Source organism: Scyliorhinus canicula, chromosome 18 (genome assembly GCF_902713615.1).
Source record: "Scyliorhinus canicula chromosome 18, sScyCan1.1, whole genome shotgun sequence".
NCBI classification, from domain to species: domain Eukaryota; kingdom Metazoa; phylum Chordata; class Chondrichthyes; order Carcharhiniformes; family Scyliorhinidae; genus Scyliorhinus; species Scyliorhinus canicula.
The window spans coordinates 109,962,908-110,087,149 of NC_052163.1; the positions used below are offsets into that span (position 1 = coordinate 109,962,908).

The 124,242-nt window shown below is 45.6% G+C and overlaps 2 protein-coding genes across 3 annotated transcripts; one reads left to right on the top strand and one right to left on the bottom strand.

Moving 5' to 3' along the window:
- The first annotated feature begins 13,470 nt into the window (after window positions 1-13,470).
- LOC119953281 (CREB-regulated transcription coactivator 1-like) lies at window positions 13,471-101,370 on the top strand. Of its 2 annotated transcripts, XM_038777372.1 has the most exons (14): window positions 13,471-13,624; window positions 37,796-37,912; window positions 40,174-40,311; window positions 44,318-44,379; window positions 45,129-45,229; window positions 52,255-52,340; window positions 57,448-57,491; window positions 57,658-57,878; window positions 58,405-58,553; window positions 65,666-65,878; window positions 70,221-70,322; window positions 83,838-83,918; window positions 85,421-85,598; window positions 91,914-101,370. In XM_038777372.1, exons 1-14 carry the CDS (start codon window positions 13,499-13,501, stop codon window positions 92,123-92,125), a joined length of 1,830 nt encoding a protein of 609 aa, XP_038633300.1. In that variant the 5' UTR covers window positions 13,471-13,498; the 3' UTR covers window positions 92,126-101,370. The 2 variants fall into 2 exon arrangements, with proteins under 2 accessions (XP_038633300.1, XP_038633301.1); XM_038777373.1 differs by lacking the exon at window positions 70,221-70,322.
- A 4,113-nt stretch (window positions 101,371-105,483) lies between these two features.
- LOC119953360 (cartilage oligomeric matrix protein-like) lies at window positions 105,484-121,684 on the bottom strand. The gene is made up of 6 exons (XM_038777547.1): window positions 121,511-121,684; window positions 118,825-118,873; window positions 117,208-117,404; window positions 114,457-114,629; window positions 113,549-113,688; window positions 105,484-108,876 (listed from the first exon to the last, which is right to left on the bottom strand). Exons 1-6 carry the CDS (start codon window positions 121,679-121,681, stop codon window positions 108,827-108,829), a joined length of 780 nt encoding a protein of 259 aa, XP_038633475.1. The 5' UTR covers window positions 121,682-121,684; the 3' UTR covers window positions 105,484-108,826.
- Between the last annotated feature and the right edge of the window lie 2,558 nt (window positions 121,685-124,242).

The window sequence follows — 124,242 nt, forward strand, 5'->3', positions numbered from 1 at the left end:
TTATTTTATTTTGTTAATAAAAGTTTTTCAATGTGCCGTATGTGTGAAGGTGACAGACAGACTCTTGTTTGTCACTAGGATGACTGATATGAGAAGTGAAGGATTTGGGACGTCTGGTGGCGGCCATGAGCTGAGTGGTCACACGCAAGTTGGCTCCCGTGTGAAAAATGCAAAAACAGCCTTATAACCCCATCAAACGGGCAACAAAATTATCCACAACCCCTCCCCCTCCAGCTGAACCCCAGCAGACCACGTCAAAGAGGAACCCAAAAGAGGAGAATGGGACAGAGTCAGCCACCCATCAAGAAAGCCACCAAGGAAAAGGGGAGGGAAACCTCGGCCTCGGAACTGGCAGCCACATGAGGTGGCCAACGCCACAGAGTTCTCAGCGCAGACCCAGGCGCTGATGGACAAGCTCAAGCTCATGGGCTTCATCACCGCTGAGCTCCAGAGGCACAGAGAGGAGCAGAAAAGAGGCGGCCAGGCAGCCGTTGAGACAGCGGTGGAGACGGCGACGGCCCCCATGAGGGAGGCAATGGCCTAAATGGAGCTGGGGCTGAAGGCCCAGGAATTGAAAACGAGAGACCGGGAGAAAGCCACCACAGACCAAGGGACCGGATCAAAGAATTGGAGACCCAAGTGGCGAGATTGATCAAGACACAGAAGGGCCTAAGGGAGAAAATCACCGATCATCAGAACAGGTCTCGCCGCCAGAACTTGAGAATCGTGGGGCTGGCAGAGAGGATGGAGGGGAGAAACTCCTTAGAGTACGTCTCGGAGATGTTCACAAAACTAGTCGGCAATGAGGGCTTTGCCAAGTTCCTGGAGGTGGACCATGCCCACAGGTCCCTTCGACAGCAGCCCAGAGCCGGGGAACCTTCACGGGCGATGATTGTGAAGTTCCTATTACGGGCCAGGGTTTAGAGAACCCCAAAATGTGTCACGGAGTTCACCTGACCCACAACTTTTAATTGATTTTGGTTATGGGGAGCACAAGGGCCCACTCTACAGGTGTGATGCAACAGAGAGTTAAAGTACTTTTAAAACAAAACAATGTTTATTATATGAATCCAGTTAACATTTTATAAACACACAGTAAACATCTTAGCAACTATCAACTCACATACTTCCCCCAAAGAATACAGTACGCTATAAGTAACCCTTAATCTTTCCTAGCAACATCCATAAGACAAATACTATCTTTAACAAAGACAGCAGGTTTAAATTCTCTACTGAGAGCAGTTACCACTTTTAAATTAGCAAGTGATCTGAAGACATTCTTTTCACACAGAGAGAGATCAAAATTATACCTTGTTTGGCTGGATGTAGCTCCAACTCTGAAAATGAAACTAAACACACACTGTAGCTGCCAGCTCAAAAACAAAATTAAAAGCAGACAGACATCCCCGTTCCACCCACACTCTGACATCACTGCAGCCATTTGATAAACACCCATTTCTTAAAGGTACATCCACTACAGCTATTTGATAAACCCCCATTTCTTAAAATACTCTCACATGACACCTCCCCCAAGAAAAAAAAATAAACCATTAACTTCAAGATGGTTTCATTTTTCACCTTTTCAGTTTCCTTTAAGAAATATTGACAGTGAATATACTTTTTTTAACAAAACAAAGCATGCAAACATTTATAACATAGTTGTGGTGAATGAGATTCACACGGTATTATAAGTTACCAATGTCACTCTGTTCCCATTGTATATATGTACCGATATTGTATGTGCAGTTGCACTACCTGACCACCAGGGGGAGTAGCTCTGGGAGTACTCGAGAGTTTGTACTGGGCTCCCCCTTGGCTCCGCCCAGAACTCCTCCCCCTGGAGCTGCTGTATAAAGATCCGTGCCACAGAGCCAGCCGGCCAGTTCATCGAAAGTTCAACGGCGAACAGGCTGGCTCTGTTGTAAGTATGTTAAAACCGCTATTCTAATCCTACAAGCACGTGTCCGTAGAATTGATGGTTCCATCAATAGTCTATGAGTTCCCGGAGGTGGACCATGCCCACAGGTCCCTTTGACAGCAGGGCAGAGCTGGGGAACCTCCGTGGGTGATGATTGTGAAGTTTCACAAGTACCAAGAGAAGGAGTGGATCCTGAGATAGGCAAAAAGTGGGAAAGGGGGCAAGTGGGAGGGACATCCCATTTGCTTGTACCAGGACATTGGGGCGGACGTGGCCAAGCGACGGACCGACTTTTACAGCGCCAAATCCACCCCCTACAAGAGCAATGTTTGGTTCGGCATGCCTTACCCCGCCAGGTTATGGGTCACATACCAGGCAAAGGAGCATTACGTCGACACCCCTGAGAAGGCCAACAAATCTGTCCAAGACAACAACTTAGGCAAACAATAAGAGCGCACATGGGTGAGAAGGCGGGTCCAAAGGCCAAGGAAAAGAAAGATGGGAAAGAACACGGCAGAGATGCGTGAGGGCGAAGGCAGGGTGGGGTTAACCAGATCGAGAGAGGAGTCGCTCCACTAGCGAGTAAGCTGGTGGGCCGGAGCACTGACAAAGAGGAGGCAACGGCATGCCTCCCGGGAGGGAGGGGCATCTGGCAGGAGGAAGGAGAAAGATGGAAATTCAAAGACAGCAAAGGTAAAAAGAAGGGGGAGTCTGGAGTGCGGAGAAGGGTAGAGCCAATGAGGGGGACTAGAAAGGGGAAACATAAGAGCAGTGGGGAAAAGGGAGCAATGGGGGAGAGAGGGGAGGGGTAGAGCACTGGTTGCAATGGGCTACACGTGGAGACGGTGAAAGGGGAAGCAGTTGGTGGCCATTTTGAATGGCCCACGAGTGAGGGCAGGCCCGATCAGACAGGGCCGGGCCCATGAGGTTAGCCCCCTAAGTAACCCCCCCAATCGCATAGTTACATGGAACGTGAGGGGCCTCAATGGGCCAGTGAAGAGATCCAGAGTCCTTGCTCATCTTAACAGTCTGAGGGTGGATGTAGCCTTCCTGCAGGAAGCACACCTGAGAGTGAGGGACCGACAGTGGGTAAGGAAGGGCTGGGTGGGACAAACGTTTTCCTCGTGTTTTGATACCAGGATGAGGGGGGGTGGCCATATTAGTTAGCAGGACAGTTTCATTTACGGCAACGAGCACAGTGACGGACCCGGGGATGGGGGGGGGGGGGGGGGGGGGGGGGGGGAGTGCGATTCATTATGGCTAGCAGGACCCTGGAAGAGGCCCCTGTAGGTTAGTATACATATACGCCCGAAACTGGGACTGTGCAGAGTTGGTCAAGAAAATGATGGCCGAAATCCCGGATTTGGACACCCACCGACTAATCATGGGGGGGATGACTTTAACTGTGTACAGGACTCGATGTTAGACAGATCCAACCCCTGGACAGGTAATGTGTCAAGCATGGCACGCGAACTGAACACCTTTATGGAGCAGATTGGGGGGGGGGGGGGGTTAGACCTGTGGAGGTTCCACCACCCGAGGGAAAAATAATTTTCCTTCTTCTCCCACATGGATAAGTCTTACTCACAGTTTACTCTTCCTTTGTGGTAGGGAAGATGGTGCTTCCCAACAATACTCCATCGGTGTAATCTCTGAGCATGTGCCTCCTAATATCAATGTGTGCCTGGAGAAGGGACAGGCCCAATGCCCCCCATGGAGGATGGATGTAGCTCTCCTCGTCGATAAGGAATTCAACATTAAAATATCCCAAGCCATCAATGATTATGTATCCTGCAACCCGAATGGGGTGGTCTCACCCTCCACGTTCTGGGAGGCACTGAAGGCGGTGATCGGGGGGGGGGGGGGAAATCATAGCTTATAGGGCCCTTAGGGACAGGAGGGAGAGGGAAACCAAGCAGCGGATGATTGACTCCACACTGGATGTGGATCAATGGTACTCCACAGCCTCAAACGTGGAACTGATGGCGGAAAGTAAAAAGCTTCAGATGGAATTTAACCTACTCTCCACACGGACGACAGTCCACCAGCACCAGCAGGCATGGGAGCCTTTTACGAATATGGAGACAAGGCCAGCCACATGGTGGCGCACCAGCTAAGAAAACCGGCTACCACGCGAGAGATAGCGCAGAACAGCGACAGTAATGGTAGGATGGTAAAGGACCCAAACAAGGTCAATAAGGCCTTTACGAACTTTTACTGAGGGCTATACACCTCCGAGGCCCCGGACAGGCCTCAGGGAAGCAATAGTTTCTCGACAGGCTGGACATACCGGTGGTGAGAGAGGTCAAAAAACAGGTGCTGGGCGAAATCGTGGAGTGCATCAGCTCCATGCAATCAGGGAAAGTGCCAGGACAGGATGGGTTCCCGGCAGACCTTTACAAACAATTCTTATCAGCGCTGGCCCCTCGCACCTGTGGGAGATGTTCAATGACTCACTGTCTAAGGGTGCCCTGCCGCCCACGCTGGCATAGGCCTTGATCTCACTGATCCCCAAGAAAGACAAAGACCCAACAGAGTGTGGATCATCCAGACCCATCTCTCTCCTAAACACTGACTTGAAAATCCTAACGAAAGCCCTGGCGAGGCGACTGGAGAGCTGCCTGCCAGATGTGATCGCGGAAGATCAGACCGGGTTTGTTAAAGGTAGACAACTAACAGCGAACATCAGACTCCTGCTGACCCATTCCGGGGAGAGGACACCAGAGGTGATCATCTCCCTGGACGCTGAGTAAGCCTTCGATTGAGTAGAATGGAGGTACCTCATGGAAGTGCTTGAACGATTTGGGTTTAGAGCTGGGTTCACTACATGGGTGAATCTCCTATAGAGCACTCCAATGGCAAGCATACAGAAGAACGCCACCAGCACCGAATACTTTCGGCTGCACAGGGGAACGAAGCAGGGGTGCCCGCTATCCCACTCCTGTTTGCACTACCAATCAACCGCTGGCTATCGCCCTTAGATCGGCGGATTGATGGACGGGCATCCGAAGAGGGGGCATAGAGTTTGACTCTGAGCAGATAGAACATAGAACAGTACAGCACAGAACAGGCCCTTCGGCCCTCAATGTTGTGCCGAGCAATGATCACCCTACTTAGAACATACTTAAACCCACATAACCCGTATACCCATAACCCAACAATCCCCCCATTAACCTTACACTACGGGCAATTTAGCATGGCCAATCCACCTAACCCGCACATCTTTGGACTGTGGGAGGAAACCGGAGCACCCGGAGGAAACCCACGCACACACAGGGAGGACGTGCAGACTCCACACAGACAGTGACCCAGCCGGGAATCGAACCTGGGACCCTGGAGCTGTGAAGCATTGATGCTAACCACCATGCTACCGTGAGGCCCGTGATGACCAGCTCCTCTGCGTGTCGGACCCCCTCGCCAGCATGGGCAAGATAACCGGACTACTCAGGGTGTTCGGTGCCTTCTCTGGTTACGAACTCAACGTAGGAAAGAGCAAAATTTTCCCGGTAAACCCCTGAGATGGAGGGACTACCTACCGTTTGAAGTAACTCAAATCAAGGTCAGGTACCTGGGGATCCAAATGGCCCACTCCTGGAGGAGGCTCCATGAATGTAACCTCTCCAGATTGGTGGAGGTGAAGAAGGACCTACAAAGATGGGATTCACTCCCTCTTTCGCTAGCCGGAAGGGTACAGATGATCAAAATGAAGGTGCTGCCTAGGTTCCTTTTCGTATTTGGATCGTTCTCAATTTTCATCCCCAATTCCTTCTTCACCAAGTTTGACAAATTAATCATGGTCTTCGTCTGGGGGGAAGAGTGCCAAGAATACGGAAATACATTTTACAACGAGGGCGGCACATAGGGGACCTGGCACTACCAAATCCTCAATTCTACCATGCAGAGTGGGTGAGGGGGTGGCCAAGGGAGCCGGAGACGGATTGGTTCCGAATGGAGGAGGCCTCCTGCACGGGACCACTCTCCGAGCACTGTCCACCGCACCACTCCTGGCACCCTCCCGCGCACAAACTCCAGGAGCCCGACCTTAGCCACCCTAAGGACGTGGAACCAGTTTTGGCGCCATTTTTAATAGAACGAGATGTCCACGGGGGCTTCCATCTCCAATAACCACAAAGTTCACACCAGGGATGGCAGGGATGGACGCTACCTTTGGGATATGGGGGGAGGGGGGTGACAGAGGAACACGGACAGGAGAGGACATTTACCATTTACATAGACGACTGGGGGAATCTCACAGAGATGTTCCAATTCCCGAAAGGGAGCAAGCTCAGATATGTGCAGCTGCATAACTTTCTCCGCGAGGAGTTGAAAGCGTTCCCCCAAAGACCCAGCCACACACACATGGACATGATGGTAGGGTTGGACTGGGTAGGGGACAACAAGTGCGGTGACATATATAGGAGGCTCATAGAAAAGGTCAGGAGTCCACTGAACAAGACCAGACAAAAGTGGGGAGAGGAACTGGAGATAGGGGGAGGACTCTGGATTGAGGCACTGCACTGAGTGAACTCCACCTCCTCCTGCGCCAAGCTAAGCCTGATGCAGCTCAAGGTAGTGCACAGAGCTCACTTCACCAAGACATGCATGAGCGGATTCTTTCCAGAGATGGAGGACAAGTGCAAAAGGTGCCGAGGGGGTGTCCGGCGAACCACACCCACATGTTCTGGTCCTGCCCTAGACAGAGAATTCTGGATGGCCTTCTTCGAGGCTATGGCCAAGGTGATGGGGTCGAGGTGGAGCCTTGCCCATCAGTGGTAGTCTTCGGATGTCCGAGCTCCTGTCAGGAAAAGAGGCAGACGCCCTGGCCTTCGCCTCATTGATCGACAGGCGGAGACTTCTGCTAGGGTGGGAGTGGGCAGCACCGACCCAGGCCTGGGAATGGCTCTCCGATCTGCCTGAATTCCTGAGACTGGAAACAAATCAAATTTGAAATGAGAGGGTCCAAACAGAAATTCCCCACCACAAATTCACAAGCCTGTTCACAGACCTGTTAGCAACCAGCAGCTGGTGAGGGGGCTAGCGAGGGGAGAGGGGTTGGAACAGCAAAGGTGGGGATGAAGATGAGCCGCTCAGAGAGAGAGCTCAAGAGGAACGGGGAAGAAATGGAGAAGAGAGGCACTTACTGGAGGGAGCACAGACCTCCCCTATACAGGGGCGACCTTGAACTGAATCAGGCTGAGCCTAGCACATGTTGCAGTTGAATTTACCCTACTCAGGGCTTCCGCCCATACCCCATCCTCCATCTCCTCACCAAGTTCCTCCTCCCACTTGAGCTTCAGTTCCTCTGTCTGGGACTCTGCCCCTTTCATAAGTTCTCGGTAAAATGAGTCCGGCGGGGGTGACGTGTAACTATAATACAAAGGATGAAATATGTACAAAAGGGTTCAAACAAAGAAAACCAAGAGTTCCGGTTAGCAGGTTACAGCTTGAGCCGAACCGGCGGTCGAACGTTCCGCTGTGAGCGGCATAGCTGTGGTGGCGACGTCGGTGCAGGTGCTGGCGGTGTTGGTGTTGGCTGCTGGTGAGGTGACTCCGAGAGCGAACCAAAATCTTCCATGTCCTCCAGTGTGGGCAGGGAGACGAGGGATGGACCTGGTGGGGACGAGTAGGGGGGCGCCGGGGAAAAGAAGGGTGGCGCGGGGGGGGAAAGCGGCGTGGGCATGGGATCGGCACCTGAGGGAGCCAGGTCCCGGAGTGAGACTGTGTCCTGGCGGCCGTCGGGGAACTCCACGTAGCCATACTGAGGGTTGGCGTGGAGAAGGCGTACTTTGTCCACCAGGGGTTCCGCCTTGTGGTGCCGGACATGCCTACGGAGAAGGACTGGGCCCGGAGTCGTGAGCCACGTCGGGAGCGACACCCCGGATGTGGACTTCCTAGGGAAGGCAAAAACACGTTCATGGGGTGTACTGTTAGTTGCGGTGCACAGTAGTGACCGAATGGAATCGAATGTGTCAGGGAGGACCTGCTGCCAGCGAGCGGCTGGGAGGTTCCTGGACCGTAGGGCCAGCTGGATGGCCCTCCATACCGTCCCATTCTCCCTCTCTACCTGCCCGTTTCCCCGGGGGTTGTAGCTGGTCGTCCTGCTGGAGGCGATACCTCTGCTGAGCAGGAAATGACGCAGCTCATCACTCATGAACGAGGATCCCCTGTCACTGTGGATGTAGTCGGGGAAACCGAACAGGGCGAAAATGGAATCCAGGGCCTTGATGACGGTGGCAGGCGTCATATCCGGGCATGGGATGGCGAAGGGGAACCTAGAAAATTCATCGACCACACTAAGGATGTAGGTGTTGCGGTCGGTGGAGGGGAGGGGCCCTTTGAAGTCCACGCTGTGGCGTTCAAAGGGGCGGGACGCTCTCACCAGGCGCGCGCGATCTGGCCGGTAGAAGTGCGGCTTGCACTCGGCACAGACCTGGCAGTCTCTGGTGACTGTCCGTACTTCCTCGACGGAGCAGGGCAGATTGCGGGCGTTGATTAGATGGTACAAGCGAGTAACCCCCGGATGGCAAAGGCTCTTGTGCAAGGCACGGAGCTGGTTCACTCGTGCGCTGGCACATGAACCTCGGGAGAGGGCGTCTGGGGGCTCGTTGAGCTTGCCGGGGCGATACAAGATCTCGTAGTTAAAGGTGGAGAGCTCGCTTCCTCACAGTCCACGGAGCAGCTCAAGCACTTCACTGTGGAAGATTTGCAGGCATTTCACAGGAGCGTTCCAAGCATACAACGTTTTTCAGGATAGTGTTGCAAAAATTGATGATAAGGTGGAGTGAAAGTCAGTTAAAACCTAAGGTTTCCTGCTGTTTTGTGCGTACTTTTACTTGAGTAGACACAGTGAGGTAATTGAGGAGAAAGATAAGAGGATTCTTGAGTTAGGGCAACAATGAAAAAAATCAAATTGCTGCTGCTCAATCAAAGGTACAATGTGGAAAATGGCTAAATAAAGGTTATTGCTGCAGTGAGCGAGTATAGAAGACAGATTAGGATTCTCGGGCAAGACAGTGATTGATATAAATCCAAGTTACAAAATATGAGAGATGCTTTGAGTTTGAAACGAAGGTCAGCATTCCTAAAAGCAGGCCATTCTCCATGTTGGCATGTGATCATTCAGAGAGAGGATGTGTTACAATTTAAGTCGGTATGCATTTTTGTGGTTTCGCAAAGAGAGCCAACAAACCTAATGCCATGTTTAATTGGGAATGCCCTGAGGACTGGCCAACGCCCCCATCTCTAGATTGGATTGAGGATGATGAGGAAAGTGACCTCGCACCAGAGCCTGACCCTTACTCCAGCATACATACCCATTCCACCAGTGTCTGCATATTCAGCCCATGCAACTGCTCTGGCGATGACCATGGTGCCCCGGCCACACAGCTTACAGGGCTGTTCCTGCGCCAGTCTATACTGGGCCTTTCCTCTTGTGGGCGGGTATAGGACCAGAGAGCACAATCAAAGAGTAAGAGACCAGCCATTTAAGACAGAGGAATTTTCTGTCACAGTCCAAAAATTTACATGTTAGGTGGATTGGCCATGATCAATTTCCCCTTAACAGCCAAAGATGTGCAGGTTAGGTTATGGGGAGAGGGTGGGGGAGTGGGCTGAGGTCGAGTTCTCTTTCGGAGGGTCAGTGCAGACTCGATGGGCCATATCGGCACCACATGGATTCTATGGAAATCTTTTTGGAAAATATTTTTATTGGTATTTCAAGTCACAGTCATAGAATAAATACCCGGAGAGTATCGTACAATGACAAAGGAGAAAACTGTACATGGATCTGAACAGCCAGCCTCGGGCCCTCGTTGTCACCAAAGCCTCGACTTGGGCTCTAACGCTGGATAACATTTACATTCGTACAACAATGTTTGATTTTCAGAGCATTTTGTCGGATTCTGCTGGGGCCCCTGCCACTTGGCAGGAGGGATTGTTTGCCATTTCCCCCTTCTGAGTCCTGTTGTGTTTGGGGTTCACCCCCTCACTCGTCCGTAGTCTTCATTCTGCTGGTGGGTGGGGAGGAGGGGGATGTCCCAGGTCTTTAGGCTTTGGTGATGGTGGCCCGGATGAGTAAATTTTTTGGGGTGGAGGACAAGTGTGCTAGGTGTGCGGGAGGGCTTGCAAACCACGTCCACATGTTCTGGACATGTCCAAATCTTAGGAGATACTGGGAGGGATTTGCGGACGTCATGTCCCAGGTACTGAAAACGAGGGTGGTGATGAGTCCAGTGGTGGCAATATTTAGGGTCTCGGAAGACCCGGGGGTCCAGGAGGAGAGAGAGGCCGATGTCTTGGCCTTTGCTTCCCTGGTAACCCGGCGACGTATACTGCTGGCATGGAGGGACTCAAAGCCCCCGAAGACCGAAGCATGGCTCTCGGACATGTCGAGCTTTTTGGGGCTGGAAAAAATTAAGTTCGCCATGAGAGGATTTGTATTAGGGTTCGCCCAAAGGTGGCAACCATTCATCGACTTCTTCGCCGGGAATTAAACGTCAGCACGGGGGAGAGGGGGGTAGATTATAGTAGAATAGGAGGAATAAATAGGCGGATACTGTTTATGAGAGAGGATTGGTCTTTTGCACTATGCTTCTGTTTTGGGTTGATATTTGCACATTATTGTACACTGTAACTGTTTACAATGCCAATAATACCTCAATAAAATTGTTTATTTGCTACTCCTTGCTACTCCTCTGGAACTTACACCTTCTGCTGACCTGTTACATATTTGTCTTATTACCCACTAACTCATGTACTTTTGGAGATGGCTGGATGAGCCACTCTTCATATACTGGTTCCAGGTCACATGACCTTGGTCTTGAGACCGCAAGGTGTGTCTGTACTGCCACCTGCTGGTTGGAGGTCTCACACCATCCAACAATGATACAGCTCATCGGCACATCACCACAATCGAGAAGAAGCGGAAAACAGTCTCAAGGGCCGACTGGTATTCGTCTCTGACTCCAAAAGAAACTGCACTGATACTTCATTCTGGCGTCTGAGCCCATGGTCTGTTCTATTAGGAGTTAATATTGATAATGTACGTTCCTTTCGCACAGCTGCTGTTAACCCACTTTTAAGTATCAGAGTTAAATTCTTTTTTTTAATATAAATTTAGAGTACCCAATTATTTTTTTTTCCAATTAAGGGGCAATTTAGATTATGTGGCCAATCCACCTAACCTGCACATCTTTGGGTTGTGGGGATGAAACCCACGCAGACACGGGGAGAAGGTGCAAACTCCACACGGACAGTGACCCAGAGCCGGGATCGAACCTGGGACCTCAGCACCGTGAGGTGCTAACCACTGCGCCATGTGCCGCCCTCAGACTTCAATTCTAACAGAGGAATATTAGTAGGAAATACAGAAATAAATATAATCTGACTCTGAGTAACTATTTGATTTAAATTAAAATCCTTCAGGTACAGTGAAATTGAGGCACAATTGTAATATAATCAAAGGTTATCTGCATTTCATAAGCCAGGTTTAGCCAACTGGAGCCTATATGTCTGCTAGAACAGAGAGTCCCACAACCTTCTTTTCAAGTCTAAATGGTTAGAACATTTAACAATCTCAGGGACCCGGACAAAGGTATACACACTCTTTGAAGAGACACTGTGACGGGATGGGAGCAATGTGACATGGAGTCCTCTTGCTTGTGTAATGTTTCCTTGCTGTATCGAACAAACCTCAGTCTGCTTTTTACCACCTGTAAGCAGCAGCAGAGAAAAGGGGCTCTGGCCAGGTTGACTACCTGGCCCCATTTCCACTGTTTCCGCTGGAACTTCTGTATCATCGTCTACAAGGCTGATCCATCAATGTGTGCCTATTGCCTCATGTAAAATCAATTCTACTGGGAGAGTGAATTTTACAGCATTGGTTTCAAACTGCCAACCTCCGTATAGGAGGTTGTTTGCCAAGCATATCATAGAATTTACAGTGCAGAAGGAGGCCATTCGGCCCATCGAGTCTGCACCGGCTCTTGGAAAGAGCACCCTACCCAAGGTCAACAACCCCACCCAACACTAAGGGCAATTTTGGACACTAAGGGCAATTTATCATGGCCAATCCACCTAACCTGCACATCTTTAGACTGTGGGAGGAAACCGGAGCACCCAGAGGAAACCCACACACACACGGGAAGGATGTGCAGACTCCGTACAGACGGTGACCCAAGCCGGAATCAAACCTGGGACCCTGGAGCTGTGAAGCAATTGTGCTATCCACAATACTACCGTGTCTGACCACGCTAAATTGCCCCTTAATTGGGAAAAAGGAATTGGGTACTCTAAATTTATTTAAGAAAAAACACACAAAGGCAAAGTTTAGCATGGCCAATCCATCTAACTGTGGGAGGAAACTGGAGCTCCCCCACGCAGACACGGAGAGAATGTGCAAACTCCATAGAGTCACCCGAGGTCAGAATCGAACCTGGGTCCCTGGTGCTGACATAGCAGTGCTAACCACTGTGCCATATCTGCAGCATTTTGTTTCCTTTAACAGCTTTACTTCCTCATTTCTTTTAGCTCCTTGCATCAAACCTTTGTTAGACCACACAGAATACTGAGTGCTCTGTCCCTGTATTGGGGGTGGGGTCACACTGTCCCAGAGCTGAGAGGACGGGCTCTGTCCCAGTGTTGGGTTGTGGGGGGTTGGAGACACATTGCCCCCAGGGTGGGGAGGACGGGCTCTGTCCCAGTGTTGGGCGGTGGGGGGGGGGGGGGGGGTTGGAGACACATTGCCCCCAGGGTGAGAGGACAGTCTCTGTCTCAGTGTTGGGGGGGGGGTGGGGCTCTGTCCCAGTGTTTGCGGGGGCCACTGCCCCAGGGTGGAGGGGGGAACACTGTCCCAGGGTGGGGGGGGGCAGGCTCTGTCCCAGAGTTGAGGGTGGGGGAGAGACACTGTCCCAGGGTAGGGCGGGGGGGACAGGCTCTGTCCCAGTGTTGGGGGGGGGGGGGGTGAGAGAGACACTGTCCCAGGGTTGGGGAGACAGGCTCTGCCCCAGTGTTGGGGGGGGGGGGGGGGGGTGGAGACACTGTCCCAGTGTTGGGGGGGGGGGGGGGGGAGAGAGACACTGTCCCAGGGTGGGGGGAGGACAGGCTCTGTCCCAGTGTTGGGGGGGAGACACTGTCCCAGGGTGGGGGAGGACAGGCTCTGTCCCAGTGTTGGGGGGGAGACACTGTCCCAGGGTGGGGGAGGACAGGCTCTGTCCCAGTGTTTGGGGGGGGGACAGGCTCTGTCCCTGTGTTGGGGGGGGAGAGAGACACTGTCCCAGGGTGGGGGGGGGGGGGGGTGACAGGCTCTGTCCCAGTGTTGGGGGGGGGGAGACACTGTCCCAGTATTGGGGGGGGGGGGTGGAGACACACTGCTCCCAGGCTGCAGGGGCAGGCTCTGTCCCAGTGTTGGGGGAGGGGACACACTGTCCCAGGGTGGGGGTCAGGCTCTGTTTCAGTGTTGGGGAGGGGCACTGCCCCCAGGGTGGGTGGGGGACCTGTTGCGCGCGCCGACGCAGGGGAAGGCTGCGTGCGTACTAACGCAATGTGCGCGATGACGTAGGGTGAAGGAGGCGCTGCAGGAAAATGGCGGCATCGAACAACCCGCGGAAATTCAGCGAGAAGATCGCGCTCCACACCCAGAAACAGGCGGAGGAGACGGCGGCTTTCGAGGAGGTGATGAAGGACCTGAGCATCACCCGGGCGGCCAGGGTGAGTCAGCGCCTTCCGCCGGGCCTGGGGGCTCCTGTTACCGGGAGCTGGGCTGCAGCTGCCCGCGGCCTAGGCCCAGTGTCCGGGGCCCAGGCTGATGTTCTTGGGGCAGTGATCAAGCCCAGGTCCTGTCCTCCAGATGGTGCTGAGCCGCTGGCGACAATTGCAGCCAAATCTCGGCCCCGGCCCGGGGTCTATTCGGCTGTTGAGGGAATCACAGCCCAAACCCAGAGTTCAGTCAGTCCCTTCACTCCATCTGTGGGAGTTAGGTCCTCAGCTCTGGAATTCCCTCCCTAATCCTCTCCCCCTCCTCAATCCTCTCCCCCGACCTCCTTCAAGACGCTTCTTAAAACCTTTCAGCGAGTTTTTGCTCACCTGTCCCAATATCTCTCTACGTGGCGCGGTGTCAAATTGTGTTTGACAATCGCTCCTGTACAGCACCTTGGGATGTTTTACTACTTTAACGATGCTAGCTGAGTGCAAGTTGTTGTTACAATTTTCTGGGCTGTTTCATTCAGGGCTTAACAAGGGTCTCAGATTCTAATGTACTCGCGCCAACATAAGTGAGTCACTTTGTCCTGATAACTATGCTGCTTCTTAAAATTACATTTTCGAGATTTCATATTCAAAGCTCATTGAACACTTGGGTCACTCAGTAACTGCAATTGATGCATTTGAATTTCTTGGTTTGGTAGTTGTTTTGATTGTGCTGAGTGAAACAGGCTGCTTTATCTCCAGATGGAGGAATATAGTGAGATGTGTAAACAGATTCCCGGATCTCGTCATTGAATGAGTTGGTGGAGTTTGTTGACAGTGAACAAGCTTGTGCTGTTTTCATGCAAACCTGCCACCCAACGAGTTAGCAGATTTTGTTTGTGTCAGGCATTAGTCGGACTTTTGGCTTTGCGTTTTGGAAAATACAACATTTCTCAGTAGAACATTGAATGGCCACTTGGATTTCAGCAGCAAACAAAATTGTATCATCAGGTGATTTTGAGTGCCTCTAGTATGATCACAGGTGCTTAATTTGAACAGTGTTAAAGACAGGCAGCGATGGATGTGGAGAGCGAGATAGACAAGTGTATGTTTGATCTGTTCAATCAAAAGACAAACTGTTTCCGCTTGCAGGTTGGTCAGTTAACAAAGGCGACAGATTTTAAGATAATTGCCCGAGGAACGACAGGAGCAGTAGGAGGCCATTCAGCCTCTTTACTGCTATTCAAGTAGATCATGGCTGATCTGTGTCGTGACATAATTTACTTGCCTTCTTTCTATACTCTGCAAAAATCTGTCAATCTCAGTTTTAACATTTTTACTTGACTCCCAGCTTCAGCAGCTTTTTGGTGGAGGGTGTTGGAGATTCTATGTGAGATAAATGCTTCCTGACATCACCCCTAAATGACCTACGTCTAATTTTAATATTACACTCTTCTGGGCACTGCCCACCAGACAGAATAGGGCTATCAGTTCCTTTAAGCATCATAAGACACTCAATTAGGTCACACATTATTTCTATACTCGTGACAGACGAAGGCCATTCAGCCCCTCAAGCCTCTTTTGTCATTCAGTAAGATAGAATAAAGCAGTGATACAATACAAGAGAAGACCATTTGATCCATGCCTGTGCTGTCTCTTTGGTAGTTATCAAATTGATCCCACTCTCTTGCCACATCATCCTGTAAATATTTGTCTTTTGAGTATTTATCCAATTCCTTTTGAAATTACTATTAAACCTGCTTCCAGCACTCTTGCCAGCAGTAGATTCCAGATCATAATTTTCATTGTAATAAAATAGTTTCCTCAAATTGCCCCGATTCATTTGCCAATCGCATTGAACCTGTGCCCTCTCATTTATTCTTAGCAAAATCCATTGTGATTTTGAACAGCTCTATCAAATCTCCTCTTGTCCAAGAAACATTGTAACCCCACCTTCTCCGATGCCTCTACTTAAGTGCAGTTTCTCATCCCAGGTCCATTCTAGCAAATTTCTTCATCATCCTTCTCAATGCCTTGACATCTTTCCTGAATTGTGGCATCTGTCCAGGATTGAGCTTGGTACTTAAACTGAGGCCTAACTAATGATTTATAAAAAAATTAGGATGATTTCCTTGCTCTTGTACTTTATTCTTCGATCAATAAAGCCACCTCAACTTGTCTCCTGAAACCTCTAAAAGTTTCAATATAAGTCACCCCTTACCCTCCCCAAAGTTGCTGGATTCCCATTAAAATTGCACCGTTTAGTTTAAATAAAACAAAATGGTGGAATTACTGAACAGTCTGGCAGCATCTGTGGGGAAAGAAACAACATTTCAGTGAGTGACATCAGAGCCTGCCGAGTATTTCCAGCATTTGCCTGTATTTTGGTTTTTAACCATTTTTGCCTCTTTATTGTTCCCGTCATTTCTCCAGTCCTCCCAGGGTAGGCAGTGGCGTAGTGGTATTGTCACTGGACTAGTAATCCAGAGACCTGGGGTGATCCTCTGGGGACCCAGATTTGAATTTTATGAAAGTCTGGAATTAAAAGTCTAACGAGGACTGTGAAACTATTGTTGATTGTGGTAAAAACACATCTGGTTCACTAATATCTTTCTGGAAAGGAAATCTGCAGCCCTTACCTGGTCTGGCCAACATGTGACTCCGAACCCACAGCAATGTGGTTGATTCTTAAATGCCCACTGTAATGGCCTAACCCATGAATGAATAATAAAAACAATATTTGCAGTGCAGAAGGAGGTCATTCGGCCCACTGAGTCTGGACTGGCTCTCTGAAAGAGCATTCCACCTAATCCGACTCCTCTCCCTTATCCCTGTAATCTTGCCTAATTATTTCCTTTCATAGAGCAATCCAATTTTCTTTTGAATAAGTCGATTGAATCAAACTCCAACCACCCTCTGGGTGAAAATGTTTTTCCTTACACCACTTCTACCTCTGTTGCCCATTGGTTTGAATTTGTGCCCTCTAGTTTGTACTCAAGTGGGAACAGTTCTCACTAGTTACCAGGTCCATACCCCTCCGGACCTTGAATACCTCTATCAAGTCTCCTCTCAGCCACTTTTTCTCCAAGGAAAACAATCCCAACTTCTCCATTCTATATCCTCATAGACACAGTTCGTTATCCCTGGAATCATTCTTGTGAATCTCCTCTGGACTCTCTCCAATGCCTTCACATCCTTTCTCAAGTATGGCACCCAGAACTGGTTGGGTTCTCCAGTTGAGGCCTAACTAGTGTCTGACACAAGTCCAACATGACCTCCATATTCTTGTACTCAATGCCCTTGTTAATGAAACCTAAGATACCATATGTTTATTAACTGCTGTCTCCACATGCCCTGCTACATTCAATACGCTGAGGTCTCTTTGATCCTGCACCTCATTAAGAATTTCTTCCTTTAGTTTATACTGTATCTCCGTATTCTTCCTGCCAAAATGTGTCACCTCACACTTCTCTGCATTGAATGTCATGTGCCACTTTCACCGACATGTCTAGGTCCTTTTGAAATTCAATACTGGACGGTGCAGTGGTTAGCACTGCGCCTCACAATGTCGAGGACCCTGGTTCGATCCCGGCCCCAGGTCACTGTCCATGTGGAGTTCGTACATTCGCCCCGCGTCTGCGTAGGTCTCACCGCCACGACCCAAAGATATGCAGCGTAGGTGAATTGGCCATGCTAAATTGCCCATTAATTGGGAAATAAATAATTCGGTACTCTAAATTGATTAAAAGCAAGAAATTCAATAGAGTTGACAACGTTTGCAATCTTTGAGTCATCTTCAAATTTTGAACTCATTTCCTGAACACCACTGTCTAGGTCATTAATATAAATCAGGAGGAGCAAGGGTCCCAAACTGACCCATGGGCAATTCCACTGCTACTCCCATTTCCTGTCACTCAGCGAATTTCTTATCCATGTGCCTACTTTCGCCTTTATTTCATGAGCTAGAATTTTGTTCACAAGTGTGCTGTGTGGCATTGTATCAAATGCCTTTTGAAAATCTATATACACCACATAACAGCATTGCCCTTATCAACCTTTTGTATTATCTCCTCAAAAAACTCCCAACAAAATAGTTAAACACCATTTCCCCTTAAGAAACCCATGCTAGATTTCCTTAATGATCCTGCACCTGTCTAGGAAACTATTGATTTTGCCCCGAATTAGAGTTTCCGCAAGTTTTCCTACTACTGAAGGCAAACTGACTGATCCGTGGTTGCCAGCATTATTCTTTAATCCCCTTTTGAGCAAGGGTGTAACATTTGCAATTCTTCTGTCGTCCAGCACCACCACCATGTCTAAGGAAGATCCTCAGTGTCTCTGAAATTTCCACTGTCACATCCCTCAGTATCCTTGGATGCATTTCATTAGGTCGAGGTGCCTTATCAATTTTAAGTAAAGATCACCTTTCTAGCACCTCCTTTTCAAATGTGAATTCCTCGAGTGTGCCAGTGGCCTCCTTTCACCTCTACTTGGGTAGCATCTCTCCCTTTGTGAAGACTGATGCAAAGCATTTTGCTTCTGCCTCCTAATGCAAGTCTCCTTTTTTTAATCCCTAATCATCCTTATTCTTTTACCAGCTTTTTACTATTTATGTGCTTATAGAAGACAAGAACAAAGAAAAGTACAGCATAGGAACAGGCCCTTCGGCCCTCCAAGCCTGTGCCAACAATGCTGCCAGTCTAAACTAAAATCTTCTACACTTCCTGGGTCCGTATCCCTATATTCCCATCCTATTCATGTATTTGTCAAGATGCCCCTTAAATGTCATTATCGTCCCTGCTTCCACCACCTCCTCCGGCAGCAAGTTCCAGGCACCCACTACCCTCTGTGTAAGAAAACTTGCCTCATACATCTCTAAACCTTGCCCCTCGCACCTTAAACCTATGCCCCCTAGTAATTGCCTACCCTGGGAAAAAGCCTCTGACTATCCACTCTGTCTATGCCCCTCATAATTTACGACCTTGGGGTTCCTTGTTATGTTAGTTGCTAGTCTCTTTTCATAGGTTCATAAGATATAGAAGCATAATTAGACCATTTGGCCCATCGAGTCTACTCCACCATTCGATCGTGGCTGATCTCATCCTGGCCTTAACTCCATCGTTCAGCTGTTCTCCATAACCCTTCAACCCATTACCAATTAAAAATTTGCCTAACTCCTCCTCAAATTTACTCACTGTCCCAGCATCCAACGCAATCTGGGGTAGACCGATCTACAACTCTTTGGGAGAAGTAGGGCTGGATTGTCTGATTTTGAGGCTATGTCCGGAGCAAGTATCTAGTTTTACATTGAAAAAGACGGCGGTGACCTGTGGCGGCCGCACCATACAACATGGCGCCGGCCGCGCACGGGCTAGGCCTGCCAGATAGTGCCCCCCTGTAACTCTTCCCCACCCCTGGACCTACCCCCCACAAGCTCCCCCGGCCTGGGGAACCCCCCCCCCCCCCCCCCCCCCCCCGACTGTGGCAGCACTGGACACAGTCCGCAGCCGCCACACGAGGACTCCAGAAACTGCGGACATGCGACAGATGCCGTCGGGAAGTCGTCCCATCGGAGGAGGGCCTCAGGTGACATCCTGAGGCCGTCTCAACAGTGTGTGGCATACTCAGCGACTGCGCCATTTTTGAGGAGGCAGAGCGTCCGAAAAACACCATCGCCCCGATTTTGGCGTAAAAACGGATTCTCCGGCCAATCGGCAAACATAATTTCGGCATCGGCAATCAGGGAACCCAGCCCGTAGTTTCTCCTTAACACCGTTTTAAATTTCTTACCGCCTATCTTAATACCTCTCGTTCTAGAATGCCTCACAAGAGGAAGCCTCCACGGCATGCCTACTTATCCATACTTTTATCATCTTGTATACCACAATTTGATCTCGTTCTCCCTCCTTGCTTTTCTGATTAGTTTTATTCACTTTCCCTCTGGACCTTCTATATTCAACCTGATTCTCCATTGAATTTTCTACCTGTCACATGCGTACTTCTTCCTTTTCATCTTCACCTCCATCTCACTTGTCATCCAGGGCATTCTAGATTTATTTGTCCTACCGTTCCGCTTCAAGGGAATATACCTTGCCATTTCCTGCAATACCATCTCTTTGAAGGTAGCCTGTGTTCAGCCACCGTCTTTTCCTCCAATATTTGATTCCGCTCACCTGACTTAAATGTATTTTCATCTCATCCAAGTTGGCTTTCACCCAGTTAATTATACCTGCTCTGGATTACAACTTCTCCTGTACTATGGCCAACCTAAACCTCCCCCCCCCCCCCCCCCCCCCCCCCCCAACCAAAAATGCGCTTCCACTGTTACTTGATCCACTTTTGCCAACTCATTCCCCAGAACCAGGTCCAGCTGTGCCTGCCCTCTCATTGGATTGGAAAAATACTGTTGCACGAAATGATAATTATAATATCACAAGTAGGCTTACATTGACACTACAGTGTGAAAATCCCTCAGTCGCCACACTACGGTGCCTGTTCAGGTACAATGAGGGAGAATTCAGAATGTCCAATTCACCTAACATGCACATGCAGACTCTGCGCAGACTCTGTACAGACAGTGATCCAGGCTGGGAATTGAACCCAGGTCCTGGCACTGTGAAGTAACAGTGCTAACCACTGTGCTACCGTGCCACCCACTTGAACACTCAAACTCTCGTTGTTCTTGTCCCTTTGCACTATTCCTATCTCAGTCTCAATTTGGATAATTGAAGTCCCCCATTATAGTTACTCAATAACTTTTGCACCTGTCTGAAATTTCTTTGAAAGTTTGTTTCTCTACATCCCTTCCAGTTGTTGCTGATCTATATACTGCACCATTCAATGTTACTGCATCTTTTTCATTCCTCATCTCTAGCCAGAGATAAATGTCTTTGATCCCTCTGGAGCATCCTCTCTCTCTCCAGTATTGCAATACCATCTTTAATCAATATTGCAGTACACTTCCACGTTTCTTCCTTTCCTGTCTCCCCTAAATACCTTGCACCCAGTATGTTTAACACACAGTCCTGTCCTTTTTCGAGCGAGGTGTCTGTTAGAGGAATAATACTACAGTTCCATTTGTCAATCTGTGCCTGTAGGTCACCAATCTTATTAACCATACTCTGTGTGCTCACATCCGTGCACATGAATCCTGATTTAGGCTTTTTACCTCTTTCCCCCTTACTCTGACCCAATCTAATGATTTAGTATTGCCTACTCAAGTTCCTTTTTAAAAAATAAATTTAGACTACCCAATTATTATTTTTCCAATTAACGGGCAATGTAGGCTGGCCAATCCACCCACCCTGCACATCTTTAGGTTGTGGGAGGAAACTGGAGCACCCAGAGGAAACCCACCCAGAGGAAACCCACACGTGAAAACTCCACATAGTCACCCAAGGTCAGAATCGAACCTGGGTCACTGACACTGTGAGGCAGCAGTGCTAGCCACTGTGCCACCGTACCTGCTGCCTCTTCCCTCACGCTGTTTTTTAACCTCCCAAGTGCCTCTCATTCTGTTATCAACCTCCTAGCTGCCTCTTCACTTGCACTGTGTTCAGTCTCCCGACTGCCACTCCTTTCGTTCTGTTACCTACTGCCTCTTCTCTCGCACTGTTTTCAGTCTCCCGACTGCCTTTCCTCTCGTTCTAATCTCTGCATGAAAGTAATCTGCCATGTTTTGCCACATGTTTATCGTCCTGAAGTCTGTTGCTTTTTAAAAAATAAATTTAGAGTACCCAATTATTATTTTTTCCAATTAAGGGACAATTTAGTGTGGCCAATCCACCTAATCTGCACATCTTTGGGTTGTGGGGGTGAAACCCACGCAGACACGGGAATAATGAGCACAGACGGAATGTCACATAGAAGGTGACCCGGGACCAGGATCGAATCGGGTCCTCAGCACCGTAGGCGGCAGTGCTAACCACTGTGCCACCTTGCTGCCTGCGTGTTGCTATTTTTATTATTCATAACATATGAGTTTCATATCATTTCCAGACTTGGAATTGTGTCTTATTTATTCAAGTTCAGGCCATTAATATATACCAAAATGGAGCAGTGATCTCCACATTGACCATGAGGAACACTGTATACTTCACTACAGTCTGGAAGATAACAGTTCTTTTCTGTCCCTCGAGTAATATTGGAAGTCCAAACTACAACAATGTCACCCTAATGTTGTTGAGCAAACAAAGTGCATCTCTATTTTTATTTTATTCAATATTGTTCCTACATTGGCAGCATCCTTTTCTCTAATGAAAACAGATGCAAAGTACTCAGCATTTCAGCCGTGCTCTGTCTCTACAGGATGCCCTTTTTGATCTCTAATCAACTCCACCCCTTTACTATTAATGTGTTAATAAAAGACTTTTCAGTTTGTTTTTTTGTTAGCCACTTTTTAGGTCTCCTCTCTACTTTTCTGTATTCAACTTGATTCTGCACTCTCTGTATTCAACTTGATCTTGTACTGTATTATGAACCTTACATTTGTCATAAACCTTTTTGCTTTTCACTTCAACCCCTGTATCTTTAGTAATCCAGGGAGCTGTAGCTTTCAGTGCCCTTCCTTTTCCCTTCAGTGGAATGTATCTACTTTGTACCCTATTCATCTCCTCATTAATAGCCAATTACTATTTGGTTTATCTATTCTTGATTCCACTGGGGCAAGATCCGTTTTCAACTCACTGAAGTTTTAAAAAAATTTTAGATAACCCAATTATGTTTTCCAATTAAGGGGCAATTTAGCGTGGCCAATTCACCTACTCTGCACATTTTTGGGTTGTGGGGGCGAAACCCACGCAGACACGGGGAGAATGTGCAAACTCCACACGGACAGTGACCCAGAGCCGGGATCGAACCTGGGACCTCAGCGCCGTGAGGCAGCTGTGCTAACCACTAGGCCACCGTGGTGCCCTAACTCACTGAGGTTAACCACCCTTCAGCTAAGTATTTTTGCACTTGACTGTATCATGCATTAACTAATATAAAAGTGATGTCTTGTCCATGTTTTCAAATCCCTCCATGCCCTCACTCTCCTTATCTTAAATCTTGCCTGCCCACAATCCTCCAAGATATCTGTGCTCATCTAATTTTGGTCCAGATTTTAATCACAGCACCATTGGTGGTGGCACATTTCACCTCAGAAGGACTGGGACCAATATCCTTGCAGGGGCATTCACTTGTACTCTAGGGGAGGGGATGGGAACCTGAGCAGGGAGGCATGAGAGGGAAACAAAGATAGAAATTCAAGCTAGAAAAGCAAAAGTGGAAGGCAGAGGAAATGAGGGTTAGCAATAAATAGGGCTATAGTACAAAAGAAGAGGTGTAAACATGTTACAAAGACCAGTCTAAAGGCACTGTATCTGAATGGATGGAACATTTGCAATAAAGTTGATGAATTAACAGCGCAGGGCAACACGGTGGCGCAGTGGTTAGCACTGCTGACTCACAGCACCCAGGACCTGGGTTCGATCCCGGCCCTGTGTCACTGTCCCTGTGGAGTTTTCACATTCTCCCCATGTCTGCGTGGGTCTCACCCACACAACCATAGATGTATAGGGTAGGTGGTTTGGCCATGCTACACTGTCCCTTAATTGGGAAAAAAAGAATCGGGCACTTTAAAGTTATAAGAAAAAATGAGTTAACAGTGCAAATATGTGGAATGGGCACAATATGATTGCAATTATGGAAATGTGGCTGCAGAGTGACCAATGCTGGGAGTTGAATATCAAAGGATATTTATTATTTAGGAAGCACAGGCAAAAATAAAAAGGTGGTGGGGTAACATTGTTAGTAAATGACAAAATCAGTGCAATAGTGAGAAAGGATATTGGCTTGGAAAATCAAGATGTATAATCAATATGAATGGAGCTAAGAAGCAATAAGGGTGGAAAACATTAGTTGGAGTTGTCCATAGGCTTCCAAACAGTAGTGGTAATGTAGGGGATGGCATTAAACAGGAAATTTAGAGATACTTGAAACAAGGGTGCTACAGTAATCATGGGTGAATTTAATTTGCATATAGACTGGGCAAACCAAATTAGCAATAATGCTTGGCAAATGAATTCCTGGAGTGTGTTTGAGATGTATTTTTAGACCAGTACATCAAGGAACCGACTAAGGGAACTGGTGGTCCTAGATTTGGTATTGTGCAATGAGATGGGGTTATTGTGCAGGGCCTAATCTTGTGCAGGGCCCTTTAGGGAACAGTGACCATAACATGATAGAATTCTTCATCTAGTTGAAAAGTGAAGAGTCCAATCTGAAACTAGGTTCTAAATGTAAACAAAGGAAACTGAAGATATGAGGGAAGATTTGTCTGCAACAGATTATGGAACTTCATTAAAAGGCATGATGACGGATAGATAATGGCTGAAATTTAAGGAACAAATGCATACATTGCAAAATTTCGTTCAAAAATGCAACAAGAAAAGCGACCCACCATGGCTAACAAAATAAATTATAATATTAGCTGCAAGACAAAATCATATAAATTTGCTAGAAAAAGTAACAAGTCCTAGGAATGGGAGCAGTTTAGAATTCAGCAAAGGAGGGCAAAGATCAACAGGGGGAAAATAGAGTATGGGAGTAAACTTGCAAGTGAGATCAAAGTGGACATTAAGAGCTTCTGTAAGTATGTACAAAGAATGTAGGTGCCTTATAGTCTGTAACGGGAGAATTTATAATGGCGAACAAGGAAATGGCAGAGCAATCTAAACAGCTATATTAGTTCTGTCTTTATGAAGGAAGACACAGATAACTTCCCAGATGTACTAGGATATTAAAGGAGGTGGCCGTGGAAATAGTGGCATGGTCATCTTCTAAAAGTCTAAAGATTCTGGAACAGTCCCAGCAGATTGGTGTGTTGCAAATGTAATTCGTTATTTCAAAAAAGGAGGGAGAGAAAACAGGCAATTTCAGACTGGTTAGTACAACATCAGTAGGGAAAATGCTAGAGTATTATAAAGGATGTAATATCAACGGGATTAGACAAAGTCAACATGAATTTATGAAAGAGAAATTGTTTGACAAATTTACTGGAGCTTTTTGAGGACGTAACTAGTTAAATAAATAACCAGTGATATGATATATTTGGATTTTCAAAAAGCTTTTGATAACCTCCCATCATAAATTAGTATGCAAAATTAAAGCATGTGGGATTGGGGGTAATATATTGACATGGATTGAGAATTGGTTAGCAGTGGGAAACAGAGTAGGAATAAATGAGCCTTTTCGGAGTGGTTGGCAGTGACTAGTGGGGTACCGCAGGGATCAGTGCTTGGGGCCCCAGCTACTCTCAAAAATATATAAATGTGATTTTGATGAGGGAACCAAATATAATATCTCCAAGCTGGCTAACGATTAGATTTCGATTTATTGTCACGTGTACCGAGGTCCAGGCAGGTCATTCCATACATGAAAAACGAGGGACATACGAGAAGTACACAATGTAAATGCATAGACATTGGGTGAAGCATATGCTGTGCAGTGCTACACAGTAGAGAAGATGCGTGGAGAGATCGGTTCAGTCCACAAGAGGGTCGTTCAGGAGTCTGATAACACCGGGGAAGAAGCTGTTTTTGAATCTGTTAGTGTGTATTCTCAGACTTTTTATATCCTAAGCCTGATGGAAGAGGTTGGAAGAGAGAATAACCCGGGTGGGAGGTGCCTTTCAATATGCTGACACAGTAATTAACACTGCTGTCTCACAGCTTCCTTCTTGAACCGCTGCAGTCCATGTGGTGTAGGTACATTACTGTGCTATTAGCCAGAAACCCAGGTTGAGTTTGCACATTCTCCCCCTGTCTGCATGGGTTTCCTTCGGGTGCTCTGGTTTCCTCCCACGATCCAAGATATGCAGGTTAGGTGGTTTGGTCCAGTTAAATTACCCCTTAGTGTCCAAATGTTTATTTGGGGTTATGGGGATAGTGAGGGAGTGTGGGCCTATGTTGGGTGCCCTTTTGGAGGGTTGGTGCAAACTCAATCTGCTGAATGGGATTCTATGATGAAAAACTAGGTGGGAATGTGAGTGATGAGGCGGATGTAAAGAGGTTTCAAGATGATTAGTGGTTGAATGAGTGGGCACATAAATGGCAGATGCATTATAATGTGGATAAATGTGAAATTAGTCACTTTGATAAATGGTGATAGATTGGGAAATGTTGATGTACAAAGAGACCTTTGTACACCAGTCATCAAAAGCAAGCATGCAGGTACAACAAGAACCTGGGAAGGCAAATAATATGTTGGCTTTAATTGCAAGAGGACTTGTGTACAGGTTCAAGGATGTCCTACTACTGCTGTACAGGGCCTTAATAATAATAATAATAATAATAATCATTATTAGTGTTATCAGTAGGCTTACATTACTGCAATGAAATTACTGTGAAAATCCTGTAGTCGCCACATTATAGCGCCTGAGGGAGAAGTGAGAATGTTCAATTCACCTAATAAGCACGTATTTTGGGACTTTGTGGGAGGAAACTAGAGCACCCGGAGGAAACCCACGCAGACATGGGAAGAAGGTGCACACTCCGCACCGACAGTGACCCAAGCCAGGAATCGAACCTGGGTCCCTGGCACTGTGAAGCAACAATGCTAACCACTGTGCTACCATGCCACCTGTGAGATCTGTAGTAGCTTTGGCCTCCTAACCTTAGGAAGGACTAGACTGATCCCTGGGGTGGCAGAATTTACATATGATGAGAGATTGAGTTGAGTGCACCATATACACTGGAATTTAGATAAATGAGAGGGGATGTCATTGAAACAAAAATTCTGACAGGGCTGGACAGACTGGATGCAGGGATGTTGTTTCCTCCGGCTGGGGAGTCTAGAACAAGGGGTCACAAACTCAGGATAAGGGGTAGGTCATTTCGGAGTGAGATGAGAAATTCCTTCACTTAGAATGGTGAACCTGTGGAATTCTCTACCACAGAAGTCTGGAGGTCAAGTCACTGAATATATCTAAGGAGGAAATATGTTTCTAGACACTAAAGGAATCAAGGGCATTGGGGAGAGAACGGTACTGTGGTGATGAGTTAGAGAGTCAGCCATGATCAAACTGAATAGTGGAGCAGGCTTGAGTGGCCAAGTGGCTTACTCCTATTTTTTATGTTCTATGAATCATGTCCGGGTCTTACTGTTTGTGGCCAAGGACTGCTTCAATATCTAACAAGTAGCAAATAGTTCCGCACACTACAGTTATTGATACCTGTCCCCATTTGTGACGTTATATGGGAAGGAAGGTCATTGAAGCAGCTGGACGTGGTTGGACATGGGACACTACCCCTGAGAAACTCGGGCAGTGATATCCTGGTGCTCAGATGATTGGTCTCCAACACTCTTCCGTTGAATTAGTTACGACTCCCAAACTGGGAGGGTTTCCTGCCTGATAACCACCAACTTTGCTTAGGCTCCTTGATGCCACACACCATCAGATGCTGCCTTGATGCCAAGGGTATTCCCACTCCGCTCACCTCCAGTATTCAGCTCCCATGTCCATGGACATTTTGGTCCAAAGATATAATGAAGTCAGAAGCTGAGTGACCTTTGTGGAGCCCGAACTGAGCATTGGTAAGCAAGTCGGGTAGGTGCAATTGTTGTAGCTTTACTGAAACAGCTAGGATAAGAGTAGGACAAATACTGGACGACAGGCCCTCAGTATAATAACTGAATTGTTGTTAGGGCCCATAGCCTTTGCTCTACCTACAGTCATTGCTTGATATTACATAGAATCAAACTGCCTGAAGACACCTCTTATGGTGAGGAGGCCAAGATGGATCATCCATTTGACACTTTAAGCTGATGGTGGTGTTAATGCTTCAGCTATGTCTTTTGTACTGATGTGCTGTGCTCTGCCCATCATTGATAATGTTTTTTGAACATAATCCTCCAGTTATTGGTTTAATTATCCACTAGCATTTGAAGACTAGATATGGCAGAATTTCAGAACTTGATTTCACCATTGGTGTGGGACCACTTTGCTCTGTCTATGACATGCTACAGCCACTATTTTAACATGCATGCAGTCCTGTGATGTAGCCTAAGTTGCTGCTTCTGGTATGCTCTCTTACACTTCTCATTGAACCAGGGTTTGTCTCCTGTGTTGAAGGTACTGGTAGAGTGAGGGATACGCCAGGTCATGAGTTACAGATTGACTACAATTATGTTGCTGATGGTGACCTTATGGATGACCGGTTTTGAGCTGCTAGATCTGCTCTGAGCCTATCCCATTTGGCAAGCTATGATTCAATGATTATGGTAGTGCCCTGCAATATGATGGACAATGCCCTCAACATGCAGACCAGACTTTGTCCCCACAAGCACTGTGTGGTGCTCACTCATACAAACACTGTCATGGACAGATGCATCTGCAACAGGTAAATTGGTGAAGAGAAGGTCAAGTAGGTTTTCTTCCTCTTGTTGACTCTGCTACCACCTACTGTAGGCCCAGTCTGGCAACAGTGTCCTTCAGAATTCATTTGGTGATTTACTGCAGGTTGTGAACTTTGAAGCGTGTTCTCTCCTCTCCTTCCCCATTCCATCACACACACACATTCTCTCTCTTCTCCTCCTCCTTTCTCTCCCCCCCCCCCCAATGTTCTTGCTGACCTCAGTGCTTTGCGCAAGTGGTGTTCAACATAAGAGCTAGGAGCAGGAGTAGGCCATCTGGCCCCTCGAGTCTGCTCCGTCATTCAATGAGATCATAGCTGATCTTTTGTGGACTCAGCTCCACTTTCCGGCCCGAACACCATAACCCTTAATCCCTTTATTCTTCAAAAAACTATCTATCTTTACCTTAAAAACATGTAATGAAGGAGCCTCAACTGCTTCACTGGGCAAGGAATTCCATAGATTCACAACCCTTTGGGTGAAGAAGTTCCTCCTAAACTCAGTCCTAAATCTACTTCCCCTTATTTTGGGGCTATGTCCCCTAGTTCTGCTTTCACCCACCAGTGGAAACAACCTGCCCGCATCTATCCTATCTATTCCCTTCATGATTTTAAATGTTTCTATAAGATCCTCCCTCATCCTTCTAAATTCCAACGAGTACAGTCCCAGTCTACTCAACCTCTCCTCATAATCCAACCCCTTCAGCTCTGGGATTAACCTAGTGAATCTCCTCTGCACACCCTCCAGTGCCAGTACGTCCTTTCTCAATTAAGGAGACCAAAACTGAACACAATACTCCAGGTGTGGCCTCACTAACACCTTATACAATTGCAACATAACCTCCCTAGTCTTAAACTCCATCCCTCCAGCAACGAAGGACAAAATTCCATTTGCCTTCTTAATCACCTGTTGCACCTGTAAACCAACTTTCTGTGACTCATGCACTAGCACACCCAGGTCTCTCTGCACAGCGGCATGCTTTAATATTTTATCGTTTAAATAATAATCCCGTTTGCTGTTATTCCTACCAAAATGGATAACCTCACATTTGTCAACATTGTATTCCATCTGCCAAACCCTAGCCCATTCACTTAACCTATCCAAATTCCTCTGCAGGCTTCCAGTATCCTCTGCACTTTTCGCTTTACCACTAATTTTAGTGTCATCTGCAAACCTGGACACATTGCCCTTGGTCCCCAACTCCAAATCATCTATGTAAATTGTGAACAATTGTGGGCCCAATACGGATCCCTGAGGGACACCACTAGCTACTGATTGCCAACCAGAGAAACACCCATTAATCCCCACTCTTTGCTTTCTATTAATTAACCAATCCTCTATCCATGCTACTACTTTACCCTTAATGCCATGAATCTTTATCTTATGCAGCAACCTTTTGTGTGGCACCTTATCAAAGGCTTTCTGGAAATCCAGATATACCACATCCATTGGCTCCCCGTTATCTACTGCACTGGTAATGTCCTCAAAAAATTCCACTAAATTAGTTAGGCACGACCTGCCCTTTATGAACCCATGCTGCGTCTGCCCAATGGGACAATTTCTATCCAGATGCCTCGCGATTTCTTCCTTGATGTTAGACTTCAACAGCTTCCCTACTACCAAAGTTAAGCTCACTGGCCTATAATTCCCTGCTCTCTGCCTACCTCCTTTTTTAAACAGTGGTGTCACGTTTGCTAATTTCCAATCCACCAGGACCACCCCAGAGTCTAGTGAATTTTGGTAAATCATCATTAGTGCATCTGCAATTTCCCTAGCCATTTCTTTTAGCACTCCAGGATGCATTCCATCAGGGCCAGGAGACTTGTCTATCTTTAGCCCCATTAGCTTGCCCATCACTACCTCCTTAGTGATAACAATCCTCTCAAGGTCCTCACCTGCCATAGCCTCATTTCTATCAGTCGCTGGCATTTTATTTGTGTCTTCCACTGTGAAGACCGACCCAAAAAACCTGTTCAGTTCCTCAGCCATTTCCTCATCTCCCATTATTAAAACTCCCTTCTCATCCTCTAAAGGACCAATATTTACCTTAGCCACTCTTTTTTGTTTTATATATTTGTAAAAACTTTTGCTGTCTGTTTTTATATTCTGAGCAAGTTTACTCTCATACTCTATCTTACTCTTCTTTATAGCTTTTTTAGTAGCTTTCTGTTGCCCCCTAAAGATTTCCCAGTCCTCTAGTCTCCCACCAATCTTTGCTACTTTATATGCTTTTTCCTTCAATTTGATACACTCCCTTATTTCCTTAGATATCCACGGTCGATTTTCCCTCTTTCTACCATCCTACCTTTTTGTTGGTATAAACCTTTGCTGAGCACTGTGAAACATCGCTTGGAAGGTTCTCCACTGTTCCTCAACTGTTCCACCATAAAGTCTTTGCTCCCAGTCTACCTTAGCTAGTTCTTCTCTCATCCCATTGTAATCTCCTTTGTTTAAACACAAAACACTAGTATTTGATTTTACTTTCTCACCATCCATCTGTATTTTAAATTCCACCATATTGTGATCGCTCCTTCCGAGAGGATCCCTAACTATGAGATCATGAATCAATCCTGTCTCATTACACAGGACACGATCTAGGACCGCTTGTTCCCTCGTAGGTTCCATTACATACTGTTCTAGGAAACTATCGTGGATACATTCTATAAACTCCTCCTCAAGGTTGCCTTGACCGACCTGGTTAAACCAATCGACATGTAGATTAAAATCCCCCATGATAACTGCTGTACCATTTCTACATGCATCAGTTATTTCTTTGTTTATTGCCTGCCCCACCATAACGTTACTATTTGGTGGCCGATAGACTACTCCTATCAGTGACTTTTTCGCCTTACTATTCCTGATTTCCACCCAAATGGATTCAACCTTATCCTCCATAGCACCAATGTCATCCCTTACTATTGCCCGGATGTCATCCTTAAATAACAGAGCAACACCACCTCCCTTACCATCCACTCTGTCCTTCCAAATAGTTTGATACCCTCGGATATTTAACTCCCAGTCGTGACCATCCTTTAACCATGTTTCAGTAATGGCCACTAAATCATAGTCATTCACGATGATTTGTGCCATCAACTCATTTACTTTATTCTGAATAATACGAGCATTCAGGTAAAGTACACTTATGTTGGTTTTTTTACCTCTGTTTTGAATCTTAACATCTCCAGTTTTAGTCCTTTTAGTATTACTGGGCCTATTCACTGAGCTCCCCTCAGTCACTGTACCTTGTACTGTCGCCCTTTTTGATTTTTGACTATGTCTTCTCTGCCTTGCACTTTTTCCCTTACTTCCTTTTGCTTCTGTCCCTGTTTTACTACCTTCCAACTTCCTGCAACGGTTCCCATCCCCCTGCCACATTAGTTTAAACCCTCCCCAACAGCTCTAGCAAACACCTCCCCCTAGGACATCGGTTCCAGTCCTGCCCAGGTGCAGACCGTCCGGTTTGTACTGGTCCCACCTCCCCCAGAACCGGTCCCAATGCCCCAGGAATTTGAATCCCTCCCTCTTGCACCATCTCTCGAGCAACGTATTCATCCTATCTATCCTGACATTCCTACTCTGACTAGCTCGTGGCACTGGTAGCAATCCTGAGAGTACTACCTTTGAGGTCCTACTTTTTAGTTTATCTCCTAACTCCCTGAATTCCGCTTGTAGGACCTCATCCCGTTTTTTACCTATATCGTTGGTGCCTATGTGCACCACGACAGCTGGCTGTTTACCCCCCCCCCCCCCCCCCCCCCCCCCCCCCCCCCCCCCGAATGTCCTGCAGCCGCTCTGAGACATCCTTGACCCTTGCGCCAGGGAGGCAACATACCATCCTGGAGTCTCGATTGCGTCCACAGAACCGCCTGTCTATTCCCCTTACGATCGAGTCCCCTATCACTATAGCCCTGCAATTTTTCTTCCTGCCCTGCTGTGCAGCAGAGCCAGCCATGGTGCCATGAATCTTGCTGCTGTTGCCTTCCCCTGATGAGCCATCTCCCTCAACAGTATCCAAAGCGGTATATCTGTTTTGCAGGGAGATGACCGCAGGGGACACCTGCACTGCCTTCCTACTCTTGCTCTGTCTTTTGGTCACCCATTTTCTATCTCCCTCAGTAAGCATCACCTGCGATGTGACCAACTCGTTAAACGTGCTATCCATGACCTCCTCAGCATCGCGGATGCTCCAAAGTGAGTCCATCCGCAGCTCCAGAGCCGTCAAGCGGTCTAACAGGAGCTGCAACTGAACACACTTCTTGCACGTGAAAGAGCCAGGGACAGTGGACGTGTCCCTGAGCTCCCACATCGCACACGAGGAGCATGACACGGGTCTGGGATCTCCTGCCATGTCTTAAACCTTAGGTAAACTTAAACAACTACAATTTCAAAGTAAAAATAAATAAATTAGACAATGAAAAGAAAAAGAGAAACTACTTACCAGTCACTTACGAGGGTTAAAAAGCACCTCTGAAAAAGCACCTTCTCTCACTCTGCACCGAATTACCTCACTGTACCAAATTACCACGGTCCAACTTCCTACTCTGGATTTACCTCACTCCGGATGTGTCTCCTTGAAAAGCGCATGGGGGATCTCTGATTCATGGAGGTGGTAAGCAGCAGAAGCTTGCCTTACCCATGTTTGACCAGATGGCATGAGATTTCATGTGGTCCAGAATCAATGTTGAGGACTCCCAGGGCCAGTTGCTCCCATGTATGAGCCACTATCTCTGGTAGGTCTGTCCTCAACATACCTAGGGATACCTAGGACATACCTAGGGATGCTGATGGGGGAATTTGGGACATTGGCTGTAAGCTATGATTCAGTGATTATGACTACATCAATTGCTGCTTGACTAGTCTGAGGGACAGCTCTTCCAATTTTGGCTCAAATATTAGTGAGTAGGGCTTTTCATACGAGTATGCAGATTAGGAGCAGGAGCAGTCCACTCGGCCCCTCGAGCTTGTTCTATCATTCAGTAAGATGGCTGATCTAATTGTAACCTCAACTTCATATTCCCATCTGCCCCAGATAACCTTTCATCCCTTGTTTATCAAGAGTCTAACTACCTCCACCTTAAAAATAGTCAAGATCGCTGTTTTAACCACATTTTGAGGAAGAGAATTCCAAAGCCTCATCGTCAGTTTGAAATAGTGACCCAGAATTCTAGATTATCCCACAAGAGGAAACATCCTTTCCACATCCACCCTGTAAAGTCCCCTCCATATCTTATATGCTTACAGAGTCAACTCTGCAACAATATAACAAGGAATGCCTTTTTTTCCAGTTCCCAGGTCGATGCCTTATGGTGCACCTACTTTTATTATGATTTGACTTTTCTGTAGCAGTTTGGTGCAACTTGAAAATATATCACCATTCCTTCACTGTTGCTGGGTCAAAATCCTGGAACTCCCTCCCTATTAGCACAGTAATGTACCTACACCACATGGACTGCAGCGGTTCAAGAAGAAAGCTCACCACCACCTTCTCTGGGGCAATTAAGGATGGGCAACAAATGCTGGTCTTTATTCAAGATTTAATTAATTAATTTAGTTTAAATTCATCCTGCTGCTGTGGTGGGACTTGAACTTGTGTCTGGAACATTAGTGTGGGCCTGTGGATCATTAGTTCAAAAGCATTAGCACATACTGTTCCTTGCTCAGTTCTTAGAACATAGAACATACAGTGCAGAAGGAGGCCATTCGGCCTATCGAGTCTGCACCGACCCATTTTAAGCCCTCACTTCCACCCTATCCCTGTAACTCAATAACCCCTCTTAACCTTTTTTGGTCACTAAGGGCAATTTATCATGGCCAATCCATCTAACCTGCACGTCTTTGGACTGTGGGAGGAAACCAGAGCACCCGGAGGAAACCCACGCAGACACGGGGCGAACGTGCAGACTCCACACAGTGACCCAAGCCGGGAATCGAACCTAGGACCCTGGCGCTGTGAAGCCACAGTGCTAATCACTTGTGCTACTGTGCTGCCCATTTAATCTGCCTCTCTGTAATCTTATGCCCTCCTCTCCACTTTTACTATCCTGCCAGTACTCCAAGGAATACAAACTTAGGCACTGCAACAGCAAAAGGGGGAAAAAAGGAGGAAATAACAATAGTAAAGATCCCTAGTATTGCGAAAGCCGGAAGGGAATGACAAAAATTATGATGGTGCGAGGCAAAGGGAGATGGTAATGGGTCAAGTAAAGAATAAGCAGCCTACAGACTAGAGGAGGTGTAAAAGGGAAAACTAGAACATCACCAACAATTGCTATCCAGAGGAAAGGGGGCAAATCTTATAATCTGAGATTGTTGAACTGAGTGTTGAGTTAGGAAGGCTGAAAAGTGCCTCATTGGGAGATATCTAACATTGTGCCACACAAGTACCAGCAAAGACCATCTCCAGCAAGAGGGAATCTAACCATTGCCCCTTTACATTCAGTGGCATTGCCATCACTGAATGCCCTATTTTAATTATGATCCCAGCTGATGTTACGACTTGGCAGTCGGGTCCCAGAACGGAGGCCCGAATCAATAGATTCTAACTTTTATTTTTTGAGACACGTGGATGAAGAGAGTCACAGGACTGCAGGTTAACTTTAAACAGAAGGATAAAATATTTAATAAATCAGAAAAGATTAACTATAATGCACTGCTCCTTCACTCCCACTACACCTTCGCTGATACACACAGATATATAAGGATTACATAAGTTGCAAAACATATCAGCTACTCTAATGGTCTCAGTAAGTACACAGTCCATGTAAACCAAAGGCAAAATGTGGTCAGACACACCACACTTTTAAACTAAGTGACACATGCCACCAAAACAACTAATGTGGATTTCACTTCAAACCCTCGCCCCCAGATGCTTGTCACACTGTGAGCCAACTGGTCTCACTGGAAATCTGACTTCCATGTGAGGGTTTTCAAACTCCACTGCCTAAGAACACAGTTTGGAATCTTCTCCCACACACTGTTTTATCTTAAATGCCTTCGCCAAGGATCCATATCCAGCAGTTCACTCTCTCCTTTCAGTGTTCCTCTGCCCTGGATTACTACATGCATTCACGCTACCGCACAATCTCTCAGGAACCCAGCTGTGTCAACAGAACACTACTGCTTCACAGGCTGTGTTAAGGTGTCACCAACCTTCTGATTCCATCAGATATCTGGCTTCTCGCTAACCGATTTCATCAGGTCTGCACCTTTCCGCTCTGTTTGTAACTGGGAGCCTCCATGCCCCTTTCTTTAACTTCAATGAAAAGTATTGTGTTCCTTGCCCCACTTTCTTCAGTCTTCCTGGAACTCCTCTTTTCATTCCTGGATTCTGGCTGTCCTTTAGCTTGTGGGACTGTTTCCTTCATCCTGTATTGTCCTGCCTGTATAGGCAGTGTCTGAGAGTTGCTTTCTTCTCAGATTCAGCTGAGCCCAAATGCTTTTACACCCCAGTGTGGGCCTCTGGTTGCTAAGCAACAGTTTAGTTTATTTACCCATGTAATTGCTTTCACAAAATATAACCTCAATTACAATCCAGGAAAGTTTAAAATAAAACTAAACCGTAGACTAAGAGGCATCTTTGTTTAACGTGAAACTAACTGAAGTTTTAACCCTTTCTTTGCCATACAAGCACAGAAACACAAATTAAGCTTAAATATAATACCCACAAATACAACTATCAATTATTTAAACCATCTCTATTTCCTAACACTATCGACATCCTCAGGATTAACATTGACCAGAAACTCAACTCGCCATATAAAAACCGTGGCTACAAAGAGCAGGTCAGAGACTAGGAGTCCTGTGGCAAGTAACTCATTCCATGAGCCTCCAAAACCTGTACAGAATCTACAACAAATGAAATGAAATGAAAATCGTTTATTGTCACAAGTCGGCTTCAAATGAAGTTACTGTGAAAGGCCCCTAATCGCCACATTCCGGCGCCTGTTCGGGGAGGCTGGTACGGGAATTGAACCGCCCTGCTGGCCTGCCTTGGTCTGCTTTCAAAGCCTGTGATTTAGCCCTGTGCCAAGTCAGTACAGTAGTGTGATAGAGTTCTCTCGCCGTGCCTGGATGAGTGGAGCTCCAATACCACTCAAGAAGCTTGACACCATCCAGGACGAAGCAGTCCTATTGATTGGCACCCCATCCACAAATATTCACTCCTTCACCACCAATGCACAGTAGGAGCAGTGAGTCCCATCTACAAGATGCACTGCAGGAATCCACCAAGGCTCCATAGATAGCACCTTTTAAACTCTCAACCATTACTGAAGGACAAGAGCTGCAGAACCCCTTAATCCCCTTAAGCCACTCACCGTCCTGACTTGGAAATATATCGCCTTTTCTTCACTGTCGCTGGGTCAAAATCCTGCAATTCCTTCCCTACTAACATTGTGAGTGTACCCACACCACATGGATTACAGTGGCTCAAGAGATAGCTCACCACCACCTTCTCCAGGGCAATTGGGAAGGGGCAATAAATGCAGATCTAGCCAGCGAAGCCCACGTCCCTTACACAAAACAAAACAAAAACAATCCGTGAGCTTGCGTTGAGTTTCATTGGTGCAACGTAGGGGAAGGTTGGAAAGGAGGAGAGACTGAGTGCTGATTGCATATCTGCTTTGCGGGAGAACTATGTTCAGTCCACAGTGTGAACCCACGTTTCCACCCGCTTGTCAGTTTAATTCTCCACCTCACTCCCAATCTGTCTACGACCTTCTAATCTGTTTCACTGAAACTCGATGTAGACTGAAGAACCTTTTAATTAGTCTCTTTTCAGCTTCTGAATTCAACACTGAGTTCATCAGTTAAAGATTTAGCCTCTGCCCTTTTTTTTAGACAGCAGCGCTTGATGATTCTGCTATTCCCATTCACACCTCTGGACCCATCATTTGTTTCTATTCTTGTCTCATTTCCATCTCCTTTTTCCTTGCACTAGCATCCCTTCTGTCATTTAATCACTTGTTTCTATCTCGTGCTTTTTAAAAATAAATTTACAGTACCCAATTATTTTTTTCCCAATCAAAGAGCAATTTAGCTTAGCCAATCCACCTACACTGCACATCTTTTTTGGGGTTGTGTAGGTGGGACCCACACAGACACAGGGAGGATGTGCAAACTCCACACTGACAGTGACCCGGGGCCGGAATCGAACCCGGGTCCTCAGCGCCATGAGACAGCAGTGCTAGACCTTCTCTTAAAAGTTGTCACATCTCTAACTGCTCCACCCCCCAGTTGTGCTGAAAGGCCATTGCCCTGGAACGTTAACTCTGCTTCTTTCTCCACAGATGCTGCTTGGCTGGCTGAGCATTTCCAGCATTTTCTGTTTTGATTGTATTCTATGTAACTTGCCCTCAGAATTTAATCTTTTAGTCCAGTTATCTTTCCAGGTACCTGTTTGAATGCTGTTCACGATGATATAAGTTTTGTGAAAGCAAAGTACTGTAGATGCTGGAAATCTGAAATAAAAACAGAAAATGCTGGAAAGAGTTGGCAGGTCTGGCAGCATCTGTGGAGAGAGAAACAGAGTTAACGTTTTGAATCTGTTTGACCTCCAAAGAGTCATATGGACTCGAAACGTTAATTCTGTTTCTCTCTCCACAGATGCTGCCAGACCTGCTGAGTCTTTCCGATATGAGTTTTTATTTAATTTATGTGAGCAGTAGCTGCCTGGAGACCAGCCCATGGAGCCGTTGGTATGTGATGATGATTGTTGTCAGAGAAAGGTTCCCGAAGGTTCTATGGCCGGTGTCTCGACTCTTGTTGGCTTGTTTCTAACTGTTCTGTTTCTTTTGTTCTCAGTTACAGTTGCAAAAATCTCAGTATTTACAGTTGGGACAGGGTCGGGGTCAGTACTATGGAGGCTCCCTTCCCAACGTGAACCAGATTGGGAGCACCACTCTGGACCTCCCTTTTCAGGTGAGTGCATTTTTAGGTTTGAAAAGAAAAGCAATAAAAACTGGAGATAAAACAGAAGATTTATAATAAATGTATCCCTCCCTTCACATTGCAAAGGCGAAAGAACTAAGAAAGGAGCTAATGCTTCACAGAAGCTGTTGTCCTCAATCTTCACTCTGAGCTTACACTTGGATTTAAGTTCATAGAATGCACTATGGAGTAAATTATGAGGCAGGGACGAAATGGGGATTGTCAAAAAAATTCTGCTCAACAGATAGGCAAATTTTAATAAAGAGCCCCATCCAAAGACCTCTCTTTGTGTTTCACTCAGTGCTAACACAAGAGGAGCTGAAGCTCACTGTTTGTCTGTTGATGTTCTGTACAGATAGTGGTAGCTACAATGTACTTGAGAAAGATGAAAGTTGGGATTATGGTTCAGATGCCAGTATCCTGGACCCCCACCCCACCCAGTAGATCATGAATATCTGCAGGTAAAGCATGTGTGGCTGTTGCAATGGGCTACCCAATGTGAATCTCAGTTCACTTGTCAGGTACTGTCTGGAGATTGGACCTTCTAGGTCTGTGATCTACTTCTGGGATGAGGGAAGGGAATTTATTTAGAATTTATAAAACCATTCGCAGTGAGTGATTAATGGATAAAAGAGAACTGAGGAACTGGCTAATTCTGCGGTTGTCACAAGCTCTTGTGTATGAACAGCATAAGAAGAATGGAGAGACCGCTTCAGAAAAAGAAAAGCTCACTAATTTCATGTGTTGTGTCCCCACCCAACATACTGTCAAAGCCCTTTGCCACCCTATTGGGTAAACCAGGTATGTTTGCGTGCTGCTGTTGATCAAATTGAGTGTCTCAAGGATTTTCAGGCACTAATGACATTGCCCCTACTCACAGGCCTGAATCTGGTTTCTGCTCAGTGCCTGTCCTGGGGTTGTGTTGTGGTGTAGCACAGCTGGATGACTGATCGCCAAAATTTAGTGCTGCTCAGTATTGAGCTGATTATTGCTGTTAGATTCTGGACCCTGGTCACTAATTAGCCAAACTGGTGACTGTTAAAATCACCTGACTCCAAACTTCAGCTCTCAAATCGAATTTGAACTCCCACTGAGCATCGCACAAACCGGAGAACATGGAATGGAGGTTGTGTTGTGAGGGAGTGAGTGAATTTACCTGTGTATAGATGTTGTTTGTAAGCATCTTTTATACAAGTGAATGCCTATGCCTGTGTTTCATGACCTGTTTCCTGGGTTACTCAACAGTCAGTGCAGGAGGTCACCATTACCCTCCCGACATGAGAATATTATGAGTGAGAAAGGGGCCACTATTTGTAGATTTAATTGGATTTCATCGGTCAAACTATGGGGAATACAGCAGACTTGTCTCTTTGGGTGAATGACTGCAGTGTAACAGTGAACTCACGCTATAGAGATATAATGTGACAGACCAGCAACAAAATTAAATGGTCACTCCTGTTGAATTCCTATTTGACAGTCAATTTGTAAATAAGTTAGATTGATTACAGTGAAAGGAAAACACTGTGGATGCTGGAAATCTGAAACCCACACAATGCTCAACACTCAGCAATGGTCAAGTAGCATTTTTGGAGAGAGAAACAGAGTTAATGTTTCAAATCAGTGAGCTTGACTGTAGCTGAGTTCATTTTGTAGATCCTGCAATCATCCTCAAAAGTTATTGTCCATCCCCTCTTCAGTACCCTTCTATGCCAGGCATCAGTGGAGCAGACAGGAGACCTCAAACCAGTTCCATTCCATGTCTGAACTCTGCAATCTTCTCATTTTGTTTGCAGAAACTGCCACAAATGCAAAGGTTCCTTTTCATCTGCCATTAGCATTTTGGTGACACTGTTTCAGTCGATTCCAGTGTCCCCAGGTTAAGAAGTGCAGATATTGTCAATGTTCCTGTTACTGATAACAATGCATCGCTTGATCCGTGTGTTAACCTCGCCTGATGGACTTAACGTGCATCATACAGGACCCAACACTGATTGAATGTGTGCTGCAGCAATCTTCCTAGTTTAAAACTTCTGACTAATGCAGGTAGGGCTCATGGTGAAACCTAAAACCAGCTGCTACCGCACAAATTCTGGGCTCGCTTTGTGATCTATAAAAGGCTAAATCTGGCACCATTGGTTCTTCTAATAAGGTGGAAAATACAAGACAATTCTGATTTAGTCCTGGCCATGCAGAATTCTGCATGTCTGTACCAGGTGTTGCAATACTAAAGGACTCCCATATTTGAATTGCAGACTCCGTTCCAGTCGTCTGCCTTGGACACCAGTAGATCTACCCGGCATCATGGCTTGGTTGACCGGGTCTACAGGGAGAGAAACCGACTAGGATCACCACACCGCCGTGCCATTCCTATTGACAAACACGGGCGCCAGATATCCTTCCTGTGTCAGTGTGGTGTGGATACTGAAATGTGATCCAGAGCATGAAGCCTAGAGGAAAAAGACTTGTGGTGAGGCTCTCTCACCAAAACTGCCAGGTAAAGCCTCACAAGCAGGGTAAGAAAAGTCACGTTGCTTCGACATGTTGAGGTCTACTCATGAAGGCCCCTTTGACAGATGGTGTCCTGCCTCTGGACCTGGTCTGAAAATATCAGTCTTGCAGCAGGGAGTGTTTTCAAGGGAAGTACTTGAGCCATTTCTGGGCCAACATTCTGCTCCCAAAAATGATTATCATGTTCAGTATTAGCACAGACTCACATTTAAGAGTATTTTGCTGTAGCTAATGCGCTTGTAATTCTAAAGGATTATTAGTGATGTCTTTTATTATATATGTACGGTTTTTGCCACACATATGAATTGGGCATAATTATGTTTATGTCCAATGATTGATTTGACAATAGGGATTTGACTGTGTGTGTTATATTGCATGTACCTACATCAGATGAACAGCTGAGGTTCAAGAAGGCAGGTCACCATTATCTTCTCAAGGGCAGTTAGGGATGGACAACTTGCCACCAATGCCCATATCCTATGAACAAATAATCATAAAGTAAGATTATTGACTTGACAGTATCAACAATTTGCATTTAAATAGTGTGTTTGGGGTAGTATCCGAAGTTGAATGGGAGCTTTGCAAACAAAATTTAATATGAAACCAAAAAATGATATGTTAGGACGGTTGGTAAAAAGCTTGGTCAACTAAGTGGGTTTTAAGGAAAATCTTAAAAGTGGGAGGGAGAGGTGGAACAGAAATAGGCAATTCAGCCCTTTGAGCCTGCTCCGCCATTCAATCAGATCATGGCTAAACTCTTCCTGGTCTTAACACCACCTCCCTTCCTGTTAGCCATATCCCGTTAACTCATATTTTAAGATCAGAAATATATCTATCTCCCTCTTGAAAGCATTTAATGATTCGGACTTCACCGCACTATGGGGCAGCGAGTTCCACAAATTCACTACGCTATACGAGAGGTAGTACCTCCTCATCTGAGTTTTAAATCTACCGCCTCTCAATCTATATCTGTGACCTCTTGTCCTAGATTGCCCACAAGGGGGAACATTTGGTCTACATTTTCTTTATCAATCCTTTTTAGTATTTTATATACCTCGATTAGATCCCCTCATCCTCCTAAACTCCAGGGAGTATAAGCCCAAACTGTTTAATCTCTCCTCGTACTTCATCCCCGAAATCAATCTGGGAAACCTCATCTGAACTGCTTCCAATACCACCACATCCTTCCTCAAATAAGGAGACCAAAACTGGACACAGAAGTCCAGATGTGGTCTCATGAACACCCTATACAATTGCAACAATACTTCTCTACTTTTATACTCTAGTCCTTTGCAATAAATACTGACATTCCATTTGCCTTTCTTATTACATCTTGTACCTGCATACAGACTGTCTGCGATTCATGAACAAAGACACTGTTCGTGTGGAGTTTACGCATTCTTTCCGTGTTTGTGTGGGCTTCGCCCTCACATCCTAAAGATGTGTGCAGGGTAGGTGGATTGGCCATGCTAAATTGCCCTTTAATTAGAAAAAATGAATTGGGTACTCTGAATTTATTTTTTAAAAACTAAAGCTTACAGAGAGAATGCCATTTTAGAGGTCAGCCAGGAGAACATTTGGAAGAGTCAAGTCTAGATTTGAGATTTGAACCTTTTTTTTGTTATTTGATCATAGGATGAGGGCGTTGCTGGCTAGGCCAGCATTTATTGCCATATCTAATTGCCCTCGAGAGGGTGGTGGTGAACTGCCTTGAACCGCTGCAGTCCATGTAGGTACACTCACTGGCTGTTCGGACAGTTACAGGATTTTGACCCAGCAACAGTGAAGGAACAGTAATATAGTTCCAAGTCAGGATGTGTGGCCTGGAAGGTAACTTGTCGGTGGTTGTTTTGCATGCATCTGCTGCCCTTGTCCATTTAGGTATTAAAGATCACACATTTGGAAGGTACTGTCGAAGGACCTATGGAATAAAAGGGGCAGTGGTGGCATGAGAAAATTGACTAGGGGGTAGAAAACATTTGTGAATTAATTTTTCAGACTAGAGGTTAATGAAGCATATGAGATCATGGCTTACTAAATAAACATGAAATGCAAAAGTCAGGAAGTTAACACCATACCTTCATAAAACGCTAGTTTGGCTCCCAATTCTGGGCACCATCCATAAATAATGATATGAGGTTACTGATTAGAGTTTCGACAATAGTTTCAGGGTTGAGGGATGACAGTATAGTGGATAGACTGGAGAAGATGGGGTTGATCGCTTTAGGGCTAATGGCTAAGATGAGATTTGTTAGACATGTTTCAGATCATGAATAGATTAGATGAAGTAAATGAGGCCAGAACTATTGTTTTGGCTGTTTTAAAACTGTTTTAAAATTAGAGGCTGCCCTTTTAGGACAGACATGCAGAATTATGGGATTCCTACGGTGGAAAAGGAGGCCATTCGGCCCATCGAGTCTACACCAACCCTCTAAAAGACCTCTCCACTTAGAGCCACCACCTGCCCTATCCCCTAACCCCACATATTGATAATGGCCAATCCATCTAACCTGCATATTTTGAATTGAATTGAATTTGATTTATTTTCACGTGTACCGAGGTAGTGAAAAACATCATTCTGCGTACAGTCTAGACAGATGGTTCCATACATGAAAAAGCATAGACATACATAAATACACAGGCACATAGACTGTGGGAGGAAACCGGAGTACCCAGAGGTAACCCATGCAGTCACTGGGAGAATGTGAAAACTCTACACCGACTGTAAACTAAAGCCGGAATTGGACTCTGGTCCCTGGCACTATGAGGCAGCGGTGCTAACCAATGTGCCACCGTGTCGCCAAATAAATATTTTCTCTGTAGGCTGTGTGACTTTCGAATTCTCTGCCTCAGACAGCGAGAGAGGTGGGGGTCATTGATATTTTTAAGGAGGACATATTCTTGTTAGGCAAGCGAATCAAAGGTTATGGGGGTAGATGGGAATATGGCATTTCAAACCAAAACAGATCAGCCGTAATCTTATTGAATGGTGGAGCAGGCGCCAAGGACCAAATGGCCACTTTCTGCCCCTATTTCGTATGTTCGTATGAAGAGAAACTGTTTCTAATGACTGAAGGGTTAATCATGAAAATGCTCAGGATTAAGGTGATTGGTAAAAGAATGAAAGTGACATGAGGAGGTGTCCAAATTGGTTAGGATTTGGAATGTACGCTGTATAAAGTAGTGGATAAGATTCAATAGCAGACCTCAAAAAGCAATTAGATAAATACTTAAAAGAGGGAAAACAAAATCGATGGATACGAGGAAAGAAGTGGGTCCAACTTGATTGCTCTTTGAAAACGTTGGTGCAATTTTGATGGGCCAAAAGGCCACTCTCTTTCTGTGCTGTTCTCTGATTTTGGAGGTAACAAAGGCATGGATTTTTTTTTGTTTTTTTTTTTTTAAATTTAGATTAGCCAATTATTTTTTCCAATTAAGGGGCAATTTTAGTGTGGCCAATCCACCTACTCTGCACATTTTTGGGTTGTGGGGGCGAAACCCACGCAGACACGGGGAGAATGTGTAAACTCCACACGGACAGTGACCCAGAGCCGGGATCGAACCTGGGACCTCAGCGCCGTGAGGCGGTTGCGCTAACCACTAGGCCACCGTGCTGCCCACAAAGGCATGGATGAGGATTTGAGGAGCTGAGGCAGTGACAGGCTTGGGTGATGTTAAGGAGGTGGAAGTAGGGGTTCTTGGTGAAGGAGAGGATATGGGGCTGGGAGCTCAGCTCCATTAGGCTGTAATGATTTTACTGGGATATTACTGCAGCAGGTATTGCTCCACAGAAGAAGAGCTCTGTGTAAAATATTTAATTTTCTGCACAGTGAACAGTTTGTTACAGAATCCGTTCTGTTCTCTGAAGTTTCCTTGACTCCACAGCACGCAGACAGCTGTCCATATGGTTCGGTCTATCTATCGCCCCCAGCTGACACCAGCTGGAGAAGGTAAGTGACATTTTTCCTCAATTAAACTTCCAATCTCAGATTATCTGTTGAAATCCACTCATTATAATAGGGAAAGGTTCTAAGGATCAGAGTTAAGAATTTACAAGATCAGTATCTTGGGGAATGGGAGAATAAGGCTACTTCCAGAGGGGGTGAACGAGAATGGCCATCATCCCAGGGGAACAAAGGCAGGTGGATTAGTAAGCATGTGGAGGATGGGAAGGAAGAAAGAAGTGAGGTGTGGTCTAGTGGAAGGGAGGGTGGTAGGAGGGGCCAGTTGGGCAGGCCTGGGCCAAGGGTAGCGGGGAGGGGAAGGTGGATAAGGATGTAAGAGGAGGAGGTAGTTGGTGGAGGACAGATGGGGACTGTGCAAAAGGAACAGTTTGTCAGATGTTTGTAAGTAATTATTAATGTTACAAGCACGTAAATAATATAGAAGGTGTAATAATTTATACTCTTTCACACCACCTATATTTATAATAAAGAGTAAGCATTGGACAAATTGGTCTTCCTCCAGAAAAAGTACCTGCATGACATTGGGGGTCTGAAAAGAATTGATAGATGATGAAATGGTAGCAAGTCTGTCCTTGTCCTGTGATATGTGCACTGCACAGATGTTTCTCAGTTTAAGGATGAAGCACGTTTATCCTTTTTTCACTGATCTGTTTTATATTCCATCCGACTTGTTGTGAGTCAGTCACACCTGTGCCTGATGCTTATCACAAATGTTGCATACATTTTTATTTCAGGACCAATTCAGACTCTGCTCTGCACCAGAGTACGATGAATCCCACCGCACAGGATCCGTTTAATGGGGGTTCCCAAGAAACACAAGAGCAGCACAAGCGAGGTGAGGACAGTGTTCAATCAGAGGGTGCTGACCCTCCAATCATGAGCTGTCACTCAGGCTTCCTTCACAGGCATTTTATACAGAATGTTCATGCTGATCATTCAAAGCTGCAGCTCTAAGGAAGGTGGGATGGGTGTGTTTGATTTTTATTTATTCATTTACGGGAGATGTGAATTAAAAATACTACTGCTATGTTCTTTGTGTATTCTTTCAAAAGCATTAGCCGGGTGGCACGTGACGTAGTGGTTAGCACTGGGACTACGACGCTGAGGACCCCGGTTCGAATCCCGGCCCTTGATCACGCCGTGTGGAGTTTGCACATTCTCTGCATGTCTACGTGGGGTTCACCCCCACAACTCAAAGATGTGCAGGTTAGGTGGATTGGCCACACTAAATTGCCCCTTAATTGGAAAAAAAATTAATTGGGTACTCTAAATTGAAAAAATAAAGCACTAGCAATGGTGCCAGTGTTTGTATCATTAGCATTTTGTACTCTAGGAAGGTGCAGCAGCAAATTGACTCCATTAAGAAAGAGTATAGGAGTTTGGATTGATGTGGAGAAAGCCCTTATAAAGCAGGCTCATCAGGTCCTGACAGAAGCCAAGCATGAGTGAGCACGTTATTGATGAGTAAATGCTGCTTGATAGCATTGTCAGCAACACCGTCTATCATTTCCTGATGATAGAGTAGATTGAATACACGGAATTTACAGTGCAGAAGGAGGCCATTCGGCCCATCGAGTATGCACCGGCTCTTGGAAAGAGCATCCTACCCAAGGTCAACACCTCCACCCTCTCCCCATAACCCAGTAACCCCACCCAACACTAAGGGCAATTTTGGACACTATGGGCAATTTATCATGGCCAATCCACCTAACCTGCACATCTTTGGACTGTGGGAGGAAACCGGAGTACCCGGAGGAAACCCACACACACACTGGGAGGATGTGCAGACTCCGCACAGACAGTGACCCAAGCCGGAATCGAACCTGGGACCCTGGAGCTGTGAAGCGATTGTGCTATCCACAATGCTACCGTGGAGTAGTAATTGGCTGGCTTCAATTTGTCCTGCTTTCTGGGATCATGCACATTTTCATGTAGATGCCAATGTTGTAGCTGTGCTGGAACAGCTTGCATAGGGGAATGGCTAGTTCTGTGTCACAAGTCTTCAGTACAACAGCCAGATGGTTGTCAAGGCCCAATAGTCTTTGCCGTCTCCAGTGTGCTTAACCATTGTCAATACCATGTGGGGTGGATTGATTTGGCTGAAGACTAGCATTTGTGATGGTGGGGAGAAGGCTGAGATGGGTCAAGCACCTCGCACACCAGCTGAAGATGCTTCAGTCTTGTCTTTTGCTCTGATGTGTTGGGCTCCCCCATCATTCAGGATGGGGTATTTTTTGAGCAACTTCATCCATTGTCCACCACCATTCACAACTGGATATGGTAGAACTGATCAATTAATGTGAGATTGTTTAACTCTGCCTCTAACATGATGCTTCTGCTATTTAGCATGCATGTAGTCCTGTTTTGTAGCTTCACCTGGTTGGCATCTCTATGTTAGGTGTGTTTGGTATTGCTCCTGGCTTGCCCTCCTACATAGGGCATACAAAATAGGAGCAGGAGTAGACCATATGCCCACTTGACCATGCTCGGCCATTCAGATTGATCATGGCTGACCTTCTGCTTCAATACTTGTGTGTCCGCTCCCCATAACCCTTGAGTGATCAAAAATGTGCCTTATCTCAGCCTTAACTATACTCAAGGGTAGAGAATTCCAGGAATTTAAGACCCTTTCAGTTAAGAAATGTATCTTTGTTTCAGTCCTTTTTTTTTTTTAAATTTAGAGTACCCAATTAATTTTTTCCAATTAAGGGGCAATTTAGCGTGTTCAATCCACCTACCTTGCACATCTTTGGGTTGTGGGGGCGAAACCCACGCAAACACGGGGAGAATGTGCAAACTCCACACGGACAGTGACCCAGAGCCGGGATCGAACCTGGGACCTCAGCGCCGTGAGACTGCAGTGCTAACCCACTGAGCCACCGTGCTGCCCCTTTGTTTCAGTCCTAAGTGAATGATCCCTTGTTCTGAAACTGTGCCACCGTGTTCTATATTCTCCAGTCAGGGGAAACAACCTCTGTGTTAATTCAAGCCCCTTCAGAATCTTACGAACATACAAAATAGGAGCATAAGTAGGCCATTCGACCCCTCGAGCCTGCTCCGGCATTCATTAAGATCATGGACAATTTGTTTGAGCTTCACATTCCCATCTACCCCCAATAACCTTCGATTCCCTTGCCTAATCAGGATCTATCTACCTCCACCGTAAAAATATCTGAGGCAGAGTTCGAAAGGCACGCAAACCACTTGAGGGAGTCGCGCAACTCTGAGAGAAAGAAATTCTCAGTCACCACTGAAAGGCCGACCCCTAATTTTAAAACTGCTCCTTAGTTCTAGACTCACCCACAAGAGGAAATATCCTTTCCACTTCCGCCTTGTCAATAGCATTCAGGAGCTTATATACTACAATCAAATTACCCGCTCACTCTTCTTTAAAAATATTTTTCCAATTAAGAAGCAATTTAGCGTGGCCAATCCACCTACCCTGCACATCTTTGGGTTGTAGGGGTGAGACCCACGCATACACGGGCCAATATTCCCTTTGCCTTTCTGATTGCTGACCTGCATGCTTAACTTCGTGTTCCTTATTTGCATACACTCAAGTCTGTCTGAACATCAACACTTAAAAGGTTCACGTCTTTCAAAAAAAATTCAGATTTTCTATTCTTGTGTCCAATACCTTCACACTTCCACCCTATGTCCCATCTGCCACCTTGTTGCCCACTCACTTAACCTGTCCATATCTCTTTGCAGCCTCTTTGTGTCCTCCTTATAATGTACATTTCTACCTTGTTTATATGGTCAGCAAACTTAAATACATTACTGGTAGTCTTTTTATCTAAATCCTTAATATAGATACGGGGAGACGGAATTGTCGCTGCGGCAGATGGTGAAATTTGAATTCAATAAAAATCTGGAATTCAAAGTCTAATGAATCAATTGTGGTTAAAACCTATCTGCTTCAGTAAAGTCCTTTCACCTGCAGACCAACATCAATGTGGTTGACTCTTAAATGCCACTTAGTTCAAGGGCAATTAGAGATGGGCAATAAATGCTGGCCCAGCCAGGGAGGAATTTTTTTTAAAGTTTGTAAATAGCTGAAGCCCCAGCACTGATCCTTGCTACAGTCCACTAGTCACTGTCTGTCAATTTGAAAATGACCCATATATCCCTACTCTGCTTCCTGTCGTTAACAAATTCTCCAACTATGCTAATATATTAGCCCCAACTCTCTGAACCTTAATAATAATAATAATAATAATAATAATAATAATAATAAATAATTAATAATCGCTTATTGTCACGAGTAGGCTTCAATGAAGTTACTGTGAAAAGCCCCTAGTCGCCGCATTCCGGCGCCTGTTCGGGGAGGCTGGTGCGGGAATTGAACGGTGCTGCTGGCATTGTTTTGCAATACAAGCCAGCGATTTAGCCCACTGTGCTAAACCACATTTATCTTGTATGTACATGTGGCTTTTGAAAATCCAAGAATACCGATTCTGCTGGTTGCCCGTTTCTAGTTGATCCTCAAAAAAACTTCATAAATTTATCAAACAGGATTTTCCTCTTGTAAAATCTTGTTAACTTTGTTCAATCATACCATTGTTTTTCTAATTGCATTGCAAAGACCTCCGTAGCAATAGATTCCAGTGCTTTTGATAACTTCTAATTAATCTGTAGTTCCCTGCTTTCTTTCCCTCCTTTCTCAAAAAGTGCAAATACATTTGCTTCCAGTCTGCTGGTACTAGGGAATTTTGATAAATCATACCAGAGCATCCACTATCTCTGCAGCTACCTCTTTTAGAACTCTTGGAGGTAGGCCATCAGGTCTTGGAAATTTGTCGACCTTTAGCCCCTTAAGTTTCTTCACTACTTTGCTCTGCTGATATTAATTACATTAAGTTCCTCATTTTTATAAGCCTCTGGTTACCCTTTATTTCTGGTATATAATTTGTTCAACGTCCGATCCCTCTGATTATATCTCCTACCTCTGCTTCTTTGGACCAACATTTGTCTTAGAAACTCTTCCTTTTTATATATTTATGAGAATTTCTTCTATCAGTTTTAATATTTATTACTAGTTAACTCTCATGTTCTGTTATTTTTCCTTTTTATCAGTTGTTTTTTTTGTTGCTATTTTCTACTCTCCCAGACCTTAGGCTCGTATTATTCTTTGCAACATTTTAAGCCTCTTCTTTTGATCTAATATCACCTTTAACTTCCGTAATGAGCCAGAGATGAATCTTTCTCACTCAGTGTTTATTTTAATGGAATAAATTTTAGTTTGAATATTTTGAACTGTTTCCTAAGTGGTTTCCATTGTTTATTTACTGCCATTCCTTTTACTCTATTTACCCAATCAACCGTGGTTGAATTTTCCTTCATACCTATGTGATTAACTTTGTTTAATAACAAAGTTCTTGTTTTGGACTGGAGAATGTCTCTCACAACTTGATAGGGAATTCAGTTGTATTATGATCACATTTCCCATGAACTAGAGTTGGCCCCTGACTTGATGATGTAGACATGAGGGATATGCCAGGCCATTACGTTACGTGGCGGAATACAATTCTGCTGCTGATTGTTCACACCACCACATCGATGCCCACCTCTAAATTGTTGGATGCATTCTGAATTTATCCCATTTAGAACAGTGGTACTGCGACACATGATGAGGGTTGTCCACAGTGTGAAGATAGGTCTTCATCACCACAAGGACCGTGTGGTTGTCTCTCCTATCAATACCGCCATGAATAAATGCAGGGTATATATACATGGTGTGGATATTGATCAGTTTAGTGGGGTTATACATAGTGAACATTGAGTAGTTTAACGGGATTTACACATGGAGTGGATACTGATCAATTTAGCAGGGTTTATACCTGGTGTGGATATTGATCAGTTTAGTGGGATTGATAAATGGAGTGGATATTGATCAGTTTTGTGGGATTGATAAATGGAGTGGATATTGATCAGTTTAGTGGGATTGATAAATGGAGTGGATATTGATCAGTTTAGTGGGATTGATAAATGGAGTGGATATTGATCAGTTTAGTGGGATTGATAAATGGAGTGGATATTGATCAGTTTAGTGGGATTGATAAATGGAGTGGATATTGATCAGTTTTGTGGGATTGATAAATGGAGTGGATATTGATCAGTTTAGTGGGATTGATAAATGGAGTGGATATTGATCAGTTTAGTGGGATTGATAAATGGAGTGGATATTGATCAGTTTAGTGGGATTGATAAATGGAGTGGATATTGATCAGTTTAGTGGGATTGATAAATGGAGTGGATATTGATCAGTTTAGTGGGATTGATACATGGAATGAATATTGATCAGTTTTGCAAGGCTTATACGTAGTGGGGTTTACACATGGAGTGAATATTGATCGGTTTAGCAGGGTTTATACATGGAGTGAATATTGATCGGTTTAGTGGGGTTTACATGTGGAGCGAATATTGATCTGTTTAGTGGGGTTTACTTGTGGAGTGAATATTGATCGGTTTAACAGGGTTTACATGTAGAGTGAATATTGATCGGTTTAGTGAGGTTTACATGTGGAGCAAATATTGATCTGTTTAATGGGGTTTATACATGGAGTGAATATTGATCGGTTTAGTGGAGTGTACATGTGGAGCGAATATTGATCTGTTTAATGGGGTTTATACATGGAGTGAATATTGATCGGTTTAGTGGGGTTTACATGTGGAGCAAATATTTATCTGTTTAATGGAGTTTACACATGGAGTGAATATTGATCGGTTTAGCGGGGTTTATACATGGAGTGAATATTGATCATTTTCACAGGGTTTATAAGCAGTGGGGATATTGATCTGTTTCGTGGGGTTTACACATGGAATGAATATTAATCGATTTAGCGGGGTTTACATATGGAGTGAATATTGATCGGTTTAGCGGGGTTTACATATGGAGTGAATATTGATCGGTTTAGCGGGGTTTACATATGGAGTGAATATTGATCGGTTTAGCAGGGTTTATACGTGGTGTGGATATTGATCAGTTTAGCAGAGTTATGAATGGAGTGGTAATTGATCAGTTTAGCAGGGTTAAATCATGGAAATTGCAAGCTTGGCTCTCTCAGCCTCTGTCCCCTGTGAAAGAGTCTGATATTAAAGTTGTTGTGAAGACGAAGAGCAGTCAGAGATGCTTGAGATGAATGTGCTGCTAACCAAGGAGGGTCCCGGGTTTCTGTTTCGCCTGTGCAACCAGGGCAGCCTTTAGGTTCCTACAGTTGATCTCCACACCCCAGCACTAAGAGGAGGTGGGGTGGGGGGGGGGGGGGGGGGGGCTTCAATCTTTATCCCTGTCCTGTCATCCTTGCTGGAACGTGCACAGAAGAACTGCATTAGGTTTGGCTACGATGCGCCCTCACTACCTAGACTGAAGAAATTATTAGACCAGAGACTGGGGGAGGAAGAGTTGTCAGAGGCCAGGTGCAGGATGTAGAAGGAACACAAGGCTAAATAAAGAACTAAAGTGGATAATCCAATATATATCCAACAAAAGGTTCCCAGTTTGTGGCTGAACAACATGTGTCCTATCTGACCAGTTTGTTTTCCGGATAAAATCCATTCCTGCTTCACCGCGTTTGGCTATTCCTAACAACATTTTGATTTGAAACAAAAGACCCCAGTCTTTTCTGCCTGTGCTGGCTCCTTGTGTTTGATTCATCAGGCACCGATGGTTTTCCGGCCGACAATCCGGCCAGAAAACATCTGGCAATGTTGAGCAGTCCTAAGTTGGTTCGAAACGCAAGGTGGTCATGGGATCAATATATCTTTTCCTGATTTTTTTTTGTCTTGTCTAGTTCTTGAATCATTTATTGTCTGCGTATCTCTCTTTCTCTCTCTCTCTCTCTTTTACACACCTCTCAGTGTTACTATTAACGGTTCCTGGGATGGAGGAGAATACGTCTGAGACTGATAAATCTCTATCCAAATCGCTGTGGGACAACAAAAAGGTACTGTAGGATATTTAATGTTTCATTTGTCTGAGGTGGGTTTGGAATTTGTGAAAGTGGCTGTGGTAACCCATCTCGCGTCATTCGTAGATCTGCTTCCTTTGGGATGCTTTGTGTAGCTTCTTCACCTTTATTACAGTCTGTGTCGCAACTCCTTCCCCTTTTAAGCCCCTTCTTGTTTCTTTTTTTCTTATTATTTTTAGCACGCATAATCTTTGTCGTATATTTATTATTTGTAATTTTCTCCGGCTTCACTGAAATGCTGCCTGCTGTACTGGAATGTGCTTCAGAAAGGAAGAAAACATTTATATTTTTAAAGTGCATTTCACAACTTCAGGATATCACAAAACACTTCCCAACTATAATTTTAAAATTAAAATTATAGCTAATGTTGTGATGTAGGGAAATGCGGCTGCCAATTTGCTCACAGCAAGAGTCCTCAAACAGTAATGAGATAAATAATTAAACAGTTTTAGTGCTGTTGGCTCAAACTTCAGATAGATCACCTGAGCTGCTCTGATTCTTGTTGGAAGGGAGCATGTAGACATGAGGATAGGGTGGTCTGTGCTGTGCTGCCTCCGTTATTGAACAGCCTGCTTCCAACAACTCTTATACGCAGAAAGGTCACTCGGGTGACTGGCTCAGTGGTCTCACTCTGCCCTCGGTCTAAAGATCATGTTTTCAACCTTGTGAGCTCAAATCCAGGCTGGCAGGCTGAGGTGTGCTGCACTGCTATCCTTCAGATCCAAAGGCACTATTTGAAGATCAGTGTAGTTCTCCTAGTGTTCTGACCAAAGTTTCAACCAACAATATTAAAACATGTCGGCGTTTGTTATAAACGAGTGTCCACCCACGTCTTCATGTAACCCCATTAGCGTAGTCTTTATTCATTTCCCCCTTGAGATACCTATCCAGGTTTCCCTTAAATGTATCTGTGCTCATTTCTTCAGCACGCTTTGTGGTTGGGAGTTACACATTTTTACCACTCTGAAGAAATTTCTCCTGAATTCCCTGTTCGGTTTATTAGTGGCTACCTTAGTTCTGGCTGCGAGTTCTGATCTCACCTGCAAGTGGAAGCATCTCTTTGTCCATCCTATCAATTCCTTTCTTAATCTTTCGTCTCACAGAATTGTTACGGCGCAGAAGGAGCCCATTTGGCTAATTGTGTCTGCACTGACTCTCCAAACGAGCATTATGACTTAGTGCCATTCCCCATACCCCTACACATTATCTGCCAAAGAAGAACAAGGGCAACAGATGCATGGAAATACCATCACTTATAAATTCCCCTCCAAGTCACACACTATCCTGACTTGGATAAATATAACTTCCTTTCATCATCCCTCCCTGACAGTAGTGGATGTATTTACATCTCAGAGATTGGAGCAGTTCAGGAAGGCAGCTCAGCATCACCTCAAAGGAAAGCATGGTTCGGCAATAAATGCTGGCCTTCAAAAACAATTACCTCTATTAGGTTATCCCCTCGGTCTTCGCTTATCTACAGAAGCCTATTTAATCTTTCCTGGTAACTATATCCTCTCAGTTTGGTCTTATTTTAGTAAATGTTTTTTGCACCTTCTTTCATGCCTCTATAGTAACAATACTACGGAAATGATAACAGCTCAGTGTTATAATTAGAGTCCAGCCAAGGGCGGCACGGGGGCGCAGTGGTTAGCACTGCTGCCTCACAGCCCCAAGGACCCGGGTTCAATCCTGGCCCCGGGTCACCGTCCGTGTGGAGTTTGCACATTCTCCCCGTGTCTGCGTGGGTCTCACCTCTACAATCCAAAGATGTGCAGGGTAGGTGGATTGGCCACGCTAAATTCCCTTTAATTGGAAAGAAAATGAATTTGGTACTCTAAATTTATAAAAAGAGTCCAGCCAAGTTTTAATGCAAGTTTAGCATAAGTTCCTGCTTTTCAAATCTGTTCTAGAAATAAATGCCAGTGCTTGGGTGCTTTTTTAATGGTGGTCTTACCTGCGTCATTACTTTGTGATTTGTGTATATGTACCCCTCCAGGTTCCTTTGTTCCTCTACCACATTTATTCTGATTTTCTGAGTAATATGTGGCCTCCTTATTCTTCCCACCAAAGTGTAATACCTATATTGAAATTAGCTTGCCAATTACAAGCTCATTCGGCAAGTTTACGAATGCTTTACTGCATTTGTTAGCAGCCCTCTTCTATATTAACTAAACCAATCCTTCTTTTCTGACAACTCCCCCACGCAGATTTTGTATTGTATCTTCAATTCCCAAATCCAAATAATTTCCATTGATGATAAATGTCAGTGATCCTTGAGGAACACCACATTCCACAGCCTTTGTCAGTATGAGTAGCTACTCTTAACCCGTATACTCTGTTTTGCTTTGTAGTCTGTAGTTTTCTGTCCATTCAGTTATTTGTTCCCTGATTCCACATGTTCTGACTTTAATTATAAGTCATGAGTTATTATTTTTTGTAAATCCAAATATATTATGTACACTCTATTATCCATATCTGCCCTTCATGCTACTTGATATTGGTGATCTGCTCCTTTGCAAAGTTCAAACTTTAGCAACTTTGACTTTCTCCTACCCTTTTGCTTCCTGATTTTCTACTATTCTTAGGATGCTTTATGTCTTCTGCTGTGAAGTTGGAGACAGAATATTTGTTGAAAGCCTCTGCGTATTCCTCATTTTGGTTTATTAGTGGCTACCTTAGTTCTGGCTGCGAGTTCTGGTCTCACCTGCAAGTGGAAACATCTCTTTGTCCATCCTATCAATTTCTTTCTTAATCTTTCGTCTCACAGAATTGTTACGGTGCAGAAGGAGCCCATTTGGCTAATTGTGTCTGCACTGACTCTCCAAACGAGCATTATGACTTAGTGCCATTCCCCATACCCCTACACATTATCTGCCAAAGAAGAACAAGGGCAACAGATGCATGGAAATACCATCACTTATAAATTCCCCTCCAAGTCACACACTATCCTGACTTGGATAAATATAACCTCCTTTCATCATCCCTCCCTGACAGTAGTGGATGTATTTACATCTCAGAGATTGGAGCAGTTCAGGAAGGCAGCTCAGCATCACCTCAAAGGAAAGCATGGTTCGGCAATAAATGCTGGCCTTCAAAAACAATTACCTCTATTAGGTTACCCCCTCGGTCTTCGCTTATCTACAGAAGCCTATTTAATCTTTCCTGGTAACTATATCCTCTCAGTTTGGTCTTATTTTAGTAAATGTATTTTGCACCTTCTCTCATGCCTCTATAATAACAATACTACGGAAATGATAACAGCTCAGTGTTATAATTAGTGTCCAGCCAAGGGCGGCACGGGGGCGCAGTGGTTAGCACTGCTGCCTCACAGCCCCAAGGACCCGGGTTCAATCCTGGCCCCGGGTCACCGTCCGTGTGGAGTTTGCACATTCTCCCCGTGTTGCGTGGGTCTACCCCTACAATCCAAAGATGTGCAGGGTAGGTGGATTGGCCACGCTAAATTGGAATGAAAATGAATTTGGTACTCTAAATTTATAAAAAGAGTCCAGCCAAGTTTTAATGCAAGTTTAGCATAAGTTCCTGCTTTTCAAATCTGTTCTAGAAATAAACGCCAGTGCCTGGGTGCTTTTTTAATGGTCTTCTAACCTGCGTCATTACTTTGTGATTTGTCTATGTGTACCCCTCCAGGTTCCTTTGTTCCTCTACCACATTTATTCTGATTTTCTGAGTAATATGTGGCCTCCTTATTCTTCCCACCAAAATGTAATACCTATATTGAAATTAGCTTGCCAATTACAAGCTCATTCGGCAAGTTTACGAATGCTTTACTGCATTTGTTAGCAGCCCTCTTCTATATTAACTAAACCAATCCTTCTCTTCTGACAACTCCCTCATGCAGATTTTGTATTGTATCTTCAATTCCCAAATCCAAATAATTTCCGTTGATGATAAATGACAGTGATCCTTGAGGAACACCACATTCTGCAGCCTTTGTCAGTCTGAGTAGCTACTCTTAACACATATACTCTGTTTTGCTTTGTAGTCTGTAGTTTTCTGTCCATTCAGCTATTTGTTCCCTGGTTCCACGTGTTCTGACTTTAATTATAAGGCATGAGTTATAGTTCTGAGGTGTGGTACCTCATCAATTATTTTTTGTAAATCCAAATATATTATGTACACTCTATTACCCATTTCTGCCCTTCATGCTACTTGATATTAGTGATCTGCTCCTTTGCAAAGTTCAAACTTTAGCAACTTTGACTTTCTCCTACCCTTTTGCTTCCTGATTTTCTACTATTCTTAGGATGCTTTATGTCTTCTGCTGTGATGTTGGAGACAGAATATTTGTTGAAAGCCTCTGCGTATTCCTCATTTCCCATTATTAATCCCCCAGTTTCACCCTCATTAGTCTTCGCTAATCTTTTCCTTTTTATCTACTTGTGGAAGCTTTTACTGTCTTTTATGTTTCTTGCTAGTTGTCTCTCCTACTCAAGTCAATTGAAGCCTCGCAATTGCTGCTCCTTCCCCAGGTCAGCGGATTAGCACAGGGACAAGTTCTATTGTGGTTTAATCATCTCTGTGGTTCTAATTCTGGACACTGCCTGTTGCCATTGAGACAATAAGGGCCATAGAGTTTAATTGCAGTTCAAAGATTTAAAGGATGTATTTGTTCAGGCAATGTGGCAGTAGAGTCTGGATGTACCCCAGAAAGAATAAAACAGCTGATTCACCATTAAAGTTTCATTACACCAGATCTGTTAGCTCACCCAGATAGAAATAGTCACCAGATAGAACAAAAGAAATTGGTTGAAATACTAAAATATATTTTAAGACCTCTTTGTTAAAGAGGGGCACTATTTCCCTGCCCATTCTCTACACTAAGAATAATCCATGGATTGGACTGAATTTACTAACTTTTTTTTCCATTCAGAGGCTGATTAATGTTAGGATAATCTTTGCAAGATCTTGGAGGACAAAACATTACAGACAGTCCGAATACAGGGAGTTTAAATATTGGAGAAATAAGGGTTGATGGGTTCAGTGTGGCTTTGCTCATTTTGGATTTCTCCATATGAATACACGTTTTAATATGCTTCTCATTTTCAACTCTTTCTCTTCATAGTCTGCACCATCACGGCCTAAATCATGCGAAGTCCCGGGAATCAAGTGAGTAGATTTTCTGGAGTTTGTTGATCATGTGTGTGTGCATGCGAGCGTAATCCTTATTTCAAATCTGGTGATCGCCTGGTCTCAACCAGATACTTGTGTAGAAGAGCTGTAAAGTTGTCAGCTGGTTGCAAGTAAAAACTTTAAATTTTCTTTTTCTTAACAGTATTTTCCCATCTACAGACCAGGAAAGTACCACATCACTGATGCCTGTTGCTCATAACACTGGAGGATCCCTGCCAGATCTTACAAACATCCACTTCCCACCGCCCCTCCCCACCCCACTAGATCCAGAGGAGACAACATTCCCGACCCTGAGCAGCGCAAACAGCACTGGAAACCTGGCAGCAAATATGAACCATCTGGGCCTCAATACCAACAGCCAGGGTATGCGATGGGGCATGAGCACCAAAGGTCAGGGTGTATGAGGGGGCAATGGTGCCAGCAGCCAGGGTGCGTGAAGGGCGATTTGCACCAATAAGCAGCACACGTGAGGAGGCGTTAGGACACAGAGCCTGGGTGTGTTAGAGGGCTTTAGCACATAAAGCTAGGGAACTTGGGATGGGTTTGGTACAACCAGAATATATGCAGAGTCCTGTCTCAGGAAAATAATTTGTGTGTCTGATATTCTAGCAGAGCAACCAAAGAAGGCTTTGGAGGGATACGAGTGTATGCAAGATAGATTCCTGTTTTGAGGTGGAACCCTTGTATTTTTAGGCAGTAATTATTTGGAAATGCAAGACTTCTGGTACTTGATTGACCCCATCACTGAGGAACTGCTGAGATACAGTCAGTGATTGGGCAGCTTGCTTCTATCTGAGCAGTGGGTGGGATCATAAAACAGATTTCCCACAAAACAATATTGATCACTCCCTCAATTTTCCATCTCAACGACATCTTGCATTGTTTGCAGGCCTGACATCATCACAGGGGTCACTGACAGGGACTCTGCAAAGCCGACAACCAACGGTGACACCCCTCACCATACCAATCAACACGGACTCGCGGAGACAACAACTTCAACTATCACCAGCTCTCTCCCCTCTCTCTCCAATCACACAGGTATGGTCTGCAAGGAATAAGATACTACAACTGAAATGGAACATGCTTTTACAGTGTAATACATGAACAGGACAGTTGGATTAAACTCATCAGAAACTTAATTGATTTAATCTCATGAGGTCAATCATTATAGGGTCAATGTCTGTTCACACAGATGCTTCCAGTGCTGCTCATGTGCTATCTCGTAGCTAAGTTGCATTTTACTTCAGTCAAACATTGGACAGGCATCCGTATCTCTGACACTTCATCACTAACACTGTTCTTGCCCTGACCACTGTCTCTGTTTGGACCAGACATTTGAAACTTGATGTCGTATTTGACCGGAGTAGAGTTTCCAACTCCGTAAGTACTCCATTGCAAAGGCCATCTAACGCCTCTGTACCTGGGCTCTGCCCACCTGCTGCTGAAACCTTCATCTATGCTTGTCACCTCCAGACTCCTTTATTACAGTGCTCTTTGGGCCCATCTCCCATCTTGCACACATTTGGTTTCAGCAAAGAAAACTGCTGTCTATATCTTAACTTGCACCAAGCCTTATTCACTCATGTGCTTGCTGACTTCCATTGGTTTCTGATCCAACAACACCTTTAAATTAAAAATTCTGATCCTTAAGTTTAAGTCCCTCCATGACAATGCCCCTTCCTATCTATAGCCTCTTCTCAACCCTGAACCCCATCCATCCCTTGAGTATGGCGAAATAGTTTTAATAAGGTATTTTAGCTTTGATATAGATTAGGTTAGACAGACATTCTCAAGTCATCCAGGTGTTGAATTTCATGAATGAGTCGGGGCTATCTTTTCTGTAATAATATGTCCTAGAGGTAATAAGGAAGCTTGTCATATTAATTTGATAATAAACTAGATTTAATTAACAGCCCAACTTTTATCTGTTAGCAATTATAATGCGATTACGTTCAATATAGTGTTTGAAAGGGAAAAATATGAAACAGTTATTAAGATTTTAATTTAGGCAAGACTGATTTTGCTGTAATGAGACAAAGACGTTCACTGTCGATCAGGTAAGTTTATTAATGGGCAAGATACCAAAATCAGTGGGAGTGTTTAAAAATCAGTTTAGTACAAAACTAGTTTATACCCCAAGGTGCAAGAATTCTATTTTTTTTTAAAGTAGCTATGGATGACTTGAATGTGAAACTAAAAGAAAACGCATACTAGAATGTAAAAGACAGCACGCATCCTGGCAACTGGGAAAGGGACGAGGAACAACAAAGAGTGAGAAAATAACTAGCAAGTGTGAAAGGAAACTTGCAGGACATATCAAAATCAACGCAATTTTTTTTTAAATTAGGAAAGAAGTGATTGAGAGCAATGTGGGCTACTTGAAAACAATTAACTCTACCATTTCCTTGTTTTCATTGACAAAATTTGGAATAAATACTTTGCAGTTGAGGAAGATGCCAGACATCCCAAAGAAGCCAATATTTAATAGGGACAGGGAGCCACCAAAATTCATGTAGCAAAGCAACAGTAATGAAGAAAATAATGACTAACAGTGACAGAACCAGATCATTTCATCCCAGTATTTTAAAAGTAAGTGCCATAAATTTTCTTCTGCTTCTATATAACTATGGTTCTCTTGATTTGGGATCCATTCTTTTAGGTTGGAAAATTGCACAAGTCAGGGCGCTTTTTAAGAAAGATGAAAGAGGAACACCAACACCTGGGAATTATTGACCATTTGGGTGGTCTCACATCTGTTGTCAGGAGATTACAAGAGTCTATAATTAAGGATCATAACCTTGAAAATTGCCAGTGGATCAGAGAGTCGAAGTTGATTTGTAAATGTGGGTCATGACTGATGTACCTGCTGTTTTTTGAGAAGCTGACTACAGGACAGTTTTTAAATAGGGAAAGAGTAACAAAAGCTAGAGGGAGGATAATGGAAAACAAGGAAATGACAGAGGTATTAAACAGGTGTTTTGTTCTGTCTTCACTGTGGAGGACTTAGAAGTCCTCTCCAAGATATTTGAAAATCAAGAGGTGAACAACAGGGAGAACCATCACTACAGAAAAGGTGCTGGGAAACTCGGATCTAAAAGCTGGCAAGTCCCTGGGACCAGAAGAGTTGGCGTCAGATAGTAGATGCCTTGGTTATTATGTTCCAAAATTCAATAGAGAATAGGAAGGGCCTCAGCCGATTGGAAAGTAGATCATTTAACACCTTTATTCAAGAAAGGAGGGAGGCGGAAAGCAGGAAATTATAGGCCAGTTAACCTAACATCTTTCATAGGAAAAGTGCTAGAACCCATTATTCAGGAAGCTAAAGCAGGATACTTAGAACATCATAATGTGGTCAGGCAGCGTCAGCATGGATTTGTGAAAGAAAAATTCATTTGCGTTTTTCTGAAGTGACAAGCAAGGAGTTTGACATAAAGCTAAACTAAAGTTTCAAACCATTGTTTGAACCACATGCAGAAGCACAAATTAACCTTAAATTTATACCATATTTCTAAGCAGGCATTGCACAGACCTGATGGACCAAATTACCTCCTATCAGGCTGTTATTATTCTATGATTCTATGAAACGAGACTGTTAGCTAAAGTTGAAGCTTGTGGAATTGAAAGAAAATTATTGGTGAAGGAGATTGACAGTGCTGTACGAGACAGAGTAGGGATATTAGGGTTAATAGAAAGTTTATGGCTACCTCCCTTAAAACACTTGAGATAGAAACAAAGACTTGGATGCCTGGGTTCATCGATCATTAAAATGTCATGAACAGCTGCAAGAAATAATCATAAAGACTATTGAAATGCTGGCTTTTATATCGAGAGAGCAAGAATGAAAGGGGAAGAAGTCAGGCTTCAATGCCCTGGTTACACCACAACTAGAGTATATATTTGATAAGGTTTCCCATTGTAGGCTTATGCAGAAAGTAAGAAGGCATGGGTTAGTGGGAAATTTGGCCAGTTGGATAATGAACTGGCTAACCGATAGAAGTCAGAGAGTGGTGGTGGATGGCAAATATTCAGCTGGAGCCCAGTTACCAGTGGGGTACCGCAGGGATCAGTTCTGGGTCCTCTGCTGTTTGTGATTTTCATCAATGACTTGGATGAGGGAGTTGAAGGGTGGGTCAGTAAATTTGCAGACAGCAGTGGGCAGCAGGGTAGCATGGTGGTTAGCATAAATGCTTCACAGCTCCAGGGTCCCAGGTTCGATTCCCGGCTGGGTCACTGTCTGTGTGGAGTCTGCACGTCCTCCCCCTGTGTGCGTGGGTTTCCTCCGGGTGCTCCGGTTTCCTCCCACAGTCCAAAGATGTGCGGGTTAGGTGGATTGGCCATGCTAAATTGCCCGTAGTGTCCTAATAAAAGTAAGGTTAAGGGTTGTTGGGTTACGGGTATAGGGTAGATACATGGGTTTGAGTAGGGTGATCATGGCTCGGCACAACATTGAGGGCCGAAGGGCCTGTTCTGTGCTGTACTGTTCTATGTTCTATGTTCTAATACGAAGATTGGTGGAGTTGTGGATAGTGAGGAGGACTGTTGTCGGCTGCAAAGAGACATAGATAGGATGCAGAGCTGGGCAGAGAACTGGCAGATGGAGTTTAACCCTGAAAAGTGTGAGGTTGTCCATTTTGGAAGGACAAATATTAATGCGGAATACAGGGTTAACGGTAGGGTTCTTGGCAATGTGGAGGAGCAGAGAGATCTTGGGGTCTATGTTCATAGATCTTTGAAAGTTGCCACTCAAGTGGATAGAGCTGTGAAGAAGGCCTATGGTGTGCTAGCGTTCATTAGCAGAGGGATTGAATTTAAGAGCCATGAGGTGATGATGCAGCTCTACAAAACCTTGGTAAGGCCATATCTGGAGTACTGTGTGCAGTTCTGCTCGCCTCATTTTAGGAAGGATGCGGAAGCTTTGGAAAAGGTGCAAAGGAAATTTACCAGGATGCTGCCTGGAAAGGAGAGTAGGTCTTACGAGGAAAGGTTGAGGGTGCTAGGCCTTTTCTCATTAGAACGGAAAAGGAAGATGTAGGGGGATGTCAGAGGTAGGTTCTTTACCCAGAGAGTAGTGGGGGCATGGAATGCACTGCCTGTGGAAGTAGTTGAGTCGGAAACATTAGGGACCTTCAAGCGGCTATAGGATAGGTACATGGATTACGGTAGAATGATGGGGTGTAGATTAATTTGTTCTTAATCTAGGACAAAAGTTCAGCACAACATCGTGGGCCAAAGGGCCTGTTCAGTGCTGTATTTTTCTATGTTCTATAACGCAGACCTGGGCTCCAAATCTTAGGAAGACTATACTGGCATTGGAGCAGCATAGATTTACCAGATTGAAGTCCATGATCTTCTGGAATGGTGGAGCAGGCTCGAGTGGCCTACTCCTGCTCCTAATTCTTATGTACGTATGGGTTAAATTATGATTGAGTACGTAAACTAGAGGTTGTATTTCCTGGAATGTGGAAGGTTAAACGGTGACTTAAAAATTTCAAGAAAAAGAAGAGCTGGAGCAGGAACCTGCTTCTGGTGGTCAGAGTCCCAGACTAGGAGTCATAATCTAAAAATTAAAGCCAGACCTTTCTGGACTGAAATTAGGAAACATGTCTGCACACTGGGCACTTTAGTGATGTAAATATGACACCCTGTTCCACAAAAGATCAATTCGTTTTAAATCTGAGATTGCTAGATTTTTGTTGTAGAATCCCAACAGTGCAGAAGGAGGTCTCGTAAGATAACCCGCCCATTTAACCTGGTAAATCTATGGTTAGGGTATATTAAGGACTGTAAAAATATTCACCAAGTGCTACTTAACAAGACCTCCGTTATTCTTTCTGAAGAAAAGGAAAGAAGCACCTCCTTCCTGTCCGCTTCACCAAACTCCCTCAGTCACCAAACCCCAATTTAAGCATCAGTTAAGGCTGCCTGTTTTTATACTCTGAATCTAGCCTCTGAAACCCTGGGCGCAATTCTCCGACCCCCACGCCGGGTGGGAGAATCACGGGAGTGCTCGGCGATTCCTGCCACGCCGCCCTGGCACCCGCACGCGATTCTCCGACCCCCACCCCTCAAAACGGCGTGCCTCGTTTCACGACAGGCCGCTCGGAGAATTGCCGCTTGCCGTTTGTAGCAGGCGAGGGGTGATTCTCCGGCTCGGATGGGCCGAGCGGCCCGCCCAATCCGCCGGGTTCATGGTCGCTGCCGGCACGAACAGCGTGCGAACGCTGCGTGTGCGGCCTGTGGGGGGGGGGAGGGAGGATCGAGCACCAGGGGGGCGCTCAGTAGGGGTCTGGCCCACGATCGGTGCCCACCGATTGGCGGACCGGCGTCTCTAAAGGACGCACTCTTTTCCTCTGCCGCCCCGCAAGATCAATCCTCCATTTCTTGCGGGACGCCCGCGGGGAGGACGGCATCCCCGCATGCGCGGGTTGGCGCCAGTTAACCTGCGCATGCGCGGGTCACATCATTTACGCGCGCCAGTCGCATAATTTATGCGCCGCCGCTTTCATGCGGCACCAAGGCCCGGTGCGCGTAATGGACGCGCCGCCGCTCCTAGCCCCCTGGGGGTGGGAGAATAGAGGGCGAGGAGCGGCCTCCGACGCCGGAGTGAAACACTCCGGTTTTCACTCCGGCGTTGGCACTTAGTCTCCTGATGGGAGAATTTCGCCCCCTGTTTAAGCCAGTTATCTAATTAACTAGTTGCAGCTGCAAGCAGAGCAGAGTATAAACTCTGTTTTAAAGCTGGGCTAAAACTCACCATCTTCCAACCTAAGCAGCAACTTCGAGCTATTTGTTAAATTAAAGAAAGACTAAACTTTAGATATGATGTAGAGATTCCGGCGTTGGACTGGGGTGAGCACAGTAAGAAGTCTTACAACACCAGGTTGAAGTCCAACAGGTTTGTTTCAAACACAAGCTTTCGAAGCACTGCTCCTTCCTCAGGTGAATGAAGAGGTATGAAACAAACCTGTTGGACTTTAACCTGGTGTTGTAAAACATTAGATAGAAATTAACCCTTAATTTAATCCTTGAATTCACTCGGGCACCAAACTCCAATTTAAACACTCCACTGCAGCTCATATCAGCGCCGGAATCCGGTGCCATAGCGTTCTATGCAAGTTGTCCTACCACATCCAAAAGATTAAACCCATCATATTTACTGCCGTGTTATATCACTAGTAATGGGGCAAACTAAGATTACAGCCTTTATAAAATGAAACTATATAGGATTGGGAATCATCGCATCTTATTGGGCACCCACTCGTTCAAAGCTAAATGACTTTTGACCAAGTATTTCAGTTTTCTTTGAAATCTATCACTGAATCTACATCCACCCCTTTTCAGGCAGCACATTCCAGATCATAACATCTCGCAGCATAAAAATAATTATCCTTATTCACTCCTGTGTTTCTTTTGATACTTACCTGGTTACTCATCTGTTTCCTGAACCCTTCTGCCACTTGAAATCACTTTTTTAAATTTTAAGTAGCCAATTAATTTTTTTTCCAATTAATGGGCAATTTAGCCAATCCACCCACCCTGCACATCTTTGAGTTGTGGGGTGAGACTCGTGCAGGCACGAGGAGAATGTGCAAACTCCACATGGACAGTGACCCGGGGCCGGGATCGAACCCAGGTGCTCAACGCCTTGAAGAAATAATTTATTTTCTCTCAAGTCTCTCCTTCACCTTCTCTAAGAAAAACCAGCCCAGTTTATCCAGCCTTTTCGAGTAACTAGAATCGGTTATCTATGGTACCACTCTAATAAATCTCATCTGCACCTTCTCCAAAGCCTTGACATTCTTCTTAAAGCCCAGAACTGAATGTAGTATTTCAGCTCATTTAACATTTACACATGCACCTCGAAGCAGCTTTCTATTGATTACATCTTGGGGGCAGAAATCCTGTCTGGTTTTCTTTGTGTAACCACAGGCCCAAAAGGCAGCCAACTTCCCAGTCCCACCATATTGAGATCAACTAACTCAGCATAAACCAGGAATGGAACTTGTAAACTTTCTGATGTATGACTCAAACCTGTACCAGCCACCCCATTCACCGTTTGCACTACACTATAAAAGCATGTGTTTTATTGTTTGTAGTGTGGCAGACTGTGTAAAGTGTAGCTGTTTAATGGGGTGTGATATTTATTGTAGGCTGTTGCTATGGACGCGTTGGCATTGGAGCAGCATCTTCCTGCATATTCATTTTTCACGCAGCAGACAACGCAGCCACAGTCCCAGAGTTCGAGCAACCTGGCTCAGGGCTCACAGTCACAGCAAAGCAGTGGCCAGCAACAGGCAGCCACAATGCCACAATCCCCTCCAATGAACCAAACACAGGCACCCATAGGAATGGATATGAGCACGGTAAGTGGACAAAATATATGGCAGAGTTGATAGAATTATTATTTCAAAACCCTTGACCAACGTTCTTATATTGCTATAGAAGCGCTTCAACAAAAATAGATGTAAAAAGTTCAGTCAATAGATGCATTTGATTTTTCATACGTTTTACAGGTCATTGGATATCTCATGAACTGAATAAAACCCATAGTCCTGCTTCATCTCAGCTGGAGTAATTCACTGGCACAGTGAGTCCTGTGTCTCACCGCAGAGGCATCACTCCAGGATTTCATAGGGCAGGTGTGAGAGTAAATGAATGTTCTGTAGTTTGGGTGATCAGGCAGTATATTCATGTAAAGGCTATCCCTCTGGAGGTGCATGGAGCCATATAGAGTCTATGAGCTGCATTCCATTTTGGGAGTGCCTTTCAAGTCCTCTGAGCTACTTGGCTCACACTTCGTGGGCCTGGAGTGCAAGAGGAAGCCTCATTAAGGCTGTCACCACAGAAAGTAAGTTCTGCTCCAGGTCATATTATAAAGTTTTCTCCCTGTGGCTCTCTGCATGTGGGCAGTTTGAGACTAATGCATGCAGTTCTAGTCTCTCAATTTTGGAGAATTAATTTTGCTGGGATTCTCCATTGTGTGTAACAGTTTGGTGTGCCTGTACTGATTTCCTTTTGATCTATAACATAATTTGTGAGGCTTAATGGTAAGCATGCCTCATTACTGCTTCAATCAGCTACTTGCTGGCTAACTGAGGCAACTGCAGAAAGAAAACAAGAACATTTTCATTTTCTCAGATTATTAACATTACAAGCTTTTATTTTCCTACTATTAAAAAAACACCTGTGAGTTGTATATGACGGAAATTCTCTCCTTTTTGAGCTTTTAGTTTGACAATATTTTTGGTTAATTTTTCATGGGACATGGGCATTGCTGGCTATAAACCAGCAATTATTACCCATCCCTAATTTCCCTTGAGAGGGCGACAGTGAGACACTACCGCCTTGAACCACTACAACTCATGTGGCATAGGCACACCTATGGTGCTGTTAGGGAAACAGATCCTGGATTTTGACCCAGCAACAGTGGAGAAACAGTGATTATTGTTCCAAATAAGAGTGGTGAATGGCTTGGCGGGTAACTGGCAGGTGGTGTTCCCATGTATCTTCTGCCCTTTTCCTAAATAGAAAAGTTCATGGGTTTTGAAGGTGTTGTTGAAGGAGCCATCTACAGTGCATCTTGTAGATGGTGCACACTGCTGCCATTGTGTGTTGGTGGTGGAGGGAGTGCATGTTCAAAGGTGGTGAATGGGGTATCAATCAAACAAGCTGCTTTGTCCTAGCTGGCGCGGGCTTGTTGAGTGAGGTTGGAGCCGCAGCATTCATCAAGCAAATGGTGAGTGTCATTGAGTCCTCCTTTGGCCCATCGTGTCTGCAACGGCCATCAAGCACCTATCTATTCTGATCCCACTTTCCAACACTTGGTCCATAGCCTTGTATGCTATGGTGCTTCAAGTGCTCATCTAAATGCTTCCTAAATGTTGTGAGTGTTCCCATCTCTACCATCCTTTCAGGCAGAGATTTTCAGAAAAATTCCTCAAATCTCCTTTTTAACTCTCCTGCCCCTCATCTTGAATCTATGCCCACTGGTTATTGACCCCTCTATTAAGGGGAAATATTTCTTCCTATCTACCCAATCTATGTCCCTCATAGTTTTGTACATCTCAATCAGTCCCCCATCAGCCTTCTCTGCTCTAAGGAAACCAACTCTAGACTAACCGACCTCCCTCAATTGCTGAAGCGCTCCAGCCCAGGCAACAACCTGGTGAATCTCCTCGGCACCCTCTCTAGTGCAGTCATATCCTTCCTATCGTGTGGCAGCCAGAACTGCACACAGTACTCTAGTTGTGACCTAACGAGCGTTTTATACAGCTCCATAATAATCTCTGGATAAAAGCAAATTACCCCGAATGCTGGAATCTGAAACCAAAGAGAGAATGCTGGAAAGTCTCAGCAGGTCTGGCAGCATCTGCAGGGAGAGAAAAGAGCTGATGTTTCGAGTCCAGATGACCCTTTGTCAAAGCTATAATACAGAGAATGTGGGAAATATTTATACTGTGGAGTGAGAATGAAAGATGAGTGAGTCATTCGGATTTTTTTTCACATCAAGAGCACTGTATAAATGCAAGTTGATTCAAGTGGCACTGTTGCCACTGGAGCAAATATTGTCAAGAGATTTTGAAATTATGCAGGGTTCTGATTATCTTTTCCTAATCACTCTACTTCTGGTTGGGAAGTGATCAATGATGGTTCATTAATTTATCATGGAAGGCCGAGCAAAAGCATGATAAATATGGAGTTAATGGCTTCCTTCTGTGCTGTAAACTTTTGCAGTGCTGTGGCTCTGTATATTTCTCTCCCCCTTCTAATCCGGCTCTCCATCTCAGTGTCTGTTCTTCCCCTTTTCTTACCTTCCCCCTCACCCACACTCTCATTCTTTGTCTCTGTCCTCTTTCCTCCTTAGTGTATGCTGTAGCAATCAAATATTTTGCTTCCTTATAAATTTCTTGTTTAGAAATTACAGATGATGTAGAATTGATAAAATGTAGTTACTGCCATACTGTAAATCAGCTGGTGGTGGCACTGGAGGAGCAGTCACCTATTGGGAACTTTGTGTTTTGTATTTTGTGAAATACAATTCCCGTTCTCTCTCGCTCTTTCTCTCTCACTCCTCTTTCTCTGCCCCCCCTCCCCCCGAGTGTTTGTCCCTTTGCTAGGTATTGAGCTTTAAAACATTTCTGGCTGTGCAGGTGGTTTAGTTAGAGAGTAACTTAAACTGCTGATAATACCGTAAATAGGGTAGTGATGCCGTTCCAGGAACCTGTGTGATGGATGTCTATTGTCATAACTACTGTGCCCATCAGGCACTGCACTTCATTGATACTGTGAGGGTTCCTGAATTCTGAACAGAGTTCTCATGTCTGACTCACCCTTGGCAAGTTTGTTTATAAAATCTTCATTTATTTACATTCTGTCATGAGATGTCGGTGTTGCCAGCAAGACCAGCATTTATTCTCCATCCCTAATTGCCTTTGAGAGGGTGGAGTTAACCTTTTTGAACCACGACAGTCCATTTGCTTCATGTAAAGAGAACAATAACAGGTCTTGGATTGAAACAAAGGCCTTCAAAAGAGCTGCAGTATTCCGGTCTGGGGTTCTTGCATTACAGGTTGGCACACTGTGAAAACTTAACTGGTTCTTCACAGAGAGAGTATTAAACCTCCCACTTGTATAGCTTCCTTCAGTACCTCAGGATGTTTGAAAGCACTTTAACCAGTTAAATAAAGATTTGCATTTATATAGTGCTTTTAACAACCATTGGATGTCTCAAAGCTCCTTGCAGCCAATGGAGTGCTTCTGAAGTGTAGTAATGTCAAATATGCGGCAGCCAGTTTGTGCAAAGCAAGAGTCCACAAACAATAATCCAGTAAATAACTAGATAATTGCTTTACTGATGTTGCTTGAAGAATAAATTTGGTTCAGGACAGGCCTCTGCTCTTCTTGCCCTGAGAATGTGATAGAAAGAAGAGAGAAAGCAGGAACCCCAGGGAGAGAGAATGTGAGCTGAAAGAAACCCAGCCGGGGAAAATGGAAATAAACTCGGGTGAGCATCAGGTGGGGGCAGTTTGCAAACTTGGAAGTGAGGTGATTGGAGAAAATAGGGAAAAGGGGAGTTGAAACAAGGGATAAGTAAGCAGAAGAAGCAACTGTGAGCGATTGAAAGGAAGATGATAGGAGAGAATGAGGAAGAGGCAGTGGGGAGAGAGGAAGCGAGGAAACATGGAGCACGTAAGAGTAGTAAGCAGGGAGGCGTGAAGAATGATTAAGCAGTGAGGGAGAATGAGCAAGAGAGATTAAGTGAATGGAGGAGGCAGCAAGTGCAGAACAAGGCTGTGATGGGGTGGGAAGAAAATTGGAGGGAGCACATCGGTGGGAGAGAAAGCCAACAGGAGTACAGCAAAGTGGGAGCATGTCCGGGTAGTGAGTGGGGGAGAGAGGATGTGGGTGCAAACAAACCAGGAGAGAGAAAACACCAGTTTGTTCTACAATTCACCTATTATCTCATTCGGCCACTTGGAATGCAATCTCTGTAACACCTTAACATAAAAAGGACTTGGAATCCCAAGTATCTCTTACTTCAGATTGAATTTGGCATTGGTTTCAGATAGCCATGAACTGATTTGCGTGGAAACAAGGGATTGGAATAGTTACACCGGCATTATTACCTGCATCCACTCAGAACTTCCAAAGATACTATACTCTGCCTATCTCAGCAGCCGTTCTTAACTCTGTGTTGTTCTGTAGGCTTCCCTCCAGCAGTACCGCAATAATGCTGGATCTCCAGCCAACCAGTCTCCCACCTCCCCTGGCTCCAATCAAGGCTTCTCTCCCGGCAGCTCCCCTCAAGTAAGGGAATCTTTGCTTCCGTGCTTGGCTTGATGTTGTGACTAATTCATGGTTTGCAATGAGGTTATCCCATTCTTGCCATGTCACAATTTGCTTTGTCACCTTCCATCACCATGCTTAGCTGTTTAACCAAGAACTGTTTCTGAGCCTTTTTAATGTTTCCATTTCCACTTGTGTTGGTGTGTGTATGACTGTGTGACTGCACATGTCTGCGTAGTTCTGTGTGTGCGTGCATGTCGCTATGCATGGATCTGTGTGAAATTTGATCATTCTGTACTTAATTGATTGCTGGCTATATGGATATATGAAAACAAATTCCAATTTCTTTATATTAAGATACTGACAGGGCAGCACGGTGGCGCAATGATTAGCACTGCTGTCTCACGGCACCGAGGTCCCAGGTTCGATCCCGGCTCTGGGTCACTATTCGTGTGGAGTTTGCACATTCTCCCCGTGTTTGCGTGGGTTTCACTCCCACAACCCAAAGATGTGCAGGCTAGGTGGATTGGACACGCTAAATTGCCCCTTAATTGGAAAAAATGAATTGGGCACTTGAAATTGATATATTTTTTTAAATATTGATTAAGCAGAATTAGGAGCCTGGATTTTATTGCAAGGTTATCTGTTCCACTTCTGAAAGAAGGATATGTGCAGAAGCACCTCCTGCAGGAGAGAGTGTGAAAACTTGAGTGATCAGGAGTTGAGAAGCAAGGGAGGACATGAATGATCATGCTACTTGGGAACATTCTCTAGACCTCCAAGTAAAGATAGATGTGCAAATCTGTAGAGAAATCAGAGATTTGCAAGGAACATAGAATGGTGACATTGGGATAATATTCGGGTAAAGGAAAAGGAGAAGAGGAATTTCTGAAATGAATGTCTTCAGGAGAATTTCCTTGAACGTTATGCGTTTGATTCTCCCAAAAGGGATCAAAGTCCCCTGTCAAGCCCCACGTTTCCTAGTGCTCGCAGTGCCGAGAAATATTCAACGTGACTCGCATTGAAAAAGGGTCCTGAACGGGGAACGCACAGCCTAGGCCACACATATCACCGTTTTCTACATACTGGGCAGCCCCTGAACAAGCGCGCGCACGCAGAAAATGGCACCATGGCAGTGCCAACCTGGCTTGGATGAAAAATTATCTTAAGAACAGAATCATGCAAATTGTTATTTTACCATTCTGGAGGATGATAGACAATGGTGTTTCCCATGGTTCAATGCTCAAACGAAGAGCAGTATTGGTTGGGAAGTTTGTTAGTTAGGGAAACAGGCAGGTGTTTCTGTGGCCGTAGATGTGACTCCAGGATGGTATGTTGCCTCTCTGGTGCTAGGATCAAGGGTGATGAGCCAGAGGTTGTGGTCCATGTTGGTACTAATCATAGGTAGGAAAGGGGATGAGGTCCTGAAAGCAAGACTTTAGGGAGCTAGGAAAGAGATTGAAAAACAGGATCTCTAAAGCAGTAATCTCAGGATTCCTCCCTGCTCCAAGTGCAACTGTGGTGGGGTTCTATATAGACCCACAAACTGGTAATGGCATTCAACAGAAAATTAGAGACCCCTGCAAAAAGGAACATCTGTAATTATTGGTGACTTTAATCTGCATATAGATTGGGCAAATCAAATTAGTTACAATACCGTAGAGAAGGAATTCCTGGAGTGTATACAGGATAGTTTTCTGGATCAGTACGTTGAGGAACCAAATAGAGAACAGGCCATCCTAGACTGGGTATTGTGATTTGAGAAAGGAATCATTGGCAATCTAGTTGTGCGAGACCCTTGGGTTGAGTGACCATAATATGATAGAATTTTTAATCAAGATGGAGAATGACGTAGTTGATTTTGAGACCTGGGTCCTGAATCTAAACAAAGGAAACTAGGATGATGTGAGGCACAAGTTGGCTATGACGAATTGGGAAATGTTACTTAAAGAGATGATGGTGGATAGGCAATGGCAAACATCCAAAGAGTGCATGGTGAACTGCAACAAAAAGTAAAATGGGTAAGGAAGAAGCATACAAACTGGCAAAGAAAAACAACAGACCTGAGGATTGGAAGCAGTTTTGAATTCAGCAAAGGGAGACCAAGGGGTTGACTAAGAAGGGGAAAATAAAGTATGAGAATAAGCTTGCAGGAAACATAAAAATTGACTAAAAAGTGCCATGGGTATTTGAAGAGAAAAAAATTGGTGAAGACAAATGTAGGTCCCTGACAGTCAGAACCAGGAGAATTTGTAACAAAAAAATGGCTGACCAACTAAATACATACTTTGGTTCTGTCTTCACAGAGGAGGACACAAATAAGATACCAGAAATGTTAGGGAACAAAGGGTTTAGTGAGAGGGAGGAACTGAAGGAGAGCAGTATTAGTAGAGAAATGGCATTGCGGAAATTAATGGGATTGAAGGCTGATCAATCCCCAGGGCCTGATAATCTACATCACACAAGACCTAAGGAAGTGACCCTAGAAACGTTGGTCGTGGGGAAAATTCTAGAATCTTATAGTCAAGGATGTAATAGTAGAACATTTGGACAACGGTGGCAGGATCGGACAGAGTAAGCATGGATTTGTGAAAGGGAAAATCATGCTTGACAAATCTACTGGAGTTCTTCAAGAATGTAACTAGTAGAGTTAATGAAGGAGGCCAGTGGATATGGTTCATTTGGACTTTCAGAAGACTTTCGACAAAGTCCCACTTAAGAGATTAGTGCATAGAACTAAAGCGTATGGGATTAGGGGTAGTGTATTGAGATGGACAGGAAACAAAGAGTAAGAACGCATGGGTAGTTTCCAAATGGCAGGCAGTGGATAGTGCTGTACCACAGGGATGGTGTGCTCGCGTTCATTAGCAGAGGGATTGAATTTTAAGAGCCGTGAGGTGATGATGCAGCTGTACAAAACCTTGGTAAGGCCACATTTGGAGTACTGTGTGCAGTTCTGGTCGCCTAATTTTAGGAAGGATGTGGAAGCTTTGGAAAAGGTGCAAAGGAGATTTACCAGGATGCTGCCTGGAATGGAGAGTAGGTCTTACGAGGAAAGGTTGAGGGTGCTAGGCCTTTTCTCATTAGAACAGAGAAGGATGAGGGCGACTTGATAGAGGTTTATAAGATGATCAGGAGAATAGATAGAATAGACAGTCAGAGACTTTTTCCCCGGGTGGAACAAACCGTTACAAGGGGACATAAATTTAAGGTGAATGGTGGAAGATATAGGGGGGATGTCAGAGGTAGGTTCTTTACCCAGAGAGTAGTGGGGGCATGGAATGCACTGCCTGTGGAAGTAGTTGAGTCGGAAACATTAGGGACCTTCAAGCTGCTATTGGATAGGTACATGGATTACGGTAGAAAGATGGGGTGTAGATTAATTTGTTCTTAATCTAGGACAAAAGTTCAGCACAACATCGTGGGCCGAAGGGCCTGTTCAGTGCTGTATTTTTCTATGTTTTATGCTGAGACCCCAGCAATTCACAATATATATATATTAAAGATTTAGATGTGGGAACAAAGCGTAATATCTCCAAATTTGTGATGGCACAAAGTTGGATGGGAGTGTGAGCTGTGAAGAGTGATTGCGACAAGTTGAGTGATTGGGTAAATGAATGGCAGATGCAGTATAATCTGAATAAATGTGAGGTTATCCACTTTGGGAGCAAAAACGGGAAGGCAGATTATTACCTGAATGGCCATAAATTAGGAGGCAGCATGGTGGCACAGAGGTTAGCCCTGTTGACTCAGCACCAGGGACCTGGGTTCAATTCCAGCCTTGTGTGACTGTGTGATGTTTGCACATTCTCCCCATATCTGCGTGGGTTTCCTCCAAGTGCTCCGGTTTCCTCCCAGGTTAAGTGGGGTTATGGGGTTACAATGATACGGTGGGAGAGTGGGCATAGGTAGGATGCTCTTTCAGAGGGTCGGTGCAAACTCATTGGGCTGGATGGCCTCCTGCACTGTAGGAATTCTAGCTCCTACTTTCTATGAAACAGGAGAGTTGAGTGATTAAACACGTGCCTGGAAAGTTGGTCGAGCAGGGAGGACGGCAGATTTGAGGTATTGGGACCGGTACTGGGGAAGGTGGTACCGGTACAAACCGGACGGTCTACACCTGAAAGGACCGGGATGAATAGCCTCGCAGGCAGATTTGCCAGTGTTGTTGGGGAGTTTTAAATTAGATTGGCAGAGGATGGTAACCTGAGGGCAGATTCAGAGCAGGGAACAGGAGATAGAGAGTTAGTGAGTGACTGAAAGACAGAAGCAGCACTGATTAAGAAGTGTATAACACAGTAATTTGGCAGTGTTAAAAAGTATATATGTAAATACAAGGAGCATAGTAAATAAAGCAGATGGGCTGAGGGAACAGATAGATACATGGCAGCAACATCACTCTAATGATAATTTGGCTTAAGGAGGAACAAAAATGGCAGCTCAACATCCCTGGGTATGGAGTTTTTAGGCAGGATGGGGGGAGAAATAAAAAAAAAGGTGAGGCTGTAGCATTATTGGGTAATCAATTTACAGTTGTGAGGAGGGATGATATACTAAATGAAGCATCAAATGAGGTCATATAGGTTGAGCTCAGAAATAAAAAAGGGGCCGGTACACTGTGAGGATTGCACTGTAGACCCCCAAATCATGGAAGGGAGCTAGAAGAGCAAATATGTAGACAGAGTTCTGAGTGCAAATGCAATAAGGCAATAATCGTTGGGGACTTCAACTACCCCAATATCAATTGGGATTCAAACAGTGTGAAGGACACATTCTGGAACTGCATTCAAGCGAATAACGAGAGGCAGTGCAATTCTAGATTTATAGTTCAGAAATAAAAAAGAACTACAAAGGAACTTTGACCTGCTCTCCACCAGGAAAGCAGTGCACTAACTCCGCCAGGCGCGCGGGACCGTGTACGAACACGGAGACAAAGCCAGCCGCCTGTTGGCACACCAGCTGAGAAAGCAGGCAGCCACCAGAGAAATTGGGCAAATCAGGGGTACCAGAGGCATGTTGGAAACAGAACCAGAGAGGATTAACAAAACCTTCAAGGCCTTCTACCAAGAGCTGTACACCTCAGAGCCCCCAACGGGGAAGGCTGGGATGAACCGGTTCCTTGATGGACTGGTCATACCAGTCGTGGGAGAGGGAAGGAAACGGGACCTGGAAGCACCACTAGCACTGGGAGAGATCATGGAGAGCATTAGCTCCATGCAGACGGGGAAGGCGCCGGGACCGGACGGATTCCCGGCGGACTTCTACAAAAAATTTGCGACAGCGCTGGCCCCGCACCTGCGGGAGATGTTCACAGACTCGCTAGCTAGGGGCACACTGCCACCCACGTTAGCACAGGCCTCAATCTCGCTGATACCTAAGAAAGACAAAGACCCAACGGAATGTGGGTCATACAGACCCATATCTCTGCTGAACGCAGACGCCAATATACTGGCCAAAATCCTAGCCAAAAGGCTAGAAGACTGTGTACCTGAGGTGGTCACAGAGGACCAGACGGGCTTCGTCAAAGGTAGACAGCTCACCTCGAACATCAGGCGCCTGCTGAACGTGATAATGACCCCCTCCGGGGAGAGAACACAAGAGGTGATCGTCTCCCTGGACGTAGAAAAGGCCTTTGACAGAGTCGAATGGAAATACCTCATAGAGGTACTTGAGCGGTTCGGGCTTGGAACAGGGTTCACCGCTTGGGTAAAACTCCTATACAACGCCCCCATGGCGAGTGTACGGACCAACAATACCAACTCCCAATACTTCCAGCTGCACAGGGGCACCAGACAAGGATGCCCACTGTCCCCACTGCTGTTCGCACTAGCAATCAAACCGCTAGCAATTGCGCTCAGGGCAGCAAAAAATTGGAGGGGGATCCGAAGGGGAGGCAGAGAGCACAGAGTCTCACTCTATGCAGACGATCTGCTCCTCTACATCTCGGACCCACAAAGCAGCATGGACGGAATCATCGCGCTCCTGAAAGAGTTTGGAGCCTTCTCGGGCTACAAACTCAACATGAGCAAAAGCGAGATCTTCCCAGTACACCAGCAAGGGGGGGGGGGGGGCAGCACTAAAGGGGCTGCCGTTCAAACAAGCCCGACGTAAATTCCGCTACCTGGGGATCCAAATAGCCCATGACTGGAAAGGGATCCACAAATGGAACCTCACCAGCCTGGCGGAGGAAGTAAAAAAGGACCTGCAAAGATGGAACACGCTCCCACTCTCCCTCGCAGGAAGAGTCCAGACGATCAAAATGAACGTATTGCCCAGGTTCCTCTTCCTGTTTAGATCCATTCCGATCTACATCCCCAAGGCCTCCTTCATAGCGCTGGACAAACTTATCATGGCGTTCGTATGGGGGGGGTAAAAATGCTAGGATCCCAAAGAAGGTCCTACAGAAAACAAAATCCGGGGGGGGGGCTAGCCCTCCCGAATCTACAATTCTACCACTGGGCGGCAACAGCCGAGCGAGTAAGGGGATGGATCCAGGAGCCAGAAGCCGAGTGGGTGCGTGCGGAGGAGGCCTCCTGCATGGGGACCTCCCTCCGGGCCCTCGCCACGGTAGCACTCCCATCCCCACCCAAAAAACACTCCAGCAGCCCAGTGGTGACAGCCACCCTCCAATCCTGGAACCAACTGCGGCAGCAATTTGGCCTGAACAAAATGTCGGACAAGGCTCCCATCTGCAACAACCATAGGTTCAAACCAGCACTGACTGACGCCACCTTCAAAAGGTGGAGACAGGACGGGGGGACACTGACAGTCAGAGACCTATACACGGACGACAGGGTCGCAACACTGGACGAACTGACAGAGAAATTTCAGCTAGCTGGGGGGAACGAGCTACGGTACCTGCAGCTCAAAAACTTCCTACGAAAGGAGACAAGGACGTACCCACAACCGCCACGACAGACACTACTGGAAGACCTACTGGACGCAAGTATCCCAGAGAAAGGGAACTGTAGTGACATGTATGGCCGACTGGTAGATAGGGACGACACCGTACTGGACGCAACAAGAAGGAAATGGGAGGACGACCTGGGGATGGAGATAGGGTGGGGACTCTGGAGCGAAGCACTGCATAGGGTCAACTCCACCTCCACGTGCGCAAGGCTCAGCCTGACGCAACTAAAAGTGGTACATAGAACCCACTTAACGAGAAACCATATGAGTAGGTTCTTCCCGGAGGTGGAGGACAGATGTGAGCGGTGCCAAAGAGGCCCGGCCAACCACGCCCACATGTTCTGGTCTTGCCCCAGACTTGTGGAGTACTGGACAGCCTTCTTCGAGGCTATGTCCAAAGTGGTGGGGGTGAGGGTGGAGCCATGCCCGATAGTGGCGGTCTTCGGGGTTTCAGACCAGCCAGATCTATTCCTGGGGAGGAGGGCTCTTGCCTTTGCCTCCCTGATCGCCCGCCGTAGAATCCTGTTTGGCTGGCGGTCAACAGCACCGCCCAGTGCTGCAGACTGGCTGTCCGACCTCTCGGATTCTCTCCAAATGGAGAAAATCAAATTCGCCATCCGAGGGTCGGACCACGGCTTCCACAGAACGTGGGAGCCATTCATGCAATTGTTCCGGGACTTGTTTGTGGCCAACGTACAAGAGGAAGAATAGTCGGGGGAAGGTAGCCGGCGGGGAGGGGGGGGGCTACGGGCTCGTTACGGGGGTTTGATGGCTAGCTAAGGCCCAAAACCAAACTAAATAAATGCCAATAAACATGTTGGGGAATGTAAAATATGTATGCTGGCAAAGAGGGGGAGGCCACAGTTATTACTACGAAGATGCTCACCTGTAAATATATATGTTAATTTTTGCGTGTTTTTTTTTCTCTCTCTCTAACAATTTGTAATTTGTTCAATATAAAACATGAAAACTGAATTTTAAAAAAACATTTATATAGTTCAGAAATAAAGCTGGGCAAGTGGATGAAATAGCAATGGGAGATCATTTTGGAAATAGTGACCAGTATACAGTTAGATTTAGCATTGTTATGGAAAAAGACAAAGATAGAACAGGAGTAAAGGTTCTAAATTGGGGGAAGGCAAATTTTACAAAAAAAACTGGGATAGGCTGGCAGGAGTAGAATGAATACAACTATTAGAAGGAAAATCTTTGGGAGCAATTGAAAGGTGAAATTCTATGGGCACAGTGTAGACATCCCCACAAAGAAAAAGAGTGTTACTGCCAAATCTAGAACCCTCTGATCATCCAGAAGCATACAGGCCAAGGTAAAGCAGAAAAAGAAAATTTCTTGACAGTCAGAAAAGACTTAATACTGTGGAAAGCCTGGAGGAGTATAGAAAGTGCAGGGGTGAAGTAAAAATGGAATTAAGAAATCAGAGAGGAAACAAAAAAATATTGCAGGAAAAATCAAAAAGTCCTATGATGTTTTACCAATACATTAAGAGCATGGTAGCACAGTGGTTAGCACTGTTGCTTCACAGCACCAGGGACCCAGGTTCGTTTCCCGGCTTGGGTCACTCTCTATGTGGAGTCTGCACGTTCTCTTCGTGTCTGCGTGGGTTTCCTCCCACGAGTCCCGAAAGATGTGCTTGTTAGGTGAATTGGACATTTTTTTTTAACAAAGGTTTGTCTTGAGGGATGACTTTCAATAGATTGCAGCGAGATAGTTGCTCTGCTACGTACTAAACCCTGAGCCAGAATCACGTTGTCTACGAATATTTTAGCACCAGGTTCCCCATGAACATTGTGAGCGTTTATAGAGAGAGGCGGCGCCCATCCGGCCGCGCTCCAGTCCAATATCAGGTGGCACTCCTCACCGACCGGAGTCGGCTATCCCAGGCCAACATGTGATCCACGGCACTAGGGTATCGTTACTTTTAGGCGGGATTCTGACTGAGAGGCGTTCAGTCATAATCCCACAGATGGTAGCTTCGCACCATTGGCTCCTCAGCCAAGCACATACACCAGATGTCTGAACCTGCGGTTCCTCTCGTACTGAGCAGGATTACTATTGCAACAACATTTTGTAATCATCAGTAGGGTAAAACTAACCTGTCTCACGACGGTCTAATCCCAGCTCACGTTGAATTGGACATTCTTAATTGTCCCTCTGTGTACTCGAAAAGGCGCTGGTGTGTGGCGAATCGGGGATTTTCACAGTAGCTTCCTTGCAGTGTTAATGTAAGCCTACTTGTGACAATAATAAAGATTATTATTATTAAGGCCATGTACAGCAGTAGTAGGACATCCTTGAGAGGGTTTGAGGAATTGAGAGAACTTGAAGTGCATGTTGAAGGTGGCAGGACAGGTGAACAAGGTGGTCAAGAAAGCGTGTGGAATGCTTTCCTTCATTGGGCAAGGTGTTGAATACAAAAGCAGGGATACACAATGGATTTGTATAAAACGCTGGTTAGGCCATAGCTGGAGCTTTGTGCACAGCTCATCACATTACAGAAAGGACATAAATGCTCTGGAGAGAGTGCAGAGGAGAGTTACATGAATGTTGCCACTGTTTGGAAATTGTAGCTATGAGGAGAGATTCGATGGGCTCCGGTTGCTTTTCATAGAACAGACGAGACTGAGGGGTGACCTAATTGAGGTATACAAAATTATGAGTGGGTCTAGAAAGGGTAGGTAGAAAAGATTTGTTTCCCCCAGCTGAGGGGCAAATTACCAGGGGGCATAGATTTAAGGTGATTGGGAGAAGTGCGAGGTGATAACATTTTGAAGACGGCATAAGGAGAGATAATATAAACCTAATGACACAGTTCTAAAGTGTGTGCAGGGACCCGGGCATTCATGTACTTATCTTGAGGTGAAAGGACATGGCGAGAGAGTAATTAGCAATGCATGTGGGATCTTGAGCTTCATCGATAGAAGAATTGGGTATAAAATCAGGGAAGTTATATTGCACCTTTAAAAAGCTTTGGTTAGGCCACAACTAGAGTATTGACAGATCTTCCAATTAAATATTAATTTGATGTCAATTATCCAATAGAAATCACTGATATTTAAAGGTGGCACTATTGGTTAGTGGAGATTTGTGTGTGAAGTTGGATCAAAGAAATAAAGGTATTTTGTGAAGAAGCAGAACTCTCGTTTCCTTTACTCTATAGCAAACCAGAAGTTTGAACAGGATACAGCATTTAAAAAAAAATCTCTCCCATTAATTGATTGTGCAAGGGCTAGGAGACGCATCAAGGCTTAAATCTCTGCGCAGCACGGTGGCGCAGTGGGTTAGCACTGCAGCCTCACGGCGCCGAGGTCCCAGGTTCAATCCCGGCTCTGGGTCACTGTCCGTGTGGAGTTTGCACATTCTCCCTGTGTTTGCATGGGTTTCGCCCCCACAACCCAAAGATGTGCAGGTTAGGTGGATTGGCCACGCTAAATTGCCCCTTAATTGGGAAAAAAATTGAATTGGGTACACTAAATTTATTTTAAAAATGAAAAAGAAAGATTTAAATCCCATTTAAGATATACTGAATGGCCCCTGAATGAAGACAATACCAATGAGGTTCCACTTATAGTTTTTCCTTTAATATTAATCAGACGTGCAAATAATACTTCAAATTATAAGGTAGATTTCACTTGAAAATAGTTGATACGACATAGATAAACAACCACAAACATTCGTATCATTCCCCACACAATTGTGATACTACATAGTTCCACAATAAACAGCTCTTTATGGTGAGTCCAGAATGCTGACCAGTGAGAGCTTTCACCTTTGAGTTTCATGGATACAATTTATGACCAGCAAGGCACATTTCTATGAACTCACTCTCCTTTTGGTCATGACAGTTCTGGTGGTGTAGCTTTCCATAGTTCCTTTTCAACCAACCAACCAATAGCATTCCGGTTCATGACTTGACCGCTTCAGGAAATAACCCAGCGCTTTGGTGTCTGAGGTATTCACATAGGTTTTAGACCTTTTTACCCAGCTCACACAATATTTCCAAGAGCTCATGTTGTCCTTTCTGTCAAACAGAAAAACTGAACTCTTTCTGAGAGTGATTTGCTTCTTCTCTCAATAATTCAATGTTTCCTCTTTCTGTCCCTGACTGCTTTCTCTTTATGCCTGCATCTGTATGCTGATCACAGTCACCTCCAGCTGTTCTGCTTGTAGCTCACCTTTTGTGGCTAAAGCTTTCCTTTGTGTCCGTCAGCCATTCGGTCAAAGTCCTTTTCAAACATTTATAAAAACAATTGCAGATTCCACAGACCTTTTAAAGAATGACAGATTTCCCTTACTATACTGCTTTGGGTCAAAGGTCGTCACTATACTGAGAAAGTAATTATCTGTATGAGAGTCCTCGTGAGGGTGCAGAGCAGATTTCCCAGAATAGTTCCGGCGATGATGGATTTTAACTACAAGGTTAGATTGGAGAGGATGGGGTTTTCTATTTGGAGCACAGGAGATTGAGGGGAGATTTGCTTGAGGTGCATAAGATAAATGACAGGTCTAAATAAGGTGAACGAAGAAAAGCTATACCTGTTAGCTAATGGTACAAGGACCAGGGGGCACAGATTCAAGATTTTAGACAAGCGATGAAGGGCGGGATGTGAGGAAGAACTTTTTTATGTGGTGAATGGTAATGATGTAGAATTCACTGCTACAGGGATGGTGGCAGTGGAGACGATGAGTTGCTTGAAATTGGAAGTTGAGGGAAATAAACTCGAAACACTATAGGCATAAACTGTGAAATCCTACTTCCCGGATTACTCTACTGAGAGCCGACAAGAGATTTGATTGTCCGAATGGCCTCCCAAGCCATTCTGACTCTGAAGCATACAGCAAGCATTCTCTGCAAAGCGAGAGAGCTAGAATGAGCAAGGAGATTGGCTGAGGAGAGTGTAACTGCAAATACCTTCTTTTGATGAATGTGAGTGGGGACGGTGAGAACCTTTGTCTGGCTACTGTTAGAACCCACCAGTACACCATGGAGCAGGATCGCACCTGTTCTTGCAACCAGTAAAAGTCTCAATGAGGATCTACGCCAAGTGCGAATAATATTGAGGATCAGTATCTGGTCAAATAATAATAAGGAATAATATTGACAGTCGTTCTTTGCACGAAGAGTCTTGTATTGTTGATTTTACTATGAAATAGGATTTCGCCCTAGAAGATAGAAACCTTGGAAGTCGAGGGTTTACTTCACAATGTGCTGAGTGAGGTTGAGCTAACACTTACTTGCATTCCATGGGACATACCTTAGACGGAGGGGAGTCAGCAGGAGGGCCCTGGACAGAGTGGGGAGTCAGCAGGGAGGCCCAGGGCAGAGAGGGGAGTCGGCAGGGGGGTCCCTGGGCGGGGAGGGGGAGGGGCCACAGGCAGAGAGAGGAGTCGGCAGAGGGGGCCCCGGGCAGAGAGGTGAGTCGGCAGGGGGGCCCTGAGAAGAGAGGGGAGTCATGAGGAGGGGCCCGGGCAGAGGTGAGTTGGCAGGGAGGCCCCGGGTAGAGGGGGGATCAGCAGCAGGGGCCCCGGGATGGGAGTTTGGGGGGGGGGGGGGGGGGGGGGGGGGGGGGGGGGGGGGGGGGGGGGGGGGGGGCAAAGAGGGGAGCTAGGAGGCAATAATGCTGGAGCTGAATCCAGTGTTTGCTGTTGCTGAATCAGTCTAGTTAGGCCTGTGCATGTTGGAGGTGCAATCCGTGTTGTTACGCTGGCCCTCCTGGAACTAATGGATGACACATTTTCTTTGCAAATTCTTTTTTGAAATTCGATCTTAACCTGACAAAGCATTTCTCAAGCTGAACTAGCAAGTTTGCAGAGCTGCAGTAGGTTTGCCATAATGGTGATGCGCCATGGTTACAGCTTAGTAGCAGCTTCTGATTGATGCTGCATCATAGCAACACATGGAAGTTGCAACATGGAAAAAGGACTCTTGGCCCATCAAACCATGTTGGTAATTTCCTCTCTTTTTTTCATCACATTTACCCTCTTCTTCCCATTCAGAATTAGTGGAAGATGTAATGTCCAGGGAGGAGCAGTTCCATGGACTGTCCACTACAGAGTGGAGAAGATGTTTCCACAAGTAGGAAAAACTAGAAGCAGAGGGTACAACCTCAAACTGAAGGTACAATCCTTTAAAACAGAGATGAGGAGGAATTTCTTCAGCCAGAGGGTGGTGAATCTGTGGAACTCTTTGCCGTAGAAGGCTGTGGAGGCCAAATTGCTGTGTGTCTTTAAGGCAGAGATAGATAGGTTCTTGATTAATAAGGGGATCAGGGATTATGGGGCGAAGTCAGGAGAATGGGGATGAGAAAAATATCAGCCATGATTGAATGGCGGAGCAGACTCGATGGGCTGAGTGGCCTAATTCTGCTCCTATGTCTTATGATAAGACCAGACGCTGGGTGCAGGCAAAATAAGCTTGACCTGAGAGACACAGAGCACTTGGTGTCTCATTTTCAGTATAGTTTTTACCGAGCGATTACATTATAGACTATAACTGAATGAAGCAATCTCAGAAAAGTGTGTGCGTGTACTGTGTGCTTGTGTGTGTCACAGGACGATTAGTACACACTAAATATCTCATTTGTGAGCAATAAACTCTCCTCTTCCCATAGACATCCATACTTGGCAGTGTTTTTGGAGATTATTACGATCAGCAGCTGACAAACAGACAGGCCAACTCCCTGTCTCACCAGGTAAGGACCCAGGCCATTTCCCTTTTGCAATGGTTGGGAAGGCTAAGCAACTTGTAAAAATTGAAAAGTTTTTAAAATTGGCTCAATGTTTGTAACTTCAGTTTAGTTATTAGTGAGTTCACTAACAAGATGCTGCCGTCAGTCCAAAAGGTCTTTGCCTGCCACACAATTGAGTAACATTGTATACCATTTTCAGTGCGAGTGCAATGTCAGGTACATAGGCTGCGCATCCAAATGATTCGTTGATTGAATGAAAGATGTTCCTTTGGCTATTCATAGTACACATAGTACAGTACTCAAAGAACCAGCCAGTACTTGAAAAACCCTAAACTTCTACGGTTAGATACGGTACTGTGATTGGTCAGTATTTGCTGAACCATGGGCGGGATTCTCCCCTAACTGGCGGGGCGGGCTGTACCGGTGCCGAGGAGTGGCGGAATCCTCCGCACCTTCAGGGGCTAGGCTGGCGCCGTGCCAGCCGGCGCCGAAGGGCCTCCGCCAGCCTGCGCGGGAGCACCAGCATGCACTGGCGTCATCCCAGCGCATACGCAAGGGGGTTCTTCTCCGCGCCGGCCATGGCGGACTGTTACAGCAGCCAGCGCGGAAAAGTGCCACCATGGCCCCCCCTCGGGCCCGATCCCACCGCGCCCCTCCGAGGACTCCACTGGCTGCCCGTAGAGCCAGATCCCGCCGGTACGGACCTGGTTTGATTTACGCCGGTGGAACCGGCCATCGGGGGGTGGGGAATCGCTGGGGGGGGGGGGGGGGGGGGGGCGCTGCCAACAACCCCCGACCGGCGCAACACGATTTACGCCCCCGCCGAAAAACCGCCGCTGGAGCAGCCGGCGGCGGGGCAGGATTCACACCGCCTCCTGGTGATTCTCCGGTCCGGCGGTGGGTCGGAGAATCCCGCCCCATATCTTTTTATTAAAACAGTAAAAAATATATACACGGCCAAACGGTATAAACACTAATTTGTGTTGGGGAAACCGAGTGCTCTCCCCTCCTAAGTGTGCTAATAGCTACACTAACAACCAATTTAAGGTGGAGACTGAAAATGTAGGAAATCCTCTGCAGTGCGTCTTGTCTGGCAGCTACTGTGGAGAAAGAAACAGTTAACATTTCAAGTCCAATTTGACTCTTCTTTGGAAGATGCTGCCGAACCTTCCAAGGTTTTCCAGCATTTTCTGTTTTTATTTGAGATTTCTGGCATCCACCATATTTTGCTTTAATATTTGTCACCAATTGAAGATTGTAACGTGGCTGATTTACACTTGTTGGAAGTGACATATATTCACACACAGCCTAAGAGCAGCCCACCACTGGTTTGCGTCTAGGAGCCGCCGCTGTGATGGCGACCCCCCCCCCCCCCCCCCCCCCCCCCCCCCCCCCCCAACCACTCAAAGATAAGAGTCCAGTGGCTTCACCTCCCAGCATTTAGGTCTAGAGCCCAGGAGAATGGATCCAGGACACAATTCTAATAATTATGTTCTTTATTTTAGCTTGAACAGTTTAATATGATTGAGAGCCCGAACAGCACCAACAGCCTGTACAACCAAATCTCAACCCTGAACTACTCGCAGGCAGCAATGATGGGGCTGACAGGGAGCCACGGGAGCCTACAGGACTCACAGCTCAGTTACAGTAATCACGGAAATATTCCTAACATCATTCTGACTGGTGAGTACCTCACAACATCATTGTAGCAAACCATACATCACCATGTAACAAGTTGGAGCATAAGTCACAGCAACAACTTACTAATACAACACAGGCAAACGGGTAGAAATGAACTTCTGTGCCTGTATTCATCTGGGGGCCAGAGGCCATGGTCCACATTGGTACCCATGACTTAGGGAAGGGGATGAGGTCCTGAAAGCAGACATTAGGGAGCTAAGAAGGAGATTGAAAAACAGAACCTCGAAAGCAGTAATCTCTGGATTACTCCCAGTCCCATGTGCAAGCGAAAATAAAAACAGGAGAATAGAGCGATTGAACATGTGGCTGAAAGCCAGTGTAGGAGGGAGGGCAGCAGATTTCTGAGTCATTGGGACTGGTTGTGGGGAAGGTGGAACCTGTACAAGCCAGACAGTCTACACCTGAACAGGACTAGGATGAATATCCTTGCAGGGGGATTTGCTAGTGCTGTTGAGAGGTTTTTAAACTAGATTGGCAGGAGATGGGAAGCTGAGGGCAAATTCAGAGCAGGGAACGGAGATGGAGAGTTAGTGACTTACTCTGAAAGACAAGCAGCACAGGTTAAAAAGTGTACAACCCAGAAATTTGGCATTGTTAAAAGGTATATATGTAAATGCGAGGAACATAGTAAATAAAACCAAAGGGCTGAACGCACGGATAGACACATGGCAGCATGGTATCATCGTTATAATTAAAGAAAATGATACGGGTGCAGCATTATTGGTTAAATAATCAATTACAGCTGCGAGCATGAATGCTATACTTAATGAAACGTCAAATGAGGAAAAAACAAATTTTATAAAGCTGAGATGTGAGCTAGCAAGAGTCAACTGGATACAGCTGTGAAAAGGAAAACTGCCAAATCAATGGGAGGCATTCAAGGGTGAAATTCTACAGGCACAGTACATGTCGCACAAACAAAAAGGGTGGTGCTGCCAAATCTCGAGCCCCCTGGTTATCCAGACACATACGAGCCAAGATAAAGCAGAAAAAGAAAGGTTATGACAGTCATTCAATTTTTTTTAAATTTTTTTTATAAATTTAGAGTACCCAATTATTTTTTCCAATTAAGGGGCAATTTAGTGTGGCCAATCCACCTAACCTGCACATCTTTGGGTTGTGGGGGCGAAACCCACGCAGACACGGGGAGAATGTGCAAACTCTCACAGACAGTGACCCAGGGCCTGGATTCGAACCCGAGATGACAGTCATTCAAGACTTGATACTGTAGAAAGTCTGGAGGTGTATAAAAAGTACAGGGGTGAAGTAAAAATGGAAATTGGGAAAGCAGAGAGGATACGAAAAAATATTCCAGGTAAAATCATTGAAAAGCCTAAGATTTTGTACATAAACATTAAGAGCAAGAGAATAACTAAAGAAAAGGTAGGGCTTATCGGAGATGTACATGGTAACTTGGGTTGATTCAGAAGATGTGAGCAAGGTTCTCAATGAGTACTTTGTCGCTGTCCTCACCAAGAAGAGGGATGATGCAGACATCCTTATCAAAGAAGAGGCGTGAAATATTAACTACAATAAGCATAGTGAGAGAGCAATTACTGGGGAGGGACTCGCATCCTTGAAGGTGGATAAATCACCAGGGGCAGAAGGCTTGTATGCCAGACTGTTGAATGAAGTCAGGTGGGAAACAATGAATGCTCTGAGGATCATTTTCCAATCTTCATTCAATACAGGCGAGCTCCCAGAGGATTGGAGGGCTGTGACTAATACCATTATTTAAAAAGGATGTAAGAGATAGGCCAGAAACTATAGGCCAGTCAGTCTGACTTCAGTGGTGGGCAAATTAATGGAAACCATTCCGAGAGACAGGATAAACTGTCACTTAGAAAGGCACGGATTGATCAGGTAAATCGGCATGGTTTTGTGAGGGGAATATCGTGTCTTTCTAATTTAATAGAATTTCTTGAGGAAGTAACAAGGAGGATTGATGAGGAGAGTGCAGTGGATATTGTCTGAATGGATTTCAGTAAGGCATTTGAGAAGGTCCCACGTGGCAGACTGGTCAGAAAAGTGACATTTCATGGCATACAGGGGAAAATGGCTGTTTGGATCCAAAATTCACACGGTGATGATCGATAAAGGTTTTTGCAAATGGAAACCAGTGGTGTTTTGCAGGGCTTAGTGTTGGGCCCATTGCTGTTGTACATGTTAATGACTTAGATTTAAATGTGGGATGCATGGTAGGGAAATTTGCAGGTGATAGAAAAGTTGGCCGTGTAGTTGATCGTGAAGGTGATAGCTGTCGACTCCAGAATGATATCAATGGTTTGGTTGAATGGGTAGAGAATCAGCAAATGGAATTCAATCTGTGTGAGGTAATGCATTTGGAAAGGGAAAACAAACAAACATAGCTCAATAAACAGGAGGTTATTGAAGAAGTGAGCGACCTTGGAGTGCATGCCCAAGGGTCCTTGAAGTGGCAAGACAGGTGAACAAGGTGGTCATGAAAGCATACAGAAAGCACGGTGGCCTAGTGGTTAGCACAACTGCGTCACGGCGCTGAGGTCCCAGGTTCGATCCCGGCTCTGGGTCACTGTCCGTGTGGAGTTTGCACATTCTCCCCGTGTCTGTGTGGGTTTTGCCCCCACAACCCAAAAATGTGCAGAGTAGGTGGATTGGCCACGCTAAATTGCCCCTTAATTGGAAAAAATAATTGGGTAATCTAAATGTATTTATTTATTTATTTTTAAATTTAAAAAATGAAAGCATACAGAATGCATTTGTTTATTGGGCGAGGTATCGAATACAAAAGCAGAGATGTGATGCTGAATAAAATGCTGGTTAGACCACAGCTAGTATTTTGTGTACAGTTCTGTTCACCGCATAACTAGAAGGACATAATTTCTCTGGAGCGAGGCAGAGGAGATTTCCAAGAATGTTGCCAGGGCTTGGAAATTGCAGCTATGAGGAGTGTTTGGATAGGCTAGGGTTGTTTTCCTTAGAACAGAGGGGTGATGCAGTTGAGGTCAAAATTATGAGGGGCATAGACAGGTGAAACTTGTTTTCCCTAGCTGAGGGGTCAATTACCGGGTTTTTTTGGGGGGGGGGGGGGGGGGGGGGGGGGGTAGGCCTAAGTTGGTGGTTGAGGCTGAAAGACTCAGCTTGTTTAAATGATACCTAGATCTGCATCTGAAGTGCTGTAACCTGCAAGGCTGCGGACCAGGTGCTGCAAAGTTAGAATTAAAATTAGCAGCTAGTTTCTTTGTTCTCTTTTTTTGACCGATGCAGACATGATGGGCTGAATGGCCTCTTTCTGTACCATAACTCTTCTATGGTTCTATTGTTACATGATTCGATGACCTGCTGATCCGGTACAGAGCATAACTGGTGTGGGAAATGGAATATCACAGTGAAGCGGCCTGGACAATTTGGAGTTGGGGCACTCTAGTGGGGCAGTGTAGAGGCAGAGCATTCACAGGAACACACAGAAGGGCATGAATGGCAGTTCAACATTTTTGGATACAGGATTTTCAGATGAGACAGAGAGGAGGATAAAAAGGGAGGGATGATGACATTCACAAAACAAAGTTGTGAAGAGGGATGATCTAGGAGAAGGATCATCAAGGGAGGCCAAAACAGAAAATGCTGGAAATACTGAGCATGTCTGGCAGCCCCTGTGGAGAGAGGAACCAAGTTAACTTTCTAGTTCAATGACCTTGATTAGAACTGGAAATAGTTTGAGAGGTCACAGGTTTTAAGCAAGTACAGAGGCAAAAAGGGAAGTGGCAGAGAACACTATGAAAGGTCTGTGATAGATTAGAAGTCAGGGGTGATTAAGTGACAAGGAATGATGGTGCAAGGCAAAATACCGTGGTAGGTCAAATGTAAAAAAGCAAAAGATGTCTGAAGGAGTTGTAAATTGGAAAAGCAGAATCATAGCGAACAGAGACCTAAAACAAAAAAACATAAGACGACATTGAGATCATCATCTGAAACTGTTGAGCTCCAGGTTGAGTCCAGAAGGTTAAGTTCCCTGTCGAAAGATGAAGAGTTCCTCGAGCTTATGTTGAGCTTCATTGGAATACTGCAGAAGGCTGAGGTCAGGGTGATTCAATGATTAATGGTATATAAGTATTATCATAGAATCCTTACAGTGCAGAACGAGGCCATTCAGGCCGTAGAGTCTGCACTGACCCTCTGACATTACAGAACGAACAGACGGGCTCTCGGAAATATGATAGCCTAGCTATTACTGAGACGTGGCTTAAAGAAGGGCGGTATGGCAGTTCATCTGATCACAGGGTTTTCATTGGAATAGCGGGAGACCTGAAATAAAAGGAGCAGAGGTTCATAACATTGGTTAAAGAAACAGTCGCAGGTTGTAACGAGGGATGATATACCAGAACGATCGTCCGTGAGCCCATATAGGCTGAACAGAGGTTGAAGAAAGGAGCAATCAGAGTCCTGGGAGTTTACTATAGAGCCCAAACAGGCTTGAAGAACAAATGAGGGCAAATTACTGAAAAGTGCAGAAACAGAGCATGAATTGAGTTCATTCAATGTTGCTGGGTCACAATTTTGGAACTCTCTCCCTAAAAGCAATGTGGGTATATCTACACCTATCCTGCCAAGTCTGAAGATTTTGTATGTTTGAATCAGGTCACTTCTCCAGAGAATAATTACCAAGTCTATTTAATCTTTCCTCACTCCATCCTGGGAATTAGTTTTGTGAACCTTTGTTGCACTCCTTCTTTGGCAAGTATACCTTTCTTCGGGTAAGGCGACCAAAATAATACCCCAGATGCTTCCTCGCCAAAGATCTCCATAATTGCAGTGAGACATCTTCACTCTTGTACTCAAATCCTCTTGTAATGAAGGCCAACATTCCATTTGCCTTTTTTAAATTTAGAGTACCCAATTCATTTTTTCCATAAAGGGGCAATTTAGCCAATTGACCTAACCTGCACATCTTTGGGTTGTGGGGCAAAACCCAAGAAAACACGAAGAGAATGTGCAAACTCCACACGGACAGTGACCCAGAGCCAGGATCGAACCTGGGACCTTGGCGCCATGAGGCTGCAGTGCTAACCACAATGCCACCGTGCTGCCCTCCATTTGCCTTCTTAGATTGTTGCCATCTTATTAGTTTTCAGTGGCTCATGAACAAGGACACCCAAGTCCCTTTGAAGTTCACGATTTAATAATAATCTTTATTGTCACATGTAGGCTTACATTTACACTGCAATTAAGTTACTGTGAAAATCCCCCTAGTCGCCACATTCCGGCGCCTGTTTGGGTACACGGAGGGAGAATTCAGAATGTCCAAATTACCTAATAGCGCATCTTTCGGGACTTGTGGAAGGAAACCAGAGCACCCGGAGGAAACCCACAAAAACAGAGGGAGAATGTGCAGACTCCGCATAGACTGTGACCCAAGCCGGGAATCGAACCCTGGCGCTGTGAAGCAACAATGCTAACCACTGTACCACCGTGCCGTCCACTTCACTTGAGCGCATATAAAGAGACAAATTGAAACCATGATGTGAGAATTTGGATGTGTATGAGGGTGCTAGGCCTTTTCTCATTAGAACGGAGAAGGATGAGGGGCGACTTGATAGAGGTTTATAAGATGATCAGGAGAATAGATACAGTAGACAGTCAGAGACTTTTTCCCTGGGTGGAACAAACCATTACAAGGGGACATAAATTTAAGGTGAATGGTGGAAGATATAGAGGGGGGATGTCAGAGGTAGGTTCTTTACCCAGAGAGTAGTGGGGGCATGGAATGCACTGCCTGTGGAAGTAGTTGAGTCGGAAACATTAGGGACCTTCAAGCGGCTATTGGATAGGTACGTGGATTACGGTAGTATGATTGGGTGTAGATTAATTTGTTCTTAATCTAGGACAAAAGTTCGGCACAACATCTTGGGCCGAAGGGCCTGTCCTGTCCTGTATTTTTCTATGTTCTATGATTGTAACATTTCACCCAATTAAAATGTAAGACTGAATAAAGATTGGCTTCAGTATCATCCTTCACCAATTGGTTTTCCAGAAGTATAACAGTCACCACCATCTTCTCAAGAGCAATTAAAGATGGGCTATAAATGCGAACCTTGTCAGTGTCCACATCCCATGAATTAACAGCTATGGACTTAGTACAGTCCTTAAACCCAGGGTTAAAATTCAAAGCAGGAATCATTCACTTGAGAAATTTAAACAGGTTTGAAAAATAAAGCTGGTTGAATGATGGCCGGATTTGGGATTGAAGTGTTAGATAATTTATGTACAGCTGCTGTGTGTTTTGCTAACCTGGCATATCTTTCTGTTTTATCCACACAGTGACGGGAGAGTCTCCTCCGAGCCTGTCAAAGGAGCTGACCAATTCACTCGCGGGTGTTGCCGATGTGACCTTTGACACCGACTCCCAATTTCCTCTTGATGAACTGAAAATTGACCCCTTAACACTGGATGGGCTGCACATGTTGAATGATCCGGATATGGTGCTGACAGACCCTGCTACAGAGGATACTTTCCGCATGGATCGTCTGTAGGAAGGGACACTCAGACCTAAGACAAATTGGGGAAGCAGGCCAAAAACCCGCCAGGAAGCGGAAAATGAGTGACCGAGTGCAATTGATGGAATGATGTTAACGTGAGAGCGTAACGTGCAATGAATTCCGCTTCTTGTTCCGAGCTTGCAACTCTGCGATCCTGAATGAACCAAGTATAGCGCTTTCAGCTATGTGGCGCAGTCCTCCATTGCAGCGTTTCATTGACTCCATCACATCTCCCAGGCCACTTGTTTTATTTTCCGTTCTCCTATTCATATTGTCCTCGTGATTAAGGTGGGCTGTCAGTGCATCGTTATCACTGGCAGGTTTACGAGTCATTTGGAATCTACCTGTGCGGTAACAACTGACAGTAACACCCGGCAGCTCCGGGCCAACAGTACGGTGACATTATCATTTAGCCTGAAGTCACCGGTCCAACACTCTTCAGTGCGCTGTTGCCATTGTATTTTCTGTGTTGCTCGATTCTTATTTATATTTTTATATTTGTCTGTGATTTCTTTCTCCTGCCCCATTACCTTTCACTTTGCTTGTGTTCAGCAAAAGCCACTGCCTTGTTGTATGTTGCTGAGAAAGTGAACAAGAGATTGATCTGACACAAGAGCTAAGTGCATGGACAGAAATTGTATGACAGCCAATATTTAACAGGGGCGACTTCTTGCTCCTGTCTGTGTCCCTTTCATTTACTTTTTTTCCAGCAGCTTTTTAAAAAAGAATCTTGACAATGTGTGTTGGTCGAAGATTAGTGTTTGCTGCCAGCTGCCTCTGTGAGAAACCGATTGTTCTCACCCTCCCTCTGCCCAGCTGTACCAATTCTCATGCCGTCCCTGCAGTCATGTCTAACTTCAGGTGGCTCTCTAATCACCCTCCCAACAGACACACACCCTTCTCTCTGGTGCTTGTGAAGTATGTGTGCCGTAAGCGTGGCAGTCAATCATTCTTAGCCCCCACAGCCAGTCGTTGCTGTGACCAGCAATGCTCGCAACATTTCGCAGCTTGTCACTGGCCATTGAAATAAGATAGAAGGCAGAGATAATCATTTGGTGTTCCTTAGGAAAGAAAAGCTCACTGCCGGCTGCTGGAGGGATGTTCGATAATGGTGCTGCCCGCATCGTTTAGAACCTTTGCTGCAGTTTTCAGTCCTGTGTGTGGACAGGGAGGGCTGTTACTAACACTACACACTGTGGGACCTGCTCCCAATGCATCCACTACAAGTTAGAGCCCTTTCTGTCAAATGTTACCTGCATGTGTGAATCATTTTTCACAACAGAATCACAAATATTAGTTCAAGACGCTAATCCTGCAATGTGCCACCTTTGGCATATCTGATTTTTGTTAATGCCTCTTGGAGAGAACACTAAATTGCCACTATCTCCTACCACTAAAATACAAACTTTACATATAAAGTCCTGAGAATGTTTTGCCTGCAGTTGCTGGGCAGTTTAATGCTGCAAACAGGTTTCTGTCAGTACTAGACAATTGTACAAGGCAAGGAACACCACATTAGCATGCAGGTACAGCAAGCAATTAGGAAGGTAAATAGCATGTTGGCCTTTATTGTAGCAAGATTGGAGTACAAGGACAAAGATGGTTTGTCACAGTTGTATAGGGCTTTAGTGAGACCACATCTGGAGTGCTATGCACAGTTTTGGTCTCCATATGTAAGAAAGGATGTACTTACATTGAAAGCAGTACAGCACAGTTTACTAGATTGGTCGGTGGGATGAGAGGGTTGTACCATGATGTGAGGCTGAGTAAATTGGGTCTATATCCTCTAGATTAGGAGAATGAGAATTGATCTAGATGAAGCATACAAGATTCTTAATTGGTTTGACAGGGTAGATACTGAGAGGTTGTTTCCCCTGTTCGAGGAGCCTTAAACACAAGGGTACAGTCTCAGGATAATAAGGCCGATCATTTAGGACTGAGATGAGAAGAAATTTTTTTCACTCAAATGATTGAGTGTTTTTGGAATTTTCTACTCCAGAGGGTTGTGGATGCTCCATCGCTAAGTATTTACAAGGGGGCCGGTTTAACTGAGTGGGCTAGTCAGCTGGTTTGTGATGCAGAACAAGGCCAACAGTGCAAGTTGAATTGCCTTACTGGTAGGTTATTCATGAAGGTCCACCTTCTCAACCTTGCCCCTCACCTGAGGTGTGGTGACCCTCAGGTGAAACCACCTCCAGTCAGCTCTCCATCCTCAAAGGGGAAAGCAGTTTATGGTCATCTGGGACTATGGAAACTTGACCTTACCTTTATATACAAGGCTGAGATGGGCATATTTTTAATCTTGGGAAATCAAGGGCTGTCGGGAGCGGGTAAGAAAGTGTAGTTGATGCAGAAGATCAGCCATGATGTTGAATAACAGAGCAGACTCGTCAGGTCAAATGGTCGTCTACTGCTAGGGCAGCATGGTGTTTCAGTGGGTTAGCACTGCGGCCTCACGGCGCCGAGGTCCCAGGTTCGATCCCGGCTCTGGGTCACTATCTGTGTGGAGTTTACACGTTCTCCCCATGTTTGCGTGGGTTTCGCCCCCACAACCCAAAAGAAAATGTGCAAGTTAGGTAGATTGGCCACGCTAAATTGCCCCTTAATTGGAAAAAATGGTTGTCTACTGTTCCTTATTATATACCCTTCCTCTGCCGCAGCCCTGATGAAGCAAGTGCACACGCATCACATGCCCTCTAACACACTGCGTTAATCCTCCATCACGCACTCTAACACATGTTAATCATTCATCATGCTCTAACATGCGTTCATCTTCTGCCTCACATGTCTCACACCATTCTGGCTACATCACTCTTGAATACATAGTCACTTAAACGTTAAGACATTTTTTTCAACAGGTTTCATTTTGTACATCTTCCCCCGGATCTGTTTTGGGGTCTTAACTTTGCACCATATTTATGAATAAGCTATTTGATGGGATAGAGAGTTTGATGCGATGGTAAAGAGCTTAAATAGTAGCAGAAACTGGCAACGGGACATTGTGAAAGTGAGTGGGAAAAACTGTAACAAGTGAAATTCTTTGTGGGAAAGTGAGATAATCCGCTTTGAACCTGATAGACCAATGTATTTTGTAAATGGTGAGAAGTTAAGAACTGTGGAAAAGCAGAAAGCTTTAGAGGTTCACTAAAAGTTAGTGAACAGGTACAGAAAGCAACAATAAAGGCAAATGGAGTGTTATCATCCCTCAAGGGGCCTGGATTATAGAGGTTGGAAATTGTGTTACAATTGTAGAGAGCAATGGTGAGACTCCACACACAGTAAGCTACGTTCAGTCTGGGCACTGCACTTCGCAGAAGATGGCCTTAAAGGATGTGATGTGTAATTCACTAGAATAATACTGGAGCTCAATGGGTTGAATTATGAAGACAGGTTACACAAAGCTGGTTTGCATTCCTATGAATTTAGTAGATTGAGGTCTGATCTGATTGAAATCTTTTTAAAAATTAAGGCGTTGATGGGTGGTAAGAGAAACTGTTTCCTCTGGTGGGTAGGTGGGGGGCATCCAAATCAAAGGGGCGGAACCTCCAAATTGGAGCCAGGTCATTCAGGAGTGATATCAGAAAGCACTTCTTCACACACTGGGCAGTAGAAATCTGGAACTCTGCCCGAAAAAAAGACTGAGGGTCAATTGCAACTTATCAAGATTGAGATCAATAGTTTTTTTGGAGGTCAGATTATCAAGGAATCTGGAGAGAATAAATAGCTGAGATTCATATCAGCCATGATCTAATTTTAAAAAATTTATTCTGGGAATGTGAACAGCAGAACAGGCTTGAGGGGCTGAATGGCTTCCTCTGTCCCTGTCTTAGCAACAAGGCAGGTTTTTTGAAGTTTCGATCACTGTCTGGATCAGTGTATGATGAATACTCTGGTCAGAACCACACCCTGAGTGCCAGGGTCCAATGACCTTTTGTGGAAATTGCACAGAAACCTTGGGGTGTTGAATATTCCTACACTGGTACAATCTGGAGAAACAAATACTGTGTCCAACAGTCAGGGTAGTCTCCCCCTATCAGTATCCAAGCCTCTACTGGCACTGCCCATACAATACTCCAGCAATAGGAGATGCAGCACGTGCTGCTGTGTGTCTGCACACCACCCAGAGTTGGAGCTATGCTCGGGTGTCTGAGTGAAGTCTGTAGATCACAGCCATTGTTACTTGGAATTGTAATGTACAGAATGTTTTTAATTTGTTCGGTTCTTGATATTTGGCTCATTTGATATCAGTCAAGTGTTAGTTCACTGCCAATTTCTTTTATGTCAATTCCCTGATCCATTCCCCCATAGAAAAAGCAGATTGAGAGCATGTTACAGCTCAGCTGCCAATTCTGAACCCAGTGTTTGAAGCTCTGTTATGATGTGATGTGATATGATCTGACCAGGATTACCCAGAATCTCAGTGCTGTTTGCTGCAGATCTCAAGAGCCTTCTGTTGCTTGATCAGGACATTGCTGTACCTCACACTGTGCTGCAGTGCAGTAGTGTTGCAAAGTGCAGTGCCTGATGCTGTGCTGCATTACAGCAGTGTTGCAATGTGCTGTACATAATGCTGTGCTCTGTTACAGCAGTATTGCAGTGTGCTGCATTACAATACTGTTGCAATGTACTGTACCTCACACTGCTGCATTACATCAGTGTTGCAATGTGCTGTGCATGATGGTGTGCTCCATTACAGCAGTGTTGTAATGCACTGTGTCTGACACTGCTGCATGACAGCAGTGATGCAGTGTGATGTGCATGATGGTGTGCTCCATTACAGCAGTGTTGTAATGCACTGTGTCTGACACTGCTGCATGACAGCAGTGATGCAGTGTGATGTGCATGATGGTGTGCTCCATTACAGCAGTGTTGTAATGCACTGTGTCTGACACTGCTGCATGACAGCAGTGATGCAGTGTGATGTGCCTGACACTGCTACATTACATCAGTGTTGCAATGTGCTGTGCATGATGGTGTGCTCCATTACAGCAGTGTTGTAATGCACTGTGCCTGACACTGCTGCATGACAGCAGTGATGCAGTGTGATGTGACGGACACTGTGCTGCTTTACAGCAGTGATGCAGTGTGATGTGCCTGACACTGCTGCATTACAGCAGTGATGCAGTGTGCTGCATTACAGTAGTGTTGCATTATGCTGTACCTCTCACTGTGCTGCATTAAGCAGTGTTGCAATGTGTTGTGCCTGGCACTGATTACAGCAGTGTGCTGTGCCTGACACACTGCTGCATTACAGCAGTGATGCAGTGTGCTGCATTACAATAGTGTTGCAATATGCTGTACCTCACACTGGGCTGCATTAAGCAGTGTTGCAATGTGTTGTGCATGACACTTTGATTACTGCAGTGTGCTGTGCCTGGCACTGATTACAGCAGTGATGCAGTGTGCTGCATTACAGTAGTGTTGCAATATGCTGTACCTCACACTGTGCTGCATTAAGCAGTGTTGCAATGTGTTGTGCCTGGCACTGTGATTACAGCAGTGTTGCAGTGTGCTGTGCCTGACACTGCTGCATTACAGCAGTGTTGAACATGATGGGTCTCACGTGCTGTAACACGTGTTCCAATAGTCGATGTATCTCGTTTGCTGCATTACAGTAGTCTTGCACTCTTTCCATTTTAACATTGTTCCTGCATGTTGGAGAGAAATGACAAGCGTTCCACATCACCTCTTTGTTACACAAAGAAAAGATATTAAATGATTTCCAGTTTGTGCTGGGGAAAATCCAAATGTCTGTGTTATATGGGGCCAGTTTCTGGACATAAATCAGTTTTTAGTTTAAAATAAAATCAGGTGGTCAATATTGAATTATAATTAAGCATAATATTCTGAAACATCAGTTCAAACAGAGTTTAGAATTTGAAATGGTTTATTGCAAACCACTTAATGTTCCCACTTGATGCAATAAACAGGAAATTAGGTATGTACGGCATGGGTTGGCAAAAGATAGGCATGGGTTAGATTAAATAATATGCAGACAAAAGTGAAATTTAAATGTGTTTCACACCACTTCTAACATGAAAAATAACTGTTTTACTTGGTGTATATTTCTCATGATGAACTCAACTGAATGATTTCCCACTGGAATTGCCTCATTAGAAGGAGTTTGAATCCATTCTAAGCATGTGTGAGGATAAGGTTGCTCCCTGGTTTTGTAGATGAGATGATAGCTAGTACAGGCTAATGGAACATACTAGACATTGGTGCATACCCCTGTGAGAGAGCTGTATTCACTCATACTCATGCGGGGCATTAATATACATTCAGTATATATTTGGATGCCTGTTGTCTGTTTAGGATTTGTGTGAGGGTTAATCCAGAGCCATTACTATTAAGGTTCCTTCATGTTTTTGTGGGAGCAATGCAGGTTTGTATTGATTGCTGTTGCTGCCGTGGCCAGTTTAGCTGTTTTCTGCCTCCCTGCATCCAGTTGTCCCAAAGTTGAACAGGCTGGAAAGAGCAATTCAGCACATTCTACTTGCAGTATTGCTGAGTTCCAGAGGTTGTCCTCCGAGTGCTGATGGTATTGATGCTGCATACGATGAATCGTAACACCATAAGACATGAGAGCAAAATTAGGCCATTCAGTCCATTGAGCCTGCACCGCCATTCAATCATGGCTGATATGTTTCTCATCCCCATTCTTCTGCATTCTCATAACCCCATAATCCCCTTGTTAATCAAGAACCAAACTATCTTTGTCTTAAAGACACTCAGTGACTTGGACTTGAATGTTGTCGGCTAACAGAATGTTGCTCATGTTGAGGGGTTAGTTTTGTCTCCACACCCCTTTCTCTTGCCTGGAGTCAGGGGTGTGGAGAATCTGAGGGGGATCTCAGAGAGCTGTAGGCCTTCTTCAGAGTGAATGCAAAAATAAACCCCACACATATAAAATCAGAACTCATGGGAATTGTTAGCCACGAGTGAGAGTGGGTTAATGTCTGACATACAAACCACTCAGGCTGTGAGACTTCAGGGAGAATGTGAGACCCCATGTAACTATAAATTGTGTATCATTCAAAATGACGTTGCTGTGTAAATGCGGTCTTCAGAGGTAGTTTTATCTTTAGTGAGTGATTTAGGGGCTGGTTTAGCACACTGGGCCTCCCCGATCAGGCGCCAGAATGTGGCGACGAGTGGCTTTTCACAGTAACTTCATTGAAGCCTACTCGTAACAATAAGCAATTTTCATTTCATTCATTTCATTTCAGTGAGATGAAATCTGATGTTGGCGGAGGAGGAGCTGGGATTGTGACGTGGAGGTGTTGGAGAGATCCAGTTCCTGTACTCTTAAGGAAGGGGTGAATTGTAATCAGCAAAGGGTTAAACCTGAAGCTATAATCAGGAGGTAAGGGGTTAAATCACACGGCAATATTGGGAGCTATGTGTATAATCAAGAAGAATATTTTACTTGAGGACTTAACGACCATGCACAAAATTGATGTTACACCTGGTTGTTAACACAGAAATTATGTATAAAGACATAGGTTTAAGGTTTGGGGCAAGAGATTCAAGGAGGGGCGGGGGGGATGTGAGGATTTTTTTTAATGCAATGAATGGTAACAACCTGGAGCTCACTGTCTCAAGGTGGGGAAACAGACAATCAATGATTTCAAATGGATATTGGGCACTTGATAGAAATTAAGGACTATGCCACTAATAACATGACTCCAAATATAAGCATTAAAAAGACAAGTCGGATTGAGAGTGCTGGCACTATTTTGACCAAATAAATTGTTAGAAAGTGAAGAAGTAAAGAACTTTCATGATCTTAGGATGTTCCAAAATACTTTACAATCAGTGGTTCCTTTTAAATTACCATCACTGAATCGGCACTGGGGAGCGAGATGGATCGCAGGACACCCTCTATCGCAATGTCCTTAAATACTGCAGCGATGCCCAAGGGAGAAATAAACCTGGCAAAGAGAGATCAGTTGGCATAACATCAGTGATAGGGAATCAGACAACAACCTGAGGCATAATTAATTGGCATTTGTAAAGATCTGGGCTGATAACTGAAACCCAGCACAAATTTGGCAAAGGAAAATCACGTTTGACTAAGTTGAGGGTAATACAGTTGATGTGCAAACGGACTTTCAAAAGATGTTTGACAAAGTTCCGAATTAGACTTGTTTGCAAAATTAAAGTCCATGGGATTGAAGGGATAGTGGCAGCATGGATGCAAAACGTGTTCAGGCACAAAGCAGAAAGTAGTGGTGAGCAGCCGTTTTTCCACTGGTGTACGGTGCGGTCCTCCAGATCTCTGATATATATTAGAGACTTACTCTTGGGTATACTGGGAACCATTTCAAAGTTTGCAGACGACCTGAAATTCAGAAATCTTGTAAACAAGAGGAGGGTAATAGTGGATGTACAGAGGACACAGACTGACTGGTGAATTGAGCTTGTGGCCGACTAAATTCAACACAAAGTTTGTAGATTCTCTTGGAGGGATGAATATGGGGAGACAATATAAACAAAAGGTCTGAGGTGTAAGTATACAAATCTTTGAAGGTGGCAGGACAAGTTGAGATAGCTGTTGTAAAACAAAAGCATATTGAGGTCCTTGTCTTCATCATATACATAGAGTGCAAAAGCAAGGAAGTCATCCTAAAACTTTATAAAATACTGGTTAGACCCCAACTGGAGTATTGTGTTCAACTTTGGGCACCACACTTTCAGAAGGATACCAAATCCTTGGAGAAGGAGTGCAGGGGATTTACTGGAATCATCAGGAATAAGAGACTTCAGATAATTTGGAGAACCTGGAGTTCTCTTTAGAGTGGAGTAGGTGAAAGAGAAAGAGGTGTTCAATATTTAGAATGTTTTTTTAAAAATAAATTTAGAGTACCCAATTCATTTTTTCCAATTTAAGGGACAATTTAGCGTGGCCAATCCACCTACCCTGCACATCTTTGGGTTATGGGGGCGAAACCCACGCAGACGGGGAGAATGTGCAAATGCCACACTGACAGTGACCCAGGGCTGGGATTGAACTCGGGTCCTCAGCGCCGTGAGGCAGCAGTGCTAACCCACTGCACCACCGTGCCGCCCATATAATCACGGATGTCAAACGTGAAAATCGTGTTTGACCAACTTTGTTGAATTTTTTAAGGAGGGAACAGTGTTGACTCTGATAAAGCAGTAAATGTAATTTATCTGTATTTTCAAAAAGTCTTTTATAAGGTTCCCTACAGTAGAGTAATGTGCAAATTCAGAGAATGAAGTGACAGAATGGATTTCTAACTGGTTTCAATACAGAAAGCAGAGAGTGGGAGTAAAGGGTTCTTATTCAGAATGACAGACGGTGGGAAATGATGTTCCACAAGGATCAGTGCTGGGATCACTGCTGTTCACAGTTTGCATTAAAGATTTGGATTTTAGAATCAAAATATTTGAGGATGTATTGAAGGGCAAGTCAATACTGAGGAGGACTGTAACACATAGTGGTAACCAATAGAGGTCTTATACAGCAATAATGTTTCCAGTTTTGGGAAAGAGCATAATTCGTAACCATCAGAATAGGGTAAGTCACCCAGAAATCCAATCAGGAATTCAGAAGAAACGTCTTTATCCAAAGAGTGGTGAGAATGTGGAACTCACCATCACAGGGAGCAGTTAAAACAAGTATAGATACATTTCAGGGTAAACTTGACAAGCACGTGATGGAGATGGGAATAGAGGGTTAGGTTGATAGATTTAGATGAGGAAAGAATGGAGGTGACTCAAGTGGAGCATAAACATCACCATGGACTGGTTGGCCTGTTTCTGTGCTTTATATCCTGTGTAATTGGGGGATGGACAATAAACGATGGTCTGTCAGAGGTGCTCACATACTAGAAACGTTTTTTAGAGGTTTTGAACCAGAGGATAAGGATTGAAGGAAATTGACCAAAAAATATAATTTTATGCAGTGAGTTCAGAAGAGAATTGGTTGGGCAGCACGGCGGCCTCACGGCGCCGAGGTCCCAGGTTCGATCCCAGTTCTGGGTCACTGTCTGTGGGGCGTTTGCACATTCTCCCCGTGTTTGTGCGGGTTTCGCCCCCACAACCCAAAAAAGATGTGCAGGATAGGTGAATTGGAAACCCTAAATTGCCCTTAATTGGGAAAAAATGAATTGGAGATTCTAAATTTATATATAAAAAAAAAGAAGAGTTTTGGGGTTGCCAAAGAACTGGCACAGCTACAATGGGACAAATGGCCTCCTGCGCTGTATCATTGTATCAAACATCGGCTGCTCGTTACAGAATTAGCAGACTGCTTTCTCATGTGGTCCTTGTAATAGTTGTAACTCTCTCTGCCCCACCCAATTAATTGCAGAACCTGTCGTAGCAGAGACAGATTGAAGGCCCTCTCCAACCCAGTTATAGCGTGCTGAACAACGCTGCCTCCCTGCGACTGTAATCCTCACATTCACGGGGTAGTTGGGCATCAGCTGTACTTGTAACACCTGCAAGGGCTTGTGGCCGTGACTTGGAGGCCATCCTGAAAATTCTAGGTCACCAGTTAAAACAATGCTGTGTGATATAGTCGAACTGCAAGCTATCAGCACACAAAATGCTGATAACCCCACTCTTCAAAACCACACACAACCCTGGAATTGAAAGATTAGTCTACCCTGTTAACTTCTGTGTATGCAGTACCAGGAATGATGCTGTGCTGCGTAAATGACACTGCACTGCCGGGCTGGTTCTTTGCAGAGTGTTGCCCCTGGCAGTGCACCACTACAAGAGCCAACATGGTACGTTTCATACAACACAGAGCAGAGCCAGGTGTGCCTTTAACCTGAATGTTGTGGATTATACCAGGGTATCCTGTTACAGATATAGTGGGTGTGTGATTAATGTTTCACCCTGTGGTATTTTTGTATTTGTTTTCTCTTAGTTCATTCCAGACCTGATGTGTAATGCTGATTCCATTCGTACAGTTTAAATCTATCATTGGGGTTCTTTGATCAGCAATGGAGTGATCTAAATTCAGGAGCCTGGATCAACAAATGATTGTTGCAAACTGTTAGCAGTCCACGGTCACGGTGGAATTCTGCCCCTAAAATACAAAATGAGATTGCATCTGTTTGGGGAGAATTGGAAACGGTTCTTGTACTGTTGCCTCTGAACTGTTTACTGGGAGTATTTTAAAAACTGTTCAGGGGTTCACAACAACAAAAATCAAGGTGCAGCAGCGAGTAGAATGTTGAAGGTCATCCAGTGTTCATTGTTAATCCAAATTTACTTTAGATTTTAGATCATGAGGGAATTTACAGTTAGCGTAGAATTAATTGCAGAATTTAAAGTTTTCTCCTCATCATCATTTGTACCAAACTTGTCACTAGAACTTGTGATCTTTGTGAAAGGGTATTTATGAAAAGGACCAGAAACAGTACAAATCTCACACAGATGCTCAGGTAATTAAAAAAAATGGCTCATTAACGTACAGTCTCCTCCCCTTAATTATAGTTATATTCATCATCATTTGGAAACATCTGTGCTTTCAGGATTTAGTGAAGTCACTTTTATCCTAAGAGATCTCAAGGTAAGAGTCTTCATAATAAATGCTAATTGAGCGGCACCTTATAATCACATCGTATTGAGAAAATACTCCAATGTGGGAGGGACTTGCTTGACTTGGAGCTAACCTGAGATTTCTTAGCCTTTCCATCCCGTTCCAGCATAACAGATATATGCACCAGACTCTGAACAGTTCACTCACTCCCACCATATGGGCTCAGAAACATAATTAGCAGCAAAACCTTTCTTTTCATAGAGATGCAGCAAAGCAGCTTCCCCCGGATTGTCATTTTAATCCGATTCCGTCCGCAAACTTGTCAACATTTATTTATTTTTCTGATGTCTTGTTTTTATAACTAAACTTGGAAATTTTGAAGTGGATTTCAGGTATAATGCAAACCATAACTTGTACTGACAGACTGTCAAAAGATCTTCATTTTAAACTGTAAATGTTTTTTAAAGTTTATGTTTGTGTGAGGCTTCTGTCTTTGTAAATGAAATGTAATTAAAGTTCAACGGTTTTCTGCTCGCAGTCCTTCGCACCGTAATATCTTCTCACTTACCTTCTTCCCTGGAAACCGATTCTCTCCTCACTTTACAGCCACAGGGATGGCCCAGAAGCAGCAGATTTTCAGAACATGAAAGGTCACAGAAAGTTTGCAAAACTTGGTGCAGTGTAGAAGGAGCTTCAGTCTATTTAACCCTGTGATCACAGAATCCCTACAGTATGGGAGGAGGCCACTCAGCCCAACGGTACTGCACCAACCCTCTGAAAGTGCACTCCACCCAAGCCCACTTCCCCGCCCTATCCCAGGAACCCCTTAACGTAACCTACGCATCCCTGAACACTGAGGAGCAATTTAGCATGACCAAGCCACCTAACCTGCACATATTTGGATTGTGGGCGTGGGGCAGGGGGTAGGTTGGAAACCGGAGCACCCTACCTAGGAAACCAACGCAGACAAGGGGAGAAAGTCCACACACTCACCTGAGGTCAATCAAACCTGGGTCCCTGGTGCTGTGAGGCAGCAGTGCTAACCACTGTGCCGCAAGGCTGTACCTGTCCTGGGAGTGTTGGATGGGGTCGCAAGCTCCCCCTCATCTTAGACTTTCCCCCACTCTGACACCCTGGTGTTGTCCACCTCTGCGCTTGCTCTACTTATCTCCATATTGGGACTTGTTTCTTCTGCTCAAAGACACTACAAAATCATTTGCAGAGTCTCAACTGCACTCGTCGTTGGGGTGTCAGAATTGCCCCAACTTTGGTCACCACTGCCTTACCTGAGCGTGGGGCGAGGCAAACTGGTTTATTACAGTGTATGTGGGGCTGGGTGGGGAAGGATTTCACCAAAGTTTCCATCACAGGAATATAGAGAGCTTGGCTGAAACCCCAGTCGCCAGTACGTATTTTCATAGAATCCCTACAGTGCAGAAGGAGACCATTCGGCCCATCTACACTGACCCTAGGTTACGTCCCCCGCCCTGTCCCTGTAACTCCATAATCCCACCTAACCTTTGGACACTTAACAGGCAATTTAACATTGCTAATCCACCTAACCTGCCCATTTTGGAGGAAACTGGAGCACCCGGAGGAAACCCACACAGACACGGGGAGAGCGTGCAAACTTCACAGCCAGCCGCCCAAGGTTGGAATTGAAATCGGATCCCCAGCGCTGAGGCAGCAGTGCTAACCACTGTGCCGCGCTTCCACCATCAATTAGTGCCTTATGAATTAATCCATTTTATTTGAAAGCTGCATTGTGTGTAGCAGATTCTGTAGTGAAATTGCAGCCACTGAGACAAAACTTATTTTGTGCCATTTGAAATCTTCAGTAGAAAATTAGAAGTTTATTTGACTCATCTCACATTAAAATCAATATTGTGAAGAATAGAGAACCTTGGTTTGACGTTGCTAAAGATCAGTAATGCAGGATGGAAATGCAAACATCAATAATATCCGGTGTTTCCTGGACAAGGTCTGTGAGCTGGAGCAGTCCAAATGAAATAATTGACTTGAATACATAAAATAACATTTTGACAAAATATTTGATGTGGATCGATAATATACAAACTGTAATAACGATATATTGGATATTGCTGTACTGCTTTATTGCTGTTATGTTTTTGTTGGTGTTGGGAGACGTTAACTTTCAAATGGGGTCACATTGGAAAATAGATCGTGAAGAAATCCATCTGGTTTATATCTTGCAATGAAATGCAAGATGTTTGTACATTATTCTTGGTGTAGAGGAACTCTTACTCTGTATCTAGCCATATGCTGTGTCTGTCCTGGAAGTGTTTGACGGGGACAGTGTAGAGGGAGCTTTACTCTGTATCCAGACCTGTGCTGTACTTGTCGTGGGAGTGTTTGATGGGGACAATGTAGATGGAACTATCTAACCCTGTGCTGTACCTGTCCTGGACAAGTTGTTGGTGTGGATAGTTTAGAGGGAGCTTTACTTTGTTTCTAATATATGAACCTGCCCAGGTAGTGTTTGTGTGTGTTTGTGTGTTAATTGGAGTGATGGAGTACACATCTTTGATCATCTTATCTGATGCCTTTGGATGAAACATGCACTTGAAAGGCCCTTGTCAGTGGTGTTGAAGATCAGGTGACAATATTGGAAAGAATAGGAAGCTTCTCTCAAATAACACCACCAAATGTAAATGAACTGGATGTTGCTAACTGCTGGTTAGCTGCCAGGTCTGACTACATAGTAACAGTCACTGTATTTCAGAGTAACAAATGGAGTGTGACACTAAGATGTTTAAATTGTGAAAAGATGCTGTTTACATGAAATGAAAAACGCCTATTGTCACAAGTAGGCTTCAAATGAAGTTACTGTGAAAAGTCCCTAGTCGCCACATTCCGGCACCTGTACATTGGTCTAGAATCGTGCATTGCAGGGGTTCTTTTAGCCCATCTTAAAAAGAAACAATCTTTGCTCACTTTTGGGAGTAGTTCTATGGTTTTGTTCTTACTCAAGCAGGAAAGGTTTCATTCGTAAAATCTTAGTAGTGAATAAAAATGCGTGATAATATGGGTTATATTTGGGTCACCTCTGATTTAGTTAAATTCCATGCCAGTAAAGTCCATATAAATATGGAAGTCCATGTAAATATAATCAAGACTATTTTGAAGAGCTGAATTGGTTAAAAGCTGTCAGTCCTCTTGTTCATTGTATTGTCCTTGTCCACATATCCTGTCCATCACTAACTGTCAATAGTTTCTTCCCAGTGTTGTGGAAGTTTAGAATCTGGGCTCAGGATTTGTTAGATGGTCAACAGATATTGGAAAGTCACAAACCAGGCTCCTGAAGTGCTGCCCTGAGGTGACATTTTGATTGGATGTGGCAACGTCAGGAGCAAAAGAACAAACCATGACTGGGTGGGGGAGCAAAACACTAACCTTCAAACAAAAAGGTCCTAACTGTTTATCTTTTGAATATTAACAGAATAAGGTGAGAGATTGGCAACTGGGGGAGGGGGTCTGGTAAGTGGGTCCTGTGTATCTCCCACCAATGCTTTGATGTGGCTGTGGAAATTACCGACTTCACTGATTCCCATTGCCAAGGACTTGCACCAAATCCTCCCCGAATCTTACAAAGGGAGGCAGGATTGGCAGCTGGGATTTGGTCAAATCGGACAAGTGAATAACTGTGAAGGACTCGGCGATATTTCATCGAGGTATCACACTAAAGGAAAAATGCAAAGGCCTCAAAACGTACAGCAGAGTTTTATTGGCTTGTAGCAGGGAAGACAGACTTTAGTTGCGAAAATAGTGAGGCACAGTCGGACTATTCTTGAAATGGAGATGGTTAAGCGGCAATCTAAGCGATATAGAGAGGAACGGTTAAGAGATGATCTAACCGAAAGAGGAAAGGTTAAGATGTGATCTAAGAGATAGAGTAAAAGTTAAGAGGCCATCTAACAGATTTGCAAAGCGACCAGAGGTTTTGATGTATGCATCCTGTAAGATAATCATTTGATAAGATACTAAAATAAAGAGGCAATGTTCTTTTAATTAGAATCCGTATTGCAGTAAAATGTAAATGTTGCCACAGTCCCAGAGGATCGTAGGCTGCATTTCTCTTTGAGGGCTGACAGGTGTAGATTTAACCTGAGCGTCACCACACAGGCAAAGTTGAGACAGTGGGGTCTCTATGTATACCTCAGCCGGTATGGGGATTGAACCCGCGCTGTTGCCGTTGCTCCACGTCACAAACCAGCCAACTGAGATTAAATTACACCCATGTTGCAATGGCTTTTATGTCATTGAACTTGCACTATTTAATCAGTTGTCTTTGGGTGTGAAATGGTATGTAGTGTTAATTAATCCTGTTCATTAAAAAATATAGTGAATCAATGCTACTTATGCCAATCAAAAAATCTTCTGCCATTAGGAAGTGAGATGCAGTTCACTTACTCCATGGGGACAAGACGTTTTGACAGAGAAATACTATTCCCTCTGTTGAGTGGGTCGATAAGCAGAGAAATAATTGGGAAAACAAAAATCTAGAGGGACAATTCAATGAAATATTCTCCAAGCTGTTGGGATCTGGAAAGAGCAAGTCTTCAGCAAAAATAAAGCCCTCTACCCGAATAGATGATAGAAGCTATTTGGATAAGTAATTTTCAAAGGGAGCTGAACAAATACTTAAGCATGAGGAATTTTAAAGTTGTGGACAAAAAGCAGGGGTGTAGGATGAAACACAATGGCAGTAAGAGCCAACACATGACCGATCGAATACTGTATTATGTTACGATTCTACCTTGCTCATTGAGCTCCAACACTGACAAAAAGCAATCTCAACTTCACCATGTCTTGCTCCTCCTTTGCATCAACATGTGCAAATCATTCAATCAGACTGTGCTGTTGTAACATTGACCAAACTTGGATCTTTGGTTGGGAAATGGACAAATTACGAGGCACAATAGTAAAGTCCAGCAACCAGTCAATTGATTGATTGTGAGTGACAAGGATTTGATTGCATGATCAATCAGATGTTCTGTCCCACGATCTAGGGAAGATCCAAATGTTTGAATCATTGGTTTCACTGACGCTGTGGGGAAGATTCCAGAAATGTTGATTGGAAGCTTGATGAGAGGTTGTCACTTGCCAGGGTTTAGCAGTACCAGAGGCTTTTGTTGGTTCAGGAGGTCAGGCCTTCAAAACTGATACTGAAGTTGTGTTGGGTGGAAATCATCTGGAATCGTGTCTGAGGAAGACAAAAGCAGAATAATTAAAGGAGGCAAAGAGTGATGCAGAGGGGAAACAGAAGGTATATGGAGTTGCAGGGGAGAAATATTTAACGCCCTATAGTTTTAATTACTCGTTTGCCGAGAGTGACTGAATCATCACTGGGCATTATGGCAGAGAGCAGTCACTTGAGCAAATTGGAAGTGTACAAAAAACAATTATCCCAGGTTTGACAAAAGGGTCTTCCAGATGCAAAACATTAACAGCTTTGGCAAAGAGTCTCCAGACTCGAAACGTTAGCTCCCTTCCCGCTCCACAGATGCATGAGGACAGTCCATCTAGTGGGTGGGCCTGAAGCTGTAGCAGCACAGACTGTGGCCCTTTAGTGTCTGTCAAATGGCATCCCCAGTGTGAGAAATGGAGATATATCAGATTTATAATGTGGACAGCGGTCTTTTGCGTCCTCCTATACCCACTAGGTTGTCCGAGAACAACCGATGGAACATAGGAACAAGAATCCATCAGAACTGTTTTGCCAATCAATTAGATCTTGGATGAGCCACATTTTAACTCCATGTACCATGGCTCCTATCCCTCTGCAAGCTTTTGTATGCTCACAATTTGCTCTGCTGTAAAGCTCTGTATCGTCAACAGATTTGGCTACAATGCAGACATCCCATCACCTAAGTCATTAAAATAGATTGTAATTAGTTGCAGTTCCAGCATTGATCCCAGTGGCAGTCCACTAGTTACACTTTGCCAGCCTGAAAACGATCCATTTATCCCAACTCTCTATTTGCTGATAGTCAATCCTCTATCCTTGCAAATATATCACCTCAAACACCATGAGCTCTTACTTTGTGCAGTAACCTTTTAGGTGGTGTCACAGGAGTGTCCCTTTAAGGACTGTTTTTGTCTTGTCACATGGCTTCAGTGATATCATTGTGCGGGTGGAGCTGGGCTATGGCTCTGGGAGTTGGTTTTACTTTCGCTTTGAGTTTGAACTGGTTTTGTTCTGCTATTCTTTCTTTTCCCCTTCTTTTTTTCTCTGATCTGTATTTCCCTTTCTCTTTCCTTTTGTTCTGCTAGAGCTATTCTTTCTTTTTCCCTTTCTTTGTCAAGAAGAGAGAAAAACTTAAAAATACGTTTCCTACGGCGCTGAGGACCTGGGTTCGAATCCCGGCTCTGGGTCACTGTCCGTGTGGAGTTTGCACATTCTCCCCGTGTCTGCGTGGGTTTCACCCCCACAACCCAAAGATGTGCAGGATAGGTAGATTGGCCACGCTAAATTGCCCCTTAATTGGAAAAAATAATTGGGTACGCCTTTAAAAAAAAAAATTAAAAAAATTTTTTTTTAAAAAAAAACGTTTCCCTCCCCTATTGTCTTGTTTAAACTCTTTTTAAAAATGATGGGCATTATGGCTGGACTGATGTAATGGCCACCATTGACTGCAAGATTGTAGTTCTCAAAGGTTCTGAGCAGTTTAAAAATGGACAAAGGCTAACTCATCAAACACGTGGAACGTGAACACACTTTGCATTGTGTAAACATTCCAGCCAAACCAACACAAACAACTATTAGACGAGACGTCTGTACCAACCAGCTCGGGGCAGGGGCAGATCTATTTGTGCCTCCTCATCTCCACCATTGTGTAAATGGTTCCTCAGTTACCTGCTCAAAACACAATGGGTTTTAATAAAGAGGCTGAACAACACAGCGTTGGCTGAACGGCTCAACTCCAAACCACCCTGTCACATGACTTAGACTTTGAATTACTTTAATTATACAACTCTCCTCTAGTGAAATTATGCCAACACTGTTGATTTTTTTTTCTAAGTAGCTTGCAATTTTTAACTTCTTTTCCTTCCTTTCTCTGCCTTTCCTACTGTGCAAGCTCGCGAGTGTGTGAATGTGCGTCACGATCCATCCCTCGAATGTGAATGTGTTCATAAATCCTAGTTTTGTTCCACCTTAAAGAATTTGCTGTGAGATTGTTAACTCTGGACCTCATAAACCAGGGTTTGGGAAACACACTATTGCCCACTTCAACAAGGGTAAGGATACTAAGGGAAATAAATTGAGTTAGAAATTAAACTAACAGTCACAGGCAAAAGAGGGACAGCAGTAATAATAATTCAATTCACCTCACCCACGTGTCCGTAATACAAGTATCTGCCTTTTCTTTATCCCCATTACTAATTCCCCAGTCTCATCCTTTGCTGGTGCTGGTTTCTAAACCTTCCCCAACGTGTTGGCCGATCACCAATCCTCACAGCATTTTTTCATAAATTTAGAATACCCAATTCATTTTTTCCAATTAAGGGGCAATTTAGCGTGGCCAATCCACCTACTCTGCACATCTTTGGGTTGTGGGGGCGAAACCCACGCAGACACGGGGAGAATGTGAAAACTCCACACGGACCGTGACCCAGAGCCGGGATCGAATCTGGGACCTCGTCGCCATGAGGCAGCAGTGCTAACCATTGTGCCACCGTGCTGCCCTCCTTCCTCCGTTTATATTGCAGTTCTCTTAAAACAAAGATCAATGGGTGACGGCGGGCGGGAGGCGGCCGCGCAACGGAGTGATCCCGATCGGGAACGGCATTTTCGGGGCTTTAAGTCCGGTCCCAGGGTCCACGGAGGCGTCAAAGGCAGGGAGAAGGCACGGAGGAGGCACAGCAGAAGAAGATGTCCAGGATCAGCAAGAAAACGGCCGGTAAAAGAACAGCTGAGGGCCCCTTGGGGAGTGGAGAGGCCACCAGGGAAAAAGGAGGCTGGAGCACCAGGGGAGGCCACGTTGCCTACGGCTGAAGAAATAACTAAGGTAATGGCTGCAGAATTCGAAAGGCAGTTTACAAAACACCTGGAGGCGATGAGGAAGGAGATGAGGGAGGTTTTGAGTGTGCTGGTGGAGGAGGCGATTTCCCCGGTGATGATGGCGGTGGCGAGTGCAATGGCGGAGTGTGCAGGCGCAAGGGGAGGCGCTGAAGGAAGTGGAGGAGACATTATTGCAGCACGGTGATCAATGTGCCTCGATGGGGAAGGAGATGCGGAAGGTGATGGAGGTGAACAAGGATCTGTGAGGAAAATTGGAAGATCTGGAAAACAGGTCCAGGCGACAGAATTTGAGGATTGTTGGGGCTGCCCGAAGGAGTTGAAGGGCCAAGGCCGACGGAGTATATTGCCGCTATGCTGGCGAAACTATTGGGGCAGGGGGAGGATCCCTTCCGATATGAACTGGATCGGGCTCATCGGTCGGGGAGGCCTGTACCAAAGGCGGGTGAGACACCAAGAGTAGTGACTTTGTGCTTCCATAGGTACTGTGTGAAAGAGAAGGTCCTGTGCTGGGCCAAGCAGAAGCGGGTGGTGCAGTGGGCTGGAGTTGGTATACGTGTATATCAGGACTTTACAGTGGAGCTGGCTAGGAGGCGGGCTGCTTTCAACCGGGTGAAGAGGGCACTGTACACTAGCAAGGTGCAGTGCGGCATTGTATATCCAGCGAAGCTGAGGGTGACTTACAAGCTCAGGACTTTTATTTTGGAACGGCGGAAGCAGCGGAGGAGTTTGCGAGGCAGAAGGACTGTGGCAGAATTGAGAAATGGCCATGTGCCGATATAACCTCAGGACTGTATTTTCTTCTTTTTTGTCTCTTTTTTTGTTTCACAGCGTCCGGGTGTATGGGCTAAAGGAGCTAATGGTGTATATATTTGGACAAGGGAAGCGATGGGATTTGCACTCGAAGCGAGGGCTCTTTGGGGTGTAGGTGGATATGCGGGGTGTGCATGCTGAAAGGGGATTTCTAGGCTTTCCTTGGGCCAGGCAAGAGGGAAGGGGACCCGAGTGGGGGCCTCCGCCGGCCAGTGAATGGGAGGTGGGGGGAGGGGCTGCTGCCATTGGTGCCTGGCAGAACTGGGTCCGAGTGGTCTAGCCGGGGTGGAAAGTTTGGGGGAAGGAGTTTTACAAGAGGGGGGGGGGGGGGGGTTTACAACTCTTGGGTATCACATACAACCTCTTTCGGAGGTTGGACGGCGTTGAGTGTGGGGTGGGGGGGGAGTAGATTCTAGGGTGACCGGGGGGGGGGGGGGGGGGGGGGGGGGGAGTGGGTTCTAGGGTGACCAGGGCGGCGCTGGGGGGGGGGGGGGGGGGGGGGGAGATTGGACTCTAGGGTGACCATGGGTGGTCCCGGACTCCTTTCTTTTTTCTCCTTTGTTTTTTTGTTTCCACCGTGGGAGGGTTTGTTTTATTGGATGCAGATATTGACAGGTGGGCCGCTGTTTGGGATGGTGGGAGGATGGGGTCGTTGTTATTGTTAAGGGGATTGACTTTGTATTTGTTACTGTTTGGGGGGGGGGGGGGAATTTTGGAGGAAAATGTGAAAATGGAGAATAAAAACTTTTTAAAAAACAACAAAGATCAATATCCAGTTTACCTTTTAAATTATTTTTGCACCTGAGTACTAGCTTATAATGATTTGTACACACGGACCCCTAAATATCTCTACTCCTCCTGTACTTCTTCATTATAACTCCTAGTGAATGTCCCAAAGACCCCATGTCAGGTTGAAGTAATAATTCAGTGTCCCCCATACATCCCTTATTCACTGCCCTGACCCTCCCCATCCCCTCATTCCTCCTTTGATGCCCCACACTCTCCCCTCTTCGCCTCATTCGATGCCCCACACCCCTCTCACCATTGCAGCGGTAGCGCAGATTTGCCCAGATGATATTTTCCTGTGAGAAGCAGAACACTCCGAGTCTCCCTCCACGCATCGTGGTGTCAATGATTGTTCCTGAATCCGCAACGACCTCTGTTCTTTCATACAGGCGCACTCTGCAAGAAGGAAACAGAGGCTCAGTGGGGTGAGGGAGATGGGGTGGGGAATGGAGAAAGGTTCGGAGGGGGTTGGGGAATGATTCCAGAGATGAAGCAACTGATGCACAAAGGCACCACCCATGTTCTGCAGACATCCAACCTGTGGCATCAGGTCCCTTTAAAGGGCGATTGGCCAATAGGGTCACATGACCTAGAAATGCCAGTCAGGAGGATAGGGTAGGGGGTGGGGTTCACCCTAGCAAGCTTGTGATTTTTGCCTCAGGTCGATTTCGGATGCTGACTGGCAGCCAAGAAGCTCCAACACTCTGTAAGATACTATGTTGTAAATAAACATTAATTGTTTCATACCGAACCGGTGAGCTAAAGTTATTACACGACTTACTGAAAATGATGGACATCTAATGGTACAACCCAAGCCTTGTTCCCAGCTAGGGCTCACTGAATGGTAATGTTTTCCCCAATATCTGGTTTGTGATGAAGTGAGTGGCTGTATTAGAGGAGATGATGAGGAAATGGGGTCGGACTGTGACCTACTCATCACACCACACCGTAACCCCCCCTCGCCCTCCTGCCCCACCCCGGGCCTGTGACTCTACATCCTGGATCAATGTTCCTCACCCATGGAACTGTGACACTGTTCTCCACCCGCTCCCCCCCCCCCCCCACTCTCCCCTTCATGGCCCCCACCTTTGGGCTTTGACCCCTTACACCTCCCCCGCCTCCCCTCCAGTCCTTGGTGTATCTGACGCTGGGGTTGTAACCCACCTGATGTACCCGACCTGGGGACGATGTTGCAGGAACCAGCGATATGACGTCTTGTCTTTCCACCCCACATTCCTGGGATCTTTCCACAGGAGTTTGACCTGATTGCTGGTGTCTCCTGTGTGCCAGAGGGCATTTCGCAGGTGTTCCCCTGGGCCCGTCTGAGATTTCACTGCCTATTTGTGGAAAATTGAGACATTCTATCAGTACAAAGATACCTTAGTTTACAGTGGATATTCTCACACATCCTTTACCTCCATTACAAGCTGAAAGGCTGGACAACAATGAAAGTCTTCTCTACATGAAGACAGTGATGGAGTGAAATACATGCCACTATATGTTGTGTTTGGGAGATCAGTATCAATTCAAAGATCAGCAGATCAAAGCTTATGTCACCCTTAGAAAGACTAAATTAAAAGGAGCTCTGATGTCTGTACCTTTTCTAGATTTAATGAAATAGATCCTCTTCATGTATTGCTGTTTACACCAGTGTTCTCTAACTATAACCGGTTAATCATCCGTTAACGAGTAACTTCTTTCTACTCCCTGATGAGAAACTTTACCCAGTGCATCCCTAACAAGCCTGTTCACCTCGCATGACTTCCTGATTGTCACTCAGGTAGGATTGTATTCGCTAGAGTTCAGAAGAATGAGGGGGATAAACAAAGAACAAAAGTACAGCACAGCAACAGGCCCTTCGGCCCTCCAAGTACAGCACAGGAACAGGCCCTTCGTCCCTCCAAGCCCGTGCCAACCATGCTGCCAGTCTAACCTAAAACCTTCTACACTTCCGTGGTCCGTATCACTCCATTCCCTTCCTATTCATGTATTTGTCAAGACGCCCCTTGAACGTCACTATCGTACCTACTTCCACCACCTTCTCCGGCAGCGAGTTGCAGGCACCCACTACCCTCTGTGTTTAAAAAAAACTTCTCTTGTACATCTCCTCTAAACTTTGCCTCTCACACCTTAAACCCATGCCCCCTAGTAATTGACTTTTCACCCTGGGTAAAAGCCTCTGACTATCCACTCTGTCTATGCCCCTCATAATTTTGTATACCTCTATCAGGTTGTCCCTCAACCTCCGTCCTTCCAGTGAGAACAAACCAAGTTTATCCGATTTCCGACCTCTCCTCATAGCTAATGCCCTCTATGCCGGGCAACATCCTGGTAAATCTCTTCTGTACCCTCTCAAAAAACCTTCACATCCTTCTGGTAGTGTGGCGACCAGAATTGAACACTGTGTTCCAAATGTGGCCAAATGTTTTTTTTTCTCATAGAAACTTATAAAATTCTAACCAGACTAGATAGGGTAGATGCAGGAAGGATGTTCCTGATGGTGGGGGAACCATGGGTCACAGTCTGAGGATACGGAGTAACCCATTTAGGACAGAGATGAGGAGAAATTTCCTCACCCAGAGAGTGGTGAGTCTGGAATTCGTTACCACAGGAAGTAGTTCAGGCCAAAACATTGCATGTTTTCAAGAAGCAATTAGATATAGAACTTAGGGTGAAGGAAATCAAAGGATATGGGAGGAAGGGGGGATCAGGATATTAAGTTGGATATTAAGTCAGCCATGATCATAATGAATGGCGGAGCAGGCTGGAAGGGCTGAATGGCCTCCTCCTGCTACTATTTTCTATGTTTCTATTTTTCTTTTTTTTTCCATAAGTTCAAAGTAGCCAATTTTTTTTCCCATTAAGGGGCAATTTAGCGTGGCCAATCCACCTAACCTGTACATCTTTTGGGTTGTGGGGGTGAAACCCACACAAACACGGGGAGGAATGTGCAAACTCCACACGGACAGTGACCCGGGATCGAACCTGGGTCGTCAGCGCCGCGAGGCAGCAGTGCTAACCACTGCGCCACCGTGCCGCCTCATGTTTCTATCTGATGAATGGTACACCTGCCATATTGATTAATCTCTTCTCCTGGACAGGTAGTGAGATGGTGTTGGCACGGCCACAGATCCGATCGAGCTCTAATCAATACAGAATGACTATTAATGTAAGGGATGTATCTATTTGAAAGTTTATATTCCACCCGGTGCACACAGACACCTAGCAGTCTCACACTGTGCTTCGAAAAATCGTACAATTCAAGAGGACGAGGCCATTTGGCCCATTGCAGTACTGCTGGTTCTTTGAAAATGTTATCCAGTCAGTCCCACTTCCTCTGCTATTCCCCAATAAGTTTCACCTCTCACATTACACTGAAGAATGCAAATGGGGATGACGAGCAGGTATATAAATCGACAAAGATAGAAATATGCAATAGCACGGCGGCACGGTGGTGCAGTGGTTAGCACTGCGCTGAGGACCCGGGTTTGATCCTGGCTCTGGGTCACTGTCTGTGTGGAGTTTGCACATTCTCCCCAAAGACTCTACGTGGGTCTTGCCCCCACAACCCAAAGATGTGCAGGTAGGTCATTTGGCCATGCAATGCAGTGGACACAAAGTGTGTCAACAAACACACAGATTTATTTCGACGAGACCAGAATACGAAAGCAAAGAGGTGAAGATCTGGAGCTGGCAAATCAGATTGGAGAAGGTGACATGGAAAGAGGAACGGACGATGAGGAGTTGCAAACACGGATGGGCAGCGGAGATATAAAGGGAGGAGGGTGTGACGCAGGGTGCGAGATGGGGCGTTGCGGTTCTATGGGTGTAGACCAAGCTCTTGTCCTGAGGTCCGGGCCAAGGGGACATCCCATCAATGATGATGCAGATTGCAGATCCGGAGAAGTCGCTCACCTTGAGCTGGATTCCGGGGTCAGCCACAGCTCGGAAAGGATTGGCCTGCCAATACGTTTGTTCTGTCTGTTTCCACATCACCACATAGAAGCTGGAACTGTCCTGATAGCCGAAGATAAACCCAGCATAGTCATCATCCGTTATTGTGTTAACGTGAAACGTTCCTTCAAAATCCACACCATTAAAGGCTGTGTAACCTGAGGAGAAAGAACAAGTCCCTCAGATTAAAGCTTCAACAAGATGGAGGCCACAGCTTTTCATTCTCAGACACTGAGAGTTCAGGAAGGGGGGAGGTCGAAAAGGGTTTGGGAAAAAAGTGCACCCTGCATTATCTCTGATTCTGAGCAGCACGGATGTTGGGACATGATGTGGAAGAGGAGCCACTTCCATGCAAGAGGCCATCACACCAAAGAGCCAAGAAATCCTGGCAGAATAACCTTCCTCGCTCAGAATGCGGTTAGATACAGAGTAAAGCTTCCTCTACACTGTCCCCATCAAACACTCCCAGGACAGGTACAGCACGGGGTTAGATACAGAGTAAAGCTCCCTCTACACTGTCCCCATCAAACACTCCCAGGACAGGTACAGCACGGGGTTAGATACAGAGTAAAGCTTCCTCTACACTGTCCCCTTCAAACACTCCCAGGACAGGTACAGCACGGGGTTAGATACAGAGTAAAGCTCACGCTACACTGTCCCCATCAAACACTCCCAGGACAGGTACAGCACGGGGTTAGATACAGAGTAAAGCTCCCTCTACACTGTCCCCATCAAACACTCCCAGGGCAGGTACAGCACGGGGTTAGATACAGAGTAAAGCTCCCTCCACACTGTCCCCTTCAAACACTCTCAGGGCAGGTACAACACGGGGTTAGAGACAGAGTAAAGCTCCCTCTTCACTGTCCCCATCAAACACTCCCAGGACAGCTGCAGCACGGGGTTAGATACAGAGTAAAGCTTCCTCTACACTGTTCCCATTAAACACTCCCAGGACAGGTACAGCACGGGGTTATATACAGAGTAAAGCTCCCTCTATATTGTCCCCATCAAATACTCCCAGGGCAGGTACAGCACGGGGTTAGATACAGAGTAAAGCTCCCTCTACACTGTCCCCATCAAACACTCCCAGGACAGCTACAGCACGGGGTTAGATACAGGGTAAAGCTCCCTCTACACTGTCCCCATTAAACACTCCCAGGTCAGGTACAGCATGGGATTAGACACAAAGTAAAGCTCCGTCTACACTATCCCCATCAAATACTCACTGGATAGAACAAAGAATAAAGAAAAGTACAGCACAGGAACAGGCCCTTCGGCCCTCCAAGCCTGCCCTGACCATGCTGCCCTGTCTAAACTAAAATCTTCTACACTTCTGGGGTCCGTATTCCTCCATTCCCATCCTATTCATGTATTTGTCAAGGTGCCCCTTAAACGTCACTATCATCCCTGCTTCCACCACCTCCTCCGGCAGTGAGTTCCAGGCACCCACTACAGGTACAGCACGGGGTTAGACACAGAGTAAAGTTCCCTCTGCACTCCCAGGACAGTGAAATATCGATTCCAGGTTTGAGCTATTTCTCCATCAGTTAAAAATATAAAAAGGTAGGCGAATCTTACCAACAGCGAGACCTGGATCACTGTTCATTGTCTGGACAATCTCCATTCCCTGCAATTATCACAAACCATGAGTAATGGTTACAACTCTTAGACACATCTTTAAAATAAACCACAAACTGTTGAACATTAAAGTTGCTACATGGCTGGAACACTGCTGTTACAGTCACATCTGCACTGAAATGGCAGTGTTGCCTTGAAAGAGACATGCAAAGCTTGTAAGAACAAGTTACCCTCTGCATGAAATAACATCATTAAGTATCACTGTCTCAGCACAAATCGTTATAGCAGTCTAGTGTAACCAATGCTGTCAACTGCAAAAATTTCAAATTAACAGAAAGAAACTCAAATTGGCAGCTAGATCTGCCCAAATTGAACATTGCAGGCGGTCAGCATTATGAATACAGATTAACTAAACCTAATGGCAGTGAGTTTAACTGTTTACTTCAGGGGTTTGTAAGATAATTACATATGACGCACATGGAAACATTTCTCAAACAGATGTGCAGACATTTGTCTCAAACCCAGCCCAAATTTAGTTTGTGTCTTACACCGACAGGTGAGGGATTGGGGTGGATCTTACACCGACAGGTGAGGGATTGGGGTGGATATTACACCGACAGGTGAGGGATTGGGGTGGATTTTACACCGACAGGTGAGGGATTGGGGTGGATCTTACACCGACAGGTGAGGGATTGGGATGGATCTTACACTGACAGGTGAGGGATTGGGGTGGATCTTACACCGACAGGTGAGGGATTGGGGTGGATCTTACACCGACAGGTGAGGGATTGGGGTGGATCTTACACCGACAGGTGAGGGATTGGGGTGAATCTTACACCGACAGGTGAGGGATTGGGGTGGATTTTACACTGACAGGTGAGGGATTGGGGTGGATCTTACACCGACAGGTGAGGTACTTGAGGTGGATCTTACACTGACAGGTGAGGGATTGAGGTGGATCTTACACTGACAGGTGTGGGATTGGGGTGGATCTTACACCGACAGGTGAGGTACTTGAGGTGGATCTTACACCGACAGGTGAGGGATTGGGGTGGATCTTACACAGACAGGTGAGGGATTGGGGTGGATCTTACACTGACAGGTGAGGTACTTGAGGTGGATCTTACACCGACAGGTGAGGGATTGGGGTGGATCTTACACCGACAGGTGAGGGATTGGGGTGGATCTTACACTGACAGGTGAGGGATTGGGGTGGATCTTACACTGACAGGTGAGGGATTGGGGTGGATCTTACACTGACAGGTGAGGGATTGGGGTGGATCTTACACCGACAGGTGAGGGATTGGGGTGGATCTTACACTGACAGGTGAGGGATTGGGGTGGATCTTACACTGACAGGTGAGGGATTGGGGTGGATCTTACACCGACAGGTGAGGGATTGGGGTGGATCTTACACTGACAGGTGAGGGATTGGGGTGGATCTTACACTGACAGGTGAGGGATTGGGGTGGATCTTACACCGACAGGTGAGGTACTTGAGGTGGCTCTTACACCGACAGGTGAGGGATTGGGGTGGATCTTACACTGACAGGTGAGGGATTGGGGTGGATCTTACACCGACAGGTGAGGGATTGGGGTGGATCTTACACCGACAGGTGAGGGATTGGGGTGGATCTTACACTGACAGGTGAGGGATTGGGGTGGATCTTACACCGACAGGTGAGGGATTGGGGTGGATCTTACACTGACAGGTGAGGGATTGGGGTGGATCTTACACCGACAGGTGAGGGATTGGGGTGGATCTTACACTGACAGGTGAGGTACTTGAGGTGGCTCTTACACCGACAGGTGAGGGATTGGGGTGGATCTTACACTGACAGGTGAGGGATTGGGGTGGATCTTACACCGACAGGTGAGGGATTGGGGTGGATCTTACACTGACAGGTGAGGTACTTGAGGTGGATCTTACACTGACAGGTGAGGTACTTGAGGTGGATCTTACACTGACAGGTGAGGGATTGGGGTGGATCTTACACTGACAGGTGAGGGATTGGGGTGGATCTTACACTGACAGGTGAGGGATTGGGGTGGATCTTACACTGACAGGTGAGGGATTGGGGTGGATCTTACACCGACAGGTGAGGGATTGAGGTGGATCTTACACTGACAGGTGAGGGATTGAGGTGGATCTTACACTGACAGGTGAGGGATTGAGGTGGATCTTACACAGACAGGTGAGGGATTGGGGTGGATCTTACACTGACAGGTGAGGGATTGGGGTGGATCTTACACCGACAGGTGAGGGATTGGGGTGGATCTTACACCGACAGGTGAGGGATTGAGGTGGATCTTACACTGACAGGTGAGGGATTGAGGTGGATCTTACACAGACAGGTGAGGGATTGAGGTGGATCTTACACCTACAGGTGAGGGATTGGGGTGGATCTTACACTGACAGGTGAGGGATTGGGGTGGATCTTACACTGACAGGTGAGGGATTGGGGTGGATCTTACACCGACAGGTGAGGGATTGGGGTGGATCTTACACCGACAGGTGAGGGATTGGGGTGGATCTTACACTGACAGGTGAGGGATTGGGGTGGATCTTACACAGACAGGTGAGATACTTGAGGTGGATCTTACACTGACAGGTGAGGGATTGGGGTGGATCTTACACAGACAGGTGAGATACTTGAGGTGGATCATACACTGACAGGTGACTTACCTGGTTTAAGACGACCCAGTTTGGATCAATCTGTGCATCTCCCTCAGGGTCCAGTATCACTGTCTGATAGGCTCGGAAATCAGTGAGTGCAATCTGAGCATTCTCGGGACAAACGTCGATGACATCAATAATCTTATCGTCATCAAAATCTCCTTCACAGGCGTCTCCCATCCCATCACCTGTATTTCAAATAAGATGTTTAACTTGATGATCTCACATTAACCCAACAGTCTACACTATCTGAGGTATTCCTACCCCAAACTTAACCCCTAACCCTAATCGTAACTCTGACCCGAAACAAAGCCCCCATCCAAACTCTCAATTAAATCTTAAACCGACCCCAAATCCTTCAATACACACAATTTGGCTGCACAATTTGAACAACCTCAAACTGATCTCACTGCCCCGCTCTCTCTTTGCCCTGAGTAGAATTTCAAAGCTCAGATTTTATCATTATCAAGACTCACTATTTCTATTCCCACTTTTTCAACCTCTCCATGAAACCCTTGTCAACGCTGGTCAGCTGTCTCCCCGTGTCTGCGTGGGTTTCACCCCCACAACCCAAAGATGTGCAGGTTAGGTGGATTGGCCACGCTAAATTGCCCCTTAATTCGGAAAAAAAAAATAATTGAGCACTCAAAATGTATTTTTTAAAATGTTATGAGCTGTCACCAACTTCTTGTCTCCCAAATGTCCAAAACATCAGCATCAAAATTCCTCCAAATATCTCGCTGGCCTGAGATGTCTGGAGTCTCCTTGGCCAACTAATCACTGACAGGACCCCAGTGATTCCGTCAACCCCACCTTCCACTCTCTACGCCACTCCTTCCATCTCTACACCCTCGATACATTCCCTCCGGCTGCACCCCACACTCCCCCTCTCTCTATCCACTCCTCTGCTTAACTCCACTCCCTCTCCCTGTACCCCACTCCCTCACTCTCCCCCACTCCCTCACCCTGTACCCCACTCCCTCTCCCTGTACCCCACTCCCTCTCCCTGTACCCCACTCCCTCACCCTGTACCCCACTCCATCACCCTGTACCCCACTCCCTCTCCCTGTACCCCACTCCCTCTCCCTGTACCTCACTCCCTCACTCTCTCCCCCACTCCCTCACCCTCTCCCCCACTCCCTCACCCTGTACCCCACTCCCTCACTCTCTCCCCCACTCCCTCACTCTCTCCCCCACTCCCTCACCCTGTACCCCACTCCCTCACTCTCTCCCCCACTCCCTCACTCTCTCCCCCACTCCCTCACCCTCTCCCCACTCCCTCACTCTCTCCCCCACTCCCTCACTCCCTCACTCTCTCCCCCACTCCCTCACCCTGTACCCCACTCCCTCACCCTGGACCCCACCCCCTCACTCTCTCCCCACTCCCTCACTCTCTCCCCCACTCCCTCACCCTCTCCCCCACTCCCTCACCCTCTCCCCCACTCCCTCACCCTCTCCCCCACTCCCTCACTCTCTCCCTCACTCTCCTCCCCCACTCCCTCGCCCTCTCCCCCACTCCCTCACTCTCTCCCCCACTCCCTCACTCTCTTCCCCCACTCCCTCACTCTCTCCCCCACTCCTTCACTCTCTCCCCACTCCCTCATCCTCTCCCCCACTCCCTCACCCCCTCCCACTCCTCACCCTCTCCCCCACTCTCTTCCCCACTCCCTCACCCTCTCCCTCACTGTCTCCCCCACTCCCTCACCCTCTGCCCCACTCCCTCACACTCTCCCCCGCTCCCACACTCTCTCCCCCACTACCTCACACTCTCCCCCACTCCCTCACTCTCTCCCCCACTCCCTCACCCTCTGCCCCACTCCCTCACCCTCTCCCCCTCCCTCACACTCTCCCCCACTCCCTCACCCTCTGCCCCACTCCCTCACCCTCTGCCCCACTCCCTCACTCTCTCCCCCACTCCCTCACCCTCTGCCCCACTCCCTCACTCTCTCCCCCACTCCCTCACCCTCTGCCCCACTCCCTCACTCTCTCCCCCACTCCCTCACCCTCTGCCCCACTCCCTCACTCTCTCCCCCACTCCCTCACCCTCTGCCCTACTCCCTCACTCTCTCCCCCACTCCCTCACCCTCTGCCACACTCCCTCACTCTCTCCCCCACTCTCTCACCCTCTCCCCCACTCCCTCACTCTCTTCCCCCACTCCCTCACTCTCTTCCCCCACTCCCTCACTCTCTTCCCCACTCCCTCACTCTCTCCTCCACTCTCTCTCTCACTCTCTCCCCCACTCCCTCACTCTCACCCCCACACCCTCACACTCTCCATCACACTCTCCCCCACTCCCTCACTCTCTCCCCCACTCCCTCACCCTCTCCCCCACTCCCTCACTCTCTCCCCCACTCTCTCACCCTCTCCCCCACTCCCTCACTCTCTTCCCCCACTCCCTCACTCTCTCCCCCACTCTCTCTCTCACTCTCTCCCCCACTCCCTCACTCTCTCCCCCACTCCCTCACACTCTCCCCCACACTCTCCCCCACTCCCTCACACTCTCCCCCACTCCCTCACCCTGTACCCCACTCCCTCACCTTGTACCCCACTCCCTCACCCTGTACCCCACTCCCTCACTCTCCTCCCCACTCCCTCACCCTGTACCCCACTCCCTCACCCTGTACCCCACTCCCTCACCCCTGCCCCACTCCCTCATTCTCTCTCCCCACTCCCTCACTCTCTCCCCCACTCCCTCACTCTCTTCCCCGCTCCCTCACTCTCTCCCCCACTCCCTCACTCT

Coding starts and splice junctions, on each gene's coding strand:
- LOC119953281 (XM_038777372.1), top strand. CDS start 13,499: ATGGCGGCATCGAACAACCCGCGGAAATTCAGCGAGAAGATCGCGCTC. Junction 37,913..40,173: donor CTCTGGACCTCCCTTTTCAG/GTGAGTGCATTT, acceptor TTTGAATTGCAG/ACTCCGTTCCAGTCGTCTGC. Junction 57,492..57,657: donor TGCGAAGTCCCGGGAATCAA/GTGAGTAGATTT, acceptor TTTTCTTAACAG/TATTTTCCCATCTACAGACC.
- LOC119953360 (XM_038777547.1), bottom strand. CDS start 121,681: ATGGGAGACGCCTGTGAAGGAGATTTTGATGACGATAAGATTATTGAT. Junction 118,874..121,510: donor ACTGGGTCGTCTTAAACCAG/GTAAGTCACCTG, acceptor TGATAATTGCAG/GGAATGGAGATTGTCCAGAC. Junction 114,630..117,207: donor ACCCCGGAATCCAGCTCAAG/GTGAGCGACTTC, acceptor TTCCACAAATAG/GCAGTGAAATCTCAGACGGG.